Genomic DNA, 144,179 nt, shown 5'->3' on the forward strand with positions numbered 1-144,179 from the left:
TTACTGTCATAGCAGTGGTTAACAATAATGTGGAAATCATACTTGAAGGATGCTTACAGAGTCATTATTTTACAGACAAGGAATAACTGTTGGTTGTAGACCTATCTGGGTGAAGTTATGAGGACTAGAATGGAAAGGAAAGAAGGAGGTGTTTGACAAAGAGTTGGAGTTTGCTTGTGTATAGTTCTCTTAGTGGAAACCTGAAGACCCAGTGGATTTCTGGAGACTGAGTAGCCAGTCCAGGTCAAAGCAGGTGTGCATGCATATACACTACATGTCAAGGGCTCTCCCTCCCAAAAGGTTTGATAAATTGAGATCACTTTCTGAGCCTTTTGGATTTTGATCCATGGAAGGGTGACATAGGCGGGGGGGGGGGGGGGGGGGGGAGTCTTGTAAAAAGGAAATCAAACTGACTCTATGTCAAGGTTAGAAGTGTCCTGACCCCACCAGATATCTACATCTGTGCTTATTTTTTTTTTTAATTTAAATTTGATTTAACAGACAGTGCAATACTGGTTACACGAGTAGAATTCAGTGAGTTATCACTTAAATATGACACCCTGTGCTCATCACAACAAATGCCCCCTTTTATGCCCATCAGCCATCTAACCTATCCCCCCCGTGTCCCCCCATCTCCTTCCTCCCACCTCCCTCCATCAAACCCTAGTTTGTTCTTTATTGTCAAGGTCTCTTATGATTTGTTTCCCTCCTTTTTATCTTTTCCTCCTTCCCGTATGTTCATCTGTTTTCTTTTTTAAATTCCACACATGAGTGAAATCGTATGGTATTTGTCTTTCTCTGACTGACTTATTTCACTAAACATAATACCCTCTAGTTCTATCCATGTTGTTGCAAATGGAAAGATTTCATTCTTTTCGATGGCTGAGTAATATTCCATGGTGTGTGTGTATGCGTGTGTATCCACATCTTTATCCATTCACCAGTTGTACATCTCTGCTTATTGACAGATCAACAGTTTATTGAGGGAAGAAGATGTGAGGGAAATCAAGTGTACCAGTCAAAGCTCCTAGGCTATTTAAAAGAATTCTGGGAATGGAACTTCCTGAAGATATTCCAGTAAAACCACAGAAAGGGAGGATGATTTCTATGTAATTAGACTAAAGTGGGTCCCTGTGAAGATTGAGGTAAACTGTGAATTTTGTACGAGGGTTTGTGGTTTGCAGATATGTGTATTTAAATAAAATTTCATAGTGATTAATATATCTGTTGAAAATTGGAACCTTATGTCCTATCATATTTTGACTTAAAGTGAATAATGTATAGTACTCCCTTTTAATTTGGCACTCTTTCTTTGGCTTTGCTTTTTCGTCTTCATATCCTGACTTCCTTGACTGAGTTAGTGGTTCGAGAACACACAGATATGGTGGAGGCAGTTTTACAGAGGGAAGTGTGGTTGGAGGGTGTGGGGAGAGAAAAAATTATTTTCTACCCTCTTATTTTCTGTGACTGAGGCATGCTAATTAAATTAACAAAAAGATGGGTTAACAGAAGAAAAGGCACACAAATGTTATTTGATGTTACTATTTTGATATTTGTGTGTATGGAGGCCTTCACAGATAAGAAATGAAGATCCCAAAAAGGTGGTTGGATTCAAGGGCTTATATACCTATTTTAACAGAGTGCTAAATTTGTGAAGTGAAAAGGAAAAGGGTTTTAGGCTTCTAGGGATGGTAAATTGTGGGACTAGAGGTGGAAATGAGTGGAAGGTAAGGGTAATTATATTAAAGTAAGTTTGTGCAGACTCATTTTGTATTGATTTTTCTATGATGTAGAGAAAGGAGCCCTGCCTAGGGGTCAGGAGATGTGGGCTTTGGTCATGGTTCTTCCTACAGCCTTGTTTGTAACAAGGAAAATCACTTTGCTTGCAGTGTGTGTGTGTGTGTGCGTGTGTGTGTGTGTGCGTGTGTGTGTGTGTGAGGGGCGGGATATCAGAATAGATTATCATCCTCTAAAGCATATTCTATGGACTACTTCAAAATATGGTTCCTTGGACAACACGGGAAGAAACATCCCTTTCTTGGAAATTCATGAAGCACATTAGCCCTACGATTTGCTACAGTGAGGAAACCTGCCAAATACTGTTTTATCAAGTATTGCCAAACATTATTTGACTGTAGAAAAACCTTCCATTATACTTTTTTTTTCTTTTTAAAATAGAGGCTTTTAACTAGTCCTAGAAATATAGATCCATAAGAAATACTTTGGGGATGCCTGGGTGGCTGAGTCAGATAAACATCTGCCTTTGACTCAGGTCATGATCTTTGTGTTCTCAGATGGAGCTGAGTGGGGCTCCCTGCTCGGCAGGGAGTCTGCTTCTCCCTCTTCCTCTGCCCCTCCCCACCCCTGCCCTGTGTGCATGCGCTCTCTCTCATAAACAAACAAATTAATTAATTAATAAAATCGTAAAAAGAAATACTTTGGAAAAACTTGAGCTTAATCTGTAAAATACCTTGCTGGTCTTAACCTTTATAATTAAAAATTTTTTTTTACTGTAGGAAATAACCTATTTGTGCATAGCTAATATGTTTTTTCAAAAAAGACCTGACAGATACTGATACAGAAAAATATATACACCTGACAGTATACAGCAAAGACATGGCAATATTGGCAGAAAAATATAAGAAGAAAAAGAAATTCAGCAATTAATAAGCAGTATGTGTACCATTAGCAGGCAATGGGTGGTTTGAGGAAAAGTTTTATGAGAGTTTTAGTTGAGAGGTTTGTGAGATGTTAGAGAAAATAATCAGAGCCACGTGGGAGAAGCTAACAAGTAAGGAAAAGAGGTAGGGTTTTCTCTGAAGAATATTATGTATATGTTCTTTGATCTTGAATAACTCAAGTAAGTGATACAATGAATAATCCTGTATTGATAATCAATGATGTCAAGAATAGGTGTGTCTCTTGGGGGATGTATAGGAACACAGGGCAGTATGCTGCTAAAAGGGGAGCCGTCATCAATTTAATTATATATAATTATATTTAATTATATATAATCTTTGAGATGGGGCCTGCCAACTTGAGCCTGCCTACATCATTTGTGGGGCCCTTTGCATCTTGTGCCAGGGCAAAATGAAGAAATGGGGTCTTTTTTTCTAAAACCAGGAAAAAGTGCAAATTTGAGATGCTAAGATGGTATAAATAGATGAATAAAAGAAAATTCTAAGCAAAGAAAAATTAAAAATTAAAATGATCACCTTGGATTTTCTCATTCATCTTTATATTGTGCAATGCCATTTTTAAACACAAATATGAAAGCCTTCTATTTTTCTAACTCTGTAAAGGGACTTTAACTAGTATGTACAATCAGCGCAATTGCACGATTTGTGTTTTGCAGCTCAATCATATTTGTGGATAAAAAGTAATTGCTCCTGCTGTTTGGATGGGGTCTTAGCAGTGTATGGAGAACTTCCATGTGCCATGACTCTGTATACAGATTAAGATATTGGCTACTATCATCATTTTATGGATGATCCAATAGGGGCTCCAGGAACTTATCACTTGCTTAACTAGTCTTTCAAGGTAGAGACTCTGATTTCAGATTCTATTCTCTTGATGCCACATCTCTCTCTCTTAAATTATACTGCTGTTGTAAAAACGTTGAAATCTATACAACAACAGTTTTCCTTTATTCATGCTTAATGAGATATACTTTTCTTGTGTGGTAGCAGAAGCTTTTGGGCTGTCTCTGATAAGGACAAGTAGTATAGTGGGTCAGGAGGCTGTACACTGATATTTCCAGCTCTGCCTCTCCCTAGTTACAAAGCCTTGGACCAGTCACTTGGAGATAAAAAAAAAAAAATAGCACCCAACTCCCCAGATTTTCATGAAGATTACACCAGGCACTGTAAGTCAAGGGCTTAGAGTAGTATCTGGCTATCCATGTATCATACAGAAAAAGCTATTTTTCTGCCTGTTTGGAGGATCATTTTGTTGTTCTGTAGTCCTTGGATGGCAGAAGGAAGATTAGGGAAAAGAAAACAAGTCCAGTATTTGTTAGTTTTTGTACTTTCCAGAAATCTGGTGGAAGATTCAATTTGGGGACTCATTAAAATAAAAGGAGGATACTCCTTTTTAAATAGTTCTTTTAAAAAAAAAAAAAAAGATTTATTTATTTATTTATTCATGAGAGATACAGAGAGAGAGGCAGAGACCTAGACAGAAGGAGAAGCAGGCTTCCTATGGGGAGCCTGATGCAGCACTCAATCCCAGGACCCCAGGATCATGACCTGAACTGAAGGCAGACACTCAACTACTGAGCCACCCACGTACCCCCCTTTTTAAATAGTTCTAAACTAGAGTTTGTGTCATCTGTGTCAAGGCCCCAGTTGTACCCCTGGTTGGTCCGGTAGCCAGTTTCCCTCTTGGAAGGTAGAAGCATCAGCTTCTTCTGGACTCTGTAAATTGGAGAAATATCAAAAAGAGAGAGCACATTAGTGAAAATCTCTCATCCCTGGGAAAGAAACAGGCCTTTGGGTCCCAGCTTTAGAGTACATGCTAAGCTGCTTCTGTCAAATTTGGGGGAATTAGAGAGACCCAGCAAAAAAATCCCTTAACCTGGAATCAAAATTCTAAAATCCCCTTTCAGAAGTGGGTTATTGCCAGAAAGCTCCTCTTTTCTGATGCAGACACCTTGGGGAGCCTGCCATGGTTAAGCCCTTATTTACCCTTCAAAGCAGTGAGTTCCTGAGCTTTTCTTTGAAGCTGAAGTGGCTCTGGAGTTGACCGAGTAGTAGGAGGTGGAGCAGTGGGGAAGAGTCAAAACAGGAAACAGAGGGTAGAGGGAAAAGTTGATGCCAGCTGGGGGTGAGGGGGTTGGGGGGGGTCAGGAGTCATGGTTCTGCTTCAGTGTTAAAACCAATTTCCTGAACAGCCTTGCTAGGAGAAAGGTCAACTTTTGGAGGCCCTGCCCTGCTCTGATGGTCTGTTATTCCCTATCCTTGTGTTGAGTCTGGCAGCCTGTACCACTCTGTTTTTAGGTGAAGATCAAGAGATAGATCTCAAGGGAAGGTGAACAGTTTCAAACTTTCTGGAATCTTCTGGAAGGTTAACTCATGCCATTTTATTATATCCATTTGAAGCCTCAGCCTATTAATCGAGGTTGTTTTAAATTCCTGGTCTGATAATTCTAACATCCCTGCCATGTCTGGATCTGACACCTGCTCTATATCTTCAAAGCGGATTTTTTTGCCTTTGGTCTGCCTTGTAATGTTTTCATGATAACCAGACAAGACCAACCCGATAAAGGGAACTGCCATAAACTGGCTTTAGTAATGCCTGGTGAGGTGTGAGGGAGAGGAGGTAGGTATAGTCTAGGAGTTAGGCCTCCCTGTCTTTACCCTGAGCCTTTATCTCTGGGCTATAGACTTCACTGGTGTTCCCATGGAGGTTTCTGCTGGCGGATGTTGGTGTTCTCTGACATTTGTCTGTCTGTCTGTCTTTCCAATTCTAGGGGGCTGTGACCTCAATTCTCTTACAGTTCTAAAAAGAGTTGATGATGTTTTTGGTTTGTTCAGCTTTTTATTTGTTATTGAGATGGTGTGGTGACTTCCAGACTCCTGATGCATGGAAGTGGGAAGAAGTCTGGAAGGTTATGCTAACATAGGAATGTCTATTGATTCTTAAATATAGCCTTGTATTTCCAGGACAGTCTATTACTCTCTGTCTCTGGGATGATGTTTAAAAAAGCTTATAATTTCTGGTTTTCCAGTACTTCAGGGGATCTCTTTTTTTTTTTTTTCAGAGGGTGGAGCTCATTTTTCAAGTTCTCTAAACAAGTTCTCTAAACTCACTTTCATGTTTTAAAGATAATGTCTGGGGATCCCTGGGTGGCTCAGCAGTTTGGCGCCTGCATTTGGTCCAGGGCATGATCCTGGAGTCCTGGGATCGAGTCCCACATCAGGCTCCTTGCATGGAGCCTGCCTCTCCCTCTGCCTGTGACTCTGCCTCTCTCTCTCTCTCTCTCTGTCTCTCATGAATAAATAAATAAAATCTTTAAAAAAATTAAAGATAATGTCTAGTTATCTCTAAACACAGCTTCCATCTGGGTCTTGAACTTGCTTCAGCCCCTCGAGAAGGCATAGGGCTGTTCTTTGATGTTCTCTTTGATGTTAGCTGTTTGGGAGTATTTTAAGGAAGTGTCCATGGTACTTAATAGATTTAAATTAAATTAAATTAAATCAAATTATTAAAGTAAATTAAATTAAATAACAGACCCAGGGCTTGTGGGTGGATGAGACATTGATCCCTCTGAGGCAGTGGTGTAGGTGGCAGAAATACTGACTGGTCGTCTTTATCCTGAGACCTGTAGATAGTTGTTAAGAATGTTCTCAGTGTGACAGCTCCATGGTTGTAGATCTGGGACTGGATTCAGCTGGGCCTTTGGGGCTCACTAGCGCTTTGCAGGGAGTGCCCTAACCTTATTCTGAAGGGCTGGTAGAAAATACACAAGACCTGACAAAACCTTTGTGTGGGTGTATTTTACTTAGGTTTTCCCAGAATTCTCCCTTCCATTTGCCAAGACAACTCCCCTCCCTCCAAACCCTCTTCATTCTTTTCTGCAAAAGCATTTGTCTTTTCTGTTAGAGTAGTCTTTCATGGTCCCCTAAAACTAGAGCTGAATGGTAATGCCAAGCCAATTTCCTTTTTCCCTTTCTTGGAGGCAGAAAAGAGAGAGTCTTCAGTCATTCCAAAGGGAAAGGGTAGGTGACATATTTACATTTTAGGCTCTTTCCATGAGTTCAGTTCTTAAAATCAAGTGAGAGGGGCATAAGCATCCATAATAAAGTGGCTGAAATTAAAAATCTTGTCATTCGCAACTTTAAGGAGTCACAAAGCCAAGGAAAAGGCATAGGTTGTTAAAATATTTGAAAGGTTGAGAATTACTGCCTGAAGACCTACTTTATTATTTTTGTACTTCTGGTATCCCTGTCTATAAGCTAGGGTGCAATTGTGCCTCCAAAGAATTGACAAAAGGAAAAAGAGGCTATATATCTCAACTATCCACAGTATTTTACCTGTATTTAGTTCAGTAAACATTTATTTGTTTGTTTGTTTATAAAGATTTTAAAAAAGTGATCTCTACACCCAATGTGGGTGGAGTTCAAACTCACAACCTTGAGATCAAGAGTTGCATGTTCTACCCACTGAGCCAGTGAGGGGCTCCTCAGTAAACATTAAGCATCATTAGAGCTAGATTGTGTTGGTGAATCGGAAAATTCTGAGATAAATAGGACAGAGTTCTTGCCCTAAAAGAGCTTAGAGAATGGAGGATAAAATAGGTTCTAAAAATATGAGCAGGGATCCCCGGGTGGCTCAGCGGTTTGGCTCCTGTCTTTGGCCCAGGGTGTGATCCTGGAGTCCCGGGATCAAGTCCCACGTTGGGCTCCCAGCATGGAGCCTGCTTCTCCCTCTGCCTGTGTCTTTGCCTCTCTCTCTCTGTGTCTCTCATGGGTAAATAAATAATCTTAAAAAAATTAAAAATATGAGCAACATGGAGACTATGGAACAGAAGTGGAAACATTGCACCTTTTTTTGTGAATGAGAATGGAAGTGGCATCTGAAGAATTGAAAGATGGGTAAGTCAGCTAGAGGTACAATCATTCTACTTAGAAGACATTGCGATTGCCCCCTCCCTCCTGAACCCCCCCACACCCCCACCCAGCATCTATCCTGTGCCTCTGTTAGGTCAGAGCAATGCCATCTGGATAGGATTGATTCTATCCCCACTCCCTGGATACACTCTGATTGGTTCAACCTGGTTGGTGCAACTCTGTGCCCTTTCTATTATAATTGATTCACACAACCTGGACTTGAAGCATTTTGCTGGGTGGCAGATGTGGGTTGAATTTGCATAAATCACAGGCATTTTTCTTGGAATTCCATGACCTTTATGCTGTATTTCCTTCAAGTTGCTACTGACTGCAATGCATTGATAGGAAGCGGGGAACTGTAGGGTTCACAATGAAGGAAGCAAGTCTAAGAACGAAGCTGACACAGAGACAGGGGCACAGAGCAAAGAGAAAGGCAGAAAAATGGACCTGCAATACTCCTCTAACACATACACGAACCTTGAAATCCAACATCTTGTGGTTACATAAACTGATAAATTCACTTAACTGTTCAGGCTAGTTCAAATGAGGATTTCTGGACTTGGAACCAAAAGTATTATAAATGATATGTGACAGAGGAGAGGTGGGCATTTCAGGGAAGTTCAGTTCAAGAGATGTGATAACAGGCAAAGGCTAAGAGATGAGATGTGCCATATTTGAAGGGGCTCAATTTGAGGATTAGAATTTTGTAACTGAACAGAAATATAAAGATCACTTGTTCTGGACCTTCCTTTGTCATATGAGGAAAGGGAGCCTGGTGACTTTTCAAGGGTTGAGCTGAGTGGTGGCAGGCTTGGTTTTAAGAGCTGCCATTCTTGTTCCGTGGTTCCTATCTGCCTCCCCACTTCTCAAGCAATCACAGCGCCTAGCCTCCAGACCAGTGTCACTTCCTCCTCTGTGTCACACATCTTTCCAAACTCAACTAGGACAAGATGGGGCTTGTCATTTCTGCCCAAACCCTTGTTCTTCCCCTATGTGTCCTGTCTTGAGTTACTCAAGATAGAAATGTGACCTTTTTCTTCCCACCTAAATGTTCTTCTTATGTGATCTTGCATACCCTCTATCAACCTCTGTATCCTGATAAGTCCCAAACATAAGGCTTCAAGCCCATGATTTTTAGACTCTTGGATACATCTTCCATCTGTACATTTTCACTGGAAGTTCTCTGAAGTATATCGGACTGAACATGTCCCAAATGACATAAATTCTCCCATTTGCCAAAAAGCAATTATAGCAGATGAGTGGGTCCACTTGTCACGTTTCTCGGATTTATTCCCAGTTCCACCTTCTCTGAATTGAACCCTCCATCCCCACTAACCAGTTGGTCAGTACTGTTTCTTTTAGGTCTTTATAATGCTTTCTGTTTTCCCCACCCACTGCTGTTGCCTTCATTCAGGTCACCAACATTTCTTCATCAGAAATTAAAAGTCCGATTCCTTGTCCCTCATCTTGTGTTACTTCCAGCCTATCACCCCGTCCTCCCCACCAACTGTTAGTGATCTTTCTAAAATGGACATTTTAGATGACACTGTAGTGGCCCCGGCCACCAATCTCTCCTGCCCCCAGCGTTGTAGTGGTGTTTTCTTGGTCATTTGACTTGTTTATAATTCAGCTGAAGTCTCTTTCCCACAAGGTGCACAGCGTTTAATGGCCTTGCTCAGATTTTCCTCCCCATTTTTATTTTTAGCTCAGCTGCACCAAAGTTCAGCCTAAGCCACTCTCGGCCAAAGTCACGGTTGAAGCTCCTTACGGGGGCATTTGGGTTTTTAGCCTTTATTGATGTGTGTGGTTTATTGCTATAAAAATCAGGGAATTGGGGATCCCTGGGTGGCTCAGCGTTTTAGCACCTGCCTTTGGCCCAGGGCGCGATCCTAGAGTCCCGGGATGGAGTCCCGCGTTGGGCTCCCGGCATAGAGCCTGCTTCTCCCTCTGCCTGTGTCTCTGCCTCCCTCTCTCTCTCTCTATGTCTATCATGAATAAATAAATAAATCTTTAAAAAAAATCAGGGAATTATGTCATTTTTGTGTGTTAGTTTTGTCCACCTTTAGTCTAGAGCTACTAGCTTGGAGCTTCTTTCCAGTGGCTCTTGAGAAGTCAGAGCTTGGGGGTCGAGGCACAGTCTCCCAGACTCTGGCAATGCTTGTGATATTATTTGCAAACCTGGCTGCCTAAGAATCACTCCCTGCATGAGCAGCTTATTGTTCAGCCAGGGTTTGGTCAGAGGCTATGCTGGAGCCCTCGTGCCAGTGAGTTGTCCACCCTGTGATGGTGGATCTGTACAGCTTGGCCTACTTTTAAGTGTGCCTCATCCCGCTGTGGCCACTCATGAGTGGGTGTAACCTGGCATGTGTGCACAGCTTTCCTGACACCCTACATCATCTCCAAGAGGGCTCTTCTTGGCGGTCTCTTCCCCTGATTCTAAACTGGCTATTAAACTGGCTGCTCTGACATTTTGTGCATCATGGAACCACTGTCATTGTTTTTTTTTTTTTAAGATATTATTTATTAGAGAGAGAGAGAGAGAGATTAAGAATGAGCAGACATGAGAAGTGGGAGAGGGAGGAACATGGAGCAGAGAGCCTGATGTGGGACTCAATCCCAGGACCCCCGGGATCATGACCTAAGTCAAAGGCAGATGCTTAACCAACTGAGCCACCCAGGCACCCCCAATGTCACTGTTTTCCACCAAGATCTCCATCGCCTTTGACAACATCCTTAGACATGGAGTTTGCCACTTTCTGTTCCAAATAAGTTGGCCCACCTCAGGCAAGGCTGTGGGACTTTTTATTCTTAGGGTTTTCTTTGCCCTCCGGGAAAAGTGTCCTGGGCACCAAATGTGAGCAAGGAGCTAGGAGCTGCTTTCTGGGTGTGACACTCTATGAGTGGGAATGGAGAGGAGAGAGTAGCCCCTTCCTCCTTGGAACTTCTGCTCTGATGCATCTGCCAGTGATGCACACAGTGGAGGAGAAGGAAGATGTGAAGATGTGAGTGGAGCCATAGCCTAGGGCAGATATCAAAGAACTCAATTCAGGTGACAAAGGGCAGACAGCTAGACCCAGAGACCAGCGGATGTATTTGCCATTGTCCTCGAGTTGGTCTCAGAGGGCTGAAGTATCCAGTTTGAGGCAGAACTTTGTTGCCTGTCCCCTGGCTTTACACCTGGTAATTCCAGGCAGCCCTACATGAAGATGAAGAATTAAACATCTGGCAGCTCAGTACTCCCCAGACACAGATCACTGTTGATAGTCTGATTCCAACCCATTTGAGACATTGGGATTTATTCTGCATGTGGTGCTAACCTGCAGTGCTAGCTTCCTCCTTGAAAGATCTAATGATGCCCTTGAGGGAAAGGAGAATCCCTTCTTTTTCTTGTGCTGCATTAGTTTTATTTTTTTGCTAATAGAGTCTTTGTAGAGAGAAGAGGAAAGAAAGAAAAAAAAAAAAAAAAAAAAGCTCTTACAAATGAGCCAGGATGGGAGTCATCAGGGCCCAGTATTCTGAGTCTGTTGTACCACAGACATGGGGTTGGATGGAGGAAGAGAGATTGTATCCTCTTGGCTTGATATAGAGCTTCTGCAACTCAGAGCTGGGGATGATGAATGACACCAGAAGTCTGCTCCTTCCAGGGTAAAATCAGAGCTACAGACTAGTGGCAGCTGGAGGGGAAGGAGAGCCCCCATCTTCTTGCTTATGCATACTAGAGGTAGAGCTTTATGACATGGAAATGATCGGAGGTGGGTGGGAATGGAGTGGGTCTTGGCTCAGATGCCACAGACTCTTACTGTTCTTACTGGAATTTAATAATGTTTTGTTGAATGCATATTTCTCCATTTGCTATATGCCTTAGGAAAATTTCCAGAACCTTTAAAGGATTATTTTATAGAGTTGACCTTAGAACAACACAATTTGAACCATGCAGGTCCTCCTATATACAGATTTTTTTTTTGATAAATATAGTGCAGTACTGTAAATGTATTGTCTCTTCCTTATAATGTTCTTAATACTTTCCCTTAGTTTATTGTAAGAGTACAAATATAATAATATACAAAACATGTGTTAATTGACTATGGTATCAGTAAAACTTCTGGTTAACAGTAGGCTATTAGTAAAGTTTTGGGGGTATGATGTGTGGATTTCTGACTGTATAAGGGGTCAGCACCCCCAAACTCCATGTTGCTCAATGGTCTACTGTACATATTTTTCAACAGTTAAATTGTGTTGGTGGGAGTGGGCTCACTGAGCCCACTGCATCATTGCAGAAGTCCTGCTATTCATTTTAACACCCCAGAACCCTTCAAAAGCTGGAAGTGACCTAGGCTTCTCTCAGCTTCCTAGAAGGCCTGGTTGTACCATATAGGTACTCAATGTTTGATCAGATTAATGAACACATGGATGGATGAGACCTGGGCATTGTTAGGTAAGATGAATTGAAGCATGGGGAAGCAAAATGTAGGAGGTTGGTGCAACTGTCAAGTATATCATGTTCTTCTTTTTTTTTTTTTGAAGATTGCTATTTATTTATTTATTTATTTATTTATTTATTTGAGACACACAGAGTGAGGAAGAGACACAGACAGAGGGAGAAGCAGGCTCCCTATGAGGAACCTCATGTGGAACTCAATCCCAGGACCCCAGGATCATGACCTGAGCCAAAGGCAGATGCTCAACCACTGAGCCATCTAGGCATCCATGGTTTCCTTTTCTGATTCTTCCTCCCTCCCTCATTCTTTCTATACCAGAGAATTTAGGCAATTTAGGAATGCTGAATTTTCGCAATCTGAAATCTATGGGCACTAAAAGATCTTCTTCCAAAGGTGCCAGGATGAGAAGGATGGGACATGTAAATCTACCTCTGTCTCCTAGTTTCTAACTTTGTCTGTTATTCAAGTCTGTGTCCTCAAACTCTGAGTGTAGCAACAACTTCTCATTCTGTATTCACAGTATCCCAGCCTGTGTCTGCAACAAAACTGGCAGTGAATGAAATGAACACAAGCAAACATGCCCTACCTGATTTGAGCATTAAGATTATTAGGAGCTACTTAGCAGTAATTAATCTCTACCCTGGCACAGATGGAGGAAATAATGGATGACAAAAGGGTTCCATTGAACTTTACAGAAGAATATGCAGCTGGTCTGCACCTCTGTTTAATATAGCTTGCTCAGATTCCATGAATATCCTTGGTTGATGCATCAGGAAAAACTTGTGTGACTCACAGATAATTTTTACTAACTAGAGCCACCAAAGTAATTAGCCATGGTGTGGCAGTCTTTAGTTGAGAGACATGCATTATATGATAATAATGGACCGAACCGAAGCTAATTTTATTTATTTCATTGTTGCTTATAAATATTGGAGAGGAAGAGTGAATGTGTAAGAGGACATGTGAAAATTGGCTTTATCTTCAGAATTTTTTTTTTTTTTTTTTTTTTTCGGAAATGAAAATGCTTATTTGTGTGGGGCTGAGATATTTCCCAGTCTGTTTTTTCACTTATAGATCTTCTGTGGAAACCTGAGCCTATTAGTTATCCCTTAATCTAGTTTTCCTCTCTTTATTGCTAATGGCATATCAGATTTTTTAATGGACCGTATAGCCATTGAAAGACTACATTTCCCAGCACGCCTTGTAGGTAGGTGTGGACATGTGACTCAGTTTGGGCCAATGAGATGTAAGTAAAGGTATCGTGTGACTTCTAGTAAGTGTCCTTAGGGAGAGGCAAGCTTATCTCTCTTTTTTTGCCTCTGGATTGACTGTATAATGGGTAGGTCTTATAGGAGTAATCTTAACGCATGATGGGGCAAAAATTATAGAATTCTGGGTTCCTCACAGTTTGTGGAGCTACAAACAGCCCCAGGCTATCGATCTGCAGCCCCAGGCTATCCATCTGCAGACGTTTTCAATGAAAGAATAAAATGTTTTAAGCCGGAGAGGAGGGGCAAAACGGCGGAAGAGTGGGGTCCCCGAGTCACCTGTCCCCACCAAATTACCTAGATAACCTTCAACTCATCCTGAAAATCTACGAATTCGGCCTGAGATTTAAAGAGAGAACAGCTGGAACGCTACAGTGAGAAGAGTTCGCGCTTCTATCAGGTAGGAAGACGGGGAAAAAGAAATAAAGAAGCAAAAGGCCTCCAAGGGGGAGGGGCCCGCGAGGAGCCGGGCTGAGGCCGGGGCGAGTGTCCCCAGGACAGGAGAGCCCCGTCCCGGAGGAGCAGGAGCTGCACCGACCTTCCCGGGCGGAAAGGGGCTCGCGGGGAGCTGGAGCAGGACCCAGGAGGGCGGGGATGCCCTCGGGCTCCCGGGGACACTAACAGACACCTGCGCCCCGGGAGAGTGCGCCGAGCTCCCTAAGGGCTGCAGCGCACACGGGGGACCCGGAGCAGCTCGGGGGGGGCTCGGGGGCGGCTCCGCGGAGGGGGCTGCGGGGCGGGAGCAGCTGGGGGGCTCGGGGGCGGCTCCGCGGAGGGGGCTGCGGGGCGGGAGCAGCTCGGGGGCTCGGGGGCGGCTCCGCGGAGGGGGCTGCGGGGCGGGAGCAGCTCGGAGGGGCTCGGGGGCGGCTCCGCGGAGGGGGCTGCGGGGCGGGAGTGCGAATCCAACAGCGCAGGCCCCGGAGCACAGGGCGCCGGGACACAGCCCAGGATCCGGCCTCCCCCGGGACAGGCAGAGGCCGGGAGGGCCCAGGACAGCGAGGACGCTCCTGCCCCAGCTGAGCAGATCAGCGGCCCCGCCCCGGAGCCTCCAGGCCCTGCAGACCGAGAGCTCCGGAGCTACTGCGGGGGCTGACTCCAGGGCTGCAGAGCTGGCCCCGCCACTGGGGTTGTTCCTCCAGGGGCCTCACGGGGTAAACAACCCCCACTGAGCCCTGCACCAGGCAGGGGGCAGAGCGGCTCCCCCAAGTGCTAACACCTGAAAATCAGCACCACAGGCCCCTCCCCCTGAAGACCAGCTGGACGGACAAGTTCCAGGGGAAGTCAAGGGACTTAAAGTATACAGAATCAGAGGATACTCCCCCATGTGTTTTTTTTTTGTTTTGTTTTGTTTTTTGTTTTTTGTTTTTTTGTTTTTTTTGCTTTTTGATTTCTGTTTGCTTCACCCACCCTTTTTTTCCCTTTCTTTTTCTTTCTCTTTTTCTTCTCTTTTTTTCTTTTTTTCTTCCTTTTTTCTTTTTCTCTTTTCTTTCCTTCTTTCTCTCCTCTCTTTTTCTCCTTTTCCCAATACAACTTGTTTTTGGCCACTCTGCACTGAGCAAAATGACTAGAAGGAAAACCTCACCTCAAAAGAAAGAATCAGAAACAGTCCTCTCTCCCACAGAGTTACAAAATCTGGATTACAATTCAATGTCAGAAAGCCAATTCAGAAGCACTATTTATACAGCTACTGGTGGCTCTAAAAAAGCATAAAGGACTCAAGAGACTTCATGACTGCAGAATTTAGATCCAATCAGGCAGAAATTAAAAATCAATTGAATGAGATGCAATCCAAACTAGAAGTCCTAACGACGAGGGTTAACGAGGTGGAAGAACGAGTGAGTGACCTAGAAGACAAGTTGATAGCAAAGAGGGAAACTGAGGAAAAAAGAGACAAACAATTAAAAGACCATGAAGATAGATTAAGGGAAATAAACGACAGCCTGAGGAAGAAAAACCTACGTTTAATTGGTGTTCCCGAGGGCGCCGAAAGGGACAGAGGGCCAGAATATGTATTTGAACAAATTCTAGCTGAAAACTTTCCTAATCTGGGAAGGGAAACAGGCATTCAGATCCAGGAAATAGAGAGATCCCCCCCTAAAATCAGTAAAAACCGATCAACACATTTAATAGTGAAGCTTGCAAATTCCAAAGATAAAGAGAAGATCCTTAAAGCAGCAAGAGACAAGAAATCCCTGACTTATATGGGGAGGAGTATTAGGGTAACAGCAGACCTCTCCACAGAGACCTGGCAGGCCAGAAAGGGCTGGCAGGATATATTCAGGGTCCTAAATGAGAAGAACATGCAACCAAGAATACTTTATCCAGCAAGGCTCTCATTCAAAATGGAAGGAGAGATAAAGAGCTTCCAAGACAGGCAGCAACTGAAAGAATATGTGACCTCCAAACCAGCTCTGCAAGAAATTTTAAGGGGGACTCTTAAAATTCCCCTTTAAGAAGAAGTTCAGTGGAACAATCCACAAAAACAAGGACTGAATAGATATCATGGTGACACTAAACTCATATCTCTCAATAGTAACTCTGAACGTGAACAGGCTTAATGACCCCACCAAAGGCGCAGAGTTTCAGACTAGATAAAAAAGCAGGACCCATCTATTTGCTGTCTACAAGAGACTCATTTTAGATAGAAGGACACCTACAGCCTGAAAATAAAAGGTTGGAGAACCATTTACCATTCGAATGGTCCTCAAAAGCAAGCAGGGGTAGCCATCCTTATATCAGATAAACTAAAATTTACCCCGAAGACTGTAGTGAGAGATGAAGAGGGACACTATATCATACTTAAAGGATCTATCCCACAAGAGGACTTAACAATCCTCAATATATATGCCCTGAATGTGGGAGCTGCCAAATATTTAAACCAATTAATAAACAAAGTGAAGAAATACTTAGATAATAATACACTTATACTTCGTGACTTCAATCTAGCTGTCTCTACCCTCGATAGGTCTTCTAAGCACAACATCTCCAAAGAAACGAGAGCTTTAAATGATACATTGGATCAGATGGATTTCACAGATATCTACAGAACTTTACGTCCAAACTCAACTGAATACACATTCTTCTCAAGTGCACATGGAACTTTCTCCAGAATAGACCACATATTGGGTCACAAATCGGGTCTGAACCAATACGAAAAGATTGGGATCGTCCCCTGCATATTCTCAGATCATAATGCCTTGAAATTAGAACTAAATCACAACAAGAAGTTTAGAAGGACCTCAAAAATGTGGAGGTTAAGGACCATCCTGCTAAAAGATGAAAGGGTCAACCAGGAAATTAAGGAAGAATTAAAAAGATTCATGGAAACTAATGAGAATGAAGATACAACTGTTCAAAATCTTTGGGATGCAGCAAAAGCAGTCCTAAGGGGGAAATACATCGCAATACAAGCATCCATTCAAAAACTGGAAAGAACTCAAATACAAAAGCTAACCTTACACATAAAGGAGCTAGAGAAAAAACAGCAGATGGACCCCACGCCCAGCAGAAGAAGAGAGTTAATTAAAATTCGAGCAGAACTCAACGAAATCGAGACCAGAAGAACTGTGGAACAGATCAACAGAACCAGGAGTTTGTTCCTTGAAAAAATTAATAAGATAGATAAACCATTAGCCAACCTTATTAAAAAGAAGAGAGAGGAGACTCACATTAATAAAATCATGAATGAGAAAGGAGAGATCACTACCAACACCAAGGAAATACAAACGATTTTAAAAACATATTATGAACAGCTATACGCCAATAAATTAGGCAATCTAGAAGAAATGGATGCATTCCTGGAAAGCCACAAACTACCAAAACTGGAACAGGAAGAAATAGAAAACCTGAACAGGTCAATAACCAGGGAGGAAATTGAAGCAGTCATCAAAAACCTCCCAAGACACAAGAGTCCAGGGCCAGATGGCTTCCCAGGGGAATTCTATCAAACGTTTAAAGAAGAAATCATACCTATACTTCTAAAGCTGTTTGGAAAGATAGAAAGAGATGGAGTACTTCCAAATTCGTTCTATGAGGCCAGCATCACCTTAATTCCAAAACCAGACAAAGACCCCACCAAAAAGGAGAATTACAGACCAATATCCCTGATGAACATGGATGCAAAAATTCTCAACAAGATACTGGCCAATAGGATCCAACAACACATTAAGAAAATTATGCACCATGACCAAGTAGGATTTATCCCTGGGACACAAGGCTGGTTCAACACCCGTAAAACAATCAATGTGATTCATCATATCAGCAAGAGAAAAACCAAGAACCATATGATCCTCTCATTAGATGCAGAGAAAGCATTTGACAAAATACAGCATCCATTCCTGATCAAAACTCTTCAGAGTGTAGGGATAGAGGGAACATTCCTCAACATCTTAAAAGCCATCTATGAAAAGCCCACAGCAAATATCATTCTCAATGAGGAAGCACTGGGAGCCTTTCCCCTAAGATCAGGAACACGACAGGGATGTCCACTCTCACCCTGCTATTCAACATAGTACTGGAAGTCCTAGCCTCAGCAATCAGACAACAAAAAGACATTAAAGGCATTCAAATTGGCAAAGAAGAAGTCAAACTCTCCCTCTTCGCCGATGACATGATACTCTACATAGAAAACCCAAAAGTCTCCACCCCAAGATTGCTAGAACTCATACAGCAATTCGGTAGCGTGGCAGGATACAAAATCAATGCCCAGAAATCAGTGGCATTTCTATACACTAACAATGAGACTGAAGAAAGAGAAATTAAGGAGTCAATCCCATTTATAATTGCACCCAAAAGCATAAGATACCTAGGAATAAACCTAAGCAAAGAGGTAAAGGATCTATACCCTCAAAACTATAGAACACTTCTGAAAGAAATTGAGGAAGACACAAAGAGATGGAAAAATATTCCAAGCTCATGGATTGGCAGAATTAATATTTTGAAAATGTCAATGTTACCCAGGGCAATATACACGTTTAATCAATCCCTATCAAAATACCATGGACTTTCTTCAGAGAGTTAGAACAAATTATTTTAAGATTTGTGTGGAATCAGAAAAGACCCCGAATAGCCAGGGGAATTTTAAAAAAGAAAACCATATCTGGGGGCATCACAATGCCAGATTTCAGGTTGTACTACAAAGCTGTGGTCATCAAGACAGTGTGGTACTGGCAGAAAAACAGACACATAGATCAATGGAACAGAATAGAGAACCCAGAAGTGGACCCTGAACTTTATGGTCAACTAATATTCGATAAAGGAGGAAAGACTATCCATTGGAAGAAAGACAGTCTCTTCAATAAATGGTGCTGGGAAAATTGGACATCCACATGCAGAAGAATGAAACTAGACCACTCTCTTGCATCATACACAAAGATAAACTCAAAATGGATGAAAGATCTAAATGTGAGACAAGATTCCATCAAAATCCTAGAGGAGAGCACAGGCAACACCCTTTTTGAACTTGGCCACAGTAACTTCTTGCAAGATACATCCACGAAGGCAAAAGAAACAAAAGCAAAAATGAACTATTGGGACCTCAGCAAGATAAGAAGCTTTTGCACAGCAAAGGATACAGTCAACAAAACTCAAAGACAACCTACAGAATGGGAGAAGATATTTGCAAATGACGTATCAGATCAAGGGCTAGTTTCCAAGATCTATAAAGAACTTCTTGAACTCAACAGCAAAGAAACAAACAATCCAATCATGAAATGGGCAAAAGACCTGAACAGAAATCTCACAGAGGAAGACATAGACATGGCCAACATGCACATGAGAAAATGCTCTGCATCACTTGCCATCAGGGAAATACAATTCAAAACCACAATGAGATACCACCTCACACCAGTGAGAATGGGGAAAATTAACAAGGCAGGAAACCACAAATGTTGGAGAGGATGGGGAGAAAGGGGAACCCTCTTACACTGTTGGTGGGAATGTGACCTGGTGCAGCCACTCTGGAAAACTGTGTGGAGGTTCCTCAAAGAGTTAAAAATAGACCTGCCCTATGACCCAGCAATTGCACTGTTGGGGATTTACCCCAAAGATACAAATGCAATGAAATGCCAGGACACCTGCACCCCGATGTTTCTAGCAGCAATGGCCACAATAGCCAAACTGTGGCAGGAGCCTCGGTGTCCATCGAAAGATGAATGGATAAAGATGTTGTTTATGTATACAATGGAATATTCCTCAGCCATTAGAAACGACAAATACCCACCATTTGCTTCCACGTGGATGGAACTGGAGGGTATTATGCTGAGTGAAATAAGTCAATCGGAGAAGGACAAACAGTGTATGTTCTCATTCATTTGGGGAATATAAAAAATAGTGAAAGGGAATATAAGGGAAGGGAGAAGAAATGTGTGGGAAATATCAGAAAGGGAGACAGAACATAAAGACTCCTAACTCTGGGAAACAAACTAGGGGTGGTAGAAGGGGAGGAGGGCGGGGGGTGGGGGTGAGTGGGTGACGGGCACTGAGGGGGACACTTGACGGGATGAACAGTGGGTGTTATTCTGTATGTTGGTATTTGAACACCAATAAAAATTATTTTATTAAAAAAATGTTTTAAGCCAGTTTTATTTTGCCTTTGCTTGGATATAGCCCTGAGTCTAATACTAATCTTATCTCATTGATGCATCACTAGATCACTTTTAATTAGAAAATGATAAACATGTTGTTAGGCTATGTTTGAAAAAACACTATGCCATTTTGTGATGGAATTGCTTAATCAAAGATCAGGATGATACACTATTTAAAAAAAACAAATGGATTTCAGGTCTAGTTGACCTAAAATTTATAACTGCACATGTTTAAATTATTCAGCTTGTTAAAGTGTGACATATGTACACACCTGTGAAACCAGCTTCTCAATTAAGATAATAAATGTTTCCATCATACCCAAAGTTGCCTCTGCCCTTTGTAATCCCTTCTTTCTGCCTCTTTCTGCTTCTGCTCCCAACTTCCGACCCCAGACAATCACTGATCTGCTTTCTCTCACTATAAATTATTGCTGAGCTATTTTTATTGCTAGGTAGCATTGCATTGTAAAGGTATATCACAGTTTGCTGATCCATTCGCTCCTGATAGACATTAGGTTGTCTCAGTTTGGGGTATTACCAACAGGCTGACATAAACACTGTGAACATCTGCTTTTACTTCTCCTAAGTACATGCCTAGGGGTGGAATGACTGGACCATGTGCTCTTAATATTTTAAGAAACTGGCAAATAGTTTGCTGAAGTTTTACCAAGGTTCAGTTCCTTCGCATCCTAATACTTGAAATGGTCAGTCTTTTAAATTATAGACATAAGAGTCTAACAGATCTGGTTTGGTATCAGGGCATCTGGGTGGCTCGGTGGTTGAGCGTCTGCCTTTGGCTCAGGTCTTGATCCCAGGGTCCTGGGATCAAGTCTCACATTGGACTCCTGGCAGGGAGTCTGCTTCTCCTTCTCCCTGTGTCTCTGCCACTCTCTGTGTCTCTCATGAAAAACAACAACAACAACAACAAAAAACCAAATAAAATCTTTAAAAAAAAATCCAGTTGGGCATTTTATTGTGGTTTTAATTTTTTTTTAATTTTTATTTATTTGTGATAGTCACAGAGAGAGAGAGAGAATGAGGCAGAGACACAGGCAGAGGGAGAAGCAGGCTCCATGCACCGGGAGCCAGACGTGGGATTCGATCCCGGGTCTCCAGGATCGCGCCCTGGGCCAAAGGCAGGCGCCAAACCGTTGCGCCACCCAGGGATCCCTATTGTGGTTTTAATTTGCATTTCCTTAAGGCTTATGATGCTGAGTCTTTTCATGCTTTTCCTTGGTACATATCTTCTTTGATGGTATCTCTTAAAGTCTTTTGTCTAGTTTTTATTAGATTTGTTACTGTCTTATTATTTCTTGTTTCTTTCTTATTATTGAGTTTTGAGAGTTCGTTACATATTTTGGTTATAATTCCTTTATCAGACATATAATTTTCAAATATTTTCTCAAGTCTGTGACTTGGTTTATTCTCCTCTTAACAGTATCTTTCAAAACACAAAAGTTACTAGTTCTGATTAGGTTCAGTTTATCAATTTTAATTTTTTTGATTTATTGATTTTTAAATGGATCTTTATTAAACAAATGTCACAAAGATTTTTTTCCTCCGGGTTCTTTTATGAGTCTTATAGATTTTTAACTTAGATCTGTGGTTCATTTGACTTAATTTTTGTGTATGTTGTGAGAGACGGATTGCACTTTTTTCTTTCCCTCCCTCCTTCCTTCCATCTTCTTTCTTTTGAGTTTATTAATTTTTTCATTCTCAAAGACACAGGTTTTATTTCATTGATTTTCTCTTTTGTTTTCTTTTTCTATTTCAGTTATTTCCATTCTAATCATTATTATTTCTTTTATTCTGCTTATTTTGTGTTTGCCTTGCTCTTTGTTTTCTAGTTTCTAAATCGATGAAAGCAATGGCAAGTAATTTGAAAATTTTCTTTTTTCTGCTATAGGTGTTTAGTGCTATAAATTTCTATCTCTGTACCACTCTTGTGCCATCCATTCTTTTTAATTGTTGTATTTTCATTTCATTTGGTTCAAAGTAACTTCTAATTTCTCTTTTTTCTTTCAAGTCATAGGTTTAGAAATGTGTTATGTAATGTGATGAGCACCTGGGTGTTATATGCAACTGATAAATTATTGAACACTACCTCTGAAACTAATGATATGCTGGCTAATTGAATTTAAATAAAAAAAAAGAATGTGTTATTTAGTTTCCAATTATTTGGGAACTTCCTAAATATCTTTGTTTTTGATTTCTAACTTAATTCCAATGTTGTCAGAAAACACGCTGCGTGTGATTTGAATCCTTATAACTTTATTGAATTGTTTCATTGCACTGAATGTGGTCTGTCTTTGCCAATGTTCCTTATGCACTTGAAGAGAACGTGCATTTTGCTGTCATTGGGCATGGCAAAGGCTGGGTTTGTCACTGCATTCTACAAATGTCAGTTAGGCCTTGCTGGTTACTAGTGTTCAAGCTTTTGTGTCTTTACTGATTTTCTGTCTACTTGTTGAATCAATTATTACAAAATGGGTGTTGAGGGCAGCCCAGGTGGCTCAGCGGTTTAGTGCTGCCTTTAGTCCAGGGTGTGATCCTGGAGACCTGGGATCGAGTCCCACGTTGGGCTCCCTGCATGGAGCCTGCTTCTCCCTCTGCCTGTGTCTCTGCCTCTCTCTCTGTGCTCTCATGAATAAATAAATAAAATCTTAAAAAAAAAAAAGGGTGTTGAATTATCTAGCTATAATATGGTTTATCCACTTCTTTTTGCAGTTTTACCCATTTTCCTTCATGTATTTTGCAACTCTGTTATTAGTACATGAATCTTTAGGATTATTATACCCTCTTAATGAAATGACCCTCTTTTTTCCTGTGTTTTTTTCTTTTTAGCTTAAAAATCTGTTTTGTCTGATATAAGAGAGACAGTCTTGCTTTCTATTCATATATTTGCCTGGTATACCTTTTTTTCCCCTTTTACTTGTGACCAATTTGTGTCTTGTTCAGTTTTTTCTCCTAGCTTCAAGAATATATGGAATTAATTACAGCAATGTTTAATTATCCTTGTTTATTAATGCTACATCTCTATAATTTCTGAATTGATTTTATTTGTGCTTTTTTCCCCCTCTCCTAATGATAACTTCTATTTTTTTCTGCGTCTGGCTGGTAATTTTTAAGTAGATACCACACATTGTGAATTTTGCCTTGTTAGGTGTTTAGGACTCGTTGTACTCTAATAAATATTTTTTGAGCTTTTTTTTCCCACGCAAGTGAGTTGCTTGGAAATGGTTGATCATTTCAGGGCTTGCTTTGGAACTTTGTTAGGTGGGATAAGAGCAGGTTTCATTTGAGGGAAAATATTAGCTCACTACTAAGACAAAATCAGGATCACAACCTGAGCTGAAGGTAGACACTAAACCACCAAGCTACCCGGGCACTGCAGAAAGTTCTTTTTCTAAGAGAGATTGAACAACACATCTCTATGGCTGCCAGTTTGTTGTACTGAGTAATTGTAACCCCTCTTAGTGAAAAATTCCACTAATACAAAATCTATTCTGTAAGTAATAACATGTGTTCTTTGTTGACGAAACCCATTAACACTTATCTAATAAAGATTTATTGAGTTCCTGCTACATGCTCAATACTATTACAGACTCTGGAAATTTGGTGTCAAAGAGACCTTGTACCTTCTCTCGTGGGGCTCACATTCCAGTAGGGATGCATTCAGTTGAGCCATGAGGTAGGTTATTGACTTTAGATATTATACAACCTAGCAAAGCATACACACCAAACTTGCGTTCTCTGAGACTCTAAGTCATTGAGCTTGTGCAGCAGAGGAGTTTATAGGCAGGATCCCAGAGACTGTTGAATGCAAATACATATTACGTTTTCCTCCTTTCACTCCACTGTTACCAGCCTCAGAGCTGAGGAGCTGCCTCTGGAAAACATATGCAAGCCCACCAGCAACTGGCGAGCCTCCCTTCCTGAATGGCGAGGAGAAAAATTCTGGCATTTATTAATGAAAGCCTGCCCACCTCTGAGAATCAGGACTTTTGGTCTTGGAACACAACCTAGGTTCTGTTCCAAAGGCTATATGCTGACTTCATAACAAGGGTTAGAAGCCAACATGTTACAAGCTCAGCGTGGGCCCAGGCTCCTCACATTCTCCGGTATATACTCATTTTATAATGGCAAGCTGCCAATGCTCCTAATTCCATTCCAAAAAAGTGAAAATTTAATTCCCAACTCCCTGGCTCAATCACACACACACACACACACACACACACAGAGTCTGTCATTTAATGAAAGCGTTCCTATTTGTTAAAAAAAGCAATATGAAGAGACAAGAAAATTGTAGGTGGTAAGAACTTATAAAAATGTATGGCGTCAAAAAGGCTTTAAAATTTAATGTTGTTATTAACTGTCCAACTCATTCTCTATAAAGTTAGGCATAAACCAGACTGGCTGGTTGAGAGAACATAGTTCTTTAGGAATGGGGAACTGTTTTCGGAAACAAAACATGTGAAATCATTATGATGAAAATCAGCTTTTGGAGGATAGGATAATTCCAGGGTTAATTTCCACTGGTAATAATTCATCAAGCCTAACGTGCATTTTCTTCTCCTAAGTCCTAAGACTTCCCTCATTCAGCCACTAATTTCCCTGGAAGGAGATATCAGTAGATGATACGCAGTCTAGTAATGCAGTTTCCCGCCAAAATCCAGTTGCACACCATTCGGGGGCAGACAAAATTTAGTTTAACACTCTTCGAGGGCTAGAGATAGTCTAGACTCTGTGGAGAGGCAGACTCTCTAAGATCCTGACATACAACAGAATTAAGAATAAATTAAGGGCTCGGATATTCAAGTGTAAAGATCTTCCACTCCTCCCCCAAACCCCAAATGATAATGCAAATATTGGTTTGTCTCCTTTTTGTGTAGGTTTGAGGCAATGATACTGAATTGCTCTTTACTGTATAGTAGAAGGTGGAATCTTTCTGAATCTCAAGCTTAGAAATTTCTGTTCCCATATTGGGAATTGCTGAGACAGAGGAATCAGCATCTTGCAGAGCATCCAGAGCATCTTGCAGTTTGACATGATTTGTAGTATGTCCATTGATGAGGATAAGAGATTTCAGGTTATTTTTAGGTCTTTAGCAGGAAGACAACATTTTATTATATTTGTATAGTAAAATACTGCAGATCCTGGCAGCTTTATGAATTCCATTAGCCAGAGCAAATAATAAGGGGATCCAACCTAGTTGGATGGGATGTGTGGTGCGGGTGCTGGAAGGTTTCACTGAGGAACAGACAGACACTTCAAAGAGGAGTTAGGGCAGTGGTGGTTGGTGGTAAGAGCAATTCAGGGAGCAGCAACATTTGGTGGAAGTCCCTCAAGCTATGGAAAGCTTGACATTTTCAAGAAATTAAATAAAAGCACAGCCATGAATGAAGCTAATAGTGTAAGGTGAAGCTAGAGAGAAAAGTAGGAGGTAGATCATGCCAGCTACTGTGAGTAGACTTCTTTTTCCAGAAGTTCTCTCTGTTTCCTATTCATTCATTCATTCATTCACTTTCTGGAGCCAGCCACTGTTCGGAGTGCTTGGTATATTTTAATTTTTTTATTCCCCACAATGATCTAGATGCTATTGTTTTCCTTATTTTTCAGATAAAGAAGATTAAATAACCTGTTCGAGGTTCCATGTCTGCTGAGTGGTGGAGCCAGGCTTCCGATCCAGAATTCTATATCCTCCCAAGAACAATGGGATGCATTAAAGGATTTTAAAAAGAGGAGAGACATCATCCATTCTGTCTGTAGGAAATTGCTCTATCCAGAATGTGAAGAAGGAATCTGGTAAGAGCAGGTAAACCTGTCTGGAGTCTATTGTAATATTCTCAGTGAGAAACCATGGTGCCTTGAAGTATGGCAGTGACTAAGGAGATGAGATTAATGGGAGGGATGTTTAGGATTCACACTTGACAAGACCTGGTGTTTGGAGGTGTCGAGGATGGCACACTTAGTACTGGCAAGAGCAAGTAAGTGGATGATGGTGCCATTTACTAAATAGGGCACTGACAAAGAGGGGTTTTAAGGGAAAGATGGTCATATGCACTTACGTGTCGAGTTTGGAAGTGAAACTCTATGGAATAAGCATTTGAATGGATGGGCATGGAGCAGTTGGGTAAGTCCAAGCTAGATATGTGAACTTGGGATTCATCCTCATATAGATAGTAGAGATGTTAACTCATACCACCGAGAGAGAGAGAGAGACAGAGACAGAGAGACAGAGAATTACTTGAAGATAGTCTAGACTGAGAAGAAAAAGGTGAGGGCTTAAGGATGAAATGGGAAACAAAAGCCAACCTAATCATACCTTTGATGAATCCACAGTGTTCCCTTATTGCACTGGAATACATTTTCTGAATTATGAATTAGTGATTGCAGATGGTGGAAGCCAAGATTGTAATTAGAATATTAGTTTAAATCTCGGCTCTGTGGCATCTTAAAAGCAAATGAGCACTGGAGGTGCTTGCTGTGGTCATGCCCTGAATGCCTCAAAAGCTAGTCTTCTCTGGCATCCCAGAATAAGGATTAACTGGGGACTAGACTCTGGAGTGGCCCTGGATGAGAAAGGCAGATCATCACAGATGAATACTCCATATCACAAAGGAAATATATAGATATCTATCTATATCTATCTATATTATGTTACATATGATATATAATATATAAGAACATAATATGGTATAGTATATAACATAATATTAATATAACATTAATATATAATAGTATTGATAATTTCTATAATATATAATTATAAAATATATAATACATATATGCTTCTCTTATTTGTTTGCTTTGTCATATAGTAAAGGCTGCCTCTTTTCTGGCACATGTGAAATTTGGTATGCCAGCTAACAGTGTCTTGACTGGATTCTTTTCGGCTTATGGTGTTGAATACACACATATTAAGGGATAGGAGGTTTGGGAACAGATGAGAACAGATGGGGATGTGATCCAGCACATTAACTACTGTTGCTCTGTATGGGCACTTGGCAAATATATAGTAAATACTTTCAGACTAGATAAGTAGATGAGTCAGTGAGAAGAGTTTACTCTGTTTACAAATCATATTCGCCATCATTCATTAATCCTTTTACTGAAAATCTACCATGTTATAAAGCCTCATCTTCTGAGCTTTACCCGTGCTCAAATATGATGTATGTAGAACACACCTAAATAGAAATAAATCTTAGGGAATATGTTTAAACATGCACCCACCTGTCTTTTTAAATGACAAAGATAAACAATGGATAGAGATGTGGTACTAATACTTTTAAAAATTCAGTGTCTATTCAGGTGGGACATATATATCCCCGATGTTGTAACTGTTACATTGGATAGTGTCAGGGAGGAAGAATTCCTGTCTCCTTCAAGGTCCTTCTAACTGGACTAAAGAAATACATTGACATGAAGCAGATTAGTAGGAGAAAATAAAATTTAATAAGTGTATGTATGGGAAATCCACATAGACATGGAAGTTCTTTTTTGTTTTTTGTTTTTTAAGATTTTACTTCTATTCATGAGAGACACACACAGAGAGAGAGAGGCAGATACATAGGCAGAGGGATAAGCAGGCTCCCTGCAGGGAGCCTGATGTGGGACTTGATCTTGGGACCCTGAGATCATGCCCTGAGTTGAAAGCAGACACTCAATCACTGAGCTACCCAGGTGCCCCAGACATTGAAATTCCAAAGATAGCCAGGCAAACTGAGGTATATATGCCATTCTGAACTAAGGAGATAAGGGGTCTGGGATCTCAGAGGAAAGCTAAGACGGGCGACAAACATTTCTCTTGAGCTTGCAGGGTTTCAAGTGCTTTCAACTTGAAATAATCCACATGCCAAAGTGGCACATTCTGGGAGAGCCTGTCCTGAACCCCTTCAGTGTCAACAGAAATGTGTATATGTGTTCACCCAAATATATCTACTAAAAGTACGTAGCAGTGCTATTCATCATAGCCATACTGAAAACCACCTATATGTCTATCAACATTTAAAAGGAAAGTGGAATACTATTTAATTATACTAGGTATTTTATTATTGTTATTGTTTAAAGGTTTTATTTATTTGACAGAGAGAGAGACAGAGAGAGAGAGAGAGAAAAAAAATTAGAGAGAGAAAGAGCAGCAGGCAGAGGGAGAGGAAGGAGACTTCCTGCTAAGCAAGGAGTCCGATGTAGGGCTCCATCTCAGGACCCTGAGATCATGACCTAGCCGAAGGCAGACACTTAACTGGTTAATCCACCCAGGTGCCCCAACACTAGGTATTTTATTTTATTTATTTTATTTTTATTTTTTTAAAGATTTATTTATTTATTCATGAGACACACACACAGAGAGAGAGAGAGAGAGAGAGAGGAGCAGGCAGAGGGAGAAGCAGGCTCCATGCAGGAAGCCCGATGTGGGACTCGATCCTGGGTGTCCAGGATCACACCCCGGGCTGCAGGCGGCGCTAAACCGCTGTGCCACCGGGGCTGCCCAACACTAGGTATTTTAATAGGGAAAGAATACTCTTTTCAGCAAATGGTGACAACTCTATGTTAAAAATTGGGTCTGAAAAAAAAAAGGAATTTGAAAAGATCTTATATAATTTGCAAAAAATAACTTGAGATTGATCATAGACTTAACTATAAAAGCCAAGATATGAAGCTTCTGGAAGAAGAAATGAGAGAAGATCTTTATGCCCTTGTTGTATAAAATTTTTCTTACATAGGACACAAAAGCAGTAACCATAAAATAAATGGAATTTTGGACTTAATCAAAAATTTTAATCTGTGCAAACCAAAAAACAATGTTAAGAAAATGAAAAAAATAAGTTAGAGTGGAGAAAATATTCACTCTGTATGCCCGACAAAGGATTCCTATCCAGAATATTTAAAGAACTCTTGCAAATCAATAATTACAAATATGAACAACCTAATTTAAAAATGAGTGAGTGACTTCAATAGACATTACACAAAAGAAAATAGAAGCTCATGAAAAGATGCCCAACATCATTAATCATATTGGTAATGTAAATTCAAACTACAATGAGGTGCCAGTCCACACCCATTATAATGGCTAAACTTAAAAAGGCCGATAACAGTGTAGGTGAGGAGATGAAGGAACTGGAACTCTCACACATTTTTGGTTGGGGTGCAAAATGGTACAACCATTTTGGAATACAGTTTGACAGTTTCCCCCCACTTAATCTCCATTACCTATTTTGCCCATCCTCCCAGCTCCTACCTTCTGGCAACCACCATTTTGTTCTCTACTTCATTTATTTTATGAGTCTACTTGCAGTTTTTTGTTTGTTTGTATGTTCGTTTTCACAGGTTCCACGTGTAAGTGAAATCAGATGGCATTTGTCTTGATCTCACATATTCCACTTAGCAGAATGTCCTCTAGGTCTACCCATGTTGTTGCAAATGGCAAAATTTTGTTCTTTTTCTAATGGCTGAATGATGGTTTGGTAGTTTCCAATAAAAATAAACATACATCTCATTTCTTTTATAGTATTTTTTAAAAAGTTATCTCTGCCTCCATCATGGGACTTGAACTCACAACTCCAAGATCAAGAGTTGCACACTCTACCAATTGAGCCAGCCAGGCACCACACTTATTTCCTTTTTTTTTTTTTTTTTCCTTATGGAATTGGCTTGGACCTCCACTATTAGGCTGGGCTGAAATTGTGATTATGGCTGTCTTGTGTTCTGGATCTTAAAATAATGCATCTAAAACATCTCTATCATGTAGAATTTTGATTGTATGTTTTAGGGATATGCCCTTTAATAATTGTAGGTTAAAGGGTGTTCCCTTTTTAGCCTGCTTTGCTGAGACTCTTTATGGCTGCTAAGGATTGTATTAATTTTATCCAGCAAGCATCCTAAATCCAAGTAATCATAGGATTTTTCTCCTCTTTTCCTCCAGAGTGGTGAATTACATAAAAAAAGTCCAACTCTTTGTATTCCTGAAATAAGCCCAACTTGATCATAATATATTACTTTTAATAAATAATATATGTTTTTAATTAACAGTAGGATTCCATTCAGATAGCTAATGCTTTATTTATGGTATTCACATGTGTCTTCATAAGTGCAATATAGGGAATTTGAAGGAAATTTGAAGGCAAAAGATAAACATTTTTTTATTTGCAAATGATAGTATTTTTTTTACATTACTGAAAACAACCCAGAAAATCAACATGAAATAAGAGAGTTCATCAAGGTTGCTGAATATGCTATCTTTCTATAAAAAAGGCCCAAAAATAATCATCTAGAAAATATATTAGTTATCCTAGGGGGGCCTGGGTGGCTCAGCCTGTTAAGTGTCTGCCATTGGTACAGGTCATGATCTCAGGGTCCTGGGATCAAGCCCCCCCTTTTCTACTTGTGCTCTCTTTCTCTCTCTCAAATAAATAAAATTTTAAAGAAAAAAAGGAAAATATATTAATTATTGTATTCCAAATAGTATCTAGACTATAAGTATATTGGAATTAACTCTTATTTTTTTTCTTTCTTTTCTTTCTTCTCTCTCTCTCTCTTTCTCTCCTTCCTTCCTTCCTTTCCTTTCCTTTCCTTTCCTTTCCTTTCCTTTCCTTTCCTTTCCTTTCCTTTCTTTTCTTTTCTTCTTCTTTCTTTTCTTCTTCTTACTCTTCTCATGTAGTTTCTTGGGGGTATACCTCAGCAGCAGCTCTGTGACTGTTTCTTTCTCTGCTTATGAGCTTTTACTTGGTGATACCCAGCTCCGCTGGGCTCTGGGAAACATCTGCCATACTTGTCAACCTGGGGGGTGCAGGGCCGCGGGGAGCAGCATTGCTGTCTCACATGGATGCTTACACATTGAAGGATGTATGGAATCCAGGGAAGAGCATACTTGGGAACTGTTCTGCGTTGGAGACAAGGAAGCTGGAGTATCTGTCTACCAACCCAATCCATCATAAGTCCAGGGCTGCTCCCTCTCTCTTCTCTATCCATTCTGGTTGGGCCCTTCTGTAGTCTGAGCATACTTGCTCTGTTAAGAAAGCCCTTGGTCTGAGAGCTTCGGATGCTTGCTGTAAAATGCTATTTGTTGGCTCAAATGGGGAGACTGGGTACCAAAACAACTACTGTTGTGTGTTACTGCCACCATCTTGCATCTAGATTCTAGAAAGCCTGGTAGAATCTTGGGGTTTTGAGAAAAACCATTAGCTATGGTTGGGTAATGGTGTTCTTCCCCTGATTACTTGGAACACCCTGTAAATAACTGGAGTTTGGGCCAACTGCCTCTAAGCTGCAACAATTTATGTGAAAAGTAAAGTCTAGTTTTCCTTTGTGGAGATACCTTATAATTCGGTACCACAAGCTCTAAGGAAATGATCTCTTCCCTTTGCTGAGGCTGAGTTATTTATAATGGTCAGCTTTTTGAAAGACTCTCACTTGTCTTCCCCTTTTAGAGATAAAGTTCCTGCTCAGCTGCCGATAGCTCTGATTTACACTGGGGAAAAGAACGAAAAATTACTCCATCCTGACTCCTGAGAGAACCAGCCTCCCAGCCATTCTCATGACCAGGAAGAGTCCCTGTAGCGAGAGCTGCTGTCAGAGTACCAGTAAGAAATGTTCTTACTTAATGGCTATGGCTCTCAGAAACAAACTGCGTTTCCCCTGGCAGTTATGCCTGAGATATTGGCTCCATTTTGTGAGCAAATAACTTAGTGATAAAGCTCCAAACATTAGTATCCACTTGAGGGCAGTGCACATAGTAGAAAAGGCTTCAGGCTGCCAGGAGAGTAGGATTCAAGATTCCAGGTGACCATTTATTAGTTCTGTGATATTCAATATATATTTTAACCTCCCCAACCATCAGTTTCTCCTTATGTACAATGCAGGTTAACCTAATTCACAGGACTGTTTGAGAATCAAATGGGATAAAAATAAGCAATGTTGATATCAAAGAAGATTTTATTGGTACAATAATAAAAAAAAATCTTGGGATGCCTGCATGGCATGGTTGGTTGAGTGACTCTTAGTTTCAACTCAGATCATGATCTCAGGGCCTTGGGCCTGAGCCCAGGTCGGGCTCCACACTCTTTGGAGCCTGCTTGAGATTCTCTCTCCCTCTGCCTCTGCCCCTTCCATGTTCTCTCTCTCCCAAAAAAATAAGTTAAAGAACCTCTCTCCTTACAGGAAATAGTTTTTACTTGTTCAGGGAGTTGGATAATCATTGTTTTTGACTCTTTCCAGGGGATGCTAGAATGTGCTAAATTAATGCTAGGACTGAGTGTATTACATGTCATTTTAGGGCTGGCCTTAGCCAAATTCATATTATGAATATTCATTGGCTTTTCAGGACTTCAGTAAAAAAAAAACTTCTCTTGTCTCTTTCATGGAAGCCTCCTCTGTTCTTTGTAGAATTACCACATGGAACTAACACTTTTTTTTTCAAATATGATGCTATTAGATAGAAAATACAATTGGTGATAGAAAAACCTTATCAAGCCATCAAGACTTGGAAGGGAGGGTTTCAGAGGGCCCTTTGCCTCTAGATTAAGTAAGAAATACATTCTTATCCTGCCAGGCAGGTAAAACAGGTCGCTGAGCGAACTCAGTCCACTCTTTGAATAGGTGGGCATCGTGATGTCAGCAAATAAAAAGGACTTCACCAGGAGGGCTGTTGGCTCTGGCAGCATCACTGGTAGCTTCATGTTAAACTAGGTCAAATCCTCCTTTAACAATAATCAAGAGATTCAAAAAAAAAAAAAAAAAAACATGGTGCAAGGAACAGGAGAACTCATTGATCCTTTGGTGTATATTTAAACATGATAAAAGTCAAGAATCCTTTGGTGTATATTTAAGCATGATAAAAAAAATAAGCATGATAAAAATCAGGTGTTGCAGGCTGGTACGGATAGAGAAGACATTTGTGTAGGATGTGGGTCTTGTGCCAGGTCTTGAAGATGGTAGGGGTTAAAATGGCCAAGGAGAGAGATGAGGAATTTAGGGACAAGGAGAACAATGCACTAAAACTAGATGCATGGATGAGCATAAAGTAAAGATGAGGGGAAGAACAAGCCTTGGCAGAAGTTAAGGATATTTGTTGGGGGTGATGGGAAGTGAAGTTGGTGTTGCTGGAGATCACGTGAGATGAGATAGATGCTACAGGTGACTTCTCTGGAAAGCAGACATGTTCTTGGAATCAGCATATGTTGGAAAAAGAAGGTAGCATGACTGGGCAGAGAGAGAAGCTGAACAATGGGGTAGAGTCAGCCAGTCCACACAGGGAGCTCTAGAGCTGGGATGGCTCTGCAGAGTTGAGATGGCCCTGCAGGTCGGCTCTACTGACCTTTATATTCCCACATCAGTTTATGTTACCTGGCTTGCCCCAGGTAGAGGGTATGATCTTGGGCGAGGTGTCCCTCTTCAGCCAAGGGCACTGGCCTGGAGCGAGGTAGGAACCCAGATGCCAGCTGTCAGCCTTCCATTCTCCCAGGTGTGGGGGGATAAAGTCTTGAGCCCTTACGTGACTGGTGGAAATCGGGTGGTACACCACAGTGTCCACTCCAGATGGATGATTAGGATAGCCCCAGATGATAAAGTGCCTGAGGACAAGGCTGATACTATGGTGAAGGGACCCAAGATATTCACCTCAGATACAAAATTTAAGGGGACTCCAGAAACAACTCAGATGTAAATGAGATATTTTAAATTATATATATATATATATATATATATATAAAGATTTATTTATTTATTTATTTATGAGTGTATGTGAGCAGAAAGAGGGGCAGAGTGAGAGGGAGAGAGAGAATCTCAAGCAGAATCCCCACTGAGTGTGGCACCTGATGCAGGGTTCATTTCTATGACCCTGCAATCAAGACTTGTACCAAAATCTAGCATCCATTGCTCAACCACCTGTGCCACCCAGACACCCCAAGATAAATGATATTTTAATGCAATATTTTAAAAAATCCCAAATCTGGGATCCCTGGGTGGCTCAGCAGTTGAGCACCTGCCTTGGGCACAGGGTGTGATCCTGGAGACCCAGGATCGAGTCCCACGTTGGGCTTCCTGCATGGAGCCTGCTTCTCCCTCTGCCTGTGTCTCTGCCTCTCTGTGTGTCTCTCATGAATAAATAAATAAAATCTTAAAAAAAAAGAAACCTTTAAAAAAAATCCCAAATCTGTGCAAAAAAATCCATGAGGAGTAAAATTTCAAATTTAAATAAAGACAAGATCAGTGTTACAGATTTTTCCTTTTGCCCCAGGCTCCCATAATATGTCTTAGCAAAATAATGCTGGATGAATATGATTTATCCTGTAGGAAATGGGAAATCCTTGGGAGTTTTCGTCCTTCCATTTACCTATGAAAGCAGCACAACTATAACATTGAATTTGTTTCCATTGAGCACTGTACTTGAAAACTGACAAGTGGGACTCTTGTTTGCAAGAGCCTTAGAAACCAACCAACTCAACTTTGCTTACCCAATGTGAGGAGTTTATTGCCCTACAAAGTATTCAGGTTTTGAGGCCTGGTTTTATCTAGGGGATCAAATGATACCTTTATGCCTCAGTTTCTCTTCCTCTTTGGGCTGTCTTCACTAAGAATGAAGTCCATTCTTCCACTGGCTTTTCTCCTGATAAAATAGATGGTGTGGCTTTCCTGGACCTCTCGTTGTTAAACAACTCAAGGACAAGCAATTGCAACTCTTCCTCCAAGACCCAGCAAAATTGTTGTCTAATTGGAACAGAAATTCAACCTTGAGTCTATCACTGTGCCAGATGGACAGAATATGCTGATTGGCTTAGGTCAACAGGGCACACACCCCTGTAACTGGGTCTAGATCGTTCTATACGGACTGTGTGGGTTGGTGGGGTGCTTCTACCAAAAGAAGCTGAAATGGTTGCTGGGAACCATACTGCACGTGAATTCACATTTCCCTGTGTCTGTCCAGTCCGTGTCCATAAAAATATATGTGTAAAGAACAATGTTGCACTAATAAGTCAATCATACTATATAGCATTTTTATTTTTAAAAATATTCAAGTAATACACAAACACTGTAAAAAGCAAGTAACATGGAAGAGAAAGTAAAAATCTATATTCTGATGGTATAGTGTATTTTTACAGTCTTTTAAATTCCATTAAAATTCCATTCATTGGTATAGTTACCTTTACTTTTTGGTGAATTCATCACATTTTTCACTTAGCAATATTCTTGAATATCTATCAGTATTAGTACCCACATTTAAAAAAACCTACAGCATGTATTTTATGATATGGTTATTTTCTAAGCAAAACTTAAATTGGGAGCATAACCACTTGATAGACATTTGGGTTTTTTCCCAAACTATTCAGTACTATAACCATGCTGCAATGAGCATCTTTGTACATGTGTTTCTATACACAGGAGAAAAATAGAAACCAAAGGCAAATCTAGAGATTAACAATTTGTTCAAATAAAGGAATTTATTTCAATAAAGGATCTTAATTCTATCCTTTCTCTCATATGGGTAACTAAATGTCTCAAAATACATTGTAGTACATCTTTCTCCCTGTGGTTTGAAATGTCATTTTTCCATGTAATAGTCCCATATGAAAGTATGGGACTTTCAATACTGGATTCCAATTGACTGGATTGTCAATATCAGTACTTTGTTTCATGTGGCAGCAATATTACTCTATTTTTACCTTCTTTACCTTCTAACATATTTTACATTTGGTAAGGATAAAACTCCTACCCTCTTCACACAATTTGTTCTTTTATTTTCACAGGTGCTTAATAAATCTTGCTCACTTATCACTCCTTATAAATTTTAGAATCAACCTGTCAGATTCCATGTAAAATTTTTTTGAGATGGCATTGATTTTAAGATGAATTTGGAGAAAATTATCATTTATCCAAGTCTTTTATGTTCCTTTTATCTTTTATCTCTGAAGATCTTGCATGTTACTACAATTTTAAAAAAGTTTTATTTAAAAAAATATTTCTATTTATTTATTTGAGAGAGGAGAGAGAGACAGTGAGAAATCAGAAGTAGAGGGGAGGGGTAGAGGGAGAAGCAGGATCCCCGCTGAGCAGGGAGCCAGATGCAGGGCTGGTTTCAGGACCCTGGGATCATGACCTGAGCTGATGGCAGATACTTAACTGAGTCACTCAGGTGCCCCTAAATTTTATTTTTAAGTAATCTCTACACTGATGTGGGGCTCTAACGCATAATCCCGAGATCAAGAGTTATGTGCTCCACTGAGCCAGCCAGGTGACTCGATTTATGATGTTTAATTGCAATTATGTTATGGCAGTTGTTTCTATTTTGAAAGAGACAGGTTTTTTTTAAAAAAAATCACATTTTCTAATTGGTTTCACTAATGAATATTGATTTTAGTACATTGACCTTAATAAGCAACTTTGTTACACTCTTATGATATAATGCAACATGTGATTCTTCCTGGCCTCTTATTTCAGATCTGGGTATTTATAACCCAGTCTTTCTGGATATTTATAACCCTACGGGGACTTAGACATCCTCCAAATAAACTCTTATAGTCTTTTGTCCTTGCTGATGGCAAATGCTTTTATTGTCTCTTAGCCCGACTGGGGATGAGGGGAAATGTGTGGGATATCTTCTCACTCAGATGATTCTGCTATAGTATGCCCTTGGGTCCTTATTCCTTGTATTTTTCATCTCTTTTCAACTCTGGAGATGGAGCACTCTTGGTGTCTCTTCCAACATTTTCTTTTTTTTTTTTTTTTCTAAAGATTTTATTTATTTACTCACGAGAGACACAGAGACATAGGCAGAGGGTGAAGCAGGTTCCTCACGGGGAGCCTGACTCAGGCTCTATCCCAAGACCCTGAGATCATGACCTGAGCCGAAGGCAGATGCTTAACTCACTGAGCCACCCAGGCACACCAAGGGTTCTACTTCTTATTTTTGAGCACAGTAATGTGTTTGGATACATAGAAAAATACAGAGGCATGAGATGGGGAAATGTTGAGATAGAGCCTATTTTTCCCCTGGCTGGATAGTCAATTTTTCTATTACCATTTATTAAATTCTGTGTCTTTCCCCAATATTTTGATCTGCTTGAGATTCTCTCTCCTTTTGCCCCTCCCCAAACCCTCTAAAAAAAAAAGTCAGAGACAGCAGATGATACTATTTGCCATTGGAGAAGCTTTACCTTTTCCTCTACTGGGAAAAAAAAGTACAGAAATGATTCCCTGGATTCAGCCAGAGATGAAATCAGACTCACATATGAGCTGTAGTTTGGGTGAAACCCAGTCTACAGGTTTTTCCCTGTTCCAAGGTTGTGACTATTCTTGGCTTTCATTTGAGAGTGTGGCAATTTTTTTTGTCTCAGGACTGAGAGATCAATAGAAGTCTTATTCTACTAGAAGAAAAACTAAAAGTTTTAGGCTTAACTTTGAATTTTTCCTATCCCATGGAGATAGAGACTTTTGACGATTATTCTAGGGGGAAGACCAGCAGTGTTTGTAATCTCTCTAATCTCCAGATGTGCCACTCTAGCCCCACATAATCACCAAAGCTCTGTTTTTTTTCTATTCCTCTCCTGGGGCCTGAGTCTGGATACTAAGTCTCTAGATTGGCTTAGATTGGTGTGTTCTCCTTACCAACAAAATAATTGTAGCTCATCAGTGTGAATTATTCACTCCCTCTAGGGATTTTGATTTTATGTGGCTTTTCCTCTGGATAGGTCTTTTCTTTTAAGAACCAAGGGAATGCACAATATTCCACTTTGCCTCCAGGGATTTCCTTCCTTAGCCTGTTAACCTCCTACCCTGCACAGCTCTGGAGCTCAATAATTGTTGAGGGAAAACCATCCATGTGTTGGAAGCCCCTCAAGCATACTCCAGCATGAGCACCAAAAGCTCATTGGTGTGTCTATCTCCCATTTGTGGATCTTCTGCCCGGGACAGGGCCTGATTCTCAGGCTTCAACCACCTTCAGAGTCAGCACCTTGATTTCAGCAGAGTGTTGTGTTCCCTACACCATCACCATCCCTCCACATGGCCAAGGTTTCCCAGAATCGCTAAAATCTTAGGTCTGATGGGGAAACTGGATGTATGGTAATACACATGGGTTGTGAGGTTGTCCACTATCCTTGAATGATGGCATTACCAACGTTGAGCCTTGGCCATTAGAATTCACTTCCAGCAGGAGAGGAACTTGCTGGTCTTTTATACAGTAGCTTTCCAACTTGTGAATTCTCAGTGCTGATCCATTTGTTGATTATCTGATCTATGTCCTTAAGTTTTTTTTTTTTTTAAGATTTTATTTATTTGTTCATGGGAGACACAGAGAGAGAGGCAGAGACACAGGCAGAGGGAGAAGCAGGCTCCTCGCAGGGAGTCCAATTTGGGACTCGATCCCAGGACCCCGGGATCATGCCCTGAGCTAAAAGGCAGATGGTCAACCACTGAGCCACCCAGGCATCCCTATGTCCTTAAGTTTTAAGGGGATTTGGATGGTGTATATTTTTAGCCCTTATGCTATGAATTTAAAAAAAGTTATTGAATAATTATTAACATACAATATCCTGTTAGTTTCAAGTGTACATCACAGTGATTTGAAATGTTTATACATTGTGAAATGATCCCCATGATGCCTAGTTACCATCTGTCACCACACAAAGTTACTATAATATTATTGACCATATTCCCTAATGCTGTGCTTTTCATCCCTGTGACATTTATTTTATAACTGGAGCTTTGTTTCTCTTCATCCCCTTCACCTATTTTGCCCATCCCCTGACCACCTTTCCTTGTGGCAACTACCAGTTTATCCCTGTATCTAGAGTCTGTTCCTGTTTTGTTTTGTTTGTTCATTTGTTTTGTTTTTTAGATTTCACAGATAAGTAAAATCATATGGTATTTGTCTTTCTCTAACTTCTTTCATTTTACATAATACCCTCTAGGTCCGTCTGTGTTGTCACAAATGACAAGATTTCATTCTTTTTATGGCTGAGTAATATTCCATTGCATATATACCACATCCTCTTTATTCATTCATCAGTCGATGGATACTTAGGTTGTTTTTGTATCTTGACTCTTGTAAATAATGCTGCAATAAACATAGAGGTGTATAGATCTCTTCAAATTGGTGTTTTCATTTTGTTCAAGTAAATACCCAGCAGTGGAATTGCTGGATCATGTGATATTTATTTTCTTAAAAAATATTTTATTTATTTATTTATTTGGGAGTAGGAGAGGAGCAGAGAAAGAGGTAACAAGCAGACTCTGTGCTGAGCACGGGGCCCAGCCTAGGGCTTAATCTCATAACTCTGAGATGACAACCTGAGCTGAAACAAAAAAGTCTGACACTTAACCAACTGAGTTACCCAGGCACTGCTCACATGATATTTCTATTTTTAATTTTTTAGGGAACCTCCATATTGTTTTTCACAGCAACTGTACCAATTTGCATTTCCACCAACAGTGCACAAGAGTTGCTTTTTCTCCACATCTTCACCTTGTTATTGTCTTCTTGATTCTTGCTATTTTGACTGGTGTGAGGTGATGCCTAATTGCGATTTTGATTTGCATTTCCCTGGCGACGAATGATGTTGAACATCTTTTCCTGTGTTTGTTTCCCATGTGTATGTCTTCTTTGGAAAAATGTCTGTTCAAGTCCTCTGTCCATTTTTCAGTCGGATTATTTGTTTTTTGATGTTCAGTTGTGTAAATTCTTGATATTTTTTGGATATTAACCCCTGATATATGATTTACAAATATCTTCTAATGGATTCTACTTTTGTTTTTTTGGATTCTACTTTTTACCAAGCCTACTGCATCAACTTCTTTCTTGCTCTGTGCTTTATTTCTATTTTTTTTTCTTGTTTTGTGTTTTATTTCCAGTTTTTTTTCTTGCTTGGCTGGAGTCCATTATGGGCGATTTTTTTTTTCCAAAAGTTTTTGTGGGGGTTATTGTCCTTGGATGTTTTCACATTTGAGTGCCTTCTTGTTGTTTTATACTTGAATTATAATTTGTCTAAGCATGATATTGTTGGTTCCTACTCGTTCCCCTTAGCCATGTAGACATGTCTCCTAATCTTCTGGCATTGATTATTGCTATGGGGGAGACTGAGGCTGATGTGATTTCTCATGCTTGTGATAATTTGTTCTCTATGTCTTGATGCCTAAAGAGTTCTTTTTTCTTATTAAAGTTTATTTCCAGAAATCTTGATATCAACCCATTTAATTAAAAATAAAAGCTATTTTTATCTGCAGATTTGGTTTTTCCTTCATTTCAGAGAAGTCTTGAAGATATTAGAATATTTTGGGCATCACTTTTGAGTTTACTTCAGAGAACTTGATTATCTTTGTGTTGTATTGTGTTTGTCTTCTACATCTCTAATTTCTTCTCTAATTGCTGTATTTTTTTCTTTTGTAGTCATTGTGACTTTCTCAACATCATTAATTTGCTTCATTTTATTTTTTGCTATCTGGAATTAATCTTTACCTTGGTAATAAATGACAATAGTTCATGTCTTATTTATCAATTTATTGTCTTATTTCTTATATCTCCTTATAAATTTCATTCTTTACTTGATAGTCTTGTCCTTGAGCTCTTGTTCATAGAATTAAAGGCTTCCACAATCCATTGCAAAAGTATTCAAGGAATCTTCTATTGCTTGGTTTATACTTTCTTAAATTCCAGGTGATTTCTCTCTCTTTGGCATGCTCTTTCTCTTACTTTATTTTATTTGCACTAGGATATGTTTTAGTCGGAGTCCTGGCAGGAAATGAATGATACAAGCAAACAGGCATAATTGAAGGAGTTTATTAAAGAAACTGTTTGAAAAAATATAGACAGGAGTAAGGGATGCCCAAATCAACAAAAGCTAGCACCCTTCAGCCAGAAATAGTAGGGAGCCACTCCTACCCCCAGGCCTGAAGAGACAAAATGAGGGCATGGTTCTTGGATGCCAGAGAAGAGAGCTACTGCAAAGCCCACTGGTAGAAATGGTGGCCTACTATAGAGAGACAAGCTTATCCATGGTCATAGGAAGTCATATGAGAGAAGTGGGAATGAATACCTTAATCTTAATTTCTCCTTTCCTATCTTTTTCAAGGGTCTTCTGGTGGGAAGACAGAGGGCATATGTGCATAAAGGTCAACCTTCCAGGGCATAGGGCATGCAGGAGGGGGTGGAGAGAGAGAGGGTGGGGAGGAGGGCAAATGGAAGACATCCTTCAGCACAGAAAACTTACAGAAATGCCATGCCTCTGCTCTTCCTCTTGCTCATGTTTGAGCGACTCTGTCCAGACCTTCTTTATACTCTGACACAATGTGGGTTGATTCTCCTTGGCACTCATCATACCTAATTGGAGTCTGTTTTCTCCTTCTCTCCAAATGATATTTTGAGAGTGAGGTGTTACTTCCATTATACTTTTCTGATATGGGAGGCTATGGGAACGAATATGGGGATATGAGGACAGGTGGGATTTAGAAATATGATCTGGATTTTGCTCTCTCTCCTCTTATTTCTATCAAACCTCCTATTTCAATGCTTTCTCTATCAACAGAGGCATATTTCCATTCCTAGGCTTTGACTCACTTCCCCAAGATTCCCCCCCATCTATGATTTTAAATTCTGTGACACTACTACTTTTTCTTTCTTTAGTGAGGATTTTACTTCATCTGGTGAAATTTTCATTTCTTTCTACTGTTTTGCAATGCATGAAGCTCATTTTTTATCCTAATTGAATATCTTTGCAACTTACCCTGTTGTATTTGCAATTTGCCTTTTGCTTCTTGTGATTTTTCTTTATATAGACAATAGTTTCTTGGGTCCTTTAGGGACACATGTTTCCCAAAATAACTGTCTATTTCTTGTGATAAGTCATTTCACTCACCCACTATTACTCTGAATCTTTAGGAGAATGTTTCTCTCCCTTTCTGTATACTCTCAAAGGTCCAAAGCTTTTTTTCTCACTTTTATTCCAACAAAGCAGGAAATATCTAGACTCTATCTTTGTCAAAAGACTAGATGTGTGGAATTCCCTTGGCTTTATTCATTGTCACCTTGAGTACCGGTCAAATCCCCTTGTCAAATCTACTGTTGAGAGGAGAGATTGATGTGGACTGCACCCAGCCAAATTCCTAACTTTGAGCAGGTGTTTGTGTAATGCAGCCTGACTGTACTAAGGTGGGAGCCTCCCTTGCTCCCAGTTCTTGGCTGTCTGACACTCTAAACAGATGCAGTCCATGAGAAGCTATAATTACAGAGCGAACCACTGCCAGGGATTTTTCTGCCAAGGAATTTCCATGCCCAATGACAGCACCTCATTGAGGGTCTACACATACTGGATTAGACTGTATCACTGTCAGCACATGCCTCCTCACCCCTCAAGTTTGGCCTGATGGTTTATTGCCTTTGAATGGATATAAACAACCAAGAGGGCCATGATCTGCTTCCTTGAGGAATACAATTAAGGACCAACAGACCATATTTAAGTGTTGTTTTCAGAGTCCGAGTCCCTGGTGAGGACCCTGTTGGTGAAGGAGATACACCATCTCTTTGCTTTCTTTCAGACTGGGGGCAGATCAGAATAGCTTTTGTCAGCCTCACCCTGTCACTTTTCCTGGTGCATGGAGATTCCTCTCAGCTTCTGCAGTGACTTTGTGGCCATCTGAGTTTTCATCTTTCGGATGTCTTCATTGTGGGAAGTCTTGAGTATCTATCAGTACAGTGAAAACGATGCAATTTTCAACTGGGAGCCACACTGTACTGGTCCTTGAAAATACAGAACATGTGAGAAATTTGGACATATAAAGTATGCAGTCATCCTCTCTTATACTTATGAAACCTCAAAAACTTCCTTGCCAACCAGATTTTTCTTTGTTGGGGTTGCTGCCTTTAGTTGAAAGAGGAATTCCCTAGGTAGTGTGTAATTGTATTTAGATTTGCTTCACATGTGAGTCTGGAGGCCTTATTTACTATGTGCATGAACACTTTGAGTAAATTAACGTTAATAGTAGATTATGGCTGACCGAACAAATCAATAAGGAGAGTATGAGTAATAATTATGGAATTCCTTGCTTAGCTGTTTTGTAATAGTGAAGCTGGAACTCTGTGGTTAGCTTCTCTGGGCTATGACTGATGGAAGCAGGTCCTCTTTTTGTATGTTTATTTATTTAAGCAGTCTCTGCACCTAGTGTGGGGCTCAGATACATGACCCTGAGTTCAAAAACTGTATGCTCTACCGACTGAGCCAAATACCTCCAGATCCTGTTAATTAATCATGGGCCTCCTGACCTGTCAGTGACCCTACTACCATCATGTGTGGAATACACTGAGGCCAGAGATACTAGCTTGGCAGCCTGGGGAACACCCAGAGAAAGAGAGGAGTTCTTTTTAATGGCTCCTCCCAACAAGAAATCTATCTAAATTGTAGCAATATTTCTTCCTTTGATAGCTAATTTATCTTTTTGTTTCTCTGATACTAAAAATACAATTTTTTTGTCCCCTCTTTCATATTTATGCCTGTGCCCATCCTTTCTTTTTTGCCCATATAACACGTGGCATATCCCCTCATTTGTCTTACTTTTTGAATAAGCTCTACGTTGACAATACTATTAAAAACTTGCAACCCAATTCCCTATTTTGACTCTCTCAATCTCCCTTACGATGCTGTTTTTATTCCATGGTACTTGGTATCTTCTAACAAATCGTAATTTATATATTTAGAGTGTTCTTTGTTATTTTGTGTCCCCTCCTCCTTATCAAACTTGCTAGGATATAAGATTTCTTTGTTTTCTTCATGGATGTGTCCCAAACATCTAGAACAGTGCCTGACACATAGTAGATGCTCAATAAATGTTTTTTTTTTTTTTGGGGGGGGGGAAGGTATGAATGAATGAATGATACGCCCTTTTTTCCTTTCTATGCTTTTTTTCAGTTTGTACTTTAAAACCTTGTCTCCTCTGGAATTTTGTTTTTTGTTTTTTCCCCCATTTGGAATGTTTAGCTATTGTTGATTTCATCTAAGGACCCTAGAAACATGCTTGAGTCTCTCTCCTGCCAAGAAAAAAAAAAAAATATATATATATATTGATCCTGCCTCTCTCTCTATATATATATATTTTTTGCTGCCTCTATATTTAATGTTCTCTCTTCTTCCCGACATCAGAAAACATCTGGAAAGAGTGCATCTGTTTTCACTTCATTCCTTTGTACATTGCTTTGCTATCTGAATTCTTTATTGGGCCACAGAACTGAAATATGTACTGTAAATTATTAGTTTTTGTCTCTTAGTCCTTGTTTCATTTTGTCTTTTTGTGGGCTCTAGTGGTGATAACTCTTCCCTCCATCTTGAAGGATTGTCCCCACTGATTTCTGATACTGTTTTGGTTTTCTTCCTGTCCCCTGAGTACACTCTTTCTATCGCACATGTATTGATTTCTCCACTTGCCCCTGAGATGTTCTCCAAAATTTAGGACCACCCTTTCCTCTTTCTTTGCACACTCTCTAGCCAGTTTCATCCAGCCTCAGGGTTAGTTGCCATCAATAACCCAGCTTGACACTTGTTTTGCCAAGTTACTATTGAGTATTTTCAACAGAGTGCTCAAAAGCACTTTAATAAAACAGACCTAAGATGAATCTTATTACTTTTCCAATCCCTACACTCCCCAGACCTCATCTTTCTGCTTTCCGTTGCTTAACTAATGGCAGTCCTGCCATTATTCTCCTGCCACAGTCCTGCCATATATTCTCCCCAGGTAGAAACGTCAAGGTCACCAGTGGCTCCTCCCTTATGCTTAAATTGTTTATCCAGTCCTTGTCACTTCTAACAGAAACTTATCTACACAATGAGCGCCTTTATCTCCCAATCACCATATGCATTGAATCATGGAACCTTGGTTCCCTAGGTTTCTATCTGGATTACTGAAATTTTCCTTACACTGGTCTTAGTTTCAGCTTCTAATTCTAATCCTAATTCAGTAGGCTCCTCACCCAGTCCAACTAAAACCTTCAAAAACAACTTTTGTCCTAACAAGCACTTACGAAACACCTACTTCAGTCCCATCAGAAAGAAATAATGCTTTTGACCTTTTGAAGACCCAGGTATAAACAGAATACACTGTGGTAAGTGAACCAGTACAGTGCTAGCAGTGGGAAAAAGTGAAATAAGGGGCAGTCTCAGATTCACAAGCATCTGTGACAGCAGGGGCTTAAGTATCTGATTCCTTGGGAGGTACTCCCCCCACTGTGATATGTTTCATCATATTTCATGCACACCAACTCCTTTCTGCTGCATTTTGTTGATGGTAGAAGGTGTTTTCAAACCGTGGCTTCTTTGGCTCCGGTGTTTATGGATAATGAAGTTCAGTCTAGGATGGTGGTAAGAAGAGATCAGGTTTGATGTGTATTTTAAAGGTATGGCCAGTAGGTTTTGCTGATTACTTGTATATTGACGTGTGAGAGAAATAATGAAATGAAGGATGTTGCTAAGATGTTGATCTTGACCCCAACAGGAGGGGCAGGGTTATTATTTACCAAGATGGGGATGATCACCAGAGGAACATGTTGGGAAGCAGAGTGGGTATGGGGTTGGAAACAGGAATTCAGTTGATGATGTGCAATGTCTGAGACATCTGTTGGACATCCCCACTGGAGATGTTGAACAGGCAATGGGCTATTACAGACTGAAGGTCAGGGAAGATTTAGGTCTGGTAATAAAAATTTGTGATCCTTGATTGTATTGATGCTATTTAAAACCTTAGGATTAGAGGATTATTCCTACACTCCCCAGGAAGGGAGTGTAGGAATAGAACAGTTGGAAGAATTACTCTCCAGGAAGGGAGTGTAGGAATAGAACAGTTAGAAGAATTACTCTCAGGGAATCAAAATCTTTAGAGATTCAAAAGGTAAGAAGAATCCAGGAAAGAAGCCAGAGATGGAAAATCTATTGGGAAAAAGGAAGCATAGGAAGATGTGGCATCTAGGAGGCAAGAGAATAAGGTATTGGAAAGAGGAGGCAGCAATCAGATGTGACAAAAGGTAGTAGGTAGTAGTAGGTAGTTCAAGTAGGATGGGGACTATGAATCAGTCACTAGACGTGGCAACTGGGAAGTCATTAGTGACCTTAGCAAGAGCAGCTTCAGTGGGGGATTGGAGAAATAAGGCATAATTGGGATTGGTGGAAGAGAAACAAAATGGAAAGACTATAAACAACTCTTTCAAAATGACTTCTGTTATGAAGAGGATCCAAGACCCAGAGCCATAGCTGGAAGGATACAGGACTAAGGGAGAAAAGGAATGAGGCAGACAAGAAAGGGGTCAAGTAGAGAAACCATGTTCTTGAACTTGCAAATGGAAATGGGCCCCGGTGCCCAAGAGAAGGAGTTGGCCTGAAGGGGAGCCCAGAAATTTGAAAGCCTGTTGAATGAAAGAATACAAAGTTGTAGAGGCAGTCAGGGCTTGTCACAAAGGCCTTTGAAGAATAATTGGAAAGGTTTAAGTTTATTATATGGGATATAGGGCACCATAGTGTATTTTGAGAAAGAAAAGCTATGATTGGAGAAATCCATGGCTCTGACTATGGCCAGAAACTTTACACATGAGTAACTCCACACAGTAACTTCCTCCTTCCAAGTGACTCTGCCCAGATTCAACCCTTCTTTGATTCATTCTATTGTAGTTAGATCATTTATGCTTTGCTTTGCTTCTTTATTTTTCTTTAAAGTAGGTTCCAGGGATCCCTGGGTGGCGCAGTGGTTTGGCGCCTGCCTTTAGCCCAGGGTGCGATCCTGGAGACCCGGGATCGAATCCCACGTCGGGCTCCTGGTGCATGGAGCCTGCTTCTCCCTCTGCCTGTGTCTCTGCCTCTCTCTCTCTCTCTCTCTCTCTCTCTCTGTGTGTGTGTGTGACTGTCATAAATAAATAAAAAAATAAAAAAAATTAAAGTAGGTTCCATGCCCAGCATGGAGCCAATTGCAGGGCTTGAACTCATGACTCTGAGATCAAGACCTGAGCCGAGATCAAGAGTCAGATCCTTAACTGACTAAGCTATCCAGGTGCCCCTACTTTACCTTGTTTTGTATTATGTCCCAAGTTTATAGTTGTTATCTGCAAAGATCAGGTCCAGTCTGTACTTCTTGGCTGTGTTGGAAGCAAAAAGTGAGTGTCTTATATTTTTGGCAAAACATGCCAGCTGTATGAACTATTCCATCAAAGGCATATTTTCTAGATCCTTTGACATCTCCTGTGGTCTTCTTCCAGATGCCAGCTGTTGATGGCTCTCTCAAGTTAGAGTGCTTGAATTAGAATATATCATGATGGTATCACACTTCCTAGCCAGATGACGTCATCAGAAATTTTACTGTACTTAAAAAATATTTTATTTATTCATTTGAGACAAATATATATGTATATGTATATCTATATCTAGAGAGAGAGAGAGAGAGAAAGAGATAGAGCATGAACAGGGAGAGGGGCAGAGGGAGAAGCAGACAGGGATGCTGAGCCAGGAGCCTAATGCTGGGGTTGATCCCAGGACCTGAGCCAAAGGCAGATACTTAACTATCTAAGCCACCCAGGAGCCCTTTACTGTACTTTTTCAAACAGATTGGACATTGAAAGGAAAGATCCAAGTAGTGATAATAAGCTTTCTTTCTAAGTCAACTGGTCTAAGGTATACCTTTGCTCCAATATCTAATATGTCGCTTTTAAATTCCATAGCACTTGATGTTTCCTTTGCTAATTTGACAAGGTCAGTTTCTGCACACATGTTAGATGACCAGTGATTCCCCAATGAGTCTAACATTGCTTCACTTCTGTTTCTTGATTTCTCTCCTTAATGGCTAATAGGTATGAGCCACATATAGAGCCAAATGATCCAAGCATTATCCCTGAAAAAATCAATTTATATTTACTCAGCTTGTTCAGTCAATATTAAATTAAACCAAATCATGACATAGAAAATGAAAGCTGGGTCATACCAAGCCACCGATTCATTCAAGACAAAGCTATTTGAATCCCTCTTTAAATGGGGCAGTAATTTTTGATAGACACTCAAGTGATGGCTTGAAAATCATGTTGGTCGGTGTAAAATCTTCTAAGCTTCCTGCATGTACAACATAGCTCGTGTACAAAGTATCAGGTCTGTGTGGGTTTTGACAACAATAGATTAGGCTTTGTAGAATGTTGAGTGAAAAATTGAATGATTATTAACAGAGGACTCAAGGGAACAGTAAAAATGATAGGCTTCTCATTAGATAGGATATAAATTGACAATATGGGGTTCTTGAAAGCATTATCTTAATATTTTAGGAAGCCAGCAGTGTGGCTGAAACCAATTAGACCTCAGCTTCACAGTTCAGGACAAATAGACCCATTATCAGCTGAGCACTGTATTGTGCTTGTCATGGTTCATAACGGAGAACAGAATGGGAAGTATTTCCTTCTGTGGAAATGGATTCATTAATTTAGTCATTCATTCAAAAAAATGTATGTGTCAAGATGAGTAAGACATGATTAAGCAACTTGAGATTTAGTTGGAAATGACAACACATTACCAAAATGGACCATCTCAGGTCATAATTAACTCCATAGTGCTATGTGCCAGCTATGGTGGGCTCTAAGGGAAAAGGTCCGTGTACCTGGCGCAGCTGCAGGGTAAGCAGAGGTGGGCTGCACTAAATGGGATCACTGAGCCTCTGGGCCCAACTTGAAATTTTATCTTTTTTTTTTATTTTAAAATTTGTATTTATTTATGATATTCACAGAGAGAGAGAGGCGCAGAGACACAGGCAGAGGGAGAAGCAGGCTCCATGCACTGGGAGCCCGATGTGGGATTCGATCCCGGGTCTCCAGGATCGCGCCCTGGGCCAAAGGCAGGCGCCAAACCGCTGCGCCACCCAGGGATCCCCGAAATTTTATCTTTTTAAAAAAGGCCTTTGGGGATGCCTGGGTGACTCAGTAGGTTAAGCATCTGCCTTCAGCTCAGGTCATGATCCCAGGTTCTTGAGATCAAGCCCCACTTCGGGGGGGTGGGTCCATGCTCAGCAGGGAGTCTGCTTCTCCTTCCCTCTCTACCTCCCCCCCCACTCATGCTTGTGCTCCTGAAAAGACTAGTTCAAACACTAGTGAGTGTTCTTTTAAATCTATTAAATTGGCAATAATGAATAGCTTGGGTACTACTGAATATATGGGAAGTTGCCCTATTATATGCTTTCTTGAATGAAATAGAGGTTCTATTTATTTTATTTTATTTTTTAAAAAGATTTTATTTATGTATTCATTAGAGACACAGAGAGAGGCAGAGATACAAGCAGAGGGAGAAGCAGGCCCCATGCAAGGAGCCTGACGTGGGACTCGATCCTGGGACTCCAGGATCATGCCCAGGGTGGAAGGCAGGCGCTAAACCACTGAGCCACCCAGGGATCCCAAAATAGAGGTTCTAAAGGAGAAAATGAACAGCAATTCCAATTCTGGAATTAGAATATATCCAGTTTTGGTCAATAGCTCAGGATGCTTTCACAAACATACCACAGACTGGGTGGGTTAAGCAAGAAACATTTATTTCTCATAGTGCTAGAGGCTGGGAAGTCTAAACTCAAGGTGTCAGCAGATCCAGTGTCTAGAGAGGGCCTATTTCCTGGCCCAGAGATGGTTGGACTCCACCCTCATGACCCAATTGCCTCCCGAAGTTCCCCACCTCCTAGTATAATCACACTGGGGCTTAGAATTTCAACATAGGAATTTTGAGAGGATACAAACATTCAGTCCATACCCCAGCGTTGTTTGCTTTCATTAAAAGAAATTCACCCAATGCTCCGTGTTATTTACGTGATTCTATACCTTGTTTTTTCATCTCCTATTAGAGTTTTGAGAATTTTCCATATTAACCCATAAGTATCTAGTTCATGTTTTATGGCTGTGTGGTATTTTGTTGTGTGCGTGTGCCTTAACTTATTGAACTCTTACTTGTAGACATTCGTTTCAAGCCCCAAGGATGGATTGTGATTCATGGTGGTTCCATTCCTGCATACCCTTCTCCCATCCTGACTCTCCTCGCCAACTCTCCTAATCCCAGAATATGCTTTAGCAGTTGGTATGTGACCTTGCCAAAGGGATGTGAAAGGAAGTTAGCAGAAAGTTTCTGGGAAATGTTTGTTTCTATGACTGAAACAGAGATTAACTGGAAATGGTCCCTCTACCGCCAGATCTGATAATACTACCTTAATAACCATCCTGAGGCTGTGATGCAAGCTAGCCTAAAGGACCAAGCTTATGTGCCAAAGATGACAGTAGAAATATGGAAAAATCCTGGGTCCTTGTTAGTGTTGATGAACAACTTAATTATTACCAGAGCTAACCTATTTCTGTACTCTTGTTAGATGAGATGGTGGGATATTTCTATTATTTTAAGCCTATTGAATTAGAATTTTCTGCTATTTGTAGCCAAAAGTATCCCAATCTATACAGTTGGGCTATGTGTGTCTTTTAAAAAACATCTTATTTTGAAATCTTTATAGACTCACAGGAGGTTGCAAAGATAATGTAGAAAGACCTGCATTCCCTTAATCTATCATCCCTCAATGGTAATAGCTTGTGTACCTAGAGTACACATCAAACCCACAAAATTGACAATAGTGCAATGCTACAGATCTTGTTCAGTTTTTACTATTTTTACATACATTTCTGTAAGTGTGTGTTTCTCTCTGTGCACATAATTCTATGCAGTTTTATCCCATATTGAATTTGTATAGCCACCACCACAATCAAGGTATAGAATTGATTCCATCAGCACAAAGAATCTCCATCATGCTCTACCTTTATACTCCACCCATTCTGACAGCCACTAATATGTTCTTAGCCTCTGGAGTTTTGTCATTTTTGGTGGGTTATATAGATGGAATCATATAGTATGCAGTGTTTTAGGACTGATTTTTTTTTTTTTTAACTAAGTGTAAAGCCCTTGAGAATCATTCAGGTTGTTTCATGTATAGCTAATATATTCTTTTTATTACTAAGTATGTTCTATTATATGGATGTACCAGGATTTATTGAACCATCCACCCAAGGACATTTGGATTGCTCCCAGTTTTTCCAATTATAAATAAAGCTTCAATGAATATTCACATATAGATATGTGTGTGTGTGTGTGTGTGTGTGTGTTGTGTATTAGTGTAAATTTTTATTTCTCTGGGATAAACGCCCAAGAATGTGATTTCTGGGTCATTGAGTAAGTCCATGTTTAATTGCGTAAATAACTGCCAAACAGTTTCCCAGAGTGGCTATACGATTTTACATTTTGACTGGCAGTGTATGTGAGTCTTGATTTCTCTGCGGTGACCAGCATTTGGAATTACACCACAGGGGCACCTGGGTAGCTCAGTGGTTGGACGTCTGCCTTTGGCTCAAGTCGTGATCCCGGGGTCCTGGGATCAAGTTCCGCATCAGCCTCCCTACAGAGAGCCTGCTTCTCCCTCTCCCTATGTCTCTGCCTTTCTCTCTCTGTGTCTCTCACGAATCAATCAATCAATCAATCTGGAATTACACTACATTTTCCTTTTTTTAAGTTATCTTTCTGAGTGTGTCATGATATCTCATTTAAACATTTTTCACTTTTTCGAAGGATGCATAGAAATTACTAACAGTGGTAACATTGGGGAAAACAATTTGAAATGAGAAGGAAGAATAGATGTTTTTTGTAAACTTTCCATTTTGTTTGGATTGGCTTCTGTACATTTACTTGGTCAGCAGGATTATGGGCTGTTGTTTTGGTTTTATCTTTACAGTTCTGCTTTAAAATCCGTAATTAATGTTTAAAAACTCTGATATTATTTCAGACTGGAAGTGAATGTCTGTATACCTCCCTCTGAGTTGACACCCAAAAGAATGTCAGGGAAAACCTGCAAGCTTCTAATAAGGTGTCCTGGTTTTACATTTCACTGTCTTAACACTCATTTACCCAAACTGAATGTAATTATTCCCTTGTGACTGCAAATTTGCCAGATTACATCCTGTTCTAGACATGAGTCCATTTGTTGTCTTCTGAAGTCACACAAAGCAGAATGTATTTTCTTGTTAAATGCCATGCTTAATAGCATTTTGGAATGTAATTGCTTGTCTTTTATGCAACCAAAAGGGAGTGCAGAACACATTGCATCATACACTGCCTTCCTTGAAGTCTGTTTGTTTCCCCCACAATACATTCGCAAATGCTTGTGATTTGATCATTTTAAGAGGAATGTTTATACCTCGTTGGTTTTTTTGAGTAAGTTTGCATAAAAGTAAATGTGTAAACATTGGTTATCTGCTGCCTGAATAATGAATCTCAGAAAGGCCTGCAAACCCTTTGCATTCATCAGAGACCGAAAAATTGCCTAATCAAGCACCACGAAAGGAGCAGAAATAGCATGAAGTACCTGGCAGGTAAAGTGCATTATGGCTGGGGAGAATCATTTCAGCTCCTTCAAAGTCATTACCGTTTGACCCAAATGGGTTGGTTGTGGTGTAGAGCGTGCTGAGTGTTCACATGTGCTCATGTCCTTCAAGCCAGATCCCAGCAGGAGCACACTGGTAGTAAAATGAGTTCGGTTCATTACCAGTTGCAACAAGGGAGAACGCATACCATGGGGAAACCATGGATGTCCTACTGAAAGAATGTCGAAATCTACTATAGGAATTGGATGATTGGGCAGAGGACCTGAGGACCCTGGGCTTTCCTCTAAATTAACTGTCAGAAAGCAGGGGCAATTCTATAGTTGGATATCTAAATCTTATCTCTTGAGAGATTGAGTATCTAAATCTTATCTCTAGACTGGACTGAACATAGAGTTCTAATAGATAAAGAAGTAACCATCTGTTATCTTAGCCAAGAGGTGGGGTGCTTGATATTTGGTGGGTGGGCACAGTGACCTTGATTTTCGTGTCTGCTTAGAAAAAAATTATGTAGTAGCCTAGTTTTTTCTCATTGAATATGTCGTCTCAGAGTAGCCTTGTCTGAGGTTGGAATGCTATGAGCTTGTTAATGTTCCACAAAAGAAAAGCATGGTCTAGCTGTGGGTGCCAGCTTCTGAATGTCAGTAGCTCCTCCTATATTTTTCTTTCAGATAAAGGGCTAGTACCCAAAATCTATAAAGAACTTATTAAACTCAACACCCAAAGAACACATAATCCAATCAAGAAATGACCAGAAGAATGAACAGACATCATCTTCAAGGAAGACTTCTTCAAGTCTTCAAGGAAGACTTACAGACATCACCTGGCATCAGAGCGATACAAACGAAAACCACAATGAGATACCACCTCACACCAATCAGAATGGCTAAAATGAACAAGTCAGGAAATGACCAATATTGGTGGGAATGCAAGCTGGTGTAGCTACTCTGGAAAATAGTATGGAGGTTCCTCAAAAAGTTGAAAATAGAGCTACCCTATGAGTCAGCAACTGCACTACTGGGTATTTGTACCAAAGATACAAAGGTAGTGATTCTAAGGGGCACGTGCACTCCAATATTTATAGCAGCAATGTCCACAATAGCCAAACTATGGAAAGAGCCCAGATGTCCATTGACAGATAAATACATAAAGAAGATGTGATGTATATATATACAATGGACTACTACTCAGCCATCAAAAAATGAAATCTTGCTATTTGCAATGACATGGATGGAACTAGAGGGTACTATGCTAAGTGAAATAAGTCAATCAGAGATCAGAATATCATATGATCTTACTCATATGTGGAATTTAAGAAACAAAACAGAGAATTCTAGGAGAAGAGGGGAAATAATAAAACAAGATGAAATCAGAGAGGGAGACAAACCATAAGAGATTCTTAATAATCATAGGAAACAAACTGAGGGTTGCTGGAGGGGTGGGGAGTGAAGGGATGGGGTGACTGGGTGGTGGGCATCAAGAAGGGCACGTGATGTGATGAGCACTGGGTTTTATAGAAGTCTGATGAACCAGTGACCTCTACCTCTGAAACCAATAATACGTTGTATGTTAATTAACTGAATTTAAACAAACAAAGAATAGCACAGTCTAGCTGTGGGTGCCAGGCCAGCTTCTGAATGTCAGTAGCTCCTCCTATATTTTTCTTTCTCACATGGGTGAAAAAGTTGAAGTGACCATACCATGGTTTGAGATATGGACCATAGCTTCGTGTGTGCAGTCCTCATGTGGCTTTTCAATATATTTCATTTATATGCCATAGCTTTTCAGCCTGGTTTTCAAATATGTTGTCATTATCCCAAGGTTAAATGCGCACACAAAATTCATGACTTTCCCATCATCCTGGAAGTCAGTCTCCAGAGCCTGTCTGATCCAGCTTTCTGCCTGCAGGCTAAGCTGCCCATAATGACTGTGAAAAATTGATGTCTTTTCTGCTTTTAATGATCTAACTGAAGGGAAGAAAAATTCCACTGTTTCCTTCAGAAGTCCATAGCTTTCACTCTGACCCTTTGAAAATGTTTTTCTATTCCATCCTCCATGGAGATGCTGTCTCTTTTGTGTAATTGAATTCATTTCTTGGAGCAGACGTTAGAAGGAAGGACTCAAAACCAGGAAGGCTTTGCACTGAATCTGGCCAGCTGGCCTGTTTTATTTTGTATACAGTGTATTTTACAAAGGGAAGAGGTTTTATATAAAATCCATCTTTTCCCGTCCCTTGAAGAATCAGAATATTTGGCCACTTTGGGCAGCAGTCTGGTTGGAGCTAACAGCTGTTCCTTTAGCTTATCCAGAGATTTCCCTAGCCCCGTCACCGCAGCCTGTTGCCCCTCATTTGTGTTTCCTACCTCAGTCTTGAAACCTTGAGCTTTCAATCCTGGCATAGACTCTTTTTCTCGGTTGTTTGTACATATTTCTCAAAACAGGCTGTGGATTATCTAGTGGTCCAGGGGGAATAGTCAATGTTAATACACTAAACAGATCTAGCTAGAGTGTTAAACCCAATATGGACATATTATGGAATATAAATGGAAAATGGATTTAAATTTAGAAATTAAATCTAGAAAATAGATTTAAATCTGGAAATTAAAAAAAAAAATCCTGCTTCAGGAAGCTGCCTTAGGTTATATCCGCAACCAACCCATAGGATTATCATTGAGGAGAGATGTATATCCTCATCTTTGCCATTGGAATCACTTTGGTAGAAAAGTTCTAGAAGAGCAGTAGTCATGTAATAATCTCGAGTTTATTTATTTCCTATTTTTGCAGACTTTCAGAGTGTCACAGAATTTTTGAAATGGAAGGAAATTTAGATGCTAACTAATTTAGATGTTAACTAGCTTTTAATTAACCAGTGTATTAGGTATAAAAGACCAATTCAAAAGGCGGTCTGTAGAGAAAGAACCCAGATATTCAAATTGTAAACATAATGGCAAGAAGAGTTATACATACTATTAGGTAGTATTGCTATCTCTTTGGTTTGATAATTCTACTTGTTAATTATGGAACAGCAGGTAGACAGCTTATGTCTCAAAGAAATTTAAAGGTGAATAGTATGACAAATAGTCTTTGTTGACGTGTAAGATAAATTAGTTCAGTTAAGTCTCAAACGGAAGTTTCTTATTGCACCAGGATCAATGTATATGATTTTATAGGTTGGCACCTTTGGATAGTTTCAACCATGAATTTGCAGTCATCTGAAGCACAGACGTTTCTGAGCAGAGAGAGAGAGTGAGAGAGCAAGAGAGCAATAGTGTTTAAATGCGACCTATAGTGTTTTCCTCACCTTTCACAATGTAATGAAAATAGCATATTTATGGATCGGAATTCATGCTTCTGATTTAATGAGTCACACATGTGTTTTCCCCTTTAGTAATAGTTTCTTGAAACTTATTCTTGTTAAGGAGTTGATGTTAGAATTAAATTTGTATACCTGTAGTAGAATAGTAGTTGGCAGAATTTTGAACAATATGATATTACAGCAGAAAGAATTTGATAGATTATTTGTGGTTGCAGAAGCTAGACTCTGACTTGTCGAAGCAGTTAAACTGATTTCAGAGAAGCAATCATGAGTTGTACTTGAAGAGTTTATTTCTTGGCAAATCTCCAATGGTGAATTGCTTCTTTTCCAAGTTCCTTTGGTTATTTATATCAACTACTATGATGGATCATAATTACTTTGTCTCGAAAGAAAATGATTAATAACCACTGCCAAAAATACACGATGCATAAAAAGTATTTCCCATAATGTGCAACTTTGAAACTTCTATATCCTTCATAAGTGGCTATTATGAAGCATGGTTGCTACAGTAATTATGCTTGAAGAATATTCAGTGTTGCTTTATATATATATATAATGTATATATATATATAAATTATGCCTATATATATAAGTGATGTTATTGCCTATATATATATATATAGGCAATAACATCACTCAGTTGGATAGGAGCTCCAGGAACGTACTGGATCCAAACATATGAGTTGGCTTTTATAGGTCAAGGTAGCTTGACTATAATTAATTTAATATAATTTAATCTCAACTCTCAATTACCTTCCTCATCATATTTGTACACCTTGGTGAACCTTATATTCAATATATACAAGAACAAATTCATGATCTTTTCTTGCAAAGCTGGTGTTCCTGCCTTAGGAGACGTTACCACTGTCCATTCAGCTCAGTAAGCTGGAAACCTGTATCCCATCTTTTATGCCTGAGGCTGCGAAATTTTGTTCCTGTCTATGTCTAGCACTGCTTCTATGTCCATCCCTGAGGCAAATTGTCATTTCTTCAGATCGGGGTGTGCCATATTTCTTGCCACCATTAATTTTCTCTGTGTACTACACTCCCTACTTTGAATCCTCTCTGCATACACCTGTTACTCCCTTCCTTTACCACACAGATTTTTATTTATGCTTCAGAGTCCTTCAGCTTTAATAGCTGGGGAAAGCCTTTATATTTTCACAGACATGTTAGATTCCTTTAAATATCTGTCCTGGAACTATCATCTTTCTCTTTCCAATGTTTGCCTCAATTTTAGGGGGAGGGGTTGGTATTTGGTGGTATTCTTCACTTATAATAAAATTTAGCCTTTTCATGTGGGTAGTTCAATGAGTTTGTCAAATGTATAACCACTGTAATCAAGGACAATCATTATATGGTCTCATTCATTTGGGGAATATAAATAATAGTGAATAGAAGGGAAGGGAGAAGAAATGGGTAGGAAATATCAGAAAGGGAGACAGAACATGAAGACTCCTAACTTTGGGAAATGAACTAGGGGTGGTGGAAGGGGAGGAGGGCGGGGGGTGGGGTGAATGGGTGATGGGCACTTGACAGGATGAGCACTGGGTGTTATTCTGTATGTTGGCAAATTGAACACCAATAAAAAATAAATTTATTATTAAAAAAAGAACATGCATATAGCACAGTGTAATAAAGGTACATGGCACAGTAAAAAAAAAAAAAAGATCTATAATATTTTCATTAGCACAAAAAGTGACTCGTGCATGCCCCTTTGCAAGTCAGTTCCCTCTCCCCATCCTTCAGCCTTTGATAATTATTGGCGTGATTTCTTTCCCTATGGTTTTACCTTTTTTCCAGAATGTCATATGGATGAAATACTAGGTATATATAGCTTCTATTACCCTGCTTCTTTCACTTGGTATAAGGGTTTTGAGATTCATTGATATTTTTGCTTGTATCTGTAGTTCATTCCTTTGTTTCTAAGTAATGTTGCATTGTATGGTGATACTACAGTTTGTTTACACATTCAATCTGTTCATTTGTTGATTTATATTTGGGTTGTTTCCAGTCTCTGGCTTTTAGAACAAAGCTATGAACATTCACCTCCAAGTCTTTGTATGGACATATGTTTTTCTATATCTTAGATAAATACAGAAGAGAGGAATGCTGAGTCATATGGTAAATGTAAATTTACCTTCATGTGAAACCCGCCAACTGTTTCCCAAATGGAGTATGCTATTATACTATTTCATATTTCCATCAAGAATACGTGAAAGTTCTAGTTGCTCTGCACCCTCACTAGTAGCTGGTACCATAAATATTTTAAAATGTAGGCATTTATGCAATGTATTGATATTTCATTGTGGTTATTGTGTCTTCCTAAGAGGTAATGATGTTGAGTGTCTTTTCATGTGCTTATTGGTATTTGTATACCTTCTTTGGTAAAGTAGGTGTTCAAATCTGTCCATTTTTTCTGGATTGTCTTCTTACTGTTGCATTGCAAGAGTTTAAAATAAATATATTCTGGATACAAGTCTTTTTTTCTTTTTGTAATCAGATATTTGTTTTGTCAAACTGTTCTACGACATTGTTACATATCTCTGCCAGCAGTATATGAGAGTGCTAATTCCTCCACATCCTTGTCAACACTTGGTATAGTTAATCTTTTTAATTTTAGCCACTTGGATAAGTATGTGTGTTTCAAATAGACTTTATTTTTTAGGACAGTTTTTGATTTACAGAAAAACTGAAAATATGAAAAGTTTCCATATACCTAGCTTTCAGTTCCCACTATTATTAACTTCTTACATCAGTATGGTATATTTGTTACAACTAATAAAGCAATATTGATAATGTCCATACTTTATTTAAATTTCTTTAGATTTTTCCAAATTCCTTTTTCTATTCTAGGATGCTATCTAGAATACCGAATTGCATTAAGTTGTCATGAATCCTTAGGATCCTCTTGGTTGAGACATATTTTTCATTGTGTTTAAATTTGCATTTTCCTAATAACTAGTGATGTTGCACTCCTTTTCATGGGCTATTTGCCATCTGTATATCTCCTTTGGTGAAGTGTCTGTTTAAATCTTTTGCTCATTTTTTATTATTTTTGAGTTTTGAGAGTTTAAAAAAAATATTCTGGGTACAAATCTTTGATCAGATATATTCTTTGCAAAGTTTCACCATCCCCCCGCCCCCATCTGTGGTTTGTGGCTTGTCTTTTCATTTCCTGAACGGTGTCTTTTTTTTTTTTAATTTTTATTTATTTATGATAGTCACAGAGAGAGAGAGAGAGAGAGAGAGGCAGAGACACAGGCAGAGGGAGAAGCAGGCTCCATGCACCGGGAGCCTGATGTGGGATTCGATCCGGGTCTCCAGGATCACGCCCTGGGCCAAAGGCAGGCGCCAAACCGCTGCGCCACCCAGGGATCCCTGAATGGTGTCTTTTGAAGGACAAACGTTTGTAGTTTTGGTGAGGTCCAGTTTATCAGTGTTTTCTTTATATGCTTCATGGTTTTTGTGACTTTTTAAGAAATTACGCCTAACCCCAGGTAAAAGCAATTTTTTCCTTTGTTTCTTCTAAAAACTTTATATTTAGATTTTTGTATTTATGTATTTATATTTATTACAAATAATAGATAATATAGTCATTATTATGTATTTATATTTAGTATTTATGTCCTTGGAAGTTTATTAATGACGATCTACATAACAGTTTGAATTTTACATTTGATTTTGTGCAGTTGGACATCTTTTTCAGATCAGTTTTACACCCACACAGTCAAAAGTTAATATACTTTAAATCTCAGTGACTCAGTATTTTTTCTTTTACGTTTCTCAGCTCATGGATTGCCTTTGACTCTAAAAGTTCTTTCCATGCCAGCATTACAATTCAGTTTCTTTTTGAAATATATAAATATTGTGTGTCAATCACAGTTCCTTGGTTGCAAGCAGTAGGAACCAACTCTGCTTCTTTAAGCTAAGCAGGTAATTTATGGAAGACTATGAAGGAACAGGCTTTAAATAGAAGGAAATGATTAACTCCAAAGGGTCTTGCAAGTATGAACTGCTCTTTTGTCTTGCCCAGTCACCTTCACTGCAATAAATAACCTGAAACCATCTTGCTTTCTGGAGTAGGGTGGGGGTGGAGGAATATTATATTTGTTTCTTGGCTCAAAATTAAAAGTGGAGGGTTGGAAGGGACTGGAAAATGACAATCACTTTGCTTAGCTTGGTCATGTGCTCACTCATTGGCTAGGATGGATGCCCTAATCAACAGCCACATCAGACTTTATTCAGGAGGGAGAAAGGCCCTTCCTTGAAAGGAATTTGGATGGTTGTACTTAAAGGAAGGATGTATATTGGGCAGCCTCAAATAACAAATGTTCTCACTATATAACATGCTGCTTTGAAACTCTCCTTTTAGTGTGTGTGTGTGTGTGTGTGTGTGTTCCATCTCGTACACAGAAACTGAAATGATTTGTAAATAGGTATTTCTGTCTAAATGAAGGCATCAATCTGGCCCAAATGTATCACTGAAAAACCAACTGGTAGTTCATATTTAAGAGAGAAAATATATTCTAGATTGAGAAAGAACCAGGAGCCAGGACAACTATATTCTAGTTCCTTCTCTAAATAGGATAGTAACTGGCTATGATCTTGTCAAGTCTTTTAGGTTATTGGAGTCTCAGTTTCCTTAACTATGGAATAAAATTAATAAACTACATTACCTCTAAGTGTTTTCCTGCTCTAAATTCTGTAATTCTAAGGATATCAGATATACAAATGTTATCTGCTTTTGTGTGTAACAAGAAAACTGAATACACAGAGACATACATAGACACACTAAGTTGCAGAACAGAATATAGGAAACCCAATTAAATTTGAATTTGGGATAAATAAATAATTTTATAGGTAGTAAAAATGATCAAACATAATAAAAATTATTTGTTGTGTATTTCAAATTCAAATTTAACTGGGTGTTTTGTATTTTTAGTTGGTAAATCTGGCTACCATAAGACAGACTCACACACAGGAAAAGAATCAATTCGTATGAAGAACTAGAGGCAGTTTCTTGGATTAGCATTGTTATGTAACTTTTTTCTTGATTGAATCTTTAGCTGCTTCATTATAATTTTTACCTGAACTCAAGGGGTTTTTTAGATAAAATAAAAATTTCTTCCCTTATTGTAATACTATCTTGATTTGGTCTCTTAAGAAATAGTGATTTTTTGTTTAAGCAAATATTTCTCATTGGCCTTCATGAATTTGCTAATAGTGCTGTCATATACAAGCACATGTTAGGTCTTTACCTGGGGCATAGGTGTATTTTTCTAAGCAGCTTAGTGGATTGCTGGCTGAATGAGTATTTTGCCTTGGTGAGAGATGAGGTTGACTATATCAATAAAACCCATTGGCTTTCTTAATCTCCTTTGTTTTGTGTTCTTGTACCTATTAATCACAAAGAAGCTGCTTATCCTTCATCATCTTGGCTTTGATGGATATGTTACATAGTAAGTCCAGACCTTCAGACCTGAATAATCACTTGGGGCCTCCTGTTATAAAGGTTCAATAACAAGACAACAGAGATACTGTTGATATACGAGCTCTTTTTCGTTCATGCTTTCCTTACTACATGCACCAAAATGACAGAATATCTTTATTCTGTCTTTATAATTTGCCATTGCTATTTTAACTTTGACATTTAATGCATGAAGAGCTGCATCTGAATATGGGCTTCTCATTTGTAAGTCAGATTCTGGGATTTGAGGGCCGGTGTGCTTTTACAGACAAAATTTAACTCATTAACAAGAGTAAGGTCTCTATTGTTATGGCTCTAATACGGTAAGTACAGAGAGTAATCACTCATAATAGTCTATGGCTCTGCTGTCAGAAAAGTCAAAACTAGAGTAGTAGAATGAAGAAATGAATCAATTGGCTCCTGAGATAAAAGAAGTAAATACAAAAGAAAACCATTTGATTGTGTTGGAACTCAACTGAAAAAGTAAATGAATTTGGGGAGAGTGATGTGGAGATTGTATGAATCTTCTAAAATAGAATTTCCTAGTGGTTTGATAAACAACTGGAAGATTCCACAGTTCCTTCCCTATGTTTGTTTCTGAAAATCATGGCCAGGAGAAAATGCTGAGTTGAAGGTTTATACATTTCCTAAACATGTTAAGTAAAATGGACTTCTTGCTTACTAACCTTGGCAATCACTGAAGCACTTTTATTCTATCTTCTTGAGACTCCTACTGTTTTTTTCTGCTCATGCTTTTAATACAGTCTATTTAAGTCTGTTTTTAAACTCTAACACTGAACTTTAATAAGCATCCTGTTTCTGCTCTGACCAACTTAGTTTCTATTTTATTTTTATCTTCTCAAGTTTATTTGGACATTCCATGTAGGACTAAAAAGAAGGGACCCAAAAGCCTTATTTCTCACCTGTCATAGAGTGTGTGTTTCACGTCCTACAAGATCATCTCATATTCTGGATTTCCCTCCTAAGATTGTCATGATCTAATAGAATCTTTTCTTGATTGCCCCTCATTCTTGATTACGCCCTGTTGTTCCTGTGTCAAAGCTGATGTATTACCATAAGTCCCATTCAATCAAAGCCTCAGTAAATAGATGGTTAAAAAGTTTGTTCTCAACTTGATTCATTTCTTTCTGTCTCCAAAGACATCTCCCTTCTTCCACCTGCCTTCATCTCTTGCTCAGGCTACATTGCCACCATCTCTCCTTTATATCCACTCTCCAAAAGGTACCCGATGATCTTCTTAAGTCCCCATGTGAATAGCTCTTGTCCATCTCGCCAACTGCAAATATATGATTTGTATGATTTGTTTGAAAATCATACATTTATTTAACTCATGAATGAGGAAACCCATGAGCTCATGAAGTTAGTTCCAGGAAGGGTATGAGCCACAGATGTGTTGAAGATCAGTGAAAAAATAAAAGCAAAGAAAACTGGAGTAAGAATGCTAAGTTAGGTAAAACGTGGGTGAGATGCTGCAGAGAATTTAAGCCCTAGCCTTTGGGATTATTTGCTCTCCCAGCAAAGATCGGTTTGTTGGTTTTCTGCAAATTAAAAAAAAAAAATGTTTATTGGGCAGCCCTGGTGGCGCAGCTGTTTAGCGCCGCCTGCAGCCTGGGGTGTGATCCTGGGGACCCTGGATGGAGTCCCACGTCGGGCTCCCTGCATGGAGCCTGCTTCTCCCTCTGCCTGTTCCTCTGCCCCCCTCTCTCTCTCTGTGTCTCTATGAATAAATAAATAAAATCTTAAAAAAATGTTTATTTATTTGACAGAGAGAGTGAGAGAGAAAGAGAGCACAGGCAGCAGGGAGGGACAGACGGAGAAGGAGAAGCAGGCTCCCTGTTGAACAGGAAGCCCAATGTGGGGCTAAGTCCCAGGATCTCAAGGTCATGACTTGAGCGGAAGGCAGATGCTTAACTGATTGAGCCACCCAGGCGCCCCTGGACTGACCTTCTTATTTATCAAAACTCGTGTCCTAGTTTGCTTCCCTTTGGTCACCAGAGTTCTCACTACACTGACCTCCTTTCCATGTCTTTAGCTTTTATGTTTACTGTTCCCTCTGCCTGAAGTGTTTGGCAGACTCATTCTTCAGATTAAACCTCTTGGATGGCCCTGTTCTCAACGTTCTAGCTAAATCTCTCTCCTTCACTGACATCTGATTCACTCTGAAAGTCACCATCCTGTTCTTTTATTCCTCAGCAGTGGTGAAAACCTGTATGTATATTTGTCTGCATGTATATATGTAGGCATTTGTCTCTTAACTAAAATACAAGCTACACGAGGCCAGAGACATTATCTGTCTTGTTCATTACTGTATTTCTCTTGCCAGAAACAATGGCTACTCACGATAGGTGCTTGATAGTTACATGTTCAATGAATGAATGCCTAAAGACTCGTCAGGATGAATGGCTAAAGATGTGGTATACATACACAATGGACTACTACTTAGCCATCAAACAAAAAATGAAATCTTGCCATTTGCAATGACATGGATGGAACTAAAGGATATTATGCTAAGTGAAATAAGTCAATCAGAGATCAGATATCATATGATCTCACTCGTATATGGAATATGAGAAACAAAACAGAGGATCCTAGGGGAAGAGAGGAAAAAATAAAACAAGATGAAATCAGAGAGAGCAACAAACCATAAGAGACTCTTAATCATAGGAAACAAACTGAGGGTTGCTGGAGGGGAGGGGGGTCTGCGGATGGGGTAATTGAGTGATAGGCATTAATGAAGGCATGTGATGTAATGAGCACTGGGTATTATGTAAGACTGATCATTCACTGACCTCTACCTCTGAAACCAATAATACATTATATGTTAATAATTGAATTTAAATAAAATTTAAAAATTGAAAAAAAATAAAGACTTGTCAGAATGTACTTTCTAAGAATTTTGGATTTTGTTCAAATTTCATCTGAACAAGGGCTGTCATGTGTTCTTCTAAAGAAGGCATATCAGCATGGGGTACACTGGCAAATAGAAAAGTTTCATAGCTGATATGTACACCTCGAAAGTCAGAGCTCCTTTTCAGGTAGTCATGCTCCGAACCGAAGTCTTTCCTGAAAATACATTTCCAAAGGTCCAATACGACAATCAGAACACCGTGTCCTTGATTATACACAAGATCTCATGTGGAAATGTTAGTTATCACAGTGGCTTGTCACCCATATTGAAGATATGGGTTTCTCTTTTGCACTGCCCTCAAGAGATCCTTATACTATAGTTTGTCTAAAGCCCAGGAATCTTCATTTGAAATAGCATCTGGACTGGATACTTGGGTGGCTCAGTGGTTGAGCATCTGCCTTCGGCTCAGGTCATGATCCTGGGTTCCTGGGATTGAGTCCTATGTCAGGCTCTCTATGGGGATCCTGCTTCTCCCTCTGTCTATGTGTCTCTCATGAATAAATTTAAAAAGTCTTAAAAAAATTTCCCTATGAAATAGTATCTGGAGGTTCTGACATTGTCAGTCTGTAGAGCACATGTTGAAAAACACTGATCTAGGAAATCCAAGTATCCAGTTGTCTGCCTGGGTATTTGCATGGTATTTCAGGGCTGGCCAAACCTGGTAAACCTGCTCTGGGAGTCTGGCTCGCAAACACAAGGTCTTTAAGTAAGTAGTCACGTGTTCTGAGCAGGATCAATAAAGGGTGCAGAATTATTTAGACAAAGATGAAAGGTTTGCATTGGCTGCACAACTTAGCTGAAAGCTACACTAGCACTAAGCTGGTAACTATAAAAATGAAAGGGTTTTAAAGTTTGTAACTGCTTAAGGGACTTTGTTCACATTCCGCAGATTTTATCCCCATTGATTTTAGTATCCAATTTGAAGATTTCAAGGCCCTTCTATAATAAATGTTGGTAAAACATGATAAGCTCTTTGAACAGCCTTTTGAAAAGTTTCTTCTTTTTGCCATTCACCTCTTGTTTTACCCAAGCTCTTTGAAGTAATTCACCAGCTTTAGCGAGAATCTGGACGCTCCCTGTGACTTTCTTGCTGGAGGAGTACACAAGAAAAAGACACCCCATATTCCCATCCCTGTTCCCACACAGACTGTGTGGTATCTCAGCTGGTGTAATAGGCAAAAATAAAGTAATGCATAATCTCACTCAAAGGAAACTTTATTTTCAATCTGTAGTACCTAATATAAAATAAGGGAAGGCAAAAGAAAAGGCATTCATTTTACCTCTTAGGAATATTGGGTCTAGACCAGCCTGGAGTTGGAAAAGGGGATATGGGATGTTCAGAGGGAAGCGAAGAGTCACAAAGGACCACTTATGAGCATCTTCTACCTCTGAGATACTATACTTCCTGTTCAGCCAACAAAAGACATAGCTTGCCATTTCTGATTCTCTGAATACTTCTATAATCTGTTATTAGAGCCACTGGTCAAATAGTCTATTCAAGCAAACAACCACTGTGGCTAATTTTGTAACACTGAATTGACTCCGTATTTCACCAAATTTGGCTACATCTGGTGGCTCTCTTGTGCCTTGAGGACAAGCTTTGCAAAAGGGGATATTTGCATGGCACGACTGAAACAGGACTAGACTGGGTTTTGGGACGCATAGATTGTTATCCTAGTTTTGGTACTGATTAGCTCTGTGATTTCAATAGTCAGCTCATCTCACTGGGCCTGAATTTTCTTTTTTTTTTTTAATTTTTATTTATTTATGATAGTCACAGAGAGAGAGAGAGAGAGAGAGAGAGAGAGAGGCAGAGACACAGGCAGAGGGAGAAGCAGGCTCCATGCACCGGGAGCCCGATGTGGGACTCGATCCTGGGTCTCCAGGATCGCGCCCTGGGCCAAAGGCAGGCGCTAAACCGCTGCGCCACCCAGGGATCCCTGGGCCTGAATTTTCTTATCTGTGCAATTACCCCTGTATGGTGCTGTACAGTTCATAAACACTTCTTATATGTATTATTTTATTTTATATACATAAAATTCCAAAAGGAACCATGAAACATATGGATATTATTCCCCGTGTTATAGATGAGAAAACAGGTCCTGATTCTGGTTGTGACTGAGTAGTTCCTATCAAATCAATCTTCAAGTAAAAATTATACACTCTAGAGCATCTGGATGGCTCAGTAGGTTAAGTGTCTGCCTTCAGCTCAGGTCATGATCTCAGGGTCCTGGGATTATTGAGCTTTGCACTGAGCTCCCTGCTCCTCAGGCAGTCTGCTTCTCTCTCCACCCCTCCCCCAAATCATTCTCTCTCTCTCTCAAATAAATAAATAAATAAATAAATAAATCTTTAAATAAATAAAAAAATCGTGCACTCTTAGCAAATGTTAAAAAAAAAATCCAAAAGCACAAGACCATTTTCTCAAATCAGCCACTTCTGGAAGGGGATCAACACTTGAGAGATAGAATAGGACCATCAGAGGATAGATCTAGATATGTGTATATACTTGGATTAGTATATATACATAGTATTTCTTACTCTGTTATCTGACAGACTCTAGAAGCAGTGCTGCCTCAGTGGCAATAAGCAAATCCAACATACAGATTTTGGTTTTCACTACCATCCTCCTACAAGGAGAAACAGGGCTCCTTGGAGAAATGTCTGATTTTAGGGTTGGGGCAGAGAATGTTGGAGCATCTTGTTGCAACAGAAAGGAAGTCCTCAAAAAAACAAATTACTTGGTGGGAGTGTATCAAAGGGACACAAGAGCTAGCTAAAGCTGCTCTCAGTGGCCAAACCTGGAATACTTTGAGGAAAAAAAAATAAATGCTTTAACATTGGATTATAACACAAAATATAAAATAAGTTTTCATGAGTCTGTACTGATGTAAGTTAATAACTGAATGGATACATAAGGAGAATACACACATATTCTGCATAGAACTAAAAATAATTTATATAGATGAGCCCTCCTGAAAAGATGGAGCAAAACTTCCTATTCTTATGTGTAGGCTGTTCATAGTGACTTCCTTCAAAATGGTATAGTGTGGAAAGAACCAAAAGGAGTAGCTTTACACTGGAGAAACCTGCCAGCCACCACCTCAGCCAGGCGATCAATGTTCACATCATCTGTGCTAAGTCATGTTGACAGCATGTAGCCTTGATACAATGTGAGAGTCGTACTTGACCTCTGTGATCTTCCTTCCCTAGAGCCTACAATTCCATTTTAATCATGTGAAAGCATCAGACGAACCTAAATTGGGGGACATTCCACATAGTAGCTAACCAGTACCTCTGAAAATTGTCAAAGTGATTACCAACACGGGAAAGTCAGAGAAACTGTCATAGTTCAGAGGAGTGAATGAAACATGTCAACTAAATGTAATATTATATTCTGGATAGGGTACAGCAACGGGGGATGCCTAGGTGGGTCAGTGGTCAGGGGTCAAATGTCTGCCTTTGGCTCAGGGTGTGATCCCAGGGTCCTGGGATTGAGTTCCGCACAGGGAGCCCGCTTCTTCCTCTGCCTTTGTCTCTGCCTGTCTCTCTGTATCTCTCATTAATAAATAAATAGAATATTTATTTTAAATATTCTAAAAAGGATCCTGCAACGGAAACACGCATTAGTTAAAAACTAAGGAAATAGGAATAGAGTACAGACTTTAGTTGAAGATAGCCGTCAATATTGGCTCATTAGTCGTGACAAATGCACCATACTAATGTCAGATATTGGCATTAGGAGAAACTGAATATGCGGTACATAGGAACTTCTGTCAATATTTGTAACTTTTCTGTGAGTCTAAAATGATTCTCCAGGGGTGCCTGGCCAGCACTGTTGGAAGAGCATGCGACTCTTGATCTTGCCCCATTTTGGGAGTAGAGATTACTTAAAAATAAATAAACATAAAAAAAAAAAAGATTCTCAAAATGTTTAAAAATGCATATGTATGGGAGAAGAGCAGCATTTCTTAAAGTCTAGGGAGTGTTTGAGTTTCTGTTTGACTCTGTTGGTTCACTGAAGACAAGTAGTTGGTTCTGAACTTATTAAATGATCTTGACTCAGCAAGCACTAATAAGTCAGAGCTTCCCAGGAGACTGTTTTTATATTTTCTTCCAATCTGTCAATAATCCCCAAGAGCGGGATTAATTTGCTTTGTGCTCAGGTAGACAGAATTCAACACATGATCAATGTGGTGCTTATTGAGGAGACATTTCCCCCAAGAAGTAAAAGTGCTTTTTCTGGTACTTCATAAAAATCCAGAGAATTGAAATAAAAGGCAGAAATAAAAATTTTTAACTATCCTAATGAAAAATGAAGTGTTGGAAGCAATTCAGCACATTAAAATGTTTGTAGCAAAATTGATGAAAGCAAATATAAAAACAGATAATAAAAAAAATCCTGGATGATATAAATGCCATAGTACTTCTTGAGAAAGATAGCTCCAGATGGGGAATGTGCTTGGTTAAGACAATGAATGGTCAGCAAGCGATTTCTTCCATTCAGACCTAATGTGTTCCATCACAAAGCAATCAAATTTTAAGTCTCGGAAACCTTAACTTTTAGTAATTTTTTAAAAAGATTTTGTTTATGAGAGAGAAAGAGAGAGGCGAAGACACAGGCAGAGGGAGAAGCAGGCTCCACGCAGGGAGCCCGACATGGGACTTGATCCCGGGACTCCAGGATCACGACCTGGGCCAAAGGCAGGCAGGCGCTAAACCGCTGAGCCACCCAGGGATCCCCCAACTTTTAGTAATTATTGGCAAGATGTGAAGGGAAAGGAATAATACACAGAAGTTAGCTGTTTTTATTTTGGGTTCATGCTTTTGGTTAAGAACACATCGTGAAACCAGAAATATATTAGAGAAATTCTCACTGTCCCTTATATAGTTGTTGTCAAAAAAGGTGTTGTATACACACAGGTACACTCATGCACACATACACAGGATACTGCAAACACACAGACCACACACCCAGATCCTCAGTATGTTGAGGGCTCAGAGAGGATGGACAGAGCCTGTCCATCTGCCTGATCCAGAGAGTCAGCTAGGTGGAGACAGGTTAAGAAATCTCGTGGCGCGAGTTTAAAAGATTAATTTATCAGATTTTCCAGCCAAATGTTTGCTGAGGCTTTGAGAGCAGGGGGCTCAGGACAGGTAAGTTCAGCATAAGAGAATGTGATTGTGAGCAGGGTCAAGGACTGTTGGGGAGTTGCCCCAGAGTGAAATCCAGGGTTGGAAGTGAGCATGAAGACCCCTGAATAATCAGAATGTCAGAACAGGTCTTTATAACAGACCTCTCGAGGGAGGAATAAAATGCCATTTCCCAATTTAGTCCTAAAACACCCTCCACAGGGAAACTCCAGTGTAGCCTTGTAACAAGAATAATTGGTCTGGTGATTTCTGAGCAGCACATTTCATTGTTCATTGTCGCATACCCAGTAATGAGAAATGTCACTGCTCGAGGAATCAGGACATGCTTCTGGCCTCAGTTCTACCTCCAGTTTAACTTGTAACCTTGGGGGAAAGCCTCTTACTGCTCTGACCTTACTTTTCCTTTTAAAAGGGAAGCTATTAGACTAGATGCTCTCTATGTCCCTTCCAAGACTATTTTTCCAAGACGCTAAGGTGAGTGATAGACGTAGCTGATTGAATTTCTCAGATAGCTTCCCCAGAAAAGTGGCACAGGAAGAAAGTAGCTTTACAAGCCAAGTGCCTATCAACAGATGAATGGATAAAGAAGATAGGGTATGTATACACAATGAAATAGGGCTCAGCCATAAAAAAAGAATGAAATCTTGCCATTATGCAATGATGTGGATGGACCTGCAGGATATCATGCTAAGTGATACAAGCCAGACACAGAAAGACAAATACTGTATGATTTCACTTATATAGGGATTCTGAAAAACAAAACAAATGGATCAAAAAACAGAAGCAGAGTGATAAATGCAGAGAAGAGTCTGGTGGTTGCTAGAAGGGAGAAGGGATGGGAGGATGGATGATATTGGGGATATTTATAGGGGGTAAAGAGGTACAAGTTTCTAGTTGTAAATAAGTCACAGGAATGAAAAGTACAGCCTATATTGAATATAGTCAAAATGTTGTAATAACTTTGTAAGGTCACAGATGGTGTCCGTACTCACTGTGGGGAGTATTTTGTAATGCTGAATCACTATGTCATACACCTGAAACTAATATAACATTGTAGGCCAACCATACTTCGATTAAAAAAAAGGAAATGAAGAGAAAGCTTTAGATGAAGTGCACAGAGTTCAGCTTCTGTAACCAGCAAGATGAATTTTAGCATTTTTGTCGTTACTAAGCCCACTTTTTTGTCAAGACTGAATCTAGGAGTTATTTTATATCCAACCCAACCACTCGTCTGTCCCTCCATTGTTTGCCAGTGTCTTCCCCATCCCTTTGTATGTTGCTCCTAGTACTTGGAAACACATTTGAAACAAATTCAGGTATTGACAGGCATAAGTCCAGACTGTGGGGCCTCTAGCAGTGGGGACATTCCAGTATCTAGTGGTCATGGACTCATTCTGCTTCCCATGCATCACCCACATGTTACCCACAGAAGATGGTGGGAAGACCCCTTGTTGCTCTCTGTCATTTGATCCCTTGGAAATATTTAAGATCATACATGCTGACTTTCTAGGAGTGATTTTATGGCTAAATTGTGCTTTTGACTCTGTGGCATTTTGAATTTAGTAAGAATGGTCAAAAAAGTCAGTTATGCATCGGACATATTCCCATTTACCTGCCCTGGTGCTGGTCCCTCACCATGGTGGCGGGAATGTCCTCACTCACTGCATTGGGTTTTCCAAGGACACTGAGTAGGCTGGCAAGCTGTTGGTCTCTCTCCACCTGTTGTCCATCAGCCTTGTCACTGGAGCATGGAAAAGCATTGACAGGAATACCATTTTTTTCCCAGAAAGCAGCCATTTGAAAGGAGAGGGAGAGGATTTTTACACATCAGCCATTTCTGGGATTTTTTAGGTGACAGTTTGTTGAGTAGGATGCAGGCGATGTGCTATATGAAGCTCCTAACTACAGAGTTTTCAGTTGACAAATTAACTAGGGGATTTGCTCCATCATTAACTGCTTGACTGGCTGTCTGAGAGTGCAAACTACTTCGGACTGACTCTTGGTGACAGTCTTGTTAAGCTGTGACACATTATGTCTCTAATGTCTTCATGCTAGTATAAAATGCTCGTGTAAAGTCCATACAAAGGAAATGTCTTCATATGAGGAAATAGTATTTCAGCAGTTGGCTTAAAAACCACTTTCGCATATTACCCACGGAATGATTCTGAATACGAGAGAAAAGGAAATGTACTCACTAAATATAATACACCTGACATTTCTCATAAGGGCAAACACAAAATGTGGAATGATCAATTGCTTAAGAGGCCAAAATCTGGTGATCTGTTTATACCCCACATTGGACTATTGTGATGATAAAAAGCAGGCACACATTGAGTTAGTTGTATTAGTGCTTTTACGTTCTGTAAAGACAACACAACCCTTAATGCCAGCACCCCATGACAACCCTCCCTCACTTTGCAGGGTGTTATAAAAAAATGGGTCTGGGCCAAATGAAGTTGAGTTAGTTCATCATCTCTGAGTTGTTTCCTTACTTCTAGAACACACCTTGACTCTCCATTATTATTTTTTTTTAATTTGTTTATTTTAGAAGGAGGGAAGGGCAGAGAGAATCTTAAGCAGACTCCCCACTGAGCATGTAGCCTGACCCAGGGCTCCATTTCACAACCCTGAGGTTGTGACCTGAGCTGAAACCAAGAATCAGACACTCAATGGACTGTGCCACCCAGACACACCAAACTCTTCATTACTTTTTTCTCCTTTTCTCTTTCATCCTTTGTGTCCATAAGCTTCAGCATTTCTTTGTTTCTTACTCCTGCTCTTTCTCTTCCTTTGCTGTGTTTCCTCTCAGGGTATAAGGATAGAAGCTCTTTCAGAGCTAGAGACATTCATTCATTTGGGGCCCTCAATCTCCTTGACCAGCAACAGACTATTATTTGGTTCCTATGTGTCACCATTATAATGTTAGACACTTGATATGTATTATCTGCTTTTTTCCAGTAATCACAAACTGTAAGTTTACTCAGCTCAATGGAAGGATTAAAATTTACATCACAAGAATAAAAATGTGTAACTGTGTAGTGATGAGTGTTAACTAGATTTATCGTGGTGATTGTTTCGTGATATATACAAATATCAAATCCTTATGTTGTATACTTGCAACTCATAGAACGTTATATGTCAAATATGTCTCCATTTAAAAAAAAAGACTTAGGAAAAGGAGATTCAGAGAGATTAAGTAACATTCTCAAAGTTACATCAACAGGGGGGAGTAGAGTTTAGATTTGAATGCAGATCTACTTGACCCCAATGACCAATCTTTTGAATTTATAGATTTATATTCTTTTTTAATGAAGTCTAATCACATACTGCTATTACACATTATCGAGCATTTTCTGTGCACCAGTCACAGTGTTAGATATACTGTATAGTATTCTACTGAATTCTCAAAGCAACCTTCTGCAGGAAGGAGGGAGGTGGTAGACGTTGATGCCCTGAAGTCTTAGTGACTTTGCGGTGTGTGCTCCAGTGGCAGCTGCAGGGTGGTGAGGATATTCGGGAGTGTCACACAATGTGCATCCTCTGTGTCCTGTGTTCCAGTTCTTCACGGGCAATTCCTTTCTCCTTAGGGTTTTCATGTCCAAGCTGCTTTTTTTTTGTAGTATTTGTAAAACCTGCTCTATGTCCTAAATATAGTTCCTTAATATCTCATAAAAAAAAAAAAAGCAACCATCTACAGGAAGTACATGTACCTTATCTAAGTGGCTTTTCCATGGTCACACAGGTCACACAGGGAAGAAATGGCAATGCTTTAGAGCATTGCTCTGGAGTCGTGTCGAGATGCTAAATCTTGGGCCAGGTTTCCAGGATAAATTTCATGCACAGAACTAAACACATACCCACATATGTCCCTGACTGCGTCATCGGGAAAAAGGGACAAGTGACAACTGCAAGCTTATACATTATATATTTTTGAAAAAAAAAAAAAAGGTGTTCTTTCCATTTGAGTTTATTTCACAAAGGGCCCTAGCTGTATTTGTACTTTGCAGTTTCTTCAGTGACTCTGGCTAGATCTGGCATGCTCTGGGGTGAAAAAGCAGACTGTGTCAGCCAAGTTTTTTTAATACCAAATGTTCGGTTCTCCTACTTCAGTCATTTGCTAATTGTTTTTTTCTACTTCAGAATCTAGCCTGGTGTTTCCTAGAACATTTAAATAATACTTGCCACCTGGTACATTTAAATAACACAACTGCTAGGTGGCTTGGTGGTTAAGCATCCCACTCTTGATTTTGGCTCAGGTCATGATTTCAGGGTTGTCAAATTAAGCCCTATGTTGGGCTCCATGTTGGACTCTGCGCTGAGCATGGAACCTGCTTGGGATTCTCTCTCTCTCTGCCCCTTCCCACTCCTTTTCTCTTTCCTAACTAACTAACTAACAAACTACTTGCTGACCTGGGACTTTCAGCAGTAGATCCTGCAATCCTATGATTATAAGAAAGTATTTATACACTTTAAATGATGAATTTTGGGCTACAGGGTATACCTATATGAGCATTGTGGCAAGAGCAAGTGCTTTTCAGGAGCTGAATCTCATTGCTTTCTTTTATGTAAAAAAGCAGTAGACAGGCACAGAAAACAATGATATTATGTTGTAAAACTCTGAGAAATCTGACATGTATTGAACATGTTACCCATAGACTTCTTTGAAAAGCAATTTATTTTACAAATAGAATTAAAATCCCAACCATCACATAGGCTTCTGCATGCAGAAAATGCTTTGCATTATTCTAGGTTTTGCCCAAAAAGTCATTTAAAAAAAACCCAAAAATCTGGCAACTGAATAGTTAAAAATCTTTCAGGTCCAATTGGGCTGGTCTTAAATTATGGATAGATTTAAAGAAGCGTGGTTAATGTATATCGCACTTGCTTTTAATGGAGAGCTGAACAGTGGGAAGCCTATCAAAATGTGTAATCAGATAGCAGTCCCCCACACTAGAAGTTGCTGGAGTCTTAATATGCAGTAAAATCTCACACAGAACAGTGCAGGGCTCAGCTGCAGAGGGCTGACACCCACACTGCTCATTCCAGCTCTCTTCATTGCTATACAGTCCATTTATGGGCAAGCCATTCTCGTGGCTCTTGGGAGATTAGCTCACAGCCCCTGAATCTCAGGGCTGGAGATTCTTCTGGAATCCCTCTAAAGGTTTCCAAATGGCTGTGAACCCTGTCTCTCAGTTACCAGTTCTCTCACCACAGACAGGTCAAATAACTCCTCTAGCTTTGTTTTTTCCCCAGTTAAAGGGGGATAGCAGTACTTACAGGATTGTCATGAAGATTTAGTACGGTGCTGGATAAGTAGCAAATGGGCAATGATTGGTGGCTACTATTACTGTCCACAGGCAGAGGTTCTATTTACTGTAACTTGTTGCAATATCGTGCCATTTCTAATATCATTTGAGACCGAGATTCCACTCACTTCTAGATAGCTCATTTCCAATTTTAAACTAATGTTTAAATTTGTTTTCTCTTGCCACGTTAAAGATTTAAGACAAATTATCATCACTCTGTGAGGGAGTCTCATAAATGAATTATTTATTAGTGGTAAAATGTTAAGTCATGCCCTGTAAAAATTATTCAGGCAGTTTTTAAATGCCTGCAAACAATTCCTTGAGAGTGAGAGCTTCAGAGTTCCAAGGATCTGGAATGGCACACTCGGCCCGTGACATGTGGAGCTGAGGTATGTTGGAAATAAACATAGTGAATGAAACACTGATTTTGTGCCAGTCTGTGTGCTCAATAATGTGGATAGAAAACTGACCTAGGCACAGTTCTCGACTGCTGTTGGGCAAGGTGGGGAATGTGTTATTTAGTTTGCCACAGATTTATTGTTTTAACAAATACTCAATTCTAGTGTCTGACTCCCCTTTCTCCCTACTTTTGTTTGGTGGCCTCTCTATTTCCACCCAGACACTGATCAGTGTCCTATTCCAAGCTACATTGTAAACTGTGGACTTTTTCTTTCTGTCTGCTATCCTACCCTTGCCTCTCCCATCTGTTCCTGCACCCCAGAGAGTTTGAAGGCAGGGCTAGAATACTTCCTCAAAGCTGGCTCACAAATACCATGGATCTAAAATGCTTGATTTAATTTCCATTGGTGAATTTCTAACTCCACATACTGGCAGCTTGGCAGACAGCCATTTGACACTGATCCTAAGAAAAATGTGGTCCTCTTTATAGGCCCCATAGATCTGCTACCCCAAAGACTGCCTGACCCTAGATTCTAAGGGAGGTCAAGGTGAAGCTGAATAAAACGGACAAAGTACTTATGACCTCTTTGTGTTGCCAATTATTAGTCATCTTTCTCTGAAACTGTTATGATATGAAAGACTGTTCACTTAGTAAGAATGCTTTAAAATTTGATTATTCTGGTCATTTCTAGTTATTAGCTATTTATCTCTTTATAGTTTTAAGAAGACAAAGACTTGTCGTTCTTGCACTAGAATCAGAATTTGATAGATTGGGAAGCCTGTGCATGGAACCCAAAATAGGGTTTTAAGAAATTATTATTCCTTTTTGGGTGAAAGCTTGTGATTTTCTATTCTGTTGTTAGAGTGGTATTGTTGAGTGAAGGTTGGTTAGAGTAAAAGACCCAGAGTCTTCTATCCTGGAAAATCAGAAGTTTCCCAGTTGACAGACTTCTGTTCTTTCTAGATTCCCGTAGAGATCATGCGTTCTTAAAACAAAACCCCCCAAACCGAAAGGCCCCACATAATACTTGCACTATCTTATAAAGCATTAAAGCTAGCAGATAGGAAAGGAGAAAGACAAGATTTAGAAATACTCCAATTCAGCGGTCTTCAAACTTCTATGCTCACAAACCCTCTAACAGAATTTTGGAAAATGTTCGCATTTTAAAATTGGCGTACAATTCTTTTGTCCTAGGTTCAAATAAATGGGAAGACTGATTTCTGATGTGTTGCAAAATTTGACATTTAAAAATAAAACATCATTCTTTTTTATGTCTACAATAGAATATAAACACAACAGATATTTGATAATCCCTAACATCCTTTAAAATATACATGAAAAATTCTCTTACAATTAGTCGTTTTGCATTATCTGTGTTTCTTCCCAAACTTGCATTTCTATTTCAACTGCCACGTAGAATTTTATCCGAATATAGTATAACTTTATTTCTTAAAGTCTTTCATTGATGTTGGCCATCCTTTTATACATTTCTGTAACTATGTATGTGTATTTAATTTTTTAAAACATTTATTGTTACCATAGGTTGTAAGAATTAAAGTTTTTTTGAGTGAGTTATTATAATTGTTAACACATGATCAAAACAATGTTGATAATACATATTGATAATTATTAAGCATGAAATGTAATATTTTATTGAAAATATATGAAATGATGTGAATGGAGTATCCATTGATTGAAGGAACTAGTGAATGGAGTATCCATTGATTGAAGGAACTAGTGGTTGAGCCCTTGGTACACTCTGAAGGTGTACCTCGGAGAAGATATATCTAAGATTCAAGGCTGATTGAAGGTATGCCTTTTGCTTGCAGACTGGATAAAGAGCTATAGTAAAAGGCAGTGAGGGAGAGGAAGGTAGATAACTTTTCCAGCAGATGAGTTTTAAGAAAGAAAAAACAACAAGTTGAGGGTTCTGATACTTATTTTCCTAAAACTCTCCATGCCCACTCTCCACTTGGAGGGTTTTGGAGAACTCTAAGGGATACTCTCATATGCCGGTTTGGGAACTGCTGATCCAGTCTACATCTGATTATTTTATGAATGTCATTGAAGCGTGGAGAAAGGAAATAGTTTGTTCTTGTTTCAAATAGCAAATGAGTGCCTGATTTTCACCTTAGGCATAAATACCCATACACTCACTAGAACACATTTTCCCGCATCTCTATTTCCAGAGTATGAGGCTGGACAATATAGCCCTCTCTGAGATCTTTTGGAAACTAGTTTCCTGTTGCACCTGAAAGCTATGTTTTCAAAGTTGTTTATCTTTGTTCTTCCTTACTTGGACTGGTGTTTCATAAACTACTCTGATTTCCATTTACTTGCACTTTTTTTGTTCACTGATGCACTTATTTGATAAATATTTTGAAATGGGCTCTTTTGGTCTGGGCTTTATCTGATAAAAGATAACAAGGTGGTTAAAGTGACTGAAAATTAACTTGGTTATGTTTAGAAGTTTCTTTCTTTCTTTCTCTTTCTTTCTTTCTTTCTTTCTTTCTTTCTTTCTTTCTTTCTTTTTCTTTCTTTCTTTCTTCTTTCTTTCTTTCTTTCTTTCTTTCTTTCTTTCTTTCTTTTCTTCTTTCTTTCTTCTTTCTTTCTTCTCTTTCTTTTTAAAGATGTATTTATTTAAGGGTCACCTTAGTGGCTCAGTTGGTTGAGTGGCCCACTTCTGATTTCAGCTCAGGTTATGCTCTTAGGGTTGTGAGATCAAGCCTCATGTTGGACTCCATGGTGAGCATGGAGCCTGCTTGGGATTCTCTCTCTCCCTCTACCCCCTGCCCTGCTCATGCATGCCTTTCTCTGCCATCCTCCCCCTCCAAAAGATGTATTTACTTAAGTAATCTCTACACCCAACATGGGGCTTGAACTCACAACCCTAAGATCAAGAATTGCATGCTCTATCCACTGAGCCAAGCAGGCACCCTGCTCAGAAATCTTACTAGGAGAGTTTTTAAATTTTTTATTATTTTTATTTATTTATTTTTATTTCAACAAGGGTTAGAGGCATTTGCCCTGGGACAATGTTAAATTCTGTGTGTTGGAATGAGTGATCAAGTTCTGCACAGAGGCTGATAATGGCTTTATTTAAAGTTGTGGTTTGTTATAGAAGAGTTTTGCCCAGACTCCTAATGGCTATCTGAATTCGTGTTCCTTTTTTTTTTTTTTTAAGATTGTATTTATTTATTCATGAGAGACACAGAGAGCAGAGACATAGGTAGAGGGAGAAGCAGGCTCCCCACAGAGAGCCGGATGTGGGGACTCAATCCCAGGAGCCTGGGATCATACCCTGAGCCGAAGGTAGACGCTCAACTGCTCAGCCACCCAGATGCCCCTGAGTTCATGTTCTTTTTTTTTTTTTTTTTTTTTTTTGAGTTCATGTTCTAAAGATTATTTTCTTTTTCCTGAAATATCCTTCTTTGGACACACTAACTTGTATTCATTCAAAACAGCTGTGGTATGGTATCACTTCTGATACTTAGCTATTAACCAGAACAAGAATAATACTCTTCTTGCAAATGTGGGTCTTTTTTCCTCCACAAACAGCGTAGTTCTATACTATATGTTGGCAATTTGAATTTAAATAAAAAAAGTAAAAACAAAACAAAACAAAACAACAAAACTCCCCAGTGAGAGGCTAGTGAGGAGCTTATTCCCTATGGCTTAGTCCTTTGTGATGCCCTGTAATGGCCACCAAGTGTCACTCTTGCACTTTTTTGCTATTGAAAAAAAATCTATTTGTACTGACAAAGGGCCACTTATTCTTGGTCTGAGTCCTGATTCCTAGATTCTAGTTATAATTGTGTGTGGTTACATCTTAACCAGCTTTCTTGTTTGACATCACTTTAGCAACTTAACATTGGTGTTTTGGGTCCCGCCTTTTGGGCCAATGGCATGAAGACCACATGGTAACAGCATGCGGATATGATGAATGGGGGCCTCGGTGGCCCATTCACCTGGGTGAACTGGGTTGCCCAGCTCATTTCTCATCTTGAAGAAATCACTCTGACAATCCTCTATGCAGGTGACCATTCAGAGTCAATCACCTGTAAGCTCTTGCTGATAGAAATGAAATGCTGGTTATTTATAACAGCAGAGCCATACAATTTCAAAGGGTAAAAACTGATTGTGAACTCCATTTTCTTATCTGTGTAAGACCAATTACAGAAGGAAAATATAGAGCATGTTATTGAGAAATGAATGGATTTTGATAAGAAAACACTGTCCCAGAATCTCAACCACAAGGTTCTGTAGCGTGTGGTATTTTAGTTCATTCTTTTAGGTTTTAAACCTAGGGATGTGGGGATTGGGGCGGCTCAAATAAAGTTAGTTGTTAGTAAAACAGACTTTCATAGTTGTCATTGTTAATAACATCAAGTTGATGTTCATCTGAGCCTATAGGTGGGAATATGCTTTTGATAAACATGTATGCCAATGTTTCTAGGATGTGAATTCCAGTTCCATGGTTCATAGATAGAAAGTGATACTTTGAGCTCCTTGTCAATGGATTAATCATATTGCATTTTTTTTACAGCCATTCTTTGACCTGTAATTCCTAAAATAGGCCTGGAAGCCCCCATATTAGATTCAACCTGATTTAATGTGATCCAGGCAATAATTGAGAGACTAGACTCTGTGTTTACTGCATGTCTCTGGTTCCCTAAAAGTTTCTCTTTACTGGGGCAAACTGAGGTGAGTAAATTGAAAGTAAGGGCTGGGATAAATGGGCTGCTCATTGACACCTTCTCTTTCCATATCCTATTCAGTAGGCATTAATTTTTAATATTATGTATACATTCCTTGGTTGATATACTAAAAGAAGAATTCAGCATGATCTAGCTAAGGGACTTTGAGTAAGATGTCATTGGCTCTGTGGAAGCCACATCGTGTCATGAAATGAGTGTGGACTTTGAATTGCTACAGTTCTGGGACTTAGCCTTTGGTTCTGGTGCATATTAACTCCATGACCTTAAGCAAGTATCTTAATCACTTCAAGACTTTGTATAGTTTTAAAGGGAAGAGTAATAGTAATTTTTCACGGTAATGATTTCTGGGGTTGTAATTAAAATGTATGTATGTATTTAATTATTTTTAATTTTTTTATTGAGAGAGAGAGCTAGGTGTATAATAAGCACTCAATAAAAAGTATAAACAACTTATGATGAAAAATACTTTTTAGTCCCTCTTAGAATTTGTCAAGAGCTATATCTCCATCAAATAAAAACAAAACTAAAAAAATTTAAACTTCCCCTTTAGGTAAACTATACTCCAGCCATTCAGTGAAACAAAGGAAGATGACCCTGCCCTGGAATAATACCTGTTAGTGGATATATTAGTTTTCTATTGATACTTGTAACAAATTGCCACAGACTTAGTGCTTAAAACAGCACAGTTTTATAGTAATTCAAAGAGTATTTTGGGATGCCTGGGTAGCTCAGCAGTTAAGCACCTCCCTTTGGCTCAGATGTGATCCCAGGGTCCTGGGATCAAGTTCTGCATTGGGCTCCATGCAAGGAGCCTGCTTTTCCATCTGCCTATGTCTCTGCCTCTCTCTGTGTGTCTTTCATGAATAAATAAATAAAACTTTTAAAACAAACCAAAGAAGATTTAAATAAAGTGGCCTCAAGGAACAGGAACTCAAAGTGGTATTCCTGGATGACATTTCTCTTTGTTTTGAAGGAGTAGAATCTCCTTGATGGTGGTAGAGTGAGTGAGGAACATGGTAACCTACAGCAAGTAGTGGAATCATAGCTACTCAGGTTATCATTGGTACAGTCGACTAAAGTGAGAAGGTAAAATATTGTCACTATAGCCACAAAGTGATTGTAAAGATGTGGACCTTTCAGGCTTCATAATAAGGTCTTAGCATACATGGGGACCCTTAAAGGCCATGAGCATTTAATATAGAACACGTGTAAGACCTGAAGGTGTCTATGAAAGCTTTGAAGTGATGCTTTGACTTCTAATGTTTCAAGGTAGATATGACTATGGGCTGATTCCAGGGCAGATTATAAGGGTTGCAGAGTTGAAGACCTCATTGTCTCCTACACTGAGTTAAGGGCAGAGGAGGGGAAGAAGTGGGACCCCAAGACATAGCACAGAGACATTTGGGCTGATCTGGGCAAGATCAAAAAGTCTTGAAGCTCCCCTAAATTCCCTTTGCCTGTAGGGGAACTTCCATAAAAGCCTTTCCATGACTACACTTGGTGTACCTGCTCCCAAACTGATATGGGTTCTTTTCAGCATGATCTCTACTATCTCTTATTACATTTGGGCAGTTATAGAAATCAGCATAGCTAGGAGGCTTAAATAGAAGGACTGCTCAGAGCAGAGATAGCCTTTAGATAAAAAATGTGTAAGACCTCAGCATTCCCTATCAACAGGAGTAGCCTAGAGAGAAATTGGGGGTAAATTCTAAGGCAGTTTGAACAAAGAGATGAAAGATAAGGCTCAAATGGGCCAAATACCCATTGTTATAGCTATACCCCTGAAGAGTCAGGATTTGATGTGCTGATCCAGCAGTTGGAAGGGATATTTTTATCATCTGCTGGGTTGACAAATCTAATCTAATAATGACATATACTCAATGATGGCCTTGATTTTCAAAAGTTGAGAAAGAGAAATTTTCCCCAGGATTCCATAGAGTTGTGAGTCTGAAGCGTATTTATAAATTTATTTTTTTTGGTGTTCAATTTGCCAACATATAGAATAACACCCAGTGCTCATCCCATCAAGTGCCCCCCTCAGTGCCTGTCACCCAGTCACCCCCACCCCCCGCCCACCTCCCCTTCCACCACCCCTACTTCGTTTCCCAGTTAGGAGTCTCTCATGTTCTGTGTCCCTTTCTGATATTTCCCACTCATTTTTCTGGGGAAATGGAAATGGAAATCTTGAAATGATCTATTATCTGCAACCTGCTAAGCCACTCTGTAGCTGTACTCCCTGGGAGAGCCTAGGGCATGCTCTTTTCACCAAGAGATTAATATGTGCATTGGTCTTTGACAATGAGGGGAAATTTTTAGTTTTTAAGTAATATTTTATAACTGTAAAACTTCCTTCCTGAGTCCTCTTGTAAAATTTTCAAATGGCTTTTGTTAGAACATTTGTCAAAACAAACTGTGGTAATAATAATTTTATAATGCATTTAGAATACCAGACAGAACAGGATTTAAAATTTATGGTCATAAATTATGATATAAGCCAATGGCTTTATGTAAAAATGTCATTATTACAATGCTCTCCTCAAGAATAGATCCTCAGTAATGTTTTTTGATAGGTTGAACTTAAGCAATACACATTGCAAAAGCCACCTTTATTTAGATTTGACCACTATCAATCAAGATGCTATGAATGCTCTATTCTTTTCTTTTTATTCATTATAATAATGCTCAACTATTGCATGTCAGTTTACTTTCCAAAATATTTTGATATAATCTTATGTTTTAATATATTAAAATTATTCATATGTTATATCACAACTTTGTTTTCAAATGCATAAGCTTGTGGTTATAATTTAAGGAATACTCATAAAGGAAATTTTACATAACCCTTATCCTGGTCAAAGAATAGTACACTGCCAACTTTCCAAGGCTCCCCGTTAGCACCTGATTCCAATTGTGAAATCACTCTCTCCCCAGAGTTAACTACCGTATCCTACATTTACTTGCTTTTCTTTGAAGCTTGGATACTTAGGTATGTAATTTAGACAGTTTAATTGAATTTTGCCTGATTGTGCCTTTTTTCCCCCAACTTTTCATTTAAAAAGCGTCAAGCCAAGAGAAAAGTTGCACGTGTCATAAGTTCAATAAAAGGAACATTTCTTGCACCACTAAAGAAATTTAAATATGGATCAAGTATGAAATGATATTAAAGAATTCTAATTTGCTAAGTACAGTGAAGTTCATTTGGCTAAGTAGAAAACATTTTCAATTTTAGAGATGCAGGCTAAGATATTTGGGGTTGTGATATCAAGATGCATTGATTTACTTTAAAATATTTAAGAATAAACAAATAAAATGAGTTTTAAGAATATATATTGTACAAACCACAGGAGGAGAATAGAAGGTTTTAGGGGAAGTTCTGTCATCTTTCACCAACTAACGACTTTATGTACTTAAAACAAAGCAAAACAAAACAAAACAGAAAAACCACAACAGCTCCTGGCTGGCTCCTGGATCCTGGTGGAGACTGAACAAATGGCTCTGGGTCTCCAAGTTGAGTACGTGATCTCCGCTGCCAGTCATGAATTGTGTTATCTAATTCACTGAGACATAAAATTGGACATGTCCAGCCACACTCTGTTATAAAATGGAAGTGTAATATGGGGAACTGGGTCTGAGCAGGTCCAAAAGGCAAGAGTTGGCTGCAGGGTCAGGTGGCTCAGATCCCGTGGTACCTGGTTCTAATGCTTCACTGCTTCTCCTCAGTCCACACCTATGACTTCATAACTGGTTCCCTCTGATTGGTTAAAGGAAGAGGGCAAAGCGTGGTTACAGGTGTATTTGCCCATGTGCTAAGGAGAAACTGCTATTATACTGTGCTCTGACTGGGGATGCTGGGGGTGGGGTGGACACTATGAAGGGAGATTCTCCCAATGGGCAGAACTTAAGGTGGTACATCTCTTGTCCACTTGGTGTCAAGTTAGACAGCCTAAGGTACAAATCTTCACTGACTTGGGGACAGGAGCTAGCATACTGACCTGCTCAGGTATTAGGAACAAATCAGCAAATTATGGAGAAAGACTTCTAGAAGCAAGAGATGTGGATATTCCTCTTTTAATGGCACAGAGTATAAAGATATTCATGTCCCAGGTGTATGTGTTCCAACTACTGTGAAGGAGACCCTCAGAAATCAGGTGGGCTGGGTGTGACTCATTCTGTAGATGTCAGCTTCTTTTCCCAGCTACCTTGGGACCAACCTAATGGATCCATGTACCACATGGCCATAGCAGCTGGGATAGAGGCTACTCATAGGCTTTCTTTACCTCAAGTGATCTGGCTACTGCTATGCTGAAAGTCCAACCTTCTAAAAATCCAAGACTGATGCTGAGCCTGGTAGGTACCATTTATCCAGCCAAGCTGGCTACCTTGTGGTAGATTAATTCTACTTCACCACTCCCATTATGCAGAGTACATCACTTTGCCCTAATAGGCATACTTCACAAGGGATTTGCCTTCTCTACTTGCAGGGTTTCCGATAGCACTACCATTTGTGGACTAGCAGAATGCTTGCTTTATTCATTGCCAACGTATTCCATGAAATATCACCTCTGGGCAGGTGACATGTTTCATGGCAAAGAAAGTGAGGCTCATCCTCATGAAATGGTCTTAACCTGCCACCCTATAGTAGTTGGCTTAAGAGAATAGCAGAATGCTAAGTAAAGACTCAGTCATGGGGCCAGCTGGAGCAGAGCATCCTGAAGGATTGATATCTGCTGTCCTGAAGGATGAAATTCTTATCTTAAACTAATAGCCAGTATATGGTACTTTCCCCATAAAATGCATCAAAGCAAGGGAGAAAGTGGGAGTAGCCTCTCTTGCTCTTATCCCTAAACACTCCCCTGTACTGTTTTTGTTCACTTGTTCTGTTTTGTTTTTGCTTCCATTCCTCATGGCTGATAAGTTTGGAAATCCCAGTGCCTAAGAGAGGAATGCTTCCACAAGGAGATATAGTCATAGTTCTGATGAATTGAAAAATGAGCCATTTGGGCTTTTCATGCTGCCAAACAGACAAAGAAACTGGTCACTGTATGAACTGGGGTAGGTGGTCTTAATATCCAAGAGGGATTGTGTTTCTGGGGCAAAGGAGATTGTATTTGGAACCCAAGAGAATGATTGGAGTATCCCTTTCTTGCCCAGTAGTATCGGTTAATGGAAAACTTTGGCAGTCAATAATATGACCAGTAAGTATACCGATTTTTACAGGAATGAAGTTTTTGGTTGCTTCTCTATATAAAGAACTGCACCCAGCCAAGGTGCTAATGGAATTTGAGGGAAACATGGAATGGGTGATAGAAAAGGCAGTAGTAGTACCCCTGTAGTTTTTGGCACCAGCTGCTTGAGGAAGGGACTGTAATCACTTAATTATTTTTCCTTATTCCCATTCTCTTGCCTTCTACAAAAAACACTGCAAATACTAACATTTTAGATTTCAGATGGGAGTATGAGCACACTTACATCACTTTGTGCTAATATGGGAATTAAACGTGTGTCCCTTCTACTGGGGACAGATTCTTTCCACCCATTTGAAAAATAAGAATGGTCTTGGAGGGGTGAAGGGACAGAGTCTGCTCTCTACCTGCCATTTGTCACGGTAAAGGCATCTCTAGCCTTCTCCACTCTTTTCTATGGCACAGGAAGCGAATCTACATGGATTATATAAAAAGTCATCTTAACCTAGGCTTGGTAACAATGTCACTGTTACAAACTGCATGGCACTCTGTATCTTTCATGTTTTTCTATACCCTACCCTTGCCTTTATAAATGGTCTCTTTATGAATCCTTCTCAAATTATTATAATTTGGTGCTATGAATTTCCTGCTGGTAGCCTGATAGATACAAAAGTGACATTAAATCACATGTGTGTGCTGATGGGAATGATTTAGTAGAGAGGGAAAATTGATGCAGAAGAGAAAAAAGATATTTGCAAGACAGATCTTAAGTAGACAAGAGGGGATGGGAGGCAATAGCAGGTTTGGCCTTGGTAAGGAGCAGGGAAAATTCATCTATTGTAGTAGGAGGGAGGACAGAGTATATGAGTTGAAGAGCAGGTGGCTTGCTGGATTTGTTGTTACACAGGGTATAAAAGCTGGGTTGCTTCTGTTTTCTCAGTGAGAAATTCATAAATGTAAGCTTATTAGCAAAGACTTCTTAAACAGAACTTAAAAAGCATAATCATAACAGAAAAATGATCACTTGGACATTATTAAAATTAAGAATATCTGTTGATCAAAAACTACCAAATTAGAGAGTGAAAAGATACGGGTTAGCCTGGGAAGAGACATTTAAAAAATACATACATATCCAAGGCTACATATCTAGGATGTTCAAAGAACTGCAAATTGATAGAAAAAGGACAAATGACCCAATGAAAAAAATGGATGGGATACTTGACATAAAATGATATCTCAGTGGCTGAACACATGTGGGTGGATGCCCAACATCATTATTTTTGAAGAGATGCAAATTAAAATCACAATGAAATACAGTGAGTTGAGTGTCACAGAGGCAAGGGGATTGAGCATATGGACCAAGAAGTGATTGCAGCAATGGCATAGAGCCTAAGCAAGGGAGGTGAGAAATAAGCATAAGAGAATTGTGATGGATGGTGAGAAGCTCCGTGGTGGGACCTCATGTGCCCAAATAATTTTGTTTTTATTTTTTTAAGTAATCTCTACACCCAATATGGGGCTCCCAGATCCCAACCCCGAGATCAAGAGCCCCACCTTCTATCAACTGAGCCAGCCAGGCACACCCCCCTCCTCGCCCCAGGGTCTTAACTTATTGCTTCTACTTATTAAGTCTCAGGATGTATAGGAGGAGAGATGCACATTCTTGCCCTTGTGGATATTTTTGATCCTGTTGAGTAGATGCTTGGCTTTACAATGTCTGTCATTCAGTATAAACACAGTTTTAATCTTATTGTGGGATCTTATGGTTATGTAAGTGAAGGTATTGGGTCCCCAGGAATGCAGCCAGGCAGTAACTTTAGGATGAAAGTGTGAGAGACTGATGAGAGGTGACTTTCTGAATGGCAGAACTATCTTCAGTACTCATTCCATATAAACGTAAACATTCACCTGGTGTTAAAAAGTGAATGATTCATTTACATAATAAAGAAAGAGCTACTTTAATTATTGTTCTGCAGAGAGTCTCATGGTTGTTAGACAAGCTGCCAGGCCAACATATTGGCTTTTAAATTATTTCACCCATTCAGCCAGGAAAATGGTTTCATGCAGGGTTTTTTCCTTCCCTGAATACAATAAAGGATGAAAGATAGCCGGCCTGGCTCATGAATACATAATGAACAGTGGCTAGAAGAGATGAGTCTGGTAGCACCTCAAAGAGTAAATCAACCATAAACTCGCCCCTCATTAATTTTCTGCTCAGTAAGGTGCCATTGTTGTGAATTTGAGGCAACATGTAAAGACTCTCACTCTCTGGGAAGGCTTGATGCCCCCGTGACCTCAGGGCAGATGCAAATGGCGTTCTCATCAGGTATCACCTATGGAGGGTAGGCACCTTGGCTACACCGTTTTTCTTCTTTTCTGTTTTCTTGGATAATTTTGCTCTATCTTTCTAAAAAAAAGGTGTTTTTATTTCTTTAGCAGTGTAGCTGAAGTCCATTTTCTGTAAGGTCTGCTTAAACAAATTCCATACCATTAATGGAATAATTACTTAATAACTTATGCTTCTTAATATCTATGCTTTATCATGCTTATTAATTTATTATGACTGAGGGGTTAACCTGTTATACACTTGTTTTATTTCTAGGTTTCAAACTTATACCATTTGATTCCCTGATTACATTATGATTAATGAGAATCAGGGCTTTCTCTGGGTATAGTAGTCCCCACTTATCCGTGGTTTCAGTTACTCAAGATCAAATGCGGTCCAGAAGCAGATGACCCCCTTTCTGACATATTGTCAGAAGACCAGCAATAGCCTATCACTATGTCACAAAGTCTGTGTCATTCACCTCACTTCATCTCATCACATAAGCATTTTATCACCTCACATCAAGAAGAAGGGTAGATACAGCACACAATATATTTTGAGAGAGAGAGAGCACATTCACATTAACTTTTTAAAAATAGTATATTATTATAATTAATTAGTAGTTATTTTGAATCTTTTACCGTGCCTAATTTAGAAATTAAACCTTATCATAGGTATGTGCATATAGCAAAAAACATGGTATATATATATATATATCATATATATATGATATATATATATATATGATATATATATATAACGTTCAGTACTATCCATGGTTTCAGGCATCCATTGAGTATCTTGGAATGTATCTCCCACAAATAAGGGAGGACCATAGTACTTCCTTCACTGTGTATATCACAGTGCCTTGCCTTCAATATCTTTATTTAATAGCTGAGTGGAAAGATGGATGATGGATGGATGGATGGATGGGTAGTGGATGGATGAGTGAATCTGCGATGTCTATATATCTGATTTGGTAAGAAAAGAGAACAAAATATTGGTGCATCAGACTATATTCCTCTTTGTTTGTTTGTTTTTAAAAAGATTTTATTTATTTATTCTTGAGAGAGGCAGAGACACAGGCAGAGGGAGAAGCAGGCTCCATGCAGGGAGCCCGATGTGAGACTCGATCTCGGAACTCCAGGATCACACCCTGAGCTGAAGACAGATGCTCAACCACTGAGCCACCCAGTCATCCCCTTTTTGTTTGTTTTTGATTTTATGTATTGTAGTAACCTAGCTAATTTTGCAGTGAATTAAGTATTTTGTTTAAATTTTTTTTTTAAGTAATCTCTACAACTAACATGGGGCTCGAACTCACAACCCCTAGATCAAGAGTCATTTGTTCTATGGACTGAGCTGTTCTATGGAATTAAGTATCTTGAATCCAAGTAATAAGACCTGTGCATCAGGAAAGGCTGTATTTACCAAACACTAAATATATTTTTTAAAGATTTTATTTATTTATTTGAGAGAAAGAGAGAGAGAGAGAGAGCAAGAGAGAGCATGAGCAGGGGGGAGGGGCAAAGGGAGAGGTAGAAGCAGACTCCCCACTGAGCATGGTACCCAATTACACAGGGCTGGATCACAAGACTCTAGGATCATGACTTAAGCTGAAGGTATATGCGTAACAGACTGAGCTATCCAGGCACCCCCAAACACTAATATTTTAATAATAAAAGCAAGGCAGTTACCTATATATTTTCAATGCTTTGGTCATTGATGTTTCCAAATACTTTGATTTTTTTGATTTTGCAATCAAAACAACCAACTCAGTGAAACTCTCATAATACCAAATAGCAATCCCATAAAAAATAAGGCCTCTTAGGGGGTCCCTGGGGGGCTCAGTTAGTTGAGCATCCCACTCTTCATCTTGGCTCAGGTTTTGATCTCATGGTTGTGAGTTTAAGTTCTACATTGGGCTCTGTAGTGGGTAGGGAGCCTATTTAAAAAAAAACAAAACCCAAACCCCCAGCAAAACAAGGGTTCTCAGGACCCTCAAAGTATTCCTCTCCTACAGTTCAGGAAGAATTAGGGCAGTAACAGCCATAATACTTTATAAAAGATGGCTTTTTTATTGTAAAAAAATTATTCTCCTGAAATAAATTTTAGACAATATAAAAAAATTACAGGAAGTAGTTGTGATCTGTAACTACAACACTAAAACGTAATTGCCATAAATATACAGTTAACCCTTGAACAACACAACTTTGAGCTGTGTGGGTCCACTTATATGCAGATTTTTTTATAGTACAGCACTGTAAATGTATGTTCTCTTTCATATGATTTTCTTTTCTTTTTTTTTTTTTTAAAGATTTTATTTATTTATTCATGAGTCACACATAGAGAAAGACAGAGACAGGCAGAGGGAGAAGCAGGCTCCCTGAGGGACTGAATCCCAGGATCCTATGATCATGACCTGAGCCAAAGGCAGATGCTCAACTACTGAGCCGCTCAAGTGCCCCTCTTATGATTTTCTTAATAGCAGTTTTCCCCCTGCTTAGTTTATTGTAAGAAGACAGTATATAATACATAAGTGCAAAGTATGTGCTAAATAACTGTTTATGTTGTTGGTAAGGTTTTTGGTCAATAGTAGCCATTAGTAATTAAGTTTTTGGGGAGTCGAAGTTTTATTCAGATTTTTTAAAAGATTATTTATTTATTCATGAGAGACAGAGAGAGGCAGAGACACAGCAGAGGGAGAAGCAGGCTCCCTGCGGGGAGCCCAATGTGGGACTCGATCCCAGGACCCCAAGATCACCACCAAGGTAAAGGCAGACGCTCAAGCACTGAGCCACCCAGGTGCCTGCCCCTATATTCAGACTTTTGACTGCACAGGGGGGTTGGTGCCCCAATCTCCATTTTGTTCAAGGGTTAACTGTATTGCCCCATCTCTGAAAACATTTGCTCTGTGTGTCTGTGTGTGTGTGTGTGTGTGTATACACATGGGCGTGTGTGCATGCTAGTTTGAAAGAGAGATTGGGTGTGGAGGGGCTGGGCTCTGTGTCACTCTGAGCAGAATAATGCATCAGACACAAGGGAGGTTTGCTCTTCTTGATGCCTGCAGCAAAGATTGTTCTCAGATAGTCATCTACTGTCATCCGCTTGCTTAAAGGGACGTCTTTTCCCTCAGGGAGTCTTAAAACTTGTGTTTGAACCTCAAAATTATGAGTGTAGCAAACTTTCCCCTCTACTGCTAATCTTTGCTTTTTCCCAGAGCCCGGAAGATTGCAGCTTCATCTTTCCTAAATGCATAGCTAGAGAGTCAAAAGTGGGAAGTTATTAGGGTCAGGCCCCTGGGCTGCCATTTTTCCTAGAAACCTGGCTTGGGATCTTGCTAGAATGTTTTCTCTGTTTACTATCAGCTAGGCTAAAACAAAGTATATCAGTAATGTATTTATTAATATATTTTTACCTGATTGTGCTAATTTAAGCTAAAACACCAAAGCTGTGCTAGATCCTAGTATGTTTTTTTCTAGAAACTCTAGGATTTGACTCAACTTGGGACAAAGACAATAAATTTGACAGTGCCCTGAAGGGCCCACAGGCAGAGAAATGTCATTGCTTCTCGTTGAGAGGAGCTCCCTTAGTGAGGTCTTAGAAGGGGCCTCCTGATTCTTCTGTGGAGCTAGGGGGCAGGCTGTGTAATGAGTAAAACTGCTCCCCTTTTCTGTGGTTCAGAGAGTACTGCTTCTGTGAGATATGAAGAATGGAAAGAGTCTCTTGGTACCTCAAAAAAAAAAAAAAAAAAAAGAAAAGAAAAGAAAAGAAAAGAAAAAAGAAAAAGAAAGTAAAAAGAAAAAAAAGGTAAGAGGTTTTCATTTTACATTCCTGTCTTTACAAGTGTGGAAAATGCTATGCCTGCAGATTTGCCACAATTGGGAGACCCCAACTGCCTGACCTACGCAAGTGTGGATGCAAGACAGGACCATGAGCAGGTGAAGAAAATTTATGACCCATTCAAGGGGACTGTGCAACATGGAAGAGCAGGACCTGGCTGATCAGAACAGATGGCTCCAAATGAACTAGAGCTAATGGAAGGGAATTCAAATAAAAACCCTTGGGAACACTCAAAGAGATAAAACTGAAGCATTAAAAGTTCTTAGGGAACAAGATACCATCCTTTCTGCCTTTGAAGATTGGATAGATGAACTTAAAAGGAGGATGATTTCTCCAGAACACAGAATTAGTACTTTGAAAAAAATCTCACAACAGACAGCTAAAATACAGAGGCAGATAATCATGTAAGGAGTTTGGAGGGATAGCTCTAGGAGATTTCTGCCAAGTATCCTCAATTCAAAGGCTCCAGAGAAGTTCTTAATAGATTCCAGCAGGGGGGAAAAAAGGTGCTATTTATATATGAATAAAGCATCCCAGTAGCTTATCAGCAACACTAGAGAGTAGATAGTGGAATAAATTGTGTGGGTCATTGAGAGGGAAGAACTGTGACCCAATAACTCAACTTCTGGTTGATGTATCATTTATCATTCATCTGTGAGGAGAGTCTAATAGGCAGGACTATAAAGATAAGCCCCTAACAGTGCACTCTCCTCATTAGTCAAACACTCATCCAATTACTAATCTAGATACTGCTGGGAAGGGATTTTGCAGATGTAATCAAAGACCCAAGTCAGTTGACCTTAACTTGGAGATTATGAGTCTGACCTAATCAGGTGAGCTCTGTAGAAGCAGAGTGTCTCTGACCAGTAGCAGAAGACTGAGTCAGAGATTCACACCCTGCTGCTTTGAGGATGAGGGGGACCACATCCTGAGGAATGTGGGCAGCTTTTGGGAGCTCTGAGTGGCCCTGTCTGACAGTCAACAAGAAAGTGAGGACCCACGTTCCACAACTACAAGGAAACAAATTTAGTCACCATTTTAAATGAGATGAGAAGTGGATTCTTATCCAGAAGTTCCAGATAGGAACCCATCTTGATCTTGATTTCAGCCTCATGAAAACTTAAGCAGAGATGCTAGCCTGGATTTGCCTGGATTTCTGACCATAATTGTATGAGATAATAAATGGGTGTTGCTTTATATTGTAATATTTTCCCCCCAGTTTTATTGAGAAATAACGGACATACATCACTGTATAAGTTTAGGGCATATCACATGATGTTTTGATTTACATATATTGTGAGATGATTTCACAGTAGGTTCAGCTAACATTTGTTATCTCGTATACTATAGATATAATAAAAAGAAAGAAAAATTTTTTCCTTGTAATGAGAACTCTTAGGATTTATTCTCTTAAGTTTCCTGTATGTCATACATCAGTGTTAGCTATAGTCATCATGTACATTGCATTCCTAGTACTTGTTTATCTCGTAACCAGAAGTTTATACCTTTTAATGATCTTCCTCCAATCTTTCTACCCCATCCTCTGCCTTTGGTAATCACGAGTCTGATCTCTCTCTCAAAAAAAAAAAAAAAAAAAATCCACATAGAATGTGAGATCACACAGTATTTGCCTTTTCCTGACTTATTTCACTTAGCATTACACCCTCAAAGGCCCATCAATATTGTCACAAATGGTAGGACATCCTCAAATTTTATGGCTTAAGAATATTCCATTGTGTATATATGCCACATTTTCTTTATCCATTCATCCACTGGTTGATAGTTAGGCTGTCTCCATTTCTCAGCTGTAGTAAATGCTGCAGGGAACATGGGTGCAGCATTTATGATAGCTAAGACACGGAGAAAAGTATCTTTTCAAATTAGTATTTTCATTTCTTTTGAATATATTCCCAGAATTGGAATTGCTGAATTATATGGTATTTCTATTTTTAACTCTTTGATGATCCTTCAAAGCAGCTGACCCAGTTTACATTCCCACTAACAGTGCAGGAGGGTCCTCTTTTCTCCATGTCCTCACCTGGCATTTATCTCTTGTCTTTTTGATGATGGCCATTCTAACAGATGTGAGGTTATATCACACTGTGGTTTTATGAATTGTGAGATTTGTGTTCATTTGATGTGTAGCAATAGAAAATGAAGACAAAGATATTTTGAAACATAAATGTGGTCAGAGAGCATTCTATCCATGCCTTTTTTTTTTTAAGTTCTATTTATTTTTAAATAATCTCTACCCTCAATGTGGGACTCAAACTCATGATCCTGAAATCAAGAGTTGCATGCTCTTCAGACAGAACCAGCCAGGCTCAACTCCCCCTACCCCTACCCCTTGCCTATTTTGAAGCAAATGCTCTCATTGATTCAAAACAGAAATCTGAAGATTGAGGAGAGGAAACAGAACAGCAAGGAGCCCTTCATTCTTAGTAATTAAATGTACATGAAAAGAATTGAAGTTTGTGAGATGAAGGGTCAGGTAAATGTTAATGAGTTAGCCAGGTACTTACAATTCTAAAAGATCTGAGTAAAACCCAGGAGTGACAGGTAAAACATAAGCACCTCTCTCTAAATATTTTATCTGGTCAGCTAGGACAGAGACCAGATGGAAAAGGAAGACTTCCGTTGAGGAGGGGAGGTAGAATGGAGAGAGCGTTCATTCATTCAGTCAAAGTATGGAGAGGATGAAAAAAAAAAAGAGGAGACAAGAAGAAACTACAAAGTTTATTAAATAGTGAAAATAAAGATGGAGGAAATAAAGCCATGTATATTGTTTATGGCAATATAACGGAAGTGCTGAATTCCCATTTGAAATCTCCTATCAAAAGACAGAGACTGGCAGATTGAGTCACAAATCCTATACTTGGGGCACCTGGGTAGCTCAGTGGTTGAGCGTCTGCCTTTGGTTCAGGCCTTGATCCCGGGGTCCTGGGATCAGTCCTGCACCAGGCTCCCTGCAGGGAGCCTGCTTCTCTCTGCCTATGTCTCTCATGAATTAAAAAACAAAAATCCTGTACTCATATTATGTGTAAGAGATACATTTGAAACAAAAGGAGAAGGAAATGTCAAAAATAAAAGATGCAGCAAAGATACACAAGGCAAGCCAGAAAACCCAGAACGTATCTGATGTGATAAAAAAAGGATGTTCAAAGCCAAAAGCATTTAATGAGATGAGGAGGGATGTTAGGTGATATAAAAGTTACAATCCACCCAGAAGGTAAAACACCACAAACTTTGATCGCCAAGTAAGAACTGCTGAGTGTATGAAGCATAAAGCCCTCAGAAAACAAAGAGATCATTAAGGAGGGACATGATGAGATGAACTATACTATATGTTGGGAAATTGTTTTAAATAAAATGTAAAAAGAAGAAGAAAAAACAAAACAAAGAGATCAAATAAATCGATGCCTCTTAATGTATTTCTTTCTGAATTTAATGGATTAAATAATACAACCAACATAAATATATATCTAGAGTCTTACAGCTATTTGGAAAGATAGAAACATAGTATAGATACAGAACTGTATGGCACCATAAAATACACTGTTTTTTTCATGCTCGTGGAACTGTTTGTTTTTTGCTGTTTTTCTTAAACCAGTCATATACCTGAACAATAATAAATTATAAAATGTAGAAATTTTACAGGCTGAATTCTCTAATCCTAATCTAGTAAAACCAACAATCAGAATTTTAACTATGTGAAAAGTGAGAATTCACTGCTAAAAATGTGTGTATTTAAGAGGAAATAAAAATGGAAGTTGAGTATTATATTTCAAAAAATGAGAAAAAATGGGGGTGGGGCAAGATGACAGAGGAGTAGGGTCTTCACGTCACCTGTCCCCACTAACTTACCTAGATAACTTTCAAACCATGCTGGAAACCTATGAATTAGACCTGAGATTTAAAGAGAGAACAGCCCAGATGCTATAGAGAGAAGGGTTTTCACTTCTTACAAAGTTGGAAGGCTGGGGGAAAAAAAAAAAAAGAATCCAGTCGGGGAGGGCCCCTGCAAGGAGCCAGGCTAAGAGCAGCAGCGAAAGCCCTCAGGACAGGGAAGCCCAGTCCCAGAGAAGACCTTTAAAAATCCGCACCGGATTCTTCCTGGACAAAAAGATGCTCAGTAGGGAACTTGGGCAGAGCCGCAGGACGGGCAGTGGAACCTCCAGTTTCCCGGAGTCACTAATAGAGGTAGTGTGCCCCGGGGGAGAGCACCCCAGACTGTGGGCTGATCTCGGTAAAGGGCTGGAGCGCGCGCCCGGCGGGGCCTCGGGGAGAAGCCGGGCGGTCAGGTGGGGGCTCCGGGTGGAGGGGGCTGTGCCCTGCTGCCTTCGGGAGTGGTGGCCCCGGGAGCGTGATTCCGGCAGCGCAGGCCCCAGATCCCAGGGCGCTGGGGGACACAGCCCAGGATCCTGCACCCCCCCCCACGCCACACACACACCCCGACGGGCGGAGGCAGGGAGGGCCCAGGACAGTGAGGACCCTCCTGCTGCCACCCGGCGCCCCCAGGCTGTGCAAATCAGCGCCCCCCGCCCCGGGAGCATCCAGGCCACTGCGAACTGGGAGACTGTGGTAGTTACTGCGGGAGCTGACTCCAGGGCTGGAGAGCTGGCTGCTGTCAGTGTGGTTCTTTCTTCCTCCTGGTGTCACCCTGTGCCTGGGAGGGGCGGGGCCGCCAGGGAACAGGGGCCTCACAGGGTCAACTGCTCCTACTGAGCCCAACACCCACAGGGGGCGGGGCAGCTCCCCCAGGTACACATACCTGAGAATCAGCACAGCAGGCTCCTCCCCCAGAAGACCAGCTGGAAGGACAGGGGAAGAGCAAGTTCTTGACCAAGCAGCGCTGGAAAGCTCTAGGGGAAGTCGAGGGATTTACAATGTATAAAACCAGAGGGTTGCCCTTCTATTTTTTTTTCTTCCTTTTCCCATACAACTCCAGTTTTTATATCAGACTGTAAATTTCCATTTTTTTCTCTTTTCCCACCATAACTACAATATTTTACCACCTCTTCATTTTTAAGTTTCTTCCTTTTTGACTTTCATATTTCTACAATTACAGGTCCTAGATATATTTTCCACTTCTAGATTACCTTCAACATACTCAATGTAGTTTTGGGAGATATACAAGATTTGTTTTTTTGTTTTGTTTTGTTTTGTGTTGTTTTCTCTGCCTCTAGGAGATGGTGGAAGTTAATACCTTCTAAAACATGACCAACATGCACCCAGAACCAAGTGGTATAACGTGCTGGTGCATTCTGTGAGATTCCTCATTCCCATTCTGCCCCCCTGTTTTATCTCATTTATGTTTTGGTGGTCAATGTTGGGGCCTTCTACAAGTATTTCTGGTTTATATAAGTTTGGGACTGAGCATCTTCTAACATACAGAACCTAATATACTCAGAAACAAGAGGATCACCATCTAGAACTCCTCAGGTAGACTATATTCTCCCTCCACTACAACTTTGTCACCACCAGCATCTCCCAGTCCCCCCCCCTTTTTCTATTTTTTATTTTTCTCTTCTTCTTTGGGATTCTTGGCCTTTTATTTTTTTACTACTTTGTTTTAAAATTTGTTTTTCACTTTAGTGGTCCTTTTATTTTGTTCTGATCTTTGTTTTCAATTTCTGGTCTCTGACCTCGGCAGAATCATCTAGGATGAAATTTACTTAGGTTGTGGTTGATATTCTTGACTCACCCCATTCATACAGCTACTCTGCACTGAGAAAAATGACTAGAAGGAAGAACTCATCACAAAAGAAAGAATTAGAAACAGTACTCTTTGCCACAGAGTTCCAGAATTTGGATTACAATTCAGCATCAGAAACCCAATTCAGAAGCACAATTATAAAGCTACTGGTGGCTCTGGAAAAAAAGCATAAAGGAATCAATAGACTTCATGAATGCACAATTTAGATCTCATCAGGCCAAAATTAAAAATCAAGTAAATGAGCTGCAATCCAAACTGGAGGTCCTAACCATGATGGTTAATGAGGTGGAAGAACGAGTGAGTGACATAGAAGACAAGTGGATGACAAGGAAGGAAGCTGAAGAAAAAAAGAGAAAAACAAAAGGCCATGAGGAAAGGTTAAGGGAAATAAGTGATAGCCTGAGAAGGAAAAATCTAAGTATAATTCAGCTTCCAGAGAGTGCTAAAGGGGCCAGAGGGCCAGAAACCATATTTGAACAAATCATAGCTGAGAACTTCCCTAATTTGAGGAGGAAAACAGGCATTCGGATCCAGGAAATAAAGAGGTCCCTGCCCCAAAAATCAATAAAATCTGTTTAACACCTTCACATTTAATAGTGAAACTTGCAAATTCCAAAGATAAAGAGAAAATCCTTAAAGCATCAAGAGACAAGAGATTCCTAACTTATATGGAGAGAAATATTAGATTAACAGCAGACCTCTCCACAGAGACCTGGCAGGCCAGAAAGGGCTGGCAGGATATATTCAGGATCCTAAATGAGAAGAACCTGCAGCCAAGAATACTTTGTCCAGCAAGGCTCTCATTCAGAATAGAAGGAGAGATAAAGAGCTTCCAAAATAGGCGGAAACTGAAAGAATACATGACCACCAAACAAGCTCTTCAAGAAATACTAAGGGGGACCCTGTAAAAGAAAGAGGAAGCCCAAAGAAATAATCCACAAAAACAGGGACTGAATAGGTATTATGATGACACTAAATTCATCTTTCAATAGTAACTCTGAACATTATCCCATCAAAAGATGCAGGGTTTCAGAGTGGATAAAAAAGAGAGACCCATCTGTTTGCTGTCTACAAGAGACTTATTTTAGACCTAAGGACACCTACAGCCTGAAAATGAAAGGTTGGAGAGCCATTTACCATTCAAATGGTCCTCAAAAGAAAGCTGGGGTAGCAATCCTCATATCAGATAAATAAGTTTATCCCAAAGTCTGTAGTAAGAGATGAAGAGGGACACTATATCATGTTTAAAGGATCTATCCAACAAGAGGACCTAAAAATCATGAATATTTATGCCCCTAATGTGGGAGCTACCATGTAAATCAGTCAATTAATAACCAAAGTAAAGACATACTTAGATAATAATACACCAATAGTAGGAGACTTCAACATTTCACTTTCAGCAAATGGCAGACCTTCTAAGCAGAACATCACCAAAGAAACAAGGGCTTTAAATGATACCCTGGACCAGATGGATTTCACAGATACACACAGAACTTTGCATCTGAACACAACTGAATACACATTCTTCTCAAGCACACATGGAACTTTCTCCAGAATGGACCACATACTGGGTCACAAATCAGGTCTCAACTGATACTAAAAGATAGGGATTGTCCCCTGTATATTTTCAGACCACAATGCTTTGAAACTAGAACTCAATCGCAAGATGAATTTTCGAAGAAATCCAAACACATGGAGGTTAAAGAGCATCCTGCTAAAAGATGAATGGGTCAACCAGGAAATTAGAGAAGAATTAAAAAGATTCATGGAAACTAATGAAAATGAAGATACAACCACTCAAAATCTTTGGGATACAGAAAAAGCAGTCCTAAGAGGGAATACATCGCAATACAAGCCTCCCTCAAAAAATTGGAAAAAACTCAACTACACAAGCTAACCTCACACCTAAAGGAATTAGAGAAAGAACAGCAAGTAAAGCCTACACCAAGCTGACCAAGCAGAAAAAGAGAGATAATAAAGATTCAAGCAGAACTCAATGAAATAAAGACCAAAAGAACTGTGGAACAGATCAACAAAACCAGGAGTTGGTTCTTTGAAAGAATAAGATAGATAAACCATTAGCCAGCCTTATTAAAAAGAAAAAAAGACTCAAATTAATAAAATCACGAATGAAAAAGGAGAGATCACCACCTATACCAAGGAAATACAAATGATTTTAAAAACGTATTATGAGCAGCTATATGCTAATAAATTAGGCAATCTAGAAGAAATGGACGCATTCTGGAAAACCACAAACCACCAAAAGTGGAACAGGAAGAAACAGAAAAACTAAACAGGCCAATAACCAGAGAGGAAATTGAATCAGTCATCAAAAACCTCCCAAGACAGAAAAGTCCAAGGCCAGATGGCTTCCCAGGGGAATTCTATCACACATTTAAAGAAGAAACCATACCTATTCTACTAAAGCTGTTCTGAAAGATAGAAAGGGACGGAATACTTTCAAACTGGTTTTATGAGGCCAGCATCACCTTAATTCCAAAACCAGACAAAGACCCCACCAAAAAAGGAGAATTATAGACCAATATCTCTGATGAACACAGATGCAAAAATTCTCAACAAGATACTAGCCAATAGGATCCAACAGTATATTAAGAAGATTATTCACCATGACCAAGTGGGATTTATCCTTGGGATGCAAGGCTGGTTCAACACTCATAAAGCAATCAGTATGATAGATCACATCAAGAGAAAAAACAAGAACCATATGATTCTCTCAATAGATGCAGAGAAAGCATTTGACGAAATACAGCATCCATTCCTGATCACAACTCTTCCAAGTGTAGGGATAGAAGGAACATTCCTCAGCATCTTAAAAGCCATCTACGAAAAACCCACAGCAAATATCATTCTCAATGAGGAAACACTGAAAGCCTTTCCCCTAAGATCAGGAATACGACAGGGATGTCCACTCTCACCACTGGTATCCAACATAGTACTAGAAGTCCTAGCCTCAGCAATCAGGCAACAAAAAGAAATAATAGACATTCAAATTGCAAAGAAGAAGTCAAACTCTCCCTCTTCTCAGATGACATGATACTGTACATAGAAAACTCAAAAGACTCCACCCCAAGATTGCTAGCCCTCATACAGAAATTCAGCAATGTGGCAGGATACAAAATGAATGCCCAAAAATCAGTGGCATTTCTATCTACTCACAATGAGACTGAAGAAAGAGAAATTAAGGAGTCAATCCCATTTACAATTACACCCAAAAGCATAAGATACCTAGGGATAAACCTAATCAAAGACGTAAAGGATCTATAACCTAAAAACTACAGAACACTTCTGAAAGAAACTGAGGAAGATCAAAGAGATGAAAAAGTATTCCTTGCTCATGGATTGGCAGAATTAATATTGTGAAAATATCAATGTTACCCAGGGCAATGTACACATTTAATGCAATCCCTATCAAAATACCATGGACTTTCTTCAGAGACTTGGAACAAATCATCCTAAGATTTGTGTGGAATCAGAAAAGACCCCTATTAGCCAGGGGAATATTGAAAAAGAAAACCGGAGCTGGGGGCATCACAATGCCGGATTTCAGGTTGTACTACAAAGCTGTGATCATCAAGAGAATGTGGTACTGGCACAAAAACAGACACATAGATCAATGGATGGAACAGAATAGAGAACCCAGAAATGGGCCCTCAACTCTATGGTTAATATTCAACAAATATTAGTTGAATATTAGTTAATATTCAACAAAGTAGGAAAGACTATCCCCTGGAAAAAGGACAGTCTGTTTAATAAATGGTGCTGGGAAAATTGGACAGCCATGTGCAGAAGAATGAAACTAGACCATTCTCTTACACCAGACACAAGATAAACTGAAAATGGATGAAAGATCTAAACGTGAGACAAAAATCCATCAGAATCCTAGAGGAGAACACAGGCAACACCCTTTTTGAACTTGGCCACAGCTACTTTTCGCAAGAGACATCTATGAAGGCAAAAGGAAACAAAAGCAAAAGTGAACTATTGGGACTTCATCAAGATAAGAAGCTTTTGCACAGCAAAGGATACAGTCAACAGAACTCAAAGACAACCTACAGAATGGGAGAAGATATTTGCAAATGACCTATCAGATAGAGGGCTAGTATTCAAGATCTATAGAGAACTTATTAAACTCAACAGCAAAGAAACAAACAATCCAATCATGAAGTGGGCAGAAGACATGAAGAGAAATCTCACAGAGGAAGACATAGACATGGCCAACACGCACATGAGGAAATGCTCTGCATCACTTGCCATCAGGGAAATACAAATCAAAACCACAATGAGATACCACCTCACACCAGTGAGAATGGGGAAAATTAACAAGACAGGAAACAACAAATGTTGGAGAGGATGCGTAAAAGGGGAACCCTCTTGCACTGTTGGTGGGAATGTGAACTGGTGCAGCCACTCTGGAAAACAGTGGAGGTTCCTCAAGAAGTTAAAAATAGAGCTACCCTTCGACCCAGCAATTGCACTGCTGGGGATTTACCCCAAAGATACAGATGCAGTGAAACGCTGGGACACCTGCACCCCGATGTTTCTAGCAGCAATGTCCACAATAGCCAAACTGTGGAAGGAGCCTTGGTGTCCATTGAAAGATGAATGGATAAAGAAGATGTGGTAAAAAAAAAAAAAAAAAAAGAAGAAGAAGATGTGGTTTATGTATACAATGGAACATTACTCAGCCTAGAAACGTCAAATACCCACCATTTGCTTCCACGCGATGGAACTGGAGGATATTATGCTGAGTGAAGTACGTCAATCCGAGAAGGACAAACATTATATGTTCTCATCCATTTGGGGAATATAAATAATAGTGAAAGGGAATAAAGGGGAAAGGAGGAAAAATGAGTGGGAAATATGAAAGGGAGACAGAACATGAGAGACTCCTAACTCTGGGAAACGAACCAGGGGTGGTGGAAGGGGAGGAGGGCGGGGGTGGGGGTGACTGGGTGACGGGCACTGAGGTGGGCATTTGATGGGATGAGCTCTAAGTGTTGTATGTTGGCAAATTGAACTCCAATAAAAAAATTTAAAAAAAAAAGTGAAAAAAATGAGAAAAAATTTCAATGGAGAGCATAACTAAAGCTTCACGGAAAGGAAATTTTATGTCTTTTGGATATTTATATTAATGAAAAAGAAACAGAATTAATTATGTTAATTATATAAATTAAGTATAAAGACATTTTGCGTTAGAGGCTGAGTCTACTTAAGTGACCAACTCTTGATCTAAGCTCAGGTCTTGATCTCAGGGTCATGAGTTCAAGTCTCGGTTGAGCTCCATGCTGGGCATGGTGCCTACTTAAAAAAAATGCTATTTCTTATTATACTACTAATAAACTAGTAGATTATCTAATGATTGATCACTTTTCCATTTCTGGAATCGTACAACTTCATCGCAATATCTGTTTTTTATATTGCTCCTTTAGTTTACTGATATTTTGTTTAGAATATTTGTGTATATATAAAACAGCCAATAATTTGTATTTTTAGAATATCTGTCACATTTCCGTGTTAGATTATCTTTGTCTCCTAAAATGAGTTGGGTTGTATTTCTTCTTTTTTCCCCTCAGTTTGTTTAATCTTATAGTTAGTATTACTGCTATTATTATTATTATCACTACCATTATAACTATTTGTATTAAATACAATGTTTTGTAGCACTTGCCTAAAAATTGGTCTAGGCTTGATGCTGTCCTCATGAGTAAGAATATTCACTACTCATTTAGTTTCTCACTTTCTTATTTTTTATTTCCTCTTAAATCTGTTTGGTCTTTTATGTTTTTCTAGAAATATGTGCAAATCATCTAAGTTTTCATATATTATAAAATATGTATTACCATATAAAGTTCATAATATGCTATTGTCTTTTTTAATCTATGCTCTGCCTATAGTTCTGTTTCCCTTTGCATTTCTAATATTATTTATTTATGCCTACACTCTTCTCCTGGATTCATTTTGGCCAACATTTTTTAAAGGTAGGTTTTTCAAAGTACCAGCTTGGATTTTGTTGATCATTTTTATTATATGTTTGTATTTTATTTTATTTATTTCTGATCTTAATATATTATTCTTTTTACTTCATTTACATTTTTTTCTGATTTTCTTTGTCTAACTTCTGTCATTTATTTTTCTTCAAATATAAGTAATTATGGGTATAATTTTCTCTGTGAGCATCACAGTAGCTGTGGCTGCAGCTGTAAACCATAGTACTTTTTTTGAAACATTTGCCCTATTTGCCCTCTCTCATTCTCTCCTTCTCTCTCTCTCTCATTGTCACAAACACACCCCTAACATACAACCAGCAGTTCCTTATGGTTCAACCATAAAATGTACAAATGTATTACATCATCACAGAAAAATTTCTTAAGTTTGTACTGATATTAATCAAACTATTGAGTGCATCCAAAAGCCTTTTTAAGTTGGGGGTTAGGGCATATATCCTTCATATAGGCCCATGTTCTTTTTTTTTTTTTTTAAGTTACACACATCTTAGTGGGCTTATTTATTTATTTATTTATTTATTTATTTATGGTAATGTCTACCGAACATGGGGCTTGAACTCATGACCCTGAGATCAAGAATCGCATGATCTGGGATGCCTGGGTGGGTCAGCAGTTGAGCACCTGCCTTCAGCCCAGGGCGTGATCCCAAAGTCCCAGGATTGAGTCCCACACTGGGCTCCCTGCATGGAGCCTGCTTTTCTCTTTGCCTATGTCTCTGCCTCTCTCTGTGTTTCTCATGAATAAATAAAATCTTAAAAAAAATAATCACAAGCTCTAATGACTGAGCCAGGTAGACACCTGAAGCCCATGTCCTTTTACAATGATTTGATAGTGATAAAAATATTTCGTCTGCTTGCTCTGGTTTTGATTTTACTCTTGAAATTAATATATTGTTGTACTAATTTGGATTTTAGGTCAGTTTCTGATTTTATGAAAGAATATTCCATCATAGCATTCAATATTTATATCTTCTCGCTTTGCATTTCCTCTGTGGGTAGCCTAGAGTGAAGATTTAAACCATAGAAAAACCAGCAACAATTACTGGGCAGTCTCAATAAAAAGTAACATTCTAATCTCCTAGCAGGACCATAGAACCTCACAGAATCACATATCAACATTGCCAATATAAGAACTTATTTGGCTACCAAAACTTGTTATTTTTTAGAATGCCACTCAAAGGATTTGCAGGGAGTGTATTACATGTATATATTTCTTAATGTTATTTGCAAGAGTGACTTGGTGGCAGCAGACAGGGCACACTTACAACAGGGTGGCAGCTTTCTGCCAGACTGATGAGATCATGATGACTTCTGTCCCCGCTCCAGGCACCTGCTAGCGTTTCCTGCTTGCTTGCTTTCTACCCGATGTTGGTAAATTTCTTTGCACCAGTAACATCGCTGTATTGATTAAACTTTAAGCCTCACAGCAGAATTATGCTTTTCTCAATTTTCTCAGTGTCTCAACTGATTTTCTTGGGATTTGAGATTTGGAAGAACATGCACATCTCCCTGGAAACACGACAGAGTTATTCCCACAAGGACACACTACTCTTATGTTTACCCTTCTGTGTATTCTCTCTCTTCTATACCTTTGACCTTCCTTCTAGGATCATCAGCTTTTTGTCCTGGGACAATTTTTCCAGGTTTCTCTAGTGACAAGCTACAGGCCATGAAAATGGCTTTATTCATCCTCATTCTTGAAATAGCACATTGGTTAGTATTCAATTCTAATTTGATAACTACTCTGTCAGCATTTTAAGGTGGATTACTGGTCCATCTTTGAACTTGCCCTGCTGTTGTTGGGAAATCAACTCCTCCTGTGTTGACTTCTCTGGCTGGAGAGTAACCTGCCCTGCCTTAGACAGAGTGAGGGGCTCGACACAGCTGTAGCCAAATTACTGTTTACCTTGGTTCAGGCCTCAGGAAAATGAGGAAAAATCCCTTGTATCCCTGACTGTTTATTTCAGTGTAAGGAGCTAATTGTAGGAGTCCAAAAGTTTGAATTCACTATTACATGCAAAATTCAAAGACTGTCATTACTTCAAGAAATGGAAGTAGTAAGCTTTAGATTCAGATGCTTATAAGAAATTCTATTATTATATTACTGTTTTTTAAAAAATTTTTTCTTAGAGCATGTGTGCTTGCAGTGTGGAGGAACAGAGGGAGAAGGAGAGAGAGAATCTTAAGCAGGCTCCACACTCATTCCAGACCCTGATGGTGGACTCAGTCTCATGATCCTGAGATTGTAACCTGAGCCAAAATTAAGAGTCCGTTGCTTAATGGACTGAGCCACCCACTCCCACTTTTTTTATAAGTGGAGCCCAACATGGGGCTTGTTCTCACAACCCTGAGATCAAGACTCCAGCTGAGACCAATAGTCACTTGGAGCATCCGGGTGGCTCAGTCAGTTAAGTGTCTCTCTTTAGCTCAGGTCATGATCTCAGAGTCCTGGGATCGAGCCCCACATTGGGCTTTCTGCTCAGCAGGGAGTCTGCTTCTCCCTCTCCCTCTGCTCCTCCTTCTGCTTATGCTGCCTAGCTCTCTCTCTCTCATGAATAAATAAAATCTCTTTAAAAAAAAAGTTGCATAACTGACTGAGCCACCCAGTTGCCCTCATATTACTGTTTTTAATGATTATAGACACACATTTACCTATGTTAAAGTTTTATTTGTCTTCATTGCAGACTCCTATGTTCTTTATTTCTTCAGTCAGAGCACATAAAAGAAAAACTAGAATAAGATTTCTTTTAAAATCAGAGACAATACATAGCAGATGTTCTTAAATTTTTTGGTAAGTTATCATATTGTGTAAAATGTTCATTCAAAGTGTATTTGGTCCACTATGATACTGTGGCATAATAGATCTCAAAAAAGCTCCAACACTTGAATTCAATTATTAAAATACAAATTGACCAACAAGCTAATAAAACTGAACCTTTTCAAAGCAATTGCTCTAAGTATAAAGTAAATACCTACTATCTCACTACTTTAATCAATTAGCAAAGACTACATTTTAGATAAAGTATTCATTAAATCATAAGTTAATAACATTCCCTCCATTGGTTCAGCATATGTTGATTTTACTGTAACCCCACTACATTTCAAAATAAATCACTGCTTTCCAGGGAGTACATTTTGTATGTGTTAACATTTGATATTCTGCAAAATGTCCATTTACTCTATACCGTATTTTTCACAGTCACTAGAAAACAGTATTTGTCCCTCTTGGTAAGGGTGAAAAATTTTGTTTTCTTTCACTGTCTATTCATTTTTGAGGAGGAAAATTAAATTTTGTGTCTGTGGCAAGTTTAGTATTTATTTGCAGGATTGGCCCAGTATTGAAAATACTGGTATAAGTCTTCTGTCTTTTGAAGATATGAATGATTTTGAGCTATATAAGTGGTAATAATCTTTATTACTTATAGGACTATGGAAACAGAATCAAGTTATTGCTTTGACATTATGAAATGGAATTTAATAGCATTAAATTGTTATTAACTAAAACCACATAGGGGGGCAGCCCCGGTGGCGCAGCGGTTTAGCGTCGCCTGCAGCCCAGGGCGTGATCCTGGAGACCCTGGATCGAGTCCCACGTCGGGCTCTCTGCATGGAGCCTGCTTCTCCTTCTGCCTGTGTCTCTGCCTCTCATTCTCTCTCTGTGTCTCTATGAATAAATAAAATCTTAAAAAAAAATAAAACCACATAGGGATCCCCACAGGGAGCCTACTTTACCTATGTCTCTGCCTCTCTCTGTGTCTCTCATGAATAAATAGATAAAATCTTAAAAAGAAAATAATGTTACCTTATCTTAGGTACTGCCCTAGGTCCTGGGGCATAGAGCAGTAGATAAAACAGACAATCCCTACCCTTATGAAATTTGTGGTCTGTCAAGGAAGGCAGATAATGAACAAGTATTTTTTAATTTAATTAATTAAATTTTTTAATTAAATTAATTAATTAATTAATTAATTTGAGAGACTGTGAGTGAGTGAGAGAGAGAGAGCACCAATGGGGGGAGTGGCAGAAGGAGAGGAAGAAGCAGGCTCCCTTCTGAGCAGAGAGCTGGATGTGGGGCTCTATCCCAGGACCCCAGGATCATGACCTGAGCCAAAGACAGACACCTAACCAACTGAGCCATTTAGGTGCTCCTGAATTTGAATTTCTTGCTTAAGCTAGATATACAATTTGGTTGGCCAAGGGCATCTGTTCTACATTGTCTGATGGAGGCAACACTATCTTGTAATACTGCCCTTTCAACTGGGGTTATTTAGAATCCAACTTAATAGAGGAGGAGAGAGCTAGAAATCTTGAAATGGAATGAAATACTTCTGCCCCAAAGAGACATATGGCATTTTCACTCGTATTTCACATAGAGATCCTAATTTCAGTGGGCTGGAAAAGTGTAGTCATCCAGTTAGCCAGAAGTAAGAGAAGAGAATATTGGCAAGCACTGGGAATGCTTCCCACAGACCACAAATCTGATGACCAAATATTCAGTTCATTCTTCCCACCATGTTATACACTCAACCTTTCCCAAGGGAGAGGATCTCCAATTCTCATTTAATCATGGCATGAAGATCAAAGTCCAGGATCTCTGAGTGGTGCAAAGTGTTCTTCTTATCAAAGCATAATGTGTGGTGGTTATAGATTCAGATGTGGTCACTGTTTATCCAAAGAACTCTGAAATTAAAGCATAATTTATCTCCTTCCATCCTATGCCCCTTACCCAATATACATGGGTAGGATGAAGATATGATAACAGCAATCAATAACCCCATTTATGGTGAGAAAAAATGAAGGCACACAGGCATCACTGTACATTTCATCTCAGAAATGTTCATTTCAGAAATTTACGGTGACTCCTGGCAGATATAGTGAGGGCCATGTAAACTGGGAGTGAGGATTGCTTCTTAATTAGACCCAGAGAATACTTTTAGAAGGAAATCTTTTGCTCATTGTACTCCGTGGCCCTTAGCTCTGTGCTCTTGGAGGGTCTTCTTTTTCTATTTTACTGCTTGGCCAAATCTGAAATGAACATTGTGGAATGTTCTGTTATTTTGATCAGATCATTTTCTGTGTGGGGGCATCCAGGTGACCAAGGGTCATTTTAGGTCTGAAATAGTAATAGGTTTCTGGTTCTTTTATTAGGACAGCTCTCTCAAAATATAATAGGGATCTTGTCTTTTTGATTCTATCAATCTCTATCAGTTGGGAACCATACTCTTCCTTGTTTTTAGGACAAGGTTCCCCAAACTGTTACATGGACAAGATTGGTCAAGCACATCCGTCTCTGTCTGCTTTGACTTAATGGAAGCCACTTTAAGTCTGTTGGCATTGGTGCAAGAGCCAGATCTTGCACACTTAGTCTTGAGCCTTTTTCTCAAGTGAAAAAAGTTGGAAATGAGGACTTTCACTTCTGGCCATGATGGAGAAACCCGGGCCAGATTTCACCTCCTGCTTTATACAACTAGAAAACTGGGGAACTACTGTTTTTAGACATTGAGTAGGAAGTACACAGGATCATGATCCCTGACAAAAAACAAATGAGCCTAGCTCTACGACGGCCTAGCTTTCTACCTGGAGGCACATTTGGAACTATGAAGTAGATAAAGATGCCAAAAAGAACTACAGTTGTCTCAATGAGTTGAGAAGGCAGATTTAAGAATTCAGGGTGTTCAAGTGGCTAGAAATTGTTGAAAAGAGATCCAGAGAGGAAAAATGCCACAGAAAGAAGCTCCAGAAATCTGACTATGAGTTCCCTGGGCTCTTTAGCTGACCAACAATCTGCTTGTGCATGGGATGAAATTCTGGAAGTTCAACTGAGGACAATTGGGAAGCCATGAACTGAAAAGTTCCCAGAACCCATTGAGGGCCACTGTGAAGAGTTTCCATTAACTGCTCAGTAGAGACCAAGGAGGGCCACATCTCAGTTGTAGGGCTACTGTTGACCCTAATAAAGCTTACAAACAAGAGTCAAAAGGATCAGACTAGACAGCAAGTAACTTAATTGTCCACTAGGACAAAGTTCAAACTCCTTAATGGATGACAACAAAATAAAGAATCTCAACAATATAAACTTCATGATATTCAGGATACAGAAAAAAAATTACTAGATACAAAACATTGGGAAGATAATAATTCGAAGAAAAATCAGCCAACAGAAACAGACCCAGACCCATATATATATATTAGACTCTGTGCCCAATGTAGGGCTTACACTCATGACCCCAAGATCAAGAGTTGCATGCTCTACCAACTGAGCCAGCCAAACTCTGCTTACATTTTGCAATATGTATAGGGAGAAGAATTTTGACGTTTACCTCATGTCATATACAAAAATTAACTTGAAATAATGCATCATTCACATAATCATGAATGGTAAAGTTGTAAACTTTCTAGAAGAATGTATAGATACAGACTTTTATGACTCTAGGGTAAGCAAAGTGTTTTTGTTTTTATAAACATCAAAAATATTTTATCATTATTAAAACAGGAACTATTTGAAAGACATCATTAGGAGGCTGAAAATAGGAACCACAGATTGAAAGGAAATATCCAATACATAAATAAAATACATATAAGAGTTCTGTATATATTTAGAATATATATAAAAAATATATTTAGAATATATATAAAATAAATTTATATATTTAGAATATATATAAAATAAATTTATATATAAGTATATATTTATATATAAAAATAAAATTTATATATTTTATATATAACATTAAAATATTAAAATTAAAAATATTTAAAAATGATATTTTATATATAATAATATAGATATATTTAGAATATATATAAAGAATCTTAGAACTCATAACAAGAAGACAAATAGCTCAATATAATATGAACCAGAGATTTGAATGGACACTTCACAAAAGAGCATATACAAATGGTCAGTAACGTGCTCGCTTCGGCAGCACATATACAAATGGTCAGTAAGTACATGAAACAACATTCAACATCATTAGGCATCAGAGAAATGCAAATTAAATTCATGATGAGATACCACTATACACAAATTTGGCTGCAATGAAAAGACTAAGAACCCCAAACGTTAATGATGTATGAAGAGTACCTGGAGCTATTATATATTGCTGGTGGGAAGATAAAATGATAATATGATATGATAAAACCATATTGGAAAACTCTTTGGCATTTTCTTATCAAGATAAACACACATCCTAAGACCCAGCGATTCTGATCTAGATGAAATACCGAAGGAAAATAACAATATGTGTCTATACAGAGGCTTGTATCTGATTATTCAAAGTAGCTTTACTTTTCATAGACAAAAACTGCATACGATCCAAATTTTCATCAGTATGGGTGGATAAAAAAATTATAGTAGTTCCCACAATGGTATAGGACTTAGCAGAAAACATAATGACTTTCTGATATGTGTAACAACATGGATGAATTTTTAAAATATTATGCTGGGTAAAAGAAGCCAGACACAAAGGAAAACATACTGTGTGAGTTTATTACATGAGATTCTAAGGAAACCATATTTAATCTATAGTGATAGAAAGCAGATCAGTTGCTGATTGGGGCTAGGGTAGAGAGAGATTGGGAAAGGGAGGTGAAAATGTTCTATATTTCTATTGGCTACATATAGTTGCCCAAAGTTATCAAACTGTGCCCTTATACCATTTGTATATGCTCTTTTGTGAAGTGTCCATTCAAATCTCTGGTTCATATTATATTGAGCTATTTGTCTTCTTGTTATGAGTTCTAAGATTCTTTATATATATTCCAAATGTATATATAATATGTATTATTATATATAAAATATTATTTTTAAATATTTTTACTTTTAATATTTTAATATATTATTATATATAAAATATATAAATTTTTATTTTTATATATAAATTATATATAAATTTATACTTATATATAAATTTATTTTATATATATCCTAAATATATAAATTTATTTTATATATATTCTAAATGTATTTTTTATATATATTCTAAATATATACAGAACTCATATGTATTTTATGTATGTATTGGATATTTCCTTTCAATCTATGAATTTGATAGTTTGTAAATAAAGTTGATTTTTAAAAATACGATCATTTGTCTCTTAAAGACATTTTAAAAAAGATTTTATTTATTTATTTGAGAGAGAGATTGAGTGGGAGGGAGAGCAAGAGAGAATCTGAAGTAGACTATGCACTGAGTGCAGAGCCTAATGGGGAACTCCATGCAGGGCAATCAAGCCCTGCAAGATTAAGACTCTGAGATCATGACCTGAGCCAAAACTGAGAGTTGAATGTCTAACCAACTGAGCCACCCAGGCGCACCCCCCAAATTCTTAAGCTTAGCTTTTATTCTTCAAAGTCACATAACAGTGACCCGAATATTTCACAAGACCCTGAATATTTTGTCTTCTCTCTACTCTGTTCCACTTGGAAGCCAGCCAATTCTTTTATGGGCTCAACTTTTAAAGTTTTTTAATTTTTAAAATTTTACCTTGTCACATACGGCCTATGCTCGTCTTCCAGGGCTGTTATCACAAAATACCACCCACTGGGTAGCTTAAACTCCAGAAATGTGTTTTCTCACAGTTTCTGGAGGCTAGAAATCCAAGGTCAAGGTGCTGGCAGGATTGATTTCTTCTGAGACCCCTTGTCCAGATGGCTGTGTCCCCATCTGGTCTTTTCTCTGTGTGTTGGCCCTTGGTGTCTGTCTCTTTCATTCTCTTTTCTTATAAGGGACATCAGTCGTAATGGATCAGGGCCTCAACCTTATGATCTCATTTAGCCTTAATTACCTCCATAAAGGTCCTATTTCCAAATATAGTCACACTGGGCACAAGGGCTTTGACATTGGAATTTTGAAGTCCCTCATTTCAAGTCTGTGCAATTCTGCTCTCTGGCCCCCCCAAATTCATGTCCTTTTCATATGCAAAAACATTCACTTCCTCCTAGCAATCCCCCCAAATTCTGGTCATTCTAGCATCAGCTCCAGCTCCACAGTCTCAGCTTGATATCAAATTTAAACCAGGAGTGGGTGAGACTGGTGGCGAGATCCAGCCTGAGGCAGAATTTCTTTCCAGCTGTGAATCTGACAACAGACAAGTTAGGTGCATCCAAACTGTAATGGTGGGTCAGGCATGGGACAGACATTCCCATTCCAAAAGGCAGAAAATGACAGGACAAAAGGGGTGACAGTTTCCAAGCAAGTCCCCTACTTAGCAAGATGAATTTCAATAGATCGACTCCCCACCCCCCTCCCGCCATTAGATCTGAAGGCTCAAGAATCCTCATTTTTGGCTCCATCCTCTCTGCTCTCCAAGCCCACTGAGGCATGATTGGGTGGCAGCACTGTCCTCTGAGGCTCTGTGTCATGGCCTTGCCTCTGGCCCCATGAAAATGACGAGATAGCCTTACCTTCTGAAAACAAGGAGGAGATGGCCCTGCCCCTAGGTCTATGATGGCAGTGACAGCCCTGTGGTTTTTGAATCACCCTTGGGACCATTCTTTCTCTTTCATGGATGATCATGTAATGCATGTTGGCAGCCAGATAGCTCTATTGTCCCATCCTGTAGAATCCCAGAATTCCCATAGTCTTGCTTCGTTTCATCCTGCCTTTACCCCCTCTAGTCCATAGTGGTAGTGTCCCTGCTGGCATAATACTGTCTCTATGCCTCACTCCTGCCCAAATGGCTGCTTAAACTGATGAGTGCAACCTATGATCTCTTTATCAAATAATTTCCAACCACACCCTTGGTGTTCTCTCTAGGACATGCTTTCTCTCTTTCTTTCTCTTTTCTTCTTTTCTTCCTTCCTTCCTCCCCTCCTATCTCGTTCCTCTCCCTCCTTACCTCCCATCCTTCTTCCTTCCATCTCCCCCCCCCCGCCATCTCCTCCCCTTCACCTGTCCTCTTACCCTCCCTTCCTTCCTTCCTGCAATATGCATTGGCTGAACACTTTCTAAATCTTTGACTTCTGGTTCCTTTTTGCTTGGTAATGAATTTCTCCTTCTTCTCCCCCATTTTACTATAAACAATTTCTTCTAAGGAAATAGGTTTGCACCTTCAAGTCCCCTCAGCTAAATATCCAAGTTCATCATCTTTAATTTCTACTTTCCAGAAAACATAGAACAGAATTTGGTCAAGCTCTTTGCCACTTAGCTGGCACTCTGGCTAGGTCTTTAAAAGACCATTCCACCATTCTCTCAAGACTACTGCTTCAAGGTGGTGGAGAATATGGTCATACCAGTGAACTCTACGAGCATGGGCCCATTGCCTCACTTCATTTGCTGTAAAGTGAGTTCCTTGATCTGAAGCAGTGCCATGTGGAATATACCATGACAGTGGATAAGGCATTATGTATGTTCCCAGATGGTAGTTTTGGCAGAAGCACTGCATGCAGGGAAGACAAATCCATATCCAGAGTCTGTTTTCCAGTATGAAGGACATGTTGCTCTGTCATGATGGAAGTGGTCCAATGTAATCTGCCTGCCACTAGATAGCTGGCTGGTCATCCAGGGCGGTGGTATCGTACTAGAGACTCAGTTTTGTTCTCACTGCTGGCAGACTGAGCACTCAGCAAGGGCCATAGTCTGGTCAGTCTTGGTGAGTGGAAATCCATGTTGCTGAATCTATGCATAACCATCTCTGCCATCATGTCCACTTTGTTCCTGAGACCACCAGATGATGAGGTGGTTAGTGGGAAGAGAGGCTAACTAGTATCCAAAGAACAGATCACCTTCTCTAGTTAGTTGTTCAAACCTTCTCTGCTGAGGTAACTCTTTGTTGAACATTCCCATGGTATACAAATATCTTCACACTGTCTGCCCTTTCGGAGAGGTCTATTCATATAACTCTTTGCCAAACTTGTCACCAATTTTCCACCACTGCTTATTCATTGGTCCATAGTCTGTCCCCAAGTTATTGCAGGTAACAACGTTACCACATATTTTTCCACTGTTTTTATAACTTTCATGATCGGTTTCCCCCATTACCCACAGAACAACTAGTTAAGCCAGCCCCACCTATTTTGGGATTTTGTTACAACTTTATGCCATTCCCCGTGGGGAGGCTCCACATGTGGCTTCAGGATGAGAGTTGGAAAACGTCGTGGGGAAGTGTGATCCTCTGTGTACTCAAAATTAGAGAAACTTTGGATATTGGTATACTTGAGTATTATCTACCTTAAGAGCATAGGGTTAGACATTAACATTTGTTGCTTCCTTTTGATCACTCAAAACTTATGCAACCCTGTAACTAGAGTGCCAGCAAAAGCAATGGCAAGCCTAATATACTTGATCTTGATTGTTGAACAATATGGGTTTGAAATGCTGTGGACATGAGTTAAACTCTTTATGTTCTGTGTTGGTGCCATGTATGATGCTGGGCCTGAAGATAGCAGGCAGGCCTTTTGGAAGGAAAGATGGGCATTTTCACGGTCAGTTTTCTGTGTTAACTTGGTTAGGCTGTTGTCCCTAGTCATCGAATCTGGGGCTTTGAAGATACTTTGTATATGTGACTGAAGTCTATAATCAGTTTCAGTAGTGAGGATTATCCTCCATCATCTGGGTGGGCCTGATCCAATCAATTAGAAGGTAGAACTCAGACTACCTAGATAAAGAAATTGCACCTCTGGACTGTAGCTTTACGTCGTGCCTGAGAGGTCCAGCCTGCCCTGCCCTTCCTGATGGCTTGCCTTACAGATTTTGGACTTGTCTCACCAGCTTTCAGTATAAGCTACTTCTTTGTGATAATTCTCTCTCTCTCTCTCTCTCTCTCCTTAATATATGTCTCCTACAGGTTCTGTCTCCATGGTGGAACCCTGACTGATACAGACACATCGTGAGAAAGAATAGGGACACACTGGAACCCACAAGGACAAAGGAGAGCCTGTCTTAATCTCTAACCACCTCCACCTCCACCTCCAAACCTCCACTCTGGTGCTGCTGCTGACCTCCACCCTGATGCTGGTGCGTAGGAAAAGCTGGCACCCTCTGTCGTGGAGCTAGCATGCACTTCGTTCAGGAGCTAGAGAAGCAGCAGGATCTAGCCGGAACTGCTACAGACCTAGTTGCTTTGTCATGCTGACAAGGTGAGCCAACAGATCCATGACAAAGCACGTGAGCTCCAACATCACCTGACTTGGCATTGACCTTCCCAGTACAAACATGGCCGCTGCTTCCCTTCTACCTTCCAAACCCTGTGCACTTTTTTCCTGTGCCCCATCCTAGCCCAGAACCATACTGAGAAGCGGATTTTGGGAAGCACTGTTTCAGCTTAGCTAGGTTGACACAGTACAAAACCACCACTACCACCAGGTATCTTGGCGGGGGCAGGGGGACAGGGGTTTCTTAGAAGCCTCCATATGATTTTATATCTCATTGGCCAGAATCTGCAGGCCACATCTGACTGCATGTCTAAAAATCAAGGATTCTCTTCTCAAGAAAGGGAGATGGATACCAGGGTCAATGACTAATAGTCTCTGTCGCAGAACTACTCTTAACAGGACCTAGCTCCTACCTCCTAGAGTTTAATTTTTAGAAAGGGAAAGACCCTGGACCAACCTCGACTGAGCTTAGAATTTCCAGTTAAATGGAAATACTTCCCCTTCATAATCCCTAGGAAAACTTCACCGAGTGTTTTTATGTTTAAAGAACTTTTCATAGGTCAAAGTATTATCCTCACAACATCAGTGAACGACTATAAGCAGGCAATCCTTTACCCTGGGTGTCAGAGTGTGCCATAGATCAGCAGCAGGAGTTTTTAAAGGCCTTTCGAGGGAATGTTTTCTTCCCCTGGAAGAAGAAAAGATGGGATCAGGGACCAGGGGCCTCCCATGTATATCTGCTTTTAGTACAATGAAAAAGACACCCATTTAGATAATGGATTTACAGAGATGGAATAGATTTTCTTTAAATACCTCTTAGTACAAATTCAACCAAATCAACTACAGCTCATATTTGTGCGGTGATAATAATATGTAGTATCTACTGAGCTTCATCAAAGGCCAGGTACTGGTCTAAGGAAGTTAGATAGATTGTCTCATTTATTCTCATGAGAACCACGTGCTAGCACTATTTTCCATATTTTACAAAGAACCAAAGTGCAAATGGATAAAATCCATTCAGCAAGATTATATAAACAGCCAGGATCAACCCAGGGACATGGGGTTCCAGGTCCTCTCTCTTGCTTTTTGCCTGATGCACCTTTGCATCCTTACTTATCCCAGAAACAGGACATCCAGGACCTCCTCTTTCCTAGGGCAGGAATGTGAATACAGGGGAAAAAGCATTTCAATGACAAGGATCTACACCAAAAGGGAGTTTTTTTGCTGAGCCCATAGATAACTGGGGAGTTCAATGATTAGAAGCTCCTTTCTCGGATCATTCTCCTTAAATTCAGTTAAATAAATAATAACTTCTTACTATATTGGCATCAGTTCTCATAGAAAAATCTGGAAACTGAATAATGAAGGACGGGAAGGGTGGGGTAGAGGTGGGGGAGCTTAGCACTTCTACTGCGGACCTGCAGGAGTGCCCTTGGGTGGTCTGCAGGCTTCCTCCCACACCTACTGGACAGAGGCTTCCCCCCTAAGTTCTAGAGGAAGCTGGGGGCGCGGGGGGGGGGGTACCCTGGGACTTTGCAGAGCACAGGGGCTCAATAGCTAGTTCAGAAAGGAGTACTTGAAGGAAGAGGGTTGGGAGCACAGTATTAGCGTCAGGACCTTCTCGACTGCGGCAGTCCGCTCCATTTTAGGTTGAAGGTACCCCTGGGACGACAGATGTTGTTTACTCCAGTTACCCGGATCCCCTGGGACCAGGAGCCCACCCGCAGCACCGTAACTAGCTGGTTTCCTTTGCAGGGTTGGTGTGGGATTGGACACGGAGCCGGGGTGCGTGGATATGCTGACAGACGCCCTGGCGACCCCCAGTTAAGGAGGAATTGGAGGGCAGAGGATGTGAGTTTTCGATGCTCTTGAAATGGCTTCATACCTCTTTTTTTTTTTTTTTTTTTTTTTGGCAACGTGCCTGGCAGACAAAACCCCCACCAGGTCGAGTGTTGCAGAAGATGTGAAACGAGCCCGAAGCCCATAAACCTATGGAGAATTCTGTTTCCATTTGCAGGCATCTGGGAACAAAAGGTCCCAGCACGACAGACTGCCCCGCGGTCCCCGCGTCTCGGAACCCTCCCCGCAGCGCTCCCCACCTCTCTTTTCATTTGAAACGTGGCAGTGGCACGTGCGAAGGCCGGACCGAACCGCAGCCCCGAAAGCCGAGGGCCAGCGACGCCCGAGCCGTCCGAGAAGGCGGGAGACTCCGGGCCGGAGCTGGAGGGCGCTCCCGGCTCCGCGGGCTCCCGGCGCGGCCCGCGCCCCCCCTCAGCGGCTGGAGCTGGGCTATAAATAGCGCGGGGCGGGGCGGGCGGGGCGGGCGGGGGGAGGCTCCCGGCCCTCGGCTCCGCGGGGAAGCCGGCGCCGCGGGCCGCGTGAACCCCCGGCCGCCTCGTCCGTGCCGCCTCCCCCTCTGCCCCCGAGCTCGGGGTAACACCCGGGACTCGGCCTAGAGGCAGACGCGCGCACCCGCACCCGCACCCGCACCCGCACCCGCACCCGCAGGCGCGCACACGGGTGTTTGGTCCGTGTATCCCCCTACCCACTCCCCTCCTTCCTTCGAACGGCTTCAATCCAAACCTTAAAATTAAAGCCATCCCCAAATTTGGTCTTGGGGATCTTGCTGGCTGTCGGATTTCGGTGCAGCGTTCCCTCCCCCGCGCTGCTGCTGCTGCCGCTTAAGGACACTTACTTGCCCCGGGAGGGAACGGTCAAGTGGAAGCTGTGTGTGGGCGTGCGTGTGTGTGCGCGCGTGTGTGCGCGTGTGGCTTCTTTGGGGCACATGCACACCCCGCCGTAGCCTCCGGATCGGCAGTCCCGCCGCCGGGGCTTGTCCCTGCCAGCCAAGGACTCCACAAGGAGGGAGTCCCCGGTCCCCGGCAGGGCAGCCTGCGAGCGGCTTCGGTGCTGGGCACGCTCGGGGCGGAGGAAGCCCGGCGAGGAGCGGGGTCCTCCCACGGAGGGGCCGGAGCTGCCCCCCGCCGCGCCCCCCGCCCGGCCCCCGCGCCCCCAGACCGCCCCCCCCCCCCCCGTGCTCTGCGCACCCGACTCCGGGAGGGGGAGGGAGGGGCGCGGCGCCCTCCCGGGCCGCGAGCGGTCACGGAATCTGACACCCGGACAGGCAGCTGGTCCCCGGCCAGGACGCCCCGCGCCTTCTCCAATGGAAACAGTCTCTCCCAGGGAACCTGCCCGAATTCCCGGTGGAATCTCACCTGGGCTTTGGCTCCTGGCGCATTTCACCCAGGCCGCATCTACCATCACTTCGAGGCAAGGAAGGCCCCCGATGGAGCGGGGCTCTTGGTGGCCGAACAAGGTAAGCTCTCGACTAAGGTGACATTGACTGGGGGGGGGGGGGGACTGCTCGGATTTAATGGGGACCACCTTCTCCCAGGCAGGATGGTGAAGTTAAGTTTGTCTTGGGCTGCCACTCCTCCCCTTCCCCCCTTCCGGGCCTCTTTCTGCTTTACCTTTCCCCCACCCCTACTCCTGCCTTAAAAAGAGAATAATTCCCGCGGGGGTAGGTGGTGGTGGAGGGACTCCCTTAGGTTTTTATTTTCAGCATTTTTGTGTCCTACACTAGACGCCAGGGCCTCAGTGCCACCGGAAATCTCCCATCTCCCTTCCACCTCTTCCCTTTTCTCTGTCCTTTTACCCTTGCCTCTTACTTCTCCGCTCCCCACTTCCCTTATCCAACCTACTTTTATTTCTTTGCCATCCCCCAATTCTGACTTCTCTTTCTTCCCTTGGAAAATATGCACCAAAATAAAGGGAGAGAAGGAGAATGTTGTGATTCTGTGTGTAACGCAATGCTGGGGTTGTAGGGTGTATGGATTGATGGCTCATGAATCATTTATTCCTGAAGCATTGTTGAGCCTTTGCTCTGTGCTGATATTCAGCTTCTTCATGTGCGGGATGACCAGGCCATTTTTTGGGGGGAAATAAGCAGCATCCCCCTAAACTTTTCCCCAAGTACTTTCCACTTTCCTTCAGGCTGTGGGAAGGGGCATCTGTAGGACCAGGGAGATGTAGAACCCCTTGGAGAAGAGGAAGCTCATTAGGGCCAGACTGCTTTGGTGCCTTGTGCTGGGTGGTCATGGAGTAGTGACAATGACATTCACACATGAATCATAGTGATGGACATTTATGGAGCACTCGCTGTGTCTATGGTGTTTTCTAAGAACTTTGCAAGTATTAACTCATTTGAGCCTCACAAGGAGCTCATGGAGCAAGGATTACTATGATCTCTTTTGTACATGTGCAGCTCAGGAACAGATGATTTCAGGGATGTGTTCATGATCACACAGCTGGTAGTAGGGAGCTGAGATTGCAACGTAGAGCGCCTGCGTCTGACTGTGGAACACAACTCTGAATGTGTTCACAGACTTACCTAGCAAGCAAAGTTCCTTGGAGTTTTTATTTTAGTTGAGGGAGACAGACAGACAATATATCAGGTAACAAAGTAGATAATTTTAGGAAATAACAGATACCCCAAAGGAAAGGGAATAGAGTGATGTCCTGGGGACTGGTTGGTTGCACGTGGAGGGTGGCTAGGGAAATTCTCTGTGGGTGGCTTTTGGATATTCAGATCTCAAAGCATTGAGGAGAGGACATAAATGGCCAGGGAGCATAGGAAGTGACAAACATTACCTTTAGTAATCAGGCAAATGCCAGTCAAGGCCACGTTGAGATATCTTGTATGTGTTCTCTGTTAAACACCTGCAAGACTTTCTCACAGGTATAAGCCTGGAAGCAAATTGAACTGTTTGATCACAAGTATATGGATATTCAAATTAGGATATAATGCTAAACTGTTTTCTGAAGTCTTTGTACCAATTCATTCTCCCACCAGTGATTCTGGAAAGTCCCGTGAAGCCACATCCTGTTTGAGCACTTAATAATGTTAGACTTTTTAATTTGGGGCCAACCAAATGGATACAAAAGGATATCTCAGTGTGGCCTAACGATGAAAACCTGGCATGAACTCCAGCATCCATACTGAAGAGTGGATGAATGTTGTGATATTGTCACATGGTTGAATATTATACAGTAGTCAACAATGAATAAAGCAAATGACATTACAATATGATTAGATTTTAGCAATATATGATTAAATGAAAATTAAGTCTCAAAGATTACATATAGTATGATAATCTTTTATGACATTAAATACTACTGAAATAAAAAACCCTAAATGTTTAAGACTACGTATGCACTTGACCCTTCAACAACATGGGGGGTTGGGGCATCGAAATCCATGAATAATTTTGAGTCCCCCAAAATGTATACTAATAGCCTACTGTTGACCTTCATCCTGCACATGAAGAAGCCTTACTGATAACATAAACTGTTGATTAACACACATTTTCTGTGTTATATGTAATATATACTGTATTTTTATAATACCCTTTTCTTAGTATTTTTGGAGTTCCTAGGCTTTATGGTTCATCTCTGAGTTTTTTCAAATTGTTGAACATCTCCAAAAGTTTTTCCAACACATTTATTGAAAATAATGCACGTATAAGCAGACCTATGCAGTTCAAACTCATGTTGTTTAAAGGTCAAATATATGTATAGATGCAATAACGTTATAGAAATAGGAAAGCAAGAGGTTGAGGAATGTGGGATCTGTGCTTATGCCTCCATCCAGTGGTGAGAAGCTGGGGGACCATATGGTTAGTTAGACCCAAGTCATTGGCAAGGTCCCACCTGTGTTTTGGCTTAGGTTCAGGTATGCTTATTTCATTATTAAGAATAACTAGTAAGTAATGATGTGTGACAGGGAATGCATGGGCTAATGATGACAGTAGGTGCTAAACCAAATAGTAAGACTAATCCTGTTCTATGTACTGTGATCCAAAGTGGCAGGTAGGAAAGAACACAAGTAGATATCTCAAGTTAGAGGGCAGGGAGCTTGATGTTTTGAAGGACAAGAAAAATGGTCAGAGGCAGGGTGGGCCAGCAAGTAGGTCATGCAGGACCTTGGAGGTCAAGGTAGAGAATGAAGGTTTTGAGCAGAAAGATGAAATTATTGGGTTTAAGATTCTTAAAGGCCACTCTGGGGGCACCTGGGTGGCTTAGTCGGTTAAACATCCGACTCTTGATCTCAGCTCAGGTCTTGATCTCAGCGTCATGGGTTCAAGCCCTTCACTGGGCTACAAAATTAAAGAAAAAAAGAGGCCACTCTGGATGCTATGTGTAGAACAGACTGGGATCATCAATTGGGAGGCCACTGCAGTAGTAGAGAGAGGATGGTGGTGGGCGTGTGACTGTGTTTCTGCAGGTTGTGTACTCCCTGATGCACCAATCTTAGGGTCAAGTGGAGGTTGTTGTTTAGCCTGGGCTATGCTTGCCAGTGAATAGTTTAGTGCCAGGCCCATGAAGGCCTGGAGAAGGGCACCTTTTCAAATGTGTACATTGGGCTCTGTAGGCCAGAAACAGCCCAGTGATGGATCAGGGTGGTGAGAATGAACTTGAAGAGAAGTGAGTATCTTCAGGACCTATTTTGGAGGTGAAATGGATAGAACTATTGATGGATTGGATGTAGGGGTTTGAAAGGGAAGAAGAGGAGTCAAAGGTAACGATTTTTATTTGATGGGGAGGATATTGATGCTGTTTACAGAGAAGAGGAAGAACAGAGAAGACAAGAAAATCATATTATAGAGTGGTTAATTTTGAAATGCTGTTAGAGGGCCCAGTAAAAATGTCTGATGGGGAAACTGGGTGTGGGTCTGAAGCTTGAGGGGGAATTTGGGGAAATGGACGTAAAAATGGGAACTATAAGACTGAGTGCAAGTTCCTCCACTCGGTTGTCAATGTCACACTGAATTCTTTCAGGGCAGAGATATTTTGTCTTTCTTACCCCTGGCAGAGTGTAAAGTAAAATAGATTATCGATAAATACGGGTTGACCAGATGATAGAGCAGATTAACATTTAAAGTGTGAAGAAATAGAGGGGACACATTCTAGGGACTGGGCCCTGCCAATATCTAAATGTGGAGGCTGTGTGGTTTTCACTCCTCTTGAGGGGGAAGCAATTCTGATGGTGCCAGTCCATCAGGAGGACGTGACCCAATGGTCTTGGGACCAGTGTCACATATGGGTGCCCAGAGTGACTCAGAGCAGCCAGAATTGATGAGGAGTGAAGAGTGAAGACACAGAATGGCCAGGAGAGCCCTGACGGTCAGAGAAGGGCCATGAGGGGGCATGAACACACAGAGCAACTCAGTCCAGCATGCGGCAGGCCTGTGGGCACCGGGATGGAGTGAAACCAGGAAGAGGAGAGAGGACCAGGGCTTGAATGAAAGGATCCGAAGCAGTTGGTACAAATGAAGGCCAGTGAATTGCAGGCATATTTGATAATCACCAGGTTACTGCTTGGGCCTGGCCACCACATGCCTACCACCCCATTCCCACGGGACCACGGGTTCTGTTGTCCTTCATGGCATCCCGTGCCAGATATCCCTGCTAGGCTTCCCCTGCAGGACTTGCCTTCCCAGGACCCTCCCGGTGCCATGCCTGAGGAGCTGGCCCTGCCCTACTGCATTTGGGCCTGATAAGGTCCTCCCATGTCACCACATCCCGTCACTCTGCTGACACCGAGTTTCCCAGCCACCATGTCATTGCAGTTCACATCTTGCTTGTCTGTCCCCTCTCCTCAAGTGGCCACCCCTCATCCCTACTCACTGTCCCATCTGTAGCACCAGCACAGTGCCTAGCTTATAGTATGTGTGCAGATTGCAGAAGGAAGATACCAAGGAGGAGGAAAGACTCTTGCTTGGCTGATCAAGATGAGACCATCTCATTCTCACTGAAGATGAAAGCACAGGGACCTCTCTTTGCTCAGACAGCTAGGTTCAGTATTGCTGAAGATTGTAGGGCTTTGGAGAAAGAACAGAGCATATAGTGTGGGTAGGCCACTGAACCTCTGAGATGCTCCATTTCTTTATCTATAAAATGTGGATAGGAACAAAACCTTCTGTCTTTTGCTATTGTGAGTTAGGTTTTGTTTTTGTTTTTGTTTTTTAAAGAGTGAGAGAGCGAGCGCGTGTGCAAGGGAGTGGGGGGAGCAGCAGGGAGTGAGGGAGAGAGAGAATCTTGAGCAGGCTCCATGCTTGGTGCAGAGCTGGACATGCGGCTCCATCTCACAATCCTGAGATCGAGCCCTGAGCCAAAATCAAGAGTCACATGCTCAACTGACTGAGCCAGGTGCCAGGTGCCAGGTGCCCCTGGCATTGTGAGTTTTACATTAGATAATGAGGTAAAGCTTCTTAGCATAATGCCTGCATGGGATTTGGGTCTAAAGTTTAACTATCATGATCTTCCAGGATGTTTCATTATCAATGCCTCTTTTTTTTTTTGTCTGACTTCAAGGAAGCTTCTAATTTTGAGCATTTAGACTCCTTATCCAGAGGAGCCAGGGCTCTGGCAGCGAGGTAGTAGCCATGTGTGGCAGATAGGGAGTTGGGCATGTGGGCACCTGCAGCTTCTCTTTCACACATTACGCCACACGGTTTTCTACTGCACATAATTCACGGCCAGCCAGGAGTCTGGATAACAGTGAGGATTCAGAATTTATTCATTGAGCATTCCATAAACTGTGATTGAATATCTTCCTATGTAAATGGAGACACAATGATGACTAACACACTGTCTCTGCTTTCAAGGAAATCGAAGTCTAGTTAGGGAGGCAGATAAATAGACGATGAGAATCTGCACATTCATTGGATCACTTTTGATGCAGGCCCTCAACCCCAAAACCCCTCCTCTCCTACATCACTCCACTAGTGCTGGGAAGCATGGTGTGAACTTGGCACTAGCAAGGGTCCCTTTTGTCTGTCCGTGTATTTACAATGCACAAATCATGTTCTCTTTGAGTTATTTCATGTGATTTTGATATCAGTTTTATGAAATATGTAGAGCTTACTGTTCTCATTTTATGAATGAAATCTTGGACTCCAGTGAGTAGCTTCTTTTAAGTAAGGCAGAGTGGCTTATGTGGGACACTGCCATAACCTGTCTTCCAGCCTCTTCCATCATCCTTCTGTTGTTCTCATTTAGGAGTCTGGCTCACCACCTTTGGGGGCTGGGGTTTAGTTTTGGTTCTGGGTTCACACCCTCAGATTGGATGGCCAAGTTTAGTTTCCCTATTGGGACCTTTGCTCTCTGGAGACTGAAGCTGACAACTCATCCCATGCTGGAGGCTTTGTGCAACTCTTCTGATCTCCAGGCTGCCATCTTAGTACTGGCCAGGAGCGTCATGATGGTGATGGTGATGGTCATGATGATTCCTTTGAGAGAAGGGATCAGTGATAGAAGCTAATGAGTTATGCTTGAGCAGCTGGGAAATGGAGGAAGTGGAAGAAGAATGTTTTCATTTCTCAGTAACATTGCTGGACTATTCTCTTGGCTGGTGAAAGAATGTACAAATCACTTTAGCCTCCTTACAAATGGAGAAGTATTTATACTTTAACAGAGAGGTTTTAGCGACAGGGGTTTGCTTATGAAACATGTAGAAGTCTTCCGTAGAGAATACAGCAGTGAATAAAATCTGCTTATGGTTATTTACTTAAGGAATATGTCTTTTCAAAAAATGTAGTTAGGGCAAGTGAATATGGATTCACATATGGGTGAACAGCAGAGTGACGGGATGTGGTGACATGGGAGGACCTTGTCAGGCCCAAATGCAGTAGGGCAGGGCCAGCTCCTCAGGCATGGCACCGGGAGGGTCCTGGGAAGGCAAGTCCTGCAGGGGAAGCCTAGCAGGGATATCTGGCACGGGATGCCATGAAGGACAACAGAACCCGTGGTCCCGTGGGAATGGGGTGGTAGGCATGTGGTGGCCAGGCCCAAGCAGTAACCTGGTGATTATCAAATATGCCTGCAATTCACTGGCCTTCATTTGTACCAACTGCTTCGGATCCTTTCATTCAAGCCCTGGTCCTCTCTCCTCTTCCTGGTTTCACTCCATCCCGGTGCCCACAGGCCTGCCGCATGCTGGACTGAGTTGCTGTGTGTAGCTCATGCCCCCTCATGGCCCTTCTCTGACCGTCAGGGCTCTCCTGGCCACTCTGTGTCTTCACTCTTCACTCCTCATCAATTCTGGCTGCTCTGAGTCACTCTGGGCACCCATATGTGAACCCATATTCACAGATGTACCTGTCATGTGACCATAACATGGGGAAGTGAGTTTGTTGAGAGCACGTGTTTTTTCCAGTCTACCTCTGTATGTTTTATCTTTGTGGAAGATAATATCTAGTATTTTTGCTGCCCACAGATTGTGTGGGTGGGGCAACTCAGACTCTTCCTGCCAGACCTGCAGCAAGACCAGGATTTTCACTGTAGCAGGTCAAGAAATCTGGAAGGAGTGACCTCTCTCCTCATATCTTTAACCTTACCACAATAGCTTTGATTATGTTATCTTATTCAGGAGGAAAACCAGTTAACTGGTCATTATCTTTGAATTTACCTAGGAAGTTTGGGAAAACCTGAGAAATAAAAGCCATCATGTATCAAAGATGAGTTCAGAAAAGGGTTTTTTAAATTCCATTTGCTTCATTGAGTTAGGGATCAAGTTATATGTTAATTGACTGGTAAAGAAATCCTACTGAAAATTTTATTCCATATGCAGGGAAAGTAGTCTGATTAGTAAAAAGCCTGAATTACAGTGTGTGTGTATTTTAAGAGCTACCTTTGCTTTACTTTCAATTCATGCAATAATGGGACTAACAAAGTGTTTTGCATTCTAGTCTTCTCTTCATGTATTTATGTCAGTTGGATATAAACAGATGAGTCCTTAAAACATTTATTTTTGTTTTAAGGTGGTCAAAATTTTAGGGTATTGATTTGCTTGGGAGCACTCTCCATTGTACATAGGAGCATGTCAGCCCAAACTAGTTCAAAAGAGCATCATTTTGAAATTGTTGAAACCTTCATTATTCCTACTGTAAATTCAGATTGAAAACCAAATATCCAATCATGGATCAAACTTGATTTTTCTGCCTAACTTTGAGATTTTTTTTCATCTTCACGTTGGAGAAAATGTTGCCACCTGAATTGTCTTGATGGGTTTGATGTGCTTTGGAGGACACAGGCCTTGCCAACTGCAGACATCTGTGCTCAGCACACCCTTCACTCCAGACTCCAGCATCTGTTGTGGGTGTAAAAATGGTTTTATACAGCCCCTCCAATAAATGACTGAAAAAAAAAAAAGTCTCACATGATGATTATCATGTGTATGTCTGAAGATGCTGGCTGTATTGGTCAAGACATATCTGGCCAGTTAGCATTGATTGACTCCTCCTGCTATGCTTCTTCTACCTTTTACTGCAAACTCAAAATCTGATTTTGCTTTGTGGGGGATGGTAGAGATCGAAGAAGATGAAAGCATCTTACCATAGGCAGACCAGACCAGTGCTTCTTGAATTCATGCTTTCAAAACACAGATTGCTGGGCTCTACTCCCAGATATCCTGACTCAGTGTCAGAAATTCACCAAATGTCCATGTCTAACAAGGGCTCAGGTGGTGCTGATGTTGCTGGCCCGTGGAACATGCTTCAAGCAGCACTGGCCTAGGTCATTCATTTGGAAGAAACTTCACTGGTAACAGTGGAACTGCAGTTCCAAAGTCATCAGGATGTGATCTGCAGAGCAGAGGCAGGTAAAGCAATGCATAGGGCGACCAGCTGTCCAGATTGACCTGTACAGTCTTGGCTTTGGCACTAAAAGTCTTGTGTTCCAGGGAAACACTCATTCCCAGGCACACAGGAAATTTAGTCCCTCAGAAAACATAGTAGTCTGGCTTCTTGTGGTTGCTTTGTCATTGTGTTTCATTTAAATTTTAAACCCAAGACGAGCCACTGAGTATGCTGTGAAATGACAAGTTACCATGTACAACTGAGGACTCCCAGGTCGGATGCTAAGCTTTTCTTTTTTTAAGATTTTATTTGTTTATTTGTGAGAGACCGAGACACAGGTAGAGGGAGAAGCAGACTCCCTGTGGGGAGCCCGATGTGGAACTCAATCCAGGATCCCAGGATCACACCCTGAGCCAAAGGCATATGCTCAACCACTGAGCCACCCAGGCATCCCTCCTAAGCTTTTCTAAACCCCTTTTCTCACAAGTCATGGTAGATCAGAGTATCCATACCTGCCTGCACTTTGGAATCACCTGGGGAGCCTAAGAGAAAAAAAATGAAACAGCTGCCTGTGTTTTACACCTACCCAATTGTGAGTTAATTGATTTACAGGGTGTGACCTAGGCTCTTACAGTTTTTGAAGGTCCCTGATGATTCTACTCTGCAGACAAGTCTTGGGATCCCCATATTGGATGGTTGTCAAAGATGGTGGCCCTCCCTCCCTCTTTCTGCACCTGTGCCATTTTCACATCAAGAGATGCGATCTGTTTCTTGAGTTGCACTGCTCTTGTGACTCGCTTTGGACAATAAGATTCAATGAAAGTGAATTCTGAAGCCTGAGAGCCCAGGCCATAAGAGAACTGGTAGCTTTTCTTTCCTCATGGAAGGCAGCCTCCACGTGTGAGAGATCTGACTATCCTGAGCGCACAGTGCTGTGTGAGGAGGCGCCTGGTCATGGGGGAGGGTGAGCCACCACAGGAAGGAGCAAGTGAGGCAGAGATAGTGAATGACACTTGCTTGGATCTCGTAGCCCACCCAGCCCAGACAACAACTGAATTTGGCTGCGTGGGTGACCCCAGCTGGTGCCACCAGGATCGGAAACAAGCATGTAGGACCCCTCATCGTTGCCTTAAGTCATTTCATTTTGAGTGGTTTGTTACAGAACAACATATAGCCCAAACACAAGTGTTTTCTTTGCACTTAATGGTAATAAAAATAGAGGGGGAGCATTTTGGAAGGCCCTATGTAAATGAATTGTCTGTTTACTGTCTCCAGGTTAATTAAAGTGCAAAGCCAATCAAACCCATATTGCTGAATATTCGAAGGAAAATTAATTTTTTAAACACTTTTGATTTTATTAAAGAAAGTATAAAATGTCAAATTCTACACTTTTAAACACACTTCTTTTAAGAATCCATTGTCTCTTCATAGTGGGCCAGCCATTTCCCAGTATTTCTGGATATTCTAAATAGTGTAGCTCTAAAAAAATCTTGATATCTTTGAATAGGCTGGCACCACTTTTCAACAAGGAGATTAATAAAACTTCTTGGGTTTTCCTTGGGGTTTCCCCAACTTTTTTTCCATTTCTTTTCTAATCTATTTGCCTCATACCTCTCAGCCATTGCCACAAGTTCCTCTGGGATGCTCTGATGTGCTCTTTCCAGAATATTAATTAATTTGCCAGCAACTTCCAGTCATTTTTAGTGAGGAGTGTAATAGATAGCCCCGTCTTCCCTGCTTTTCCAGTATGCCCCACTCTGTGTACATATTCTTCGATGTTCTGGGGGGAATCGTAATTATAGACATGTGCGATATTGTGGACATCGAGACCTCTCAATGTCAAGTCGGTGGCAATCAATATTCTTACTTTACCTGCTTTAAAGTTTTCTAATGCTCTCTCAGTCACACTGTTCTCGATTGCCATGAAGAGATTTTACTGATACATGTCGCAGAATCAGGTCACTTGATAAATGGTTAGCAATGGATTGGCTTTTCGGCTGACAAACACTATGACTTTGTCCTGGGGAGACATGCTTTCTAGAAAACATTGGATATGAGAGCGTTTCTCCTCTTCTGTGGTGACAATTATGTTCTGTTTTTACGGTACTTACAGCAACTAAATCCAAAGTGCCAACATACACAATCATTGGCGCTTTCAAATATGACTGTGCAAGTCGACGGACAGCATATGGCCAGGTTGCACTTGTCATAATGGTCTGCCTATCTGGGCGCACATCTAACAAAATCTTAATTATCTGGGGTTCAAACCCCATATCTAGCATCTTGTCAGCTTCATCTAATACCAAGTAGGTTACACTTTTGAGGTTGATGAAGTTATTCATCTGTAGATCATTCAGCCTCCCAGGAGTTGCAATAACAATATCTACTCCTTTTTTAAGGTCTTGGATTTGTCCATTTCTATCACCACCACCATATATACACACACTTTTAAGGCCTTCATATGAATATTTAGAACATTCAGCTTCTACCTGAAGTGCTAATTCCCTCTTGGGTGTGAGGACTAACATGCTGGGTCCATTCCTTTTATCTCTAATTACAGGCTGTGCGTCCAAATGAATGAATCCGGGCATTAAGTAAGACGACGTCTTCCCCATTCCGGTTTGAGCTACTCCAATGAGATCTATTCCTTGTAGAACTATTGGCCATGCCTATGACTAGATCGGCGTTGGCTTTTGAAATCCTGCCCTTTTAAAGTTTTCCATAACTTCTGGATAATACTGCAAAGCATCCTAAAATTTACAATTAGGATTGGGTATATGGAGCTCCTGGCCTTCTTTCAAGTCATCACACATTATATTATTATTTTCTTTCCTCTAAGAGTCTACCTGCTCTTGTGACATTGAACTTGTTTCTGATTGCCTGTAAAAGTTTTTCTTAATCGGAGATACGTCAATTCTAGGTTTCAAATTGTAATTTTCTTGTTTTTCAACAAGATTATCTATCACTGTTTTGGCCTTTGCTTGCATCACCCTGTTCCCAAAAATTCTGACCTCTGCTTCTGTAAAAGCTTTTATTATCCGTATTTTCGTGTTTGTTGTACTTTGGATGTCTTTTATTTTGGACCCCCCACGACCGATCACAGCGCTGACCCACACGTTCTTCAATCCAAAGCAGAGCGACGGTTCCAGGGGACCAGCGGCCACAGGCTGCTGGAGGCCCGAGGCCGCCCCTGCCGCCCCTGCCGGCCTCCCTACTTCTTCGATTCGGGTCCTCAGCCGACCTCCTCTCTGGAGCCCGGGACACTGCCGAGCTTCGCCGAGAAGCAACAACCCATGACGAGGCGTTGGCACCTGCTTCTTGCCTTGACATGGTTCCATAAGGAAGATCCGGCGTGTCCGACAACGCTCCAGTCTGGGTCTGTACCACTCCACGGTGCCATCGTAGTTTTCTCGGAAAATTATTAATTATATCAACAGAATTATTGGCGATACTGTGCAAAGAGATTTCAGCCTTGTCAACACAATAGCTTCAACAATGCCTGCTCTTGCGTCCTCTAGAAAGCAGAGCCCAAGCCAGGGTTCAGAGCACTGTCAGTTTGTCCAGGATGTGCAGTCCAGGAGTGTGGGGGTGAACAAGGCAAGAGAAAAGGTAAGGTGATGCTGTTCAATGCCACATATATTCTCACTAGCTGCGTTGACCAGTGAGCTGAGTGGGATAGGGCATGCTGTGTCACTGCATGCACGTTTACTTGGCATGTGGGACTTCTCCAGAAGGCTTGCAAGGAAGAACTATTCTGTGGGGTAGTTTATGGAAAGAAAAAGAAAGAAGAACATAGCTTCTTTTATTTCTTATTGAGCACCTCTTACCCCATGGAGGGGCTGATGCCAGGTACTACTGAGTGGCTACCTGGGGATCCAGGCACAGTGCCACACAAGTCCCCAAAGTAGAAGGACACCTGTGTGTGGATGAGATGCTCACCAGGAGAGACAGAGAAGAAGAAAAGTTTGAGGGTATCTGATAAATGTTCTTTGGTTGGTTGGTTTTTACCAAAACAAATACCGTGGGCTGTCTTTTTACTTTGTTTCTGTTCTTGCCAACTATATTCTGAAGCTGAGGTGATCCACAAGTATAGATTCCCATTCTGCCATTAGCCATATGTGCAGTGGCCGTTCCAACACAAATGCAAGGTTCCTTGTCACTGGTCTTTTCCCTCCCAGTCATCCCACCAAACAGGACATTCTCCCTGGACATTTGCAAAATGGTCACAGCAGCTCTGTTTTCATCTTTGATCCCCAAGGTTCAAAGGTTCTTATTTTACGGTTTTGCAGAGCTAAGTCTTTGTGGTAGAGAAGGTAGGGTGTACATGCTTTATATAGTCTTGCAATAAGTGGACAACTTTGAGCTGTCACTTCTGAACTTCCTTCTTGATGAGGTGTTACCTCTTTTCCTCATCAGGTCTTTTTTTTTTTTTTTTCAGCAGGGAAGAAAAAAAACAGAGAAGGAGATTTCGAATGTAAATCTCAAGGCATGTTCTCTTATTTTATGAGGCTGGGTGGTTACTACATATCAATAGCATTTTTTTTAAAGATTTTATTTATTTATTCATGAGAGTCAGAGAGAGGGAGAGAGGCAGAGACACAGGCAGAGGGAGAAGCAGGCTGCATGCAGGGAGCCTGACATGGGACTTGATCCCGGGTTTCCAGGATCACGCCCTGGGCTGAAGGCGGCGCTAAATCGCTGAGCCACCAGGGCTGCCCAAGAATGTGCATGGTCTTTGGAAAAGAAAAGCCCTACACCTGGGGTATCATTTTCTGGTGACAATTGCTGCATTCACCTTATTCTCAAGTGAAGGAGATTTGGCATGCATTTGATGTCCAGGGAATAGTCTCTGCTTCCTAGGAGGATGGATTTTCTAAGTGTCCCCCTGAATGAGTGATAGGTCTTTGGACCCAATGGTTGCTGCTGAATGGAACATAAACTCTGTATGTGAACCTAACAGAGGCATTGCCTTATTTGGCTCTTTGCTTTAGTAAATGAAAGAAATCCAGTTCCAGCAGACACAAAAAAGAGAATAGGTTGGCTCAGAGAAGACAAAAAGCTGTGTGTAGGACCAACTGTATGCAGGATTGAAGCAGTCATACAAAAAATCCTCTCCCTTTTGCTTTTCTTTTTTTAAAATTTAAGTTTGATTTGCCAACATATAGTGTAACACCCAGTGCTCATCCAGTCAAGTGCCCTCCTCACTGCCCATCACCGGATTACCCCAACCCCCTGTCCTGCTCCCTTCCACAACCCTTTGTTTGTTTCCCAGAGTTAGGAGTCTCTCATCATTTGTCTCCCTCTCTAATTTTTTCCACTCAGTTCCCCTCCTTTCCCTTATAATCCCTTTCACTATTTCTTATATTTTCCATATGAGTGACATCATTTGATGATTATCCTCTGATTGAGTTATTTCACTCAGTATAATACCCTCCAGTTCCATCCACATCAAAGTAAATGGTGGGTATTCATTCTTTCTGATGGCTGAGTAATACTCCATAGTGTATATAGACCACATCTTCTTTATCCATTCATCTGTTGAAGGACATCGTGGCTCCTTCCAGCTTGACTATTGTGGACATTGCTGCTATGAACATTTCGGTGCAGGTGTCCTGACATTTCACTGCATCTGTATCTTTGGGGTAAATCCCCAGTAGTGCAATTGCTGGGTCGAAGGGCAGTTATATTTTTAACTTTTTGAGGAACCTCCACACAGTTTTCCAGAGTGGCTGCACCAGTTCACATTCCCACCAACAGTGCAAAAGGGTTCCCCTTTCTCCACATCCCCTCCGACATTTGTTGTTTCCGGTCTTGTTAATTTTCACCATTCTCACTGGGGTGAGGTGGTATCTCATTGTAGTTTTGATTTGTATTTCCCTGATGGCAAGTGATGTGGAGCATTTTCTCATGTGCTTGTTGGCCATGTCTATGTCTTCCTCTGTGAGATTTCTGTTCATGTCTTCTGCCCACTTCATGATTGGATTGTTTGTTTCTTTGCTGTTGAGTTTAATAAGTTCTTTATAGATCTTGAATACTAGCCCTCTATCTGTAGGTCATTTGCAAATATCTTCTCCCATTCTGTAGGTTGTCTCTGAGTTTTGTTGACTGTATCCTTTGCTGTGCAAAAGCTTCTTATCTTGATGAAGTCCCAATAATTCATTTTTGCTTTTGTTTCCTTTGCCTTCGTGGATGTATCTTGCAAGAAGTTGCTGTGGCCACGTTCAAAAAGGGTGTTGCCTGTGTTCTCCTCTAGGATTCTGATGGATTCTTGTCTCATGTTTAGATCTTTCATCTGTTTTGAGTTTATCTTTGTGTCTGGTGAAGAGAATGGTGTAGTTTCATTCTTTTGCATGTTGCTGTCCCATTTTCCCAGCACCATTTATGGAAGATACTGTCCTTTTTCCAAGGGATAGTCTTTCCTGCTTTGTTGAAAATTAGTTGACCATAGAGTTGAGGGGCCATTTCTGGGTTCTTTATTCTGTTCCATTGATCTGTGTGTCTGTTTTTGTGCCAGTACCACACTCTCTTGATGATCACAGCTTTGTAGTACAACTTGAAATCCGGCATTGTGATGCCTCCGGCATTGGTTTTCTTTTTCTTTTTTTTTTTTTTAATTTTATTTATTTATGATAGTCACACAGAGAGAGAGAGAGAGAGAGGCAGAGACACAGGCAGAGGGAGAAGCAGGCTCCATGCACCGGGAGCCCGACGTGGGATTCGATCCCGGGTCTCCAGGATCGCGCCCTGGGCCAAAGGCAGGCGCCAAACCGCTGCGCCACCCAGGGATCCCCTGGTTTTCTTTTTCACTATTCCTCTGGCTGTTCGGGGTCTTTTTTGATTCCATACAAATCTTATTTGTTCCAACTCTGTGAAGAAAGTCCATGGTATTTTGATAGGGATTGCATTGAACATGTAAATTGCCCTGGGTAGCATAGACATTTTCACAATATTTATTCTTCCAATACATGAGCTTGGAATATTTCTCCATCTCTTTGTGTCTTCCTCAGTTTCTTTTAGAAGTGTTCTGTAGTTTTTAGTATAGATCCTTTACGTCTTTGGTTAGGTTTATTCCTAGGTATCTTATGCTTTTGGGTGCAATTGTAAATGGGATTGATTCCTTAATTTCTCTTTCTTCAGTCTCATTGTTAGTGCATAGAAATGCCACTGATTTCTGTGCATTGATTTTTGTATCCTGTCACTGCTGAATTGTTGTATGAGGGCTAGCAATCTTGGGGTGGAGTCTTTTGAGTTTTCTATGTACAGTATCATGTCATCTGAGAAGAGGGAGAGTTTGACTACTTCTTTGCCAATTTGAATGCCTTTTGTTTCTTCTTGTCTGATTGCTGAGGCTAAGACTTCTAAGTAATATGTTGAATAGCAGTGTTGAGAGTGGACATTCCTGCCGTGTTCCTGATCTTAGGGAAAAGGCTCTCAGTTTTTCGCCATTGAGAATGATATCTCTGTGGGCTCTTCATAAATGGCTTTTAAGATATCGAGGAATGTTCCTTCTATCCCTACACTGAAGAGTTTTGATCAGGAATGGATTCTGTATTTTGTCAAATGCTTTCTCTGCATCTATTGAGAGGATCATATGGTTTTTGTTTTTTCTCTTGTTGATGTGATCTATCACACTGATTGTTTTACAAGTGCTGAACCATCCTTGCATCCCAGGGTTAAATCCCACTTGTTCATGGTGAATAATCCTCTTAGTGTACTGTTGGATCCCATTGGATGGTATCTTGATAATTTTTCCATCCATGTTCATCAGGGATACTAGTCTTTGATTTTGCAATCAAGGTGATGCTGGCTTCATAAAATGAGTTTGGAAGTATTTCCTCCTTTTCTATCTATCGAAGCAGCTTTAGCAGAATAGGTATTTCTTCTTTAAACGTTTGATAGAATTCCTCTGGGAAGCCATCTGGCGCTGGACTTTTCTGTCTTGGGAGGTTTTTGATGACTGATTCAATTTACTCCCTGATTATTAGCCTGTTTAGGTTTTCTATTTCTTCCTGTTCCAGTTTTGATAATTTGTGGTTTTCCAGAATGCATCCATTTCTTCTAGATTGCCTAATTTATTAGCATATAGCTGCTCATAATACATTTTTAAAATCGTTTTGTATTTTCTTGGTATTGGTGGTGATCTCTCCTTTTTCATTCGTGATTTTATTAATTTGAGTCTTTTTTTCTTTTTAATAAGGCTGGCTAATGGTTTATCTGTCTTATTAATTCTTTCAAAGAACCAACTCCTGGTTTTGCTGATCTGTTCCACAATTCTTCTGGTCTCTATTTCATTGAGTTCTGCTCAAATATTTATTATCTCTCTTTTTCTACTTGGTCTGCTTGGTTTAGGCTTTACTTGCTGTTCTTTCTCTAATTCCTTTAGGTGTGAGGTTAGTTTGTGTATTTGAGTTTTTCCCAATTTTTTTGAGGGAGGCTTGTATTGTGATGTATTTCTCTCTTAGGACTGCTTTTTCTGTATCCCAAAGATTTTGAATGGTTGTTTCTTCATTTTCATTAGTTTCCATGAATCTTTTTAATTCTTCTCTAATTTCCTGGTTTACCCATTCATCTTTTAGCAGGATGCTCTTTAATCTCTATGTGTTTGGGTTTCTTCCAAAATTCATCTCATGATTGAGTTCTAGTTTCAAAGCATTGTGGTCTGAAAATATGCAGGGGACAATCCCTATCTTTTGGTATCAGTTGAGACCTGATTTGTGACCCAGTATGTGGTCTACTCTGGAGAAAGTTCCATGTGTTCTTGAGAAGTATGTGTATTCAGTTGCGTTCAGATGCAAAGTTCTGTGTGTATCTGTGGAATCCATCTGGTCCAGTGTATCATTTAAAGCCCTTGTTTCTTTGGTGATGTTCTGCTTAGAAGCTCTGTCATTTGCAGAAAGTGCCACGTTGAAGTCTCTTACTAGTAGTGTATTATCTAAGTATGTCTTTACTTTGGTTATTAATTGATTGATATACTTGGCAGCTCCCACATTAGGGGCATAAATATTCATGATTGTTAGGTCTTCTTGTTGGATAGATCCTTTAAGTATGATAGAGTGTCCCTCTTCATCTCTTACTACAGTCTTTGGGATAAACTTTAATTTATCTGCTATGAGGATTGCTACCCCAGCTTTCTTTTGAGGACCATTGGAATGGTAAATGGTTCTCCAACCTTTCATTCTCAGGCTGTAGGTGTCCTTAGGTCTAAAATGAGTCTCCTGTAGACAGCATATAGATGGGTCTTGCTTTTTTATCCAGTTTGAAACCCTGCATCTTTTGATGGGATCATTTAGCCCATTCATGTTCAGAGTAACTATTGAAAGATACGAATGTAGTATCATCGTAATACCTATTCAGTCCCTGTTTTTGTGGATTATTTCTTTGGGCTTCCTCTTTCTTTTACAGAGTCCCCCTTAATATTTCTTGCAGAGCTGGTTTGGTAGTCACATATTCTTTCAGTTTCTGCCTATCCTGGAAGCTCATTCTCTCTCCTTCTATTCTGAATGAGAGCCTTGCTGAATAATGTATTCTTGGCTGCATGTTCTTCTCACTTAGGACCCTGAGTATATCCTGTCAGCCCTTTCTGGCCTACCAGGTCTCTGTGGAGAGATCTGCTATTAATCTGATATTTCTCTCCATATAAGTTAAGAATCTCCTGTCTCGAGCTGCTTTTAGGAATTTCTCTTTATTTTTGAAAATTGCAATTTTCACTATTAAATGTTGACGTGTTGAATGGTTTTTATTGATATTTTGGGGGTTCCTATCTCTTGGCTCTGAATGCCTGTTTCCTTCCCCAGATTTGAGATGTTCTCAGCTATGATTTGTTCAAATATACTTTGTCATCTTTTCTCTCTCTCAGTATTCTGGAATCCCAATTAGACATATATTCTTCCTTCTCAAGCTATCATTTTTTCCCCCCAAGCCTTTCCTCATGGTCTCTGAATTGTTTTTCTCTTTTTTTTCCTCAGCTTCCTTCCTTACCATCAACCTGTCTTCTATGTCAGTCACTCTCTCTCCTAACTCATTAACACTAGCATTTAGGATCCAGTTTGGATTGTATCTCATTTAATCTGTTTTTAATTTTGGCCTTATTAGATCGCAATTCTGCACTAATGACACCTCTAGAGTCCTTTACACTTTTTTTTCCAGAGCCACCAGTAGCTTTATAACTGTACTTCTGAATTTAATTTCTGACATCATATTGAAATCCAAATTCTGTATCCCTGGGGCAGAGATTGTTTCCGGTTCTTTCTTTTGTGTTGAACTTTTCCTTCTGGTCATTTTGTCCAATGCAGAGTGGCTGTATGAGAGGGCTGAGTGAAAAATATCAGCCACGATCTAAGTTAAATACACCCTAGATGATTCCAAAAAGGTCAGAGACCAGAAATAAGAGAAAAAGAGGAACAGAAAGAAATAAAACAAAAGGACCACTAAAGTGAGAAACAAATTTTAAAACCAACTGATAAAAATAAAAAGCCAAAAACAAAGAAGAAAAGAAAGAAAAAGGTAAAGAAAGAGGAAAAAGAAAAAAATAGGGAAGGGGATGGTGGTGGTGAGGAAGTGGTAGCAGAGAGAGAATGTAGTCTACCTGAGGGGTCCTAGAGGGTGATCCTCTTGGCTTTGAGTGTATTTTGTTCTGTATGTTAGAAGATGCTCAATCCCAAATTTATATAAACTAGCAACATTTATTGAAAGCCCCAACATTGACCACAAAAACAGAAGCATTTTAAAATAGGGGGGCAGAATGGCAAGGAAGAGAGAATATAACCTCACAGAATGAACCAACACATTATTCCACTTGGTTCTGGGTGTATGCTGGTCATGTTTTACGAACTTCCACCATTGTAAAACAAAACAAGGCAGAAAAAACAAAAAACAGAAAACAAATACCCATATCTTGTATATCTACCAAAATTAAATTGAATACTTTGAAAGGAATCCAGAAGTGAAAAATATATCTAAGACATGTAATTGTAGAAATATGAAGGTTAAAAAGGAAAAAAATTTAAAAATGCAGAGCTGGTAAAATATTGGAAATTTTTAGCCTGATATAAAAACAAGTTGTAATGGAAAAAGAGAAAAAAGGGGGTGGGGTACCCTCGAGTTCTATATATTATTTTCCCTCAGACCTGGAGCTTTCCAGTGCTGCTTGGTCAAGAACTTGCTCTTCTCCCCCCCCCCCCCGTCTTCCAGATGGTCTCCAGGGGAGGGGTCTGCTGTGCTGACTCTCAGGTGTGTGCTTGGGCGGAGATGCCCCGCCTCCCCCACCAGGTGCCAGGCTCCGTGGGAGCTGTTTATCCTGGGAGGCCTCTGCCAGGCACATGGTGAAACAAAGAGGAAAAACAAAAATGGTGGAGGCCAGATTTTCAGCTTTGGAGTCACACTCCCCCAAGTAACTAACCAAAGCTCCCAGTCCACTCTGGCCTAGGTGCTCCTGGTGCCAGTCCTGGGTGCACTGATGTGTACAGCTTGTGGGGTGCCCAGCAGCAGGAGTATTCTCACTTTCCTGTGCCCTCCCTGCCTCAGCCTGTCCCAGAGGGAATGGAGGATAGCCGGCTTTGTCCTCTGGGTGCCCTGGGATCTGGGGCCCTGTGCTGCTGGACCCACACTCCTGGGGGCCACCTCTCCCGAGGGAATGGGGTATAGCCACCTCTATCCAGAGCCAGCCTGCCTGACTGACTTCTCCCAAATGACCTGAGGGCTGTGGTGCTCCAGCCCTTTACCGAGATTGGACCACGGTTTGTGGTGCACTTTCCCCTGGCTCCCCTCCACTTAGAGTGACTCTGGGAATCTTGAGGCTTCACTGCCTCTTCTGGAATTCTGCCCAACTTCCCTGCTGATCACTTTTTCATCAGAGAAAACTCCAGTGCATATTTTTAAAGTTCCCACTTGTCCAGGGCTGGGCTTTGTGCCCCAGAGGCTTTCACCGCCCTACTTTAGCCCTGCTAAGTCGTGGTTCCCCTCCCCAACTTTATTCTTTTTTGTTTTTATTTTTCATCTTTCTACCTTGTTAGAAGCAAAAACTTTTCTCTCTGTAGCATTTGGACTGTTCTTTCTTTTAATCTCAGGTCAAATTCATAGGTGTTCAGGATGTTTTGAAAGTTATCTAGGTAAGTTTGTGAGACAGGGGAGTTGAGGACCCCTACTCTTCCACCATCTTGCTGTGAATTCCCCTCTCCCATTTACTTTCTCTTATATTATCTCTAACGCTTGGTTCATCTTTTGTCCATGATGGCTTCATTTTCTGGCATGATACTCTCTCATGGTTTGGTGACGTGCACTAGCAGAGCTATGGTTTACCTTGAATGCTTAGTTTTGCTTTAATGAAAATTCTAGGGTTGAGTTTAAATAGATAGGCCCTGTTCATATTTGGGGAGAATCAGTAGAAAAGGGATGATTTCCCCTGGGAAAACTCAAGATGCTGTACAGAAAAAGTGGAAAAGGATGTCAGGCTGGCAAAAGAACAAATACCCGCTGCTCTAGGAAAGGGGCTCACTACCTCCTGGTTAAAAAGACTTCAGCTTTGAGGACTCACATACCCAGTTTTGCCAGCTACCTGACAATAGACCCAAGTTTCAGGGGTAGACTCATATTAAGTGAGCCCAGAAAGACCGATGTATAAACCAAGTGCTGATGTATTAACTCAGTATGTGAGGGACATTCAAATAATCTAAAATGCCCATGTTGACAGAACAGTCAACAAGTCTCCTCTTAGGCAAGCAACAAGAAAAAATAATCATAAGAAACTCTGCTAAAGGAGGATGAGTTGGAACAACGAGAGATAGTGTAATGGTCCACGGTAGAATCTGCCTTGGGAATCAGAAGACAGAGCAGCAGTGTTCCTGGGTGGTACACTGAGAGTCTCTGTGGCATTGTGGGCTTCTTTTCTGGCCAGTCCTTATCAAGTTTGGCCGTAACTCACTGCATTAGGATCACCAGGAACTTGACAAAAAGCAGATTTCTGGTTTTACCCAGACTTGGTGAATTTGAACCAATAAGAAGAACCTACATTTTCAACAAACTCTCCTGGTTTTGCCTCTGTTGTATGTGAGTTACTTCTCTAAACTGAATCAAACCCTCTGTTCACACAATCTTTATGCTAGAAGGATGTAAATGATTAGATTTCTATTTAGTGAATCATTAAACATCTCTGTTTTGACTACCTTTCCTCACTCTTCATGTAAGGTATTTCTATATTCACTTTAATTCTGAAAACCTGATGAGAATGTAATGTAGAAATTTGGGAAAGAATTGAAATATATAACGGCTTTAGCAAAATCCTCTGTCAGCTCACTGCTGTTGTTTTTTTCTCTTCTGTGTATGTGTGTACATCCTCCATTCCTCCCACACAGAGGTCTGGGAATATTGTATATAGCATTCAATTCTTGCTTTATCTACTCTAATTTGAGAGTATCTCCCCATGCTATTCACTTTCACGGTATTCATGACTTTTTCAAAATTTCCATTCATGTATTTACGGTTATAGTTCTGTTCCCACAGATCATTAATCCTATATATTGCGTATGGTTTTTACAAGGGTGGAGGAATGAGATTTTATGTTTTACTTTAAAACAATACAGATAGAAACACATTTATTTTATAAACAACAGTGAGCTTTTTCCAGGAGGGAGATTTTTTTCTTGTTGTTGCTTAAATATTTTATTTATTTATTTGAGAGGGAGAGAGAGAGAGGGAAAGAAAGAACACGAGAAGGGGAAGGGCAGAGGTGGAGAGGGAGAAGCAGACTCCCCACTGAGCAAGGAGCCCTACAAGGGCTCCATCTGGGACCCTGAGATCACGACCTAAGCTGAAGGCAGCTGCTTAACACACTGAGCCAACCATGTACCCCTCTAGGAGGGAGATTTTTTAGATAAGTTCTTGATGACAGAATATCATAACAAAGTCACAGAGGTCATGGTTGACAGTTAATTGTCACAAAGTTATTAAGTACATTTAGCCTCCTGTTACAGAGGTTGTTTACAAGCAAAAAAAAACTGGTTTTTCCATCACATACTCTAACAAATATCTTTTCCAGTAAATGGCCTTAGCCTTGAGATCAGTTGTGTTTAAAGATAACAATTAAATGAATTTCTGAATATTACATGGAAGATTTGCCCTTTCTAGAAGATAGGCTTGGGCAGAAACTCAACTTTGAGCTTATAAAATATAGAAGGAGTAGGGATTTAACAGAAAATTTATGGCCACATAAAAATGTTATGGCTACATATGGTCTGCAGTCCTATTGATTGACTATTCCAGGTCAGCTTTGGATGAAACCATTACCAGCTCAGCTGTGTACACCGTCCTATCTGCTGTCCTTTGGTTTCTGCCTCACTCTTGCTTCCTTCTGATTCCATCCTGCCACCGCCCTTCCCCCCACCAAAAGAATTAGTGCGCAGCCTCTTCACCTGTTTATGGTAGTGGATTAAACTACTGATTGACCTCCCAGAAGCACTTGTGTCAACATTGCTCCAATTTTTAAACATTGGATTAAAATCCTTTGACTCTAGATTTCCAGGACTTTGGAACCACTTATGGCTCATGATAGTTTTTTTGAATTTCTTGCTAGTAAGATTCTGGGGCCAGTCTTATTTTTTGGTTCCCTCAATTCCTGTGGTCTCCACACTGGCCATGTAGGTTATCAGCAGTATAATTTTCTGGGTATAGGGTGAAAATCTCAACAGTAGTGCAGATTGTTTTGGAATGCCAGTTGCCTACCTCCCATTCATCAATCCTAACTTGAGAGGTCCTTTTTGTTTTTGAGCCACTGTAGGAGTGGTGTGTCACTTGCTTCTCCCACTACCCACCATGGTTCGTGCCAGCTGCTCCCATTTGTTGTTCCCTCATCAGCTCATCTCAGCTGAAGGTCAGCAGTGTAGCAAAGGGAGGGTGGGTGGTCATGCCTGTCCCCAGGTGCATCTCGTGTGTGCATCTCTTTTGTGATACAAAGATAGCAGTAAGAGAAAGCTGTATTACAATTTTATGTAATAAATATGTAATGTGTAATTTTATGTAATTGCCTTTAGGTTATTATAAGTTTGATTTATTGAAAGAATGCATCAGCCTTTTCCTACCTCTTCATTTCTAATTGAATTTGGGGGAGATAACTCAAACATTTACATTTTGTATCAAGATGCCGTTTATTTTCACCATGTCCCTGCTAAATTGAGTACAATGGCAATCTCCCACTTCCTTAATCACATGTATACCTGCTCCGTTTTTTCCATTTCCCTCCTGCCTTGATAGTTTAGGCTGTCAGGATCTCAGCCTCAGACTGTGATGATTCTCTCCTAACTGGGCTTCCTGCCGATCTCACCAGGTTCCCAGCTCCCAGGCACCACGACATCTTTTGAAATGGAAATCTGGTCATGCACAGGGTTGAAACCTTTCAAATAATCCCAGTGGTTTCTGTGCCAGAGTGGAATCTGAGGCCCTTGTGGGTTCACCTCTATTACTCACCAGGAGCTGGTTCTAGTTTCTGCAGGTTCAGAAGCTCATATTTTGCCAGTATTCTCAGTGATTATCAGCATCCTCAGAAAACTAATCAAACTCATAGTGATGAAGCGGTAAGCCCTACTGACAAGTGATCCGTTGTATCTGGAGACTGTAGCTATAGAGGAGCATGATCCTGCAGATACATGTCATTAAGGGAGACAGACCTGGGTTCGTGTTCCCTAGTGGGTGACATTGGGCAGATGACCAAACCTCTCTGTCAAATGTCAGTGTATTTACGCGGAGAATTGTGGAAATGATACTTTTTATTACTGAGAAGTGTGAGGAATGAATGCCTTTCCTCCATTCCATTTCAGGCATTCATATGGAAGTCAATTAAAATTTTCCAAGTTCAGGTTGCCAGTTGATGGTAGATCCAGGGTGGAAACCCAAGCAGATTGCCCCCAGAATTTATGTGCTTCACCCCGGTCCTAAAATATTTTCTTAAAATTAATTACTTTTTCTGTTTTATTAACACCAGCTTGATGCAAAATAATGCTTTTTGTGAGATCTTGGGATTTGATGTGCTAGGCATTACACACACATATGTGTGTGTTTTAGATTATATAAGTAAAGCTAATTAGTTGCAAACAGGAGAATCCACCATAGATAATTTAAGCAGGAAGAATTTTTATTAAAGGATGTTAGAAAGCTCCCAGAATTTCTGGAAGGCCCAGAGAATCTACCTTGGGAGCAATAGTTCAGGAATCCTGGCAGTTCAGAAGCACACAGCCAGGGTGAAAGAGCCCACCCCACTGACACTGCTTCTATTAAGAACATTCTCGCTCCATTCCAGCTGCCTCAGAAGGACCTTCACCACCTCCAGCCTTGTCAGGAAATCTGAAGCCCCACTCTGGGGTGCCAGATCACATTCATTCCCTCACTCACATTTTGTGAAGGTGTGTCTGTTTGAAAAAAACTTCAGTCACAAGCTTGTACTGTAGCTGAAAGGATTCAGGGAACGCTGTCTGAGTTTCCCACCCTCTGTAACTGAGGAAGGCAACTTCTAGAGGCCTGACATAAGGGTGAGGTTGAAATATGGTATCTGCTGCCACAGGCAGCAAACATGCATTGGTGTTTCACTTGCAATCTTCATATGTACAGAGCCTGTGTACTGGGTTTGGGGAAAGAAAGAGAATGAATGTTTATCTTGGTGCCTATATGGAAAGCTCTCAGTAGGTGGTGGCCTTTGCTTTGAATTAGAGCATCTTCCCTGGGCTGCTGCTAGGAGGACACTATCAGATTCTCCTCCTAGTCACACTCAGGGTGGAATGGTGTAATTATGAAGCATGTGAGCTTTGGAGCCAAACTGCTTGGGTTCTCATCCAGGATCTACCTTTGGCTGGCTCCTGGAACTTGGAAAATTTAAGTAACCTTTCTCTGCCTCAGTTTACTCATCTGTATCATGGAGGTAATAGTACCTACCTCATGTGGTAGCCACAAAGATCAATAAGCTAAGGGTACAAGGGTGGCTCCGTCGGTTAAGCATCCAACTCTCGATCTCAGCTCAAGTCTTGATTTCAGAGTTGTGAGTTCAAACCCTGCATTGGGCTCCACGTTGGGTGTGGCACCTACTTAAAAAAAGATCAACAAATTAGTATTTTTAAAGTTTTTAAAACAGTGCTTGAAAAGTAAGTGCTATAGGGGCACCTGGGGTAGCTCAGTAGGTTAAGCATCTGCCTTTGGCTCAGATCATGATCCTGGGGTCCTGGGAATCCAGTCCCACATTGGGTTCCCTGCTCAAGGGGAGTCTGCTTCTCCCTCTCCCACTCCTCCTGCTTGGGCATGAGTGCTTGCTCTCTCTCTCTCTCTCTTTCTCTTGGGCGCGCGCACGCGTGTGTGCTATTTGCATATCTCAAATAAATAAATAAAATCTTTAAAAATATATTTTAAAAAAGTAAGTGCTATATAAATGTTTATTACATAAACTCCGTGGTGCTAAGAATATCTATTTTCAGATAACATTTACAGCAGTTTTTGTCTTCTGCCTACCGTCTTATAGGGTATAAGACCGTGCATGGCGACCACTGCTTATACAGTGACTTTTCTGTGGTCACTTATGAATAGGAGGCAGCTTTTATTATAGTTTATGTGGATTGGCCATCTGATAGACCACACACACACACACACACACACACACACACATATAAAATGAAATCCAAGGCAGTTGTAATAACTTCTGTGCTCCCTTAGCCAGCGTCTTCTTTGCCTCAGTGGCACTTACCTTACCGGAATATTCCCATCAGTTAAGTGCCAGAGGCTTAGTTTGAGGAGTACAGCATTCCTTCTG

General features: G+C 40.4%; 1 protein-coding gene and 1 pseudogene across 1 annotated transcript; one reads left to right on the top strand and one right to left on the bottom strand.

The window, feature by feature from the left end:
* The first annotated feature begins 13,347 nt into the window (after positions 1 to 13,347).
* On the top strand, positions 13,348 to 117,371 carry LOC144321904 (uncharacterized). Its single transcript, XM_077911248.1, has 5 exons — positions 13,348 to 13,717; positions 25,521 to 25,706; positions 114,458 to 114,627; positions 116,520 to 116,615; positions 116,782 to 117,371. The coding sequence occupies exons 3-5, from the start codon at positions 114,622 to 114,624 to the stop codon at positions 117,061 to 117,063; spliced, it is 384 nt and encodes a 127-aa protein (XP_077767374.1). The 5' UTR covers positions 13,348 to 13,717; positions 25,521 to 25,706; positions 114,458 to 114,621; the 3' UTR covers positions 117,064 to 117,371.
* A 10,562-nt stretch (positions 117,372 to 127,933) lies between these two features.
* On the bottom strand, positions 127,934 to 129,730 carry LOC144321568 (putative ATP-dependent RNA helicase DDX43 pseudogene; annotated as a pseudogene).
* Positions 129,731 to 144,179: the final 14,449 nt, after the last annotated feature.

Source organism: Canis aureus, chromosome 10, assembly GCF_053574225.1.
Source record: "Canis aureus isolate CA01 chromosome 10, VMU_Caureus_v.1.0, whole genome shotgun sequence".
In the NCBI taxonomy this organism is placed as follows: Eukaryota; Metazoa; Chordata; class Mammalia; order Carnivora; family Canidae; genus Canis; species Canis aureus.

Coding starts and splice junctions, on each gene's coding strand:
- LOC144321904 (XM_077911248.1), top strand. Junction 116,616..116,781: donor GGAATTGGAGGGCAGAGGAT/GTGAGTTTTCGA, acceptor TTCCATTTGCAG/GCATCTGGGAACAAAAGGTC.